The 142,846-nt window shown below is 42.0% G+C and overlaps 8 protein-coding genes, 1 long non-coding RNA gene and 2 other non-coding genes across 31 annotated transcripts in view; 2 read left to right on the top strand and 9 right to left on the bottom strand.

The window, feature by feature from the left end:
* Positions 1-11,045, bottom strand: part of LOC119018366 — a 13,748-nt gene extending 2,703 nt beyond the window's left edge. Inside the window, exons 1-6 of one of the 4 annotated variants that reach the window (XM_037095970.1) lie at positions 10,554-10,694; positions 10,148-10,269; positions 9,008-9,504; positions 7,101-7,176; positions 5,389-5,467; positions 439-556 (exon numbers count right to left, since the gene is read on the bottom strand). In XM_037095970.1, the coding sequence (XP_036951865.1) occupies positions 439-556; positions 5,389-5,467; positions 7,101-7,176; positions 9,008-9,466 (732 nt within the window). In that variant the 5' untranslated portion in view covers positions 9,467-9,504; positions 10,148-10,269; positions 10,554-10,694. Of the gene's footprint in view, positions 1-438; positions 557-5,388; positions 5,468-7,100; positions 7,177-9,007; positions 9,505-10,147; positions 10,270-10,347; positions 10,438-10,553 lie in introns of those variants that run through there. The other 3 variants (XM_037095968.1, XM_037095967.1, XM_037095969.1) reach the window with 3 other exon arrangements.
* Positions 11,046-25,562: 14,517 nt separating this feature from the next.
* On the bottom strand, positions 25,563-51,737 carry LOC119018433 (tetraspanin-18-like). 5 transcript variants are annotated; one of them, XR_005074760.1, is made up of 10 exons: positions 51,489-51,737; positions 40,682-40,770; positions 29,844-29,939; positions 28,737-28,931; positions 27,958-28,032; positions 27,770-27,868; positions 27,502-27,669; positions 26,884-26,967; positions 26,234-26,338; positions 25,563-26,151 (listed from the first exon to the last, which is right to left on the bottom strand). XR_005074760.1 is itself a non-coding variant. In XM_037096102.1 (9 exons), exons 2-9 carry the CDS (start codon positions 40,682-40,684, stop codon positions 26,291-26,293), a joined length of 768 nt encoding a protein of 255 aa, XP_036951997.1. In that variant the 5' UTR covers positions 40,685-40,770; positions 51,489-51,736; the 3' UTR covers positions 25,563-26,290. The 5 variants fall into 5 exon arrangements, 2 of the variants coding, with proteins under 2 accessions (XP_036951997.1, XP_036951998.1); XR_005074758.1 differs by having other exon boundaries at positions 25,563-25,782; positions 25,944-26,338; positions 51,489-51,736; XR_005074759.1 differs by having other exon boundaries at positions 25,563-26,154; positions 51,489-51,736.
* Positions 51,738-61,454: 9,717 nt separating this feature from the next.
* On the bottom strand, positions 61,455-86,872 carry LOC119018545 (CD82 antigen-like). 3 transcript variants are annotated; one of them, XM_037096298.1, is made up of 10 exons: positions 86,744-86,872; positions 86,643-86,709; positions 73,636-73,708; positions 71,513-71,585; positions 68,682-68,803; positions 67,562-67,636; positions 64,191-64,289; positions 63,913-64,086; positions 63,750-63,833; positions 61,455-62,712 (listed from the first exon to the last, which is right to left on the bottom strand). In XM_037096298.1, exons 3-10 carry the CDS (start codon positions 73,696-73,698, stop codon positions 62,629-62,631), a joined length of 774 nt encoding a protein of 257 aa, XP_036952193.1. In that variant the 5' UTR covers positions 73,699-73,708; positions 86,643-86,709; positions 86,744-86,872; the 3' UTR covers positions 61,455-62,628. The 3 variants fall into 3 exon arrangements, with proteins under 3 accessions (XP_036952193.1, XP_036952192.1, XP_036952191.1); XM_037096297.1 differs by having other exon boundaries at positions 86,643-86,744; positions 86,779-86,832; XM_037096296.1 differs by lacking the exons at positions 86,643-86,709; positions 86,744-86,872 and adding an exon at positions 77,473-77,531.
* Positions 86,873-90,063: 3,191 nt separating this feature from the next.
* Positions 90,064-92,503, bottom strand: LOC119017850 (G2/mitotic-specific cyclin-B2-like). 2 transcript variants are annotated; one of them, XM_037094955.1, is made up of 8 exons: positions 92,342-92,503; positions 92,025-92,138; positions 91,479-91,766; positions 91,241-91,399; positions 90,924-91,160; positions 90,560-90,700; positions 90,368-90,478; positions 90,064-90,298 (listed from the first exon to the last, which is right to left on the bottom strand). In XM_037094955.1, the coding sequence occupies exons 1-8, from the start codon at positions 92,366-92,368 to the stop codon at positions 90,191-90,193; spliced, it is 1,185 nt and encodes a 394-aa protein (XP_036950850.1). In that variant the 5' UTR covers positions 92,369-92,503; the 3' UTR covers positions 90,064-90,190. The 2 variants fall into 2 exon arrangements, with proteins under 2 accessions (XP_036950850.1, XP_036950851.1); XM_037094956.1 differs by having other exon boundaries at positions 92,025-92,135.
* Positions 92,504-93,733: 1,230 nt separating this feature from the next.
* kmt5b (lysine methyltransferase 5B) lies at positions 93,734-104,281 on the bottom strand. Of its 4 annotated transcripts, XM_037094951.1 has the most exons (11): positions 104,010-104,280; positions 103,622-103,922; positions 101,456-101,707; positions 101,219-101,366; positions 100,883-101,048; positions 100,685-100,794; positions 100,281-100,447; positions 100,101-100,120; positions 99,862-99,998; positions 99,335-99,534; positions 93,734-99,048 (listed from the first exon to the last, which is right to left on the bottom strand). In XM_037094951.1, exons 3-11 carry the CDS (start codon positions 101,616-101,618, stop codon positions 97,532-97,534), a joined length of 2,628 nt encoding a protein of 875 aa, XP_036950846.1. In that variant the 5' UTR covers positions 101,619-101,707; positions 103,622-103,922; positions 104,010-104,280; the 3' UTR covers positions 93,734-97,531. The 4 variants fall into 4 exon arrangements, with proteins under 4 accessions (XP_036950846.1, XP_036950849.1, XP_036950845.1 ...); XM_037094954.1 differs by lacking the exon at positions 103,622-103,922 and having other exon boundaries at positions 104,010-104,281; XM_037094950.1 differs by lacking the exon at positions 104,010-104,280 and having other exon boundaries at positions 103,622-103,993.
* A 7,801-nt stretch (positions 104,282-112,082) lies between these two features.
* On the top strand, positions 112,083-115,383 carry pole3 (polymerase (DNA directed), epsilon 3 (p17 subunit)). Its single transcript, XM_037095827.1, has 4 exons — positions 112,083-112,148; positions 112,736-112,821; positions 112,970-113,088; positions 113,973-115,383. The coding sequence occupies exons 1-4, from the start codon at positions 112,083-112,085 to the stop codon at positions 114,152-114,154; spliced, it is 453 nt and encodes a 150-aa protein (XP_036951722.1). The 3' UTR covers positions 114,155-115,383.
* Positions 115,384-116,700: 1,317 nt separating this feature from the next.
* Positions 116,701-120,043, bottom strand: rpl12 (ribosomal protein L12). Of its 2 annotated transcripts, none has more exons than XM_037095825.1 (6): positions 119,884-120,043; positions 118,004-118,077; positions 117,605-117,703; positions 117,339-117,420; positions 117,164-117,250; positions 116,701-116,854 (listed from the first exon to the last, which is right to left on the bottom strand). In XM_037095825.1, exons 1-6 carry the CDS (start codon positions 119,918-119,920, stop codon positions 116,736-116,738), a joined length of 498 nt encoding a protein of 165 aa, XP_036951720.1. In that variant the 5' UTR covers positions 119,921-120,043; the 3' UTR covers positions 116,701-116,735. The 2 variants fall into 2 exon arrangements, with proteins under 2 accessions (XP_036951720.1, XP_036951721.1); XM_037095826.1 differs by lacking the exon at positions 119,884-120,043 and adding an exon at positions 119,783-119,857.
* Positions 116,989-117,115, bottom strand: LOC119018846. Its single transcript, XR_005074880.1, has one exon. It is a non-coding gene; the product is annotated as a small nucleolar RNA SNORA65 (small nucleolar RNA).
* Positions 117,840-117,966, bottom strand: LOC119018845. The gene has a single exon (XR_005074879.1). It is a non-coding gene; the product is annotated as a small nucleolar RNA SNORA65 (small nucleolar RNA).
* Positions 120,044-130,073: 10,030 nt separating the features above from the next.
* On the bottom strand, positions 130,074-134,080 carry LOC119017808. The gene is made up of 2 exons (XR_005074561.1): positions 133,954-134,080; positions 130,074-132,137 (listed from the first exon to the last, which is right to left on the bottom strand). It is a non-coding gene; the product is annotated as an uncharacterized LOC119017808 (long non-coding RNA).
* LOC119017805 (potassium voltage-gated channel subfamily G member 4-like) lies at positions 132,006-142,256 on the top strand. Of its 7 annotated transcripts, none has more exons than XM_037094855.1 (3): positions 132,006-132,144; positions 135,543-136,382; positions 140,062-142,256. In XM_037094855.1, the coding sequence occupies exons 2-3, from the start codon at positions 135,624-135,626 to the stop codon at positions 140,902-140,904; spliced, it is 1,602 nt and encodes a 533-aa protein (XP_036950750.1). In that variant the 5' UTR covers positions 132,006-132,144; positions 135,543-135,623; the 3' UTR covers positions 140,905-142,256. The 7 variants fall into 7 exon arrangements, with proteins under 7 accessions (XP_036950750.1, XP_036950755.1, XP_036950753.1 ...); XM_037094860.1 differs by having other exon boundaries at positions 132,010-132,139; XM_037094858.1 differs by lacking the exon at positions 132,006-132,144 and adding an exon at positions 132,666-133,874.
* The last annotated feature ends 590 nt before the right edge of the window (positions 142,257-142,846 follow it).

Raw genomic sequence — 142,846 nt, 5'->3', positions numbered from 1 at the left:
AGAGCAGAAATCGGAGTCGTGCAGCGGTGATTTGTGACTCGTTCTACGTCTTTAATTTGTTTTTGGTGGATTTATTCTTCGGGGAGTCGATCCGTTCTCCTCCTGCGAGCCGCTCTGGTTTTTCCCCTCATTATCTGACCTCGACTCTTCTTATGAAACGGAGCCGCCAGTGAAAATACACGAAGCCCTTCAGTGTCCTCGTCCAGGGTTCAGTTACATAAGAGACCATCAGAGACACATTACTCACAACCGAGTCTCCAGCAGCAGCAGATGAACTGAACTGAGCAGGAGATTCAGCTTTTTATTGACTTCAGCTCTGTTCTCATTACTGACTCACGTACCTGTTACTCACCTCGTCAGTCATCGATCAGAAGACTTCACAGATCTCAGAGGGACGTTTTAACTCTTCACATGTTGAGTAACTTCTGACCCGTTTACCTTTTGTTTCTTCGCTGGAGATCCGTCATCGTCGCTCTGCATCAGAGTTGTTTTGACGCGAGGGAACCAACTGTGAAGCATTTCTTCTATTTTCAGTAAGATAGTCAGGAAGCGTCCGCTGGAAGAGACAGAGACACGCAGACGTTAAAGAAGTTCTCATGAAAACACGTTCCTGCTGCCAAACACGTCGAGTGGTTCAGTATGTAACAAAAACATCAGATTTTATAAACTCTTCATGTGTTTTATGTACAAAAAAATCTTAATTTGTAAAGTTACTAAATCTGTCAGATAAATATACTGTGTCAGATTACTGTTAATAATAAAACTAACTAGCGTCTAAAGTTACCAAACAGAGTAGTGGAGTAAAAATTACATCTCTCCAGTAAAAAGATGCAGGAAATGGAAACGAGTTCTTGAGTAAATGTACTCAGTTACTTGTCAGACAGCAGGAGGTGAAACAGTTCAGGGACGTCTCGTTACATAAGCCTCAGCCAACGCTGCGTCTGATTGGTGCACAACATGTAACAGCACAAAGACTGAATAAATCAAAAGGCCTGTGTGTGTGTGTGTGTCTGTGTGTGTGTCTGTGTGTGTGTGTGTGTGTGTCTGTGTGTGTCTGTGTGTGTGTGTGTCTGTGTGTGTGTGTGTGTGTGTGTGTCTGTGTGTGTGTGTGTCTGTGTCTGTGTGTGTGTGTCTGTGTGTGTCTGTGTGTGTGTGCGCCGTGGTCACATTTCTCATGTGGACCTGAACATGCTCCACTTGTCTTCCTCCGTATGCGTCATGTGACGCTTGCATATGGTCGTGTGTTCAGATAGCATCACACACACACACACACACACACACACACACGTGGCAGCGGCGGGGGAAGGCCTTCGTTCCATTCACGGGCTATAAATAGAGCAGTAAGCCCTGGAGCAACGACGAGGCCCCGCCCACTGCTCACAGCCAAGAGGCGGAGTCAGACACACACACACACACACACACACACACACACACACACACACACAGTAATAACCACCAGCTCAATTCAAGACTGCAAATACTGATTATTTTCATCTTCTGTAAATTATTTTCTCCATTAATCTGTGAATCATTTAGCAGAAGTAACTAAATACTGTTCTTAAGTTCGAAGTATTTCCACATTATAATTTAACTCCACATCTGAGGCAACGTATTGCACCAAACGGCTGAGGGAGTACTCAGATACTCAGATACTCGGATACTCGGATACTCGGATACTTCACCCGTACGAGCCGGTTCAGTTCAGTGTGTAACAAACACATTTTATATCTCGTCATGTGTTTCAGGAGCAGAGAGAGAAACTGAGCAGACATTTGGTTTTATTTTTTCCAGAGCATGATTTTTTTTTGTTTCATGGATTTTCTTTTTTTCCCAGTGAAAAAAAACAACAACTTGTTTTTCCACCAGTTAATCAGAGCGGAATAATTTGTTTTATGGCAAATTAGTTTTTTTGTAAGCCTCATTTTTCTAAGTGTATGAAAAAATATTTCCAGTTTTTCTCCCAAATTTTTCTTCTAGGAAGAAACAAAAATTTCCACTTGGTTTCACACGTGCAAAAATATTTTCCCTCATGAAAATGTTTGCCCTCCTGAGAAAAATTCAACAAAATAATTCCTCTCTGACACATGAAAAAGTAAAATTCCTCCAGAAACTTTCTACATTTATTTTTTCCTCCTGAAAATGTTTCTACAAGATGAAAAAACAACAACGACACGGTTTTCACTCAATTTGGCAAAGAAACATCTCCAGAAAAAAAATAAACCAAAACTCATTCAGTTTCACAAATGTTAAAAAAGAAAAATTCCCTCATGCTGAGAAGAACAACAAATTATATTTGTATTATATTATATTTCACATCCTGCCAAAACACACCCGCTCAGATTCACACATGAAAAAATCATTCATGTGAAAATAAAAAATTCTTCTTTTCCTCCTGAGAAAAAACATTTCCACTCAGATTCACACAAGAAGAATAAAATAATTCCCGTCATATAAACTTTTTGAATGTTTCTTTTGTCCTGAGAAGAAAACTAAAGGATTCCACTTTGTTTCAAACATGAAAAATGTTTCCCCTGAACAAAATGTGTGGCGGTTGTTATCGACGTGTTTCAGACCGAAAACAAACTAAATTCTCCAGCAGAGAAAAGTTTTGTGTTGTCACAGATGTAAAACAGGATCGATCCCCTGCAGCAGCACGAGTACAGAACATGAGATCAGACTTCATTTGTCCCTCTGGGCTTCCGTAGAAAGATTCTGTATCTGTCTGCTTCTTCGTCTGTTTTCTGCTGTAACGTGTTAACACTCAAACACTGAGTTATAAAACTCTTCGGCTTCGTTTGCTGTAAATAATCTCGGCAAACTGATTTACGGCCGACATCTGTGGATCTGCTGCCACGATCTGCCGCCGGCGTCGACGCCAAACGTGAAACTGTGGAGCCCGAAGAAACGTCCAAGTTGTTCTGGTGGTGGACGACTGGAATGTTTCCCCACCACACACACACACACACACACACACACACACCGTGTTAATCTGACATCACTGCGTCAGATCTGCGGAGCTCCGTGTGGTTCAGTGTTTTTACTGTAAACCAGAAGAAAATGTTCAGTCGTCTGTTCAGGCTGGTGAGGAAACAACCGACCTGCTGTAACGCTGTTTTATAAAGAGATTAAAAACCTCAGTGTGCCTCAAAAACACATTTACAGCCACGTAAACGCCGAGAACAACACTGATGCACAGCTCTCACTGGAGATGTTCGACAAGTTCTCTCAGAGTAACAAAAACAGAAACGAACGAGTCGATATAAACGTCACAATCTAAACACAAACAAATAAAAAAGCCGTCATCATCGTCGCTCAAGTATCCGACCGCCTCACGAGGGTATCATGAAGCTAGCATGTTAGCATTCGGACCTCCTGCCTGCATTTTCGCTGCAGCTTGCTGTTAGCTTTAGCACAATGCTAATCCTCTTTCTTGGTGTATTAATAAAGTTTTTTTCCAAACCAAAATGTTTTTGTTTCACATGTGGAACTGATTGGGGAAAAAAAAAAGTCTTTCCATGAGAAAAATTTTTTGTCCCCAAGAAAAAAAAAATAACCCGCAATTATTTCTTGTGGATTTATTATTATTATTATTGCTGATTTTTTTTTCTTGTGGAAAGAAAAAAAAAGTTCTTGTGGAAAGTTTCACGTGTGGAAAGAGTTTTAAAAAGAAAATATTCCTGATTTCCTTTCTTTCTTTTTCCTGTTTAAGACTCAGGGAAAAACAACTGGATGGTAAACTGACGTCTCTGATTTCGTTAGTTCTTCTCCAGATCACTCAAACCTCTTTACATCTCTTGTCACCTTCACACACTGACGACAGAAGCTGCCATGCAAAGTGCCGGGGATTTGAACCAACAACCTCCTGAGCTGCAGCAGAAAACAGTCACCTCACCGTCGAGTCACTTTCCCCTCAAAGCTTCTGCATCAGAGTGAAGACTGACATGGTGACAGCTGACAGTCTGTCAGGAAACCTGGAGAGACTCAAACATGTTTCCACAATAATTCACCACTGTGAGCTTTAAAGAGCGACTGAACACCGGCAGAGAAACGAAGCTTCAACTGCTGAACTCTTCCGTCTTCTGGAGGCCGACTGGATGTAAAAGTCCTTCGACCTTCACAATAATTCCCTCAGCCGTTCGTCTGAATCTGCGTCTGCGGCGTCCTGATAGAGTCGGGTGAGACGTAAATCACCGACGAGAGTTTTAAATGACCTTCAAATGTTTTCCTGCGATTGTCGAACGCACTTCACGGAGCACATTGTGCTTCTCGCTCCACCCGTCTGCATCAAAGGCTGAAAGCAGCTCCTGAAGCGTTCTGACGGAGGCCAGCTGGAACCGGCTCAGTGAAAATGTGAGTTCAGCTCGTTTGAAGCGTCGGAGTCGTTCTTCACGTGTGTGACGCGACTGCAGGTCGTTCAGAGTGCAGCGCTGACGAGAAGACGCCTGTCTGTGTCTCTGATCGTACGGAATAGAAACAGAACCGGCTCTTTGTTACGTTAACGACTCGTTAGACTCATTTTAAATAAGATTCATGTTTCACTTTGTGTCATTAAAGGACCGAACAAACGTCACCGCTGTAATAATCGTCCATCTTACTGTGTTTTATATTATCAGCCTCAGAGTGATGTTGACACACTCCATCACCCTTCGTTTAGACATCAAGATATCCAACGTACATGGAAGGAATGAGTCTGTCGGTCGGTCGGGTGTTTTGCTGACGAGCCAAGACGTTCAGAGTCGAGTCGAGCTCTTGAGATCTCGAGACATTTTTATTAGCTGCCCGTTACACAATGTGTATCGAGAGGAGACGAGATTAAAGGACAAGTTTAAGAATTTAAAAACCCAGATGATATAAAGTCCTCCTCTCCTCCTCCACACAGCTCGCCTGCTGTCATGGATCTCACTCTAATACAATTTAAATCAAGTTCCGTTAGCAGAACCCTGTGAAGCTCCAGAACCGTTCTGTGGACCGTGAAGCTTCACACTCCATCAACATGGACGGAGGAGACGATGACTTCCAGTTTTCCTTTAGCCTCCACAGCTCTGTCTCTCTCTCTGAAGATCAGAACTGCAGATGTTTGTAACGACCCTCAAAATCTGCAGCATCACTGACGTAACTGAGATGTTCTGGTTCTGAACAGCTACACGCTCTGGACCTGAGGAGCAGGTTAAGACTAACTTACTAACTAACTTCTCTTCTTGCTTCCTCAGAATATTTTAGTTTGTTCTGTCGATATGACGATGTGATGATGAGGAACCACACACGGGTCAGTCGGGTCAGACCAGAACCACGCTGCCCTTTAACTGCCCCTAATTTCTCTGACCCGGCTGCCTCGGACGGAGATGTTCTGTAACCGTGCAGGTGTCGAGGTGTTTCTCAGGTACTCACCCCAGGTTCGGGTTCTGGAGGACCCCCATTATTCTCTGGATGCGGTCCATCGCGACGCTCTCCTGGAAACTGCTGAGACCTGCAGGAGAACAAGAAGAGAAGCAAAAACCCACTGCAGCACTTCAAACAGAACCTCATCAGAATCACAGTTCACTCGTCTGTGTACGGAGGAAGAAGAAGAAGAAAAACAAGTAGTAGTAGTGGAAGAAGAAGAAGAAGAAGAAGAAGAAGAAGAAGAAGAAGAAGAAGAAGAAGAAGAAGAAGAAGAAGAAGAAGCCGCTGTTGTCCGGCCCGTTTCTCTCCGACACCGCGGCGCCTCTTTGATCCGTCTTTCATCTCCGCAGCAGACGGACGTTAAACGACTCGTGAGGTCTTTGATCCGTCTCACATTCACTCGGCTTCTTTCATCACTTTTAATTATTTCCAAATGAACACGTTTTAAATTTAGACCGGAATATTTTTGAATCACTCAGTGAATCAAAAGGAATAAAAGAATCTCTCTGCATCTGATCAAACTGTTTTCTAATGAATGCTGGATTGTAAATCAGATATTTTGTGATTATTAAACATCTTCAGCCGACTGCTGAGAGTCCTGGAGGAGCGAAGACAGAAATGTTTTTTCTGTTGTAATTTTTGTTTCGTTAATTGTTCGGAGGCTCTGATCCTGTGTTTCATTTGTAAACTGGTGGAAAATAAAGTAAAATAAATAAAGTTCCTTCATGTTTTTTTTCCATCTGTGACATTGAGTGAAAGATAAAGTTCAGGAGAATTTTATTTTTTCTATGAGTGAAACCAAATTAAAACACGTTTTCCTTCATGTGAGTGAGGAAAAAAACAAATTTTCAGGTCACTTTTGAGAAATATTTTCCAGATTTTTTATCACATGTGGAATCAAGTTGAAAAAAAAAACAAAGTTCAGGAGGTTTTTTTTTTACCTTAATTTCTCAATTTTGAAAAAATATTTCCAAATTTTCTTATGTGTGAAACAAGACTGAAAAATTTTTTTCTTTTTAAATTTCAATGTAAAATTTGTAATTTTCAATGGAAAAGATCTGAGAAATATTTCCCAGATTGAAACAAAACAGTCTGGAGATGTTTTTTTTTTCATTTATGAAACATTTATGTGCAAAGTTTCAAGATTTATTTTTCTTCATGTGAACAAAAAAAATGTATTTTTTTAATGTAAATGTTTTTTACTTTCTGATAGATGTTTTCCACAGTGAACATTCTGTTTTCAGGAAATTTTATTTCATGAGTGAAACAGACCGAATTGAACATTTCTCCTGAAAAAGATTCAGAAATTTTACATGGAAAAAAAAAATAATAATTTCATGTAACATTTCTGTAAATCTGAAGAAAAATGTTTTGTTTGACCTCTGACGTCGTTTTGGGATTCACCTGAAATGTTTTGTGGACTGAGAAACTTCACCTGACGTTCCATCAGCGTGGACGAGATCGTGACGACTTTTACAACAATTAAATTAACAAGTAAATTAAATTGGGTTTACAAATGTTTTGGTGGACTGTAACTTTAACACAGAGGGTCCATCCTCTGTGGAACATGAACGTCTGGATCAACAGCAGGACAAACGTTCCCTCCGACGGTCTGATTGAGGAGAACATCCGGTGAGATCTCTCCAATCAGCCGCTCTGCATCAACCGTCCCGACACGTGTGTGTTACCGAGCTGCTGCCGGAGGATCAGACACTTACGTTCAGAGTACCTGCCCGACCTCAGGCCCCGCAGGATGGACGACAGCGGCTGGATGAAGCGCTGCAGCTCTGCACACTGTGACACAGGGAAGATAAACCAGTTAGCATCGGCGCTCTCACACAGACGCTTCCTAACAGCCACTTCAGTGCAGCCGTCCACCACAGAGCGCTGCTGATTGCTTTCCTTAAACCCAAGACAAGATTACAAACGTTACATAATCACCCAGACCTCAGCTGATTTAATGTGTGTGTGTGTGTGTGTGTGTGTGTGCAGCCACATGATCTACAGCTCATCTGGACTTCTTCAATCTCTCATTTTGTCGAGGGCTCATCGATTCACGGCTCACTGACTGATCGTCCATTTTGCTCCCATTAGTCGCGTAAGGCGCTGAAGGTAAACGTCCGCGGGGCTTCGATCAGAGGCGGCCATTAACCGCAGCTAATGCAGAAACTTCACACGTGGCTCGCCTTTCGCCTTCGTCGGCCCCGAGCGTCACTCTCAGACGGACACGAGAGCCTGCAGCAGCCGACCGCCAAGAAAACCGGCACCGTCAGATCCTCTTACAGCGTTTGATATCAGCTGACGTCTCGACGCCACCCTGCAGCTGCCGTGTCATCCAGAGTTGTAGCTCGCTTTCCCTCCGCCGTCTCCATCTCTGTTATTGATTTCTAAGAATGTTTTACAACTGCGAGGCAGGAAGGAGCTGCAGGTGGAGACAGAGAGGATGTGAGTTTCTGCTGCTCCGTCTCTGCTCGAGGTTGTCTGAGGACATTTCAGGCTGCAGACATGATGTTTCAGACAACAGTCAGCTTACAACTTAGTGAAAAGACTTTAGAGAAGACATGTTTCCTGTTTCTGTCATCTGAACATTTGTGTTTTTTAGTTTCATTCTCGATGTTTGTGTTGATATTTTTCTGGATGAGAACGAAGACAAACTCTCCTGTTGCAGCCTGGACAATAAAAATAATAAATAATAAAAGAATAAAAAGTTATTCTCCTGTTTTTAAAGATGGTTACAAACAGGGATTGACAGTTTAAACTTGATTTAAAGAGTCTTAATAATATTCTGAATGAGCCACATCATTTTTACTGCTGCTGCTGCTGCTGACAGAGTGAGACATCTTCCTTCTTTTCTGATCTCTGTTGAGAGCTGCACGTGCTCAGTACAGACGAGGAATCCACTGATGGTCACGTTTTTATTATCTTTAACTTCAGTCTCTCTCTTTCAAACTCGGCGCCAATTGAACGATGTTCGACAGAGACGGATGGAAAGTTAATCCAGCAGCGGTGTCGTGTTTCCATCCCTGAGGATCGAGTCTGGAGCTGACAAACACCCGGGACGCCGGCAGAGTCGCTGGACTCAATACAGTCGAGTGTTCGCGTTCCAACGGAGGACAACAGGCGGCTGTTAGAGGGTTTTTAGTTCAGTGCTGAAGTTAAATATAAAGCCTATAATTAAACTTCAGAGCTGTTTGAACAGTAAATAAAAGATTCTTACAGTGAATCCACAAATCGATTCATATAAAAGGTTCTGCACCTTGTAATTTAACGTAGTGAAGCGTTTTTAAACTCATCGAGACGTGTTTCTGTTTGTCGTCCTGCGATGTGACGTCGCTCGATCACGGCGCGACGTCGCTCGATCACGGCGCGACGTCGCTCGATCACGGCGCGACGTGGGTTTATTGTGCAGAGAAGAAACGAGCTCCTGATCAGACCCGACACAAGGAGCACAAGTTTTTATCATCGATTCAACTTTTCTGTTTGCGAGTCTGATTTTCTCTTTTGACGGACCGACTCTCACAGTCAGCTGATCGGTGCTCAGGACCGTCCACATGTAAACCTGTCAGATATCTGGAGGTGTTCGTCTCAAACCGTCGTGTCTCTGCAGGAGGAAACATCTTCTCACCTTCTGAGCGAACAGGTCGTTCTCAGTGTCCGCGGGAGGTTTTCCACAGAATCCGTCTGGACCGGCGCCATGAGCTCTCTTTCTGCCCGCCTGACGCTCCGACGCCACAGGAAGCGTCTGCTGAGCACATATGGAGGTAAATCCCTGAACTGGACTGACGGCCGGGTTCTGCAGGGAGGCTGGCGGGTCGCAGCCGGCTCCATCTTTACAGTCGCAGCAGCAGCAGCCGCCGCTCCTCCTCCTCCTCCAGCACCTCCTCCTCCGGTGAGTCTCTGCACAGTGGAGGCTGCTGGGAGGAGGAGGAGGCCTCAGTGCTGACGATGATGAGGATGGTGATGGTGGTGAAGGTGGTGCCGCCGGCTCCTCCACCCGCTCCGGGCTGAACGTCTTCGGGCCGTCGTAGTCGTCCTCATCGCTGGCGAGCCAGTCGATGGAGTAATCCGAGTCCGAGGTCGACATGGTGGAGTCAGACTGACCCGGCAGGAAACATCCCGGACCTGACACACAAACACAGCAGCAGGTCAGAGGTTCTGATCCATTCAGCACCATCAGAACAGAACCGTCTGCAATCAGTACCAAACTTTATTTACAACTACAAAACAGTTAAAAATATCGATCAGTGTTTCAGTTTAGTGTCACCGAGGAGAGAAGCCAGAGCATCATAATCAAGAGTCAAAGAATTCAAACTACTCGTACGATTGATCAGCTATCAGAACGACATGAAATCGATCGATCGTCGAGGTTTGACTGACGATCACGTACATTTGCTCATCTCACAAACTCTTCCTGCAGCTCCACTTTTAAAATCCTTTTTTAATCGTTCCCAAATGACAAACTGATGCTCTGATAGACACATTTTCTCTTGGCAATGATCCTTAAAACACAGATATTAAACACACTGACGTAACAGAGACCAGAAACACTGAGTGTCCACATGATTACATGTCGTTAAAACCAACAACAGGATTTATTCTTTTACATCATGAGGAATAAACACACAACGTCACATATTAAACTACAAACACAAATATTTTCATATAAAACCAGAAAATATTCACGTTTGAGCAGCTTCATCAACTCTTCAGAGTTGAGTGGAGTTGATAAGTTGAGCTCGGTTCTGATCCAACCAGCTGCTCTCACCGTGTTAATAAGTCCCAGTAGAACCAGTACACGAGCTGACAGAACAGAACCGAACAGAACCGCAGCGCTGTGGACCGACTCAGCCCAGCAGATTAAATAACCTCCTCTGCTTCTTCTTCCAACTGGGCGGCAGGTCGTCCCGACATTATGTAACACACACACACACACACACACACACACACACACACACACACACACACCTGTCTGCATTAAAACATGCAGTAACAACAGCACCAGATGAAATGGACCCGACCGGACAGGCTCGTCTCCACCCGCAAACATCACCTCCAGAACCCGGCTTGTAATTTTGGCGCAGCACCGCCTCACCTCCACCTCCACCCGCCTCACCTCCACCTCCACCCCGTCTCACCTCCACCCGCCTCACCTCCACCTCCACCCGCCTCACCTCGTGCTGTGACCGGTATGAAGCTCTCAGTCCAGGTGAGCTGAGCGGTGTGAGGCAGCAGCAGCAGCTTCAGAACTGAACCGTGTGTTTCTCCGTCCGGTCGGTGAGTTGAGGACGCGCAGCCGCCGTGTGGTTCCGTGTGTGTGTGTGTGTGTGTGTGTGTGATGGAGTGAGTCCATGAAACCAGCAGACGCAGGACGGCAGGAAGGCGGGCGGGAGGCAGGAGTCCCATCCAGCCCGTGCAGCCTCTCCCCGGGCAACGTGTCGGCGAGGGGCGGGGCTCCGGTCCAAACCTCCCCGCTCCGCTCTGCTCCGCTCCGCCGGTCCGGAGCCGCTCACCCGCCCGGAGCAGAACTCACACACGCGGGCAGGAAGCAGCCTCACGGGTCCGGACCCATCAGAACCACCGCGGAAAAACAAACAGAAACAGGCGACAGGGGCACACGTGAGCGGGCCGTGACGTCACACTGTAGCACGTCACCGCCTTCAATTAAGCTCTCCCATTGGACCAGAGTCAGACTGCAGCACGTGACGAGCGGCGGGGGCTAATTAATGCTGCGTTAACGGACTGCAGGAAATGTCAAGATCAACAACACAATGTGTGTATAACAATAATAATAATAATAACAACAATAAAAATAATAACAATAATAATAATATAACAATAGTTAAAATGAATCTATAAGTAATAATAAATTAATGATAATCAATAACAATACATATATTAATATATAAATATATAACATATGTATATATAAATATTAATACTAACAATATATTATTATTAATAATAATTATAATGATTGTAGTAATAATATATACAGATAATAATAATATTGATAATAATAATAATAATAATAATAATAATAATAATAATAATAATAATATGAAGGCTTCTTATTTACATTCCCTGACTCCAACATTTACTTGTATTTAAGAGTATTTTCCATTTTGTGTAACTTTATGATTTTTACTCCACTACATTGATCCGTCTTAATAATTACAGTAATATATCACAGAAAGGATCTGAGTACTTTTACTTGTGATAGTAAAATATTTTCATCAGATTTTTTTAGTAACATTGTGATCGTGGGATCTTTTTCTTCAGCATCGTGTTGATACTTTTACTCGAGTACATTGAGGATCTGAGTACTTTGGCGCCTCAAGTGGTCAATCGAAGGAATTGCATTTTCTTTTTGGCACTTCAGCGTCGGCTTCATTTTTCTTTTAAAAACACAATCAGTTGTTTTTACATTTTGTGTTTGTGTGCAGATTAAAAACAAACGAGACGCGACGTGTTAATCAGTCTGAGCTGCAGACAGAGACGGGCTAACCGCTTCTATCTGCTTCCACTCTTTATGCTAAGCTAATCGTCTTCTGGCTCACGCTTCATGCTGCACAGACAGTTCAGGATCTTCTCATATCATTTTTGACAACAAGACTATTAAGTGTGAGACGAATAAGAGAGAATAACTACATTACATCAGTGCTAACACCAGATAAACTGATTTAATTAATGATGAGGCAGCGTGAATATCTTTCAAACACTGTGAAGATGTTTGATCAAAGATCAGCAGGAACGGGAGTGTTTTAACTAAATCTCTGCGGTTGTGACTCGATATTTATACCAGATGTTTCCTGCAGGACTCTTGTTTGACAGCGACTCCATGTTGGATTGAAGGTGTTTTTGTGCCCGGCCACAAAGTCGACTCATCTCCCCTCTGATCTATTCTTCTTTAACCCAACTGGAGGATGAACGGAGGCGCTGAGGCCTGTTTCCTGTTTGTGGCCTCGCTGCCAACTGTGTCACAGCCTCAGTGGTCCGTGATAAACGAGCGAGCTGCAGGAATGTTACAACTATTCAATCATCGCTATAAATACACTCAGGAACAGATTCAGCCGCTCTGCACGGTGACTCATCGCTGGACGACGCACGTGTTCAGATCCTCCATCGAATGTTTCCTGCAAGTTTGTGTCTGAACTTGTTTACGTCACACATCGAACTTCATCTTGAATATATCTTCTTGGTTTATAAGACAAGATGAGATGAGACTTTATTGATCGCAGATAGAACAATCTGCTGTGGCTGGTCCTGTTTTCTAGCTGCTGATAAACCAAACTGTCCTGCAGCAGCAGCAACATCAGCTGGTCACGGCAGATGCAGCAAGACGAGACAAAGACGTAAGAAGCCGTAAACAGACAGAGAGGGAGGCTGGAATGTGGAGAAAAGGCGTGTTAGTGTCTCGTATCTGCAGAGAGTTTCTGATTTTCTCTCTTTGTTGCTGCTCGGGACGCTTTACCAACCCAACATGTGTCTATTTGACGTCCTGGGAATGAGACTCAACAATCAACTGTCTCTGTGGTGCGTTCAGGAACAGCTGGGACAAATCCTACTGATTCTACCTTTAACTTTAATAGTCTTTGAATTCTATTAATATGACGTGAGCTTCAGTTAGCTTTGAGCACAAATGTCCTTCAGAGGGAGACTTTTTACTCTGATACTCTGAGTCCATGTCAGAGCCTGAACTCTGTTACTGTACTGGAGGAAACAAGCTGGATCAGAACTTTTACTTTTACACAAAGTATCTGAACTTCTGGAGGAAACAACATGAGGACTTTCACCTCCTCTGGTTCCAGCAGAACTGATTCTTCACAGTTTCAACCAGACAGAAGGAGAAACAAAGGAACTGTTCTCAGGTCAGCTCTCAGGTGAAGTCCTGACAGCTTCAGTAACGAGCTGTGTTAATTCCTCGGCTGCTTCTTGGCTTCCTGCCCGTCACTTTCATCTGCACTCATTTCTCTCCACAGATCAGTTGACCGCTACAACGCCGGCTCCTTTTCCCCGGCAGTGACTTGCACTTCCACTCAGCTTTAGACGACCGAAACCACGACTGTTCAAGTGTGTTATATCCTTTTAGTGATAACATTATACTGGATAAGAGGGAAAGAAAGGAAACCTTGAACTCCAACAATGGCCCCTTTACATCCATCCATTCACTGAAGTATAATAAACAATGGCCTCATTTAAATGCTCCTTTCTCTGCAGAGAGAATTGGATTTTTGGAGGTTGTGAGTTTAAATCCTCATGATCCACAAACAGACTTTGTCTCTTCACTTTATATCAGAGGAAACAGAAACATCTGCACATCGAATGTGAGGAGCTGATACGATCGAAGGCTGTCGTCCAGGTGTTGGTCGGGATATTAGCTGCAGCCGAGTCACCTGATGAGAGGAAACACTCGGACATGTTTCACTCTCTCTGTGAATCATGAAGCCGGTTGTGGCTGCTGCTGGTTTGTGACGCTGACGTGGCTGCGACGCACATTCACCCACAAAGTGATAAAGAGTTTAAATCAGATACACTGCTTCACAAATAAGCCTGTTAATTCATCACGTATCAAGCGTTTAATGTTGTGGAACCTCAAAAAGACTGAAAAGTAAAAATGAAACGTTTTACTTTTCACTGAAATCAAAGTCATTTTGAAGTCAAGATTAAAAAAATAACCTTTTGGCTGATTCTGGTGGATCTACAGCAAAGTTATTAATGTGCAAAGACGTCGTTAAATAACCAAAGAGTAAATAAAGAGGTACAAACTGTTTTCTTTATCTTCAAGAAGAGGCGAGCAGCAGCTTTTTTAAATTAGCTAAGTAGAGAAACTCGACTTGAACGGATCATTTTAATCACTTGTAAACATTAAAATCAAAATGTTCTCATCTGTTTTGTAGATTTGTCGTTTCTCTCCTGCACACTATTAACTTTAACTGACACGTTTTCAGACAAGCTGAGACGGATCAGACGGTCAGACGTCCCCCGGGCCAGAGGTCCGGACCAGCTGGTACCTGATATTTAATGAAAGGCCTGACACAGCGACAAGCTGAGATATATATACTGGTCAGACACTAATCCCAGTATGACTCAGCCTCTGTGTGTGTGTGTGTGTGTGATGACAGCAGCAGTGAAAGAAGTATTCAGTAAAAGTAGTAAAAGTTTGTATTGTGTAAAGTATTAATACATGTTGGGCTCGTCTGAACTGATACTACAAGACAAGAAGAATCATGTTTCTCATGGACAAAAAGCAGCTCTGTTTTCTACGGAAGCCCTGAGGGTCATTTTTTTTCTATGTCTGATCTAAACTGTTTCACTCCTGTGTTTATGATTCGGGAACTAATCACACAAAAAAGATCCTAAATTATTATTATCTTTTGCTCCTCAAACGAGTATTTGGAAAATAAACTTTTAACAGGGAGAAAAACGGGAGGATCACATCCCAGGACAACAAGTCGGTTTAGAACTTGTCCCGACAGAATATCAAATGATTCTGAAACTTTGTTTTCACGGAACTAAAAATGTTTTTAGTTTGTCTTGTTTCATCGACGCTGAGTCACAAACAGTCTGTGCAGCAACATGTGAGGCTGTGCCGACTATCAGAGAACGTATCGGGTCGGTTCTGGTTCAGTGTGTCCAGAAGTTCAGAACAGACTGAACCTCGTCTGAACCTGCAGCTTCTTATTACAACAACATGTGATGGAAAAACTTCAGTCATTCTTCAATAAAAGGGTAAATACTTTGCCATGATATTAGTTAAAGTCAAAAGTCTTAAAGTCTAAAAGTAACTGATATTAGATGTTGTTACGCACCAAACTACATGTAACTTACAATCTTCCTGGTACTGTGTACTGACTCTGAATACTTTGGGTCGACCGAGTATCACATCAGATGTTCATTTTTCTGATGATTGGAAATTAAATTAAATTAATTCTAAATGCTGCACTTTGGCTCTGGTGCAGTAAGCTGCAAAGTAACTAGTAGCTAAAGTTGTTAAATAATAAATGTGGAATATAAAGTACAGATACTCAGATAAAGTACAAGTACTTCAGAACTGCACTAAACGTCCTGCTGGTCACATGTGGAGCTTTCTGTCCTGTCGTCCACAGTCTTCTTCACGTGTGTGTGTGTGTGTGTGTGTGTGTGTGTGTGTGTGTGTGTGTGTGTGTGTGTGTGTGTGTGTGTGTGTGTGTGTGTGTGTGTGTTTCACTGCAGGTCTTTACTCTGAACATGTGACTCCAGATATATTTCAACACAGTTATGTAACTCTTATCCTCTCTCTCTCTCTCTGATGACGTCAGGAACAGTAAATGTTCTGTGACATGATCTCAGTGATGTCTGGTTGAATATTGTGTTGAGTACTGTGTCTAACCTCTGGGTGGTGTCTAATCTCTGGGCCGGGTGGTGTCTAACATCTGGATCAGGTGATGTCTAACATCTGGATCAGGTGGTGTCTAACCTCTAGATCAGGTGGTGTCTAACCTCTGGGCCAGGTGGTGTCTAACCTCTGGGTGGTGTCTAACCTCTGGGCCGGGTGGTGTCTAACCTCTGGGTGGTGTCTAACCTCTGGGCCGGGTGGTGTCTAACCTCTGGATCAGGTGGTGTCTAACCTCTGGGTGGTGTCTAACCTCTGGGCCGGGTGGTGTCTAACCTCTGGATCAGGTGGTGTCTAACCTCTGGGTGGTGTCTAACCTCTGGGCCAGGTGGCGTCTCAGCTGCAGGCTGAATAAATCTGCGTTCCTTTGTTTGAACGAGCAGCGGAGCGACCGTCAGAACTGAAGGACGCAGACAGTGAACATTAACATAAAGTCAGACATTAAAAGCAGCTCAGCGCTCCTAAAGTCCTGCAGCAGCAGCGACTCTCAGCCTGAGAATCAAACTGAACTGAACAACACAGATTTGTCTTGTTGACTGTAAAACTGTCAGCTGTGAGGAGTTATTACCTTCAACTTCACATTTGATGCTTAAATCATCTGTACAACAGAAGTTTGTGCTGGTTTTGAACATTCACAACCAAACTGACAAACAAGTGATGATCATAAAGGTTTTCAGTGCTCACGTGTTCAACATGTTCCATCCAGCTCATCGTCCAGGATAAAATGTTGGAGCTGATGTTTCTGCAGAACCACAGATTGTTTGTTTAGGTTCATTTTTCTTTTCCTCTCTCGTCACAGCGTTGTGTGTTTGCTCTGCTTCAGTTTGGACACAGACAACATCTGGTTAGAGTCACAACAACATCCTCACAGACGGAGACGCTCCAACGTCTGAGGCTAAAAAGCACAAAATGTGAACTTGATATTTCACATTTGGTTTGCAGAAGCGTTGACTGTGAACATCGCGCCTGTGTTTCCCCAACAAACATTCACTAGATTTATTTAAATAACTGAACAAAATGGGACGTGACTCCAGAGGTCTGGATTAAACAGCACCAGCTTCAGGTTCAACAGTTTGGACCTCGGGTGATGACGTGACTTCCTCATGTCATTATAAAGACGCACATCTGATTGCTCCTGGAGTTCTGCTCATGTTTCTGAACTCCAGAACAATAAAACTGTTTCTCACCAGCTGGAGAACAAAAAGCTGGAGTCGTTCAGGAAGTGTGTCAGCGAGCAGCGTCTGACGCCACATCCATCCACTCTGGACTCTCTGCTGACCGTAAATTCTGGGAAAGTTCTGGATCGCGCTGTTGTTGACGCACATTTGATGCCCAGCTGCTGTTGTTCAAACACAACGGGCCTCAAACATGATCTGTAGATCACTGAACCATCGCTTCATACATGTACTGGTACTGGTTCTATTAGCTGGTTCTACGCTGCTCGGAGACAGAACGTGTCGTCAGAGTCAGAACAGGAAGTGTGTTTGTTGAGATAAGAGAAGAAGAGACTCCGCTGATGGAAACGTTTCCTCCGTCGTCCTACAAATGATCTGTTCGACCTGATCAGCTGTGCAGAACTCACATTAAAGGGCTGATGCACCTAATTTGTGATATTTGCCTGTAAAGTTTCAGCATCACACTGAAAAATAAATCTCCCGAATTCAGTTTCAAACATCTTTTCATCCAACTCACTCACATTTACAGCTTTTTCTCTCTTCTTCTTCGTCATTATCAGACGGAACTAATGATGAATGATGAATCCCCCTAATTATTCTTTAAATAAATGTATCATTAATTCTGTAAACTGTCAGGAAACATTAAATTAAAGGCTGATTCTTTAAATCACTTATTCTAAAACAAACAGTCCAACACTGACGATGATCATGTTCAGTTTACTGCAAAGTAAAACTTGCAGCGAGTTGATTTTGTTCCCACGACCTTTGCAGCAGTTCGGTTTGTTGGACGATCAGATGAACTTCAGACTAAATACGAGGCGTCCTTGAGCCGACTGCTCGTCTCTGCTGCTCGGCCTCGTTTCACCATAGTAACAAATGGACAGCAGCTCGCTCACATGTTGTTTTCTCCCCTGCAGCACAAAATAACTCCCGCAGAACCGACAGAGAATCCAAACGGTGAGACGCAACATCCAGATAACTGCGACGACACAGGACGGATTCTGTTTGGATTCTTCTTTGTTTTCATTAAAGACAAAACCAGCACCCAAACACGTGCTGGTCTATGTTGTTCTCTCCAGCGGGGATGTTGGATCTCACACGCTAGCTGCACAGCTAACTGAGCTAACTAGCATAGGGCAGGTACAGCTAGCAGCAGTTAGCAGGTACTCTGGTGAAATGTAGTATGTTCCAGATTTCTTATTCTCTCTTTTCTCGACACTGTGCTGAAGATCTGGTTCGGTTTAGATGTTTTCATTAGCGTCTGTTCCACACATGAAGGGCAACAAAACAAAGTTTACATCTAACCTGTAGACGAATGAAGAAGCTTTAAAATAGAAATGCATCCAGTACAAAGTGTGTGAGTTAAAACCTTCAGTGACAAGCTGTCAGACTTCACTCCACACGTTCAGACAGCAGCAGGTCACACGAGGCCGCTGCCGTCTGCACAGCAACATGTTACTGTCCTTTAACCTCGTTTAAGTTCTGCAGGAAACCAGACGAGACTCCGGGACACACACACACACACACACACACACACACACACACACACTCTTGCTGTGTGTAACATGAGGATCCATTCAGAGGCTGGCCGGCGTCCAGCTCGTCCTCAGGAAGCCTCGCATCCTGCGGCTGACCTGAGGCCAGTGATCGAGGGTTTCTGCAGATAAACTGAAACAAACAGACTCGATCCAGAGCTGTAATTCAGTCAAGATACACTCCTGTCGTAACACACACACACACACACACACACACACACACTTCATCAGCTGCTCAAATGTTGTTGAACTTCAGATTATCCTGCTTCTGTTTTCATATCTTGTGTGATAAGAAGAAGAAAACGTGTCGTTAACGAGGCGTTCACTGGATTTACACACAGAAAACCAACTTCTGGAGATCTTCTCATGTTCAATCAGACAGAAGAATAAAACACCAGACGACAAAGATCAGAGCAGAAGTGACGACAGGACAGGTTGGAAATCAAACGGAGCAGAATATAAAGATGTCAGTTTCTCAGCTGAAAGGCTTCGACTGTAAAAACACGTCGTCAGTGTTGATTCAAGGACAGATTTTAGAACATCTGGAGGAGTTTGACCAACAGAGACGGTTTAAAAACGCTCTGACTCACATTACAGACTCAAAGAACGACAGAATATCAACTTTAAATGATGATAAGTCCTCCTCTCCTCCTGAACTTGACCTTCATCAGTGTGGACAGAAGAGAAACTTCAGTTTTAACTGATGAACATCTTCCTCTTGTGTCATGAAACCACGACGACGCTTCACATCCTGTTTAAAACATTTAAGTCTTCAGTTTATCGTCTGGTTTGTTGTCTTTATTTCTGTACAGACTGAAGCATCTTCATCGTCATCTTCAGTATTTAGTGTTTAGTTGTTGCTTCAGATTCAACCTGAACGTTGTGTCACGGCGCCCCCGTGTGGAAGCTGCTGGTGCTACAGCTGATGAGAAGTTAAAGGAGCAGTCTGCAGTTTTCAGGGAGAAGCTTGAATGAATCTCGCTTTTTGTTTTCATGACTGATGACTCTGTTAACATGTGGCGGACCCTGCCACAGTGTTCTGGGACCTGATGTTCCTCTGAGAGCAGCTCGTTTACTCACCGATGGAACAACGTTTGTATTTTTACCTCATTAATATTGTTAACATTAAATCTACACAGTGCACCTTTATCATAAATCAAGAAACATATTATTGAACATTTATTTATTTAATATAATTATTTGAGTTCTGTTGACTTGTTTGTTTTCTATATTCAATAGATGATCATCTCTATTTTGCTGCTGTAGTGATTCAAATGTCCCTGTTGTGGGAATAAATATAATTTATAGATTATATTATTAAGGCTTCAATCATAAATAATAAAAAAGCAAATCTTCGAGGCTGAAGATCAGTTTTGTATTTTTGATAAAGTTACTTCACTTCAGTGTTTAAGAATAATATTACAACATATTCAACACAAACATCAAACAAACAGTATAATAGAGTTTAAATAAATCTGACTGTATATTATCAAGGATTTTATCTATATTGTTGTACTCAGGATACTTTGACTAACAGAGTATTAACATTGTAACCTCGGTGGAGCTGATGTGGAACTCTTCAGAGAAACAAAAAGTCAAAAGTTAATTATTTTATCTTATTAATGAAGCAAAGTGACGTCACTTTAATACATTAGTACATTAATTAACCTGACGAGAGTTTCAGTGACTGAACCTAAACAGAACATGAAGAGTTCTGAGACAGTCGACCCGTTCAGTCATCAGGATGTGTTGGTTCTGAAAGACACCTGAGCGTCTGTGATCAATATAAACTGTCACAGCGACATTAATCAGTATGTTGATCGATCAGTTCAAAATCTGAGGAGGATTCAAAGGAACCGAGAAACAATCCAATGTTTTGTTTTTGCTTTAAAATCAGTTAAAGGTCACCGAGGCCCAACGGACCTGACACACACACACACACCTACACACACACACACACGCACACACACCTACACACACACACACACACACACACACACACACACTGAATTCCCCTGATGTTTCCACGCTGCAGAAACAATGATGCACGTGAGAGGCAGAAGTGTGTTTCATCCTCTGGAAATATCGTGAACACACACACACACACACAACAATAACAACATCACATATCAGCAGGTTTTATTTTATTATTCAGCTTCTCGGTGGATTTACAGTCATTTGTTAAACTAAAGTGAAGCAGCTCGTTATCATTATTATAATTATTAATCACTGACGACTGATTATGATTCTGTTGTTGATCTTCTACACGTGAACAAACAATCCCAGCATGTGGACCAGAACCCAGAGAGTCCAGGAGGGACCTGAAACGACAAAATCACACCTGAGTCATCTCAGTTTCTTCTCTTGTGTCTGTTAAGTAAGTAACTCTGTGTTTCTAGAAATATAATAATTAATGATATAAAACGCACAAATCAGCAGAACAGATGACAAAGGTCTGTCTGTTGTGGTGATTTTTAAAGGTGCAGTACGTCAGAACTTTAGTTGAAAATGTTTTAAAATGATCCACAGAATTTTAAGAAACAGTGATTTTGATTTTCTGTATCTACTGAAGTTAGCATGCTAACCAGCTAGCTCTGGTCCAAAGCTCCTGTACTCAAACAAACCACTAGCTGCACAGCTAACTGAGCCAACTAGCCTACAGTGAGCAGCAGTTAACGGTTATTCTGGTGATGTGCTGCCGCCCAGGTCTCACACCTTTAATGTGAAATGTTGTATAATACACCTAATCGAATGTGAAGAGCTGTGACTTCCTGTGACAGCCGGGATGTTGATCCTAACACAGAAGCCTTTATTTTGTGGTGGAATATTCCTTTAACACTGTTACATTGACTGCATGAGGAGAGTTAAACCTCATGTGAACATACCGGACCGGGTCCATCCACTGTTTGGAGCTGAGGTGACAGAATCTGTAGAAACAAACACATCCTGTTACCTCACAGCTCTCACGCTCGTTAAAGCCCCGCCCCCTCACCTGTCCGACTCACCTGGCATCCTGTCCAGCTCCACGCTGTAGTCAGAGAACTCGTGTCGTTTGCTCACAGAGCAGATGTGAGTTCCGAAGTCCTCGGTCCGGACCCGTTGGATGGTGAGCGTGATGCTGCCGGGCCTGTAGGCGATGCTGTAGCCGTCGCTGCAGTTCTGGAAGGATTTGTGTTTGATGTAGTGACACAGCAGCTCGTTGTTGGGACTCCTCCACTGCACCGACAGCTGCGAGAGCTGCGTGTCGTCCTCATAGTGATAGGAACACGGCAACGTGACCGCCTGACCGGGCCGACACAGAACTCTGACAACACTGCCTGCACACACAACAGCCACAGATAGGAAACACAGAGGAAAACCCACAAAGCTGCCAAACTGGCGCCGGCAGCTCGGGTCAGTGGAGGACATCTCGAACCGTTTCTGTGGTCGAACAAAACACAAATTTTAATCCAAACCTTGATGTTGGTCGAACCCGGACCGAGTGGATTCTGTCCCTAAAACAAAACAGACGGTGAACACGCGTTGTGACGAGACAGACACAGAAAACTGAATCTGAACAGGTTTGACGGCGGCTGTCTGGAGGTTCCAGGTTCCTTCTGATTGGTCACACGGGAAGAGAAACACAAAAGGGAACTGCTAACATTAGCATTCAACAACTTCCTATCTGATGTTTATCTTTGATAGTGTTAAACAATACAGCAGGAAAAGTGTAAATTAATCATTGATCATCTGATGAAATGATCATGGATGGTGAAAATCTGTCCGTATTTCAAGGTGAAACCACGTATTTGACATCCTGTTAGCTAACGTTAGCATTCAACCACTTCCTAGCTAACGTAGCTCTTTGATAGTGTTTAACAATACGGCAGGAAAAGTGTTAATTAATTCTAAACTATCAACAAACGACTCGGGCAGATTTATTTCAGCCTGAAGGACAAACACACTGGATTTAATCACGTTAGCTATGAAGTGGTTGAATGTTGAACGTTAGCCGTGGATTATCAGTCTGACAGATTATGATCATGTCACCACTTCCTGAATGCTAATCAACTAAAAAGATGGACAGTGAAGATCTGGAGGGAGTTAAACATACTAGCTAACGTTAGCATTCAGCCACTTCATCGCTAATATTACTGTTTGATTAATTAAATATCCAAGATGTGCGCTGATGTCCAAACTGTAATGTTAGCGAGGAAGCACTTGAATGCTAACATTAGCTTGTGTCTAACAGATGCTAACAAACAGTTATCAGATCTATAGTTTAAGCTCCAGATCTTCACTGTTCTTCATCTTGACGGTTGTGAAGCAGTGAAATGATAATAATTAGTCAGATTACCTTCGTTAACTCGACTCGTAACCTAGAGATCAGCAGCGTGACATCATCCCGCCATCATCCTCACCACCCCGACGCATGACATCAGGGTAAGATGGCTGCCGTTTGAAAATGGACACACGATGACAGTGTAAGTTTTCACACCGTCCAACTTTGGAATTTCCCATTTTTGTTGGGTGGAAGTTTCATTTCTTTAAAACAAGAAACCAAAATGAAGCCTGCGGTTTCCTGTGAAACAGAATATTGAACTCTGATATTTACAACAAGTGAACGAGCAGAAAACCATCAGCAGTAAAACATCCTCGTCTCCTCCTTCAGCTCCAGCGGTCTTTCATAATTCATTACATTACGTCTGATTCAGGAGAGACAGAAAACGTACCTTCTCCTACAAACTGCGACAGAACAAGTCCAAAGTACAGAGCAGCCGTCCCGGTCTGATCCGCAGCTGTTCTCCACATTTGGTGCCGGATTAAAACTCCACAGATTCAAACACTTCAGATGTTACTCAACAAGATGGAGACGCTGGAGCACAACGTCCAGAGACGACCGCTGCCTCCTTCAGCTTTTACTTTCACTGTTATCAGGTAACAAGCCGCGACTGTTAATGAACCACAACACTCGGCTTATATGAGATTTGTCAGCAACATGTGACCGACCACGAGGGTCATCAGGGTGTTTTCCAGGATGAGTCAACAGAAACAGTCCTTGTAATCAAAAGCTCCAAAGATCTGAGACAGCTGGTGACATTACGTCTCTGTCTGAGTATCTCTGTTAACATTTGGTCGAGCTGACATGGACTCTACAAGTGAGAGTGAAACCTGCAGTCTCATGGCAGCCCAGCATGCCTGTCAGGAGTCGGGTGACCGAGCAGGAAAGTCCACGACAGTCTGGACTCGCCTGTCAGCTGTGGTCTTCTGTCTCCGGAGGACGGAGCTTCTCCTCCATCATGTTTCACTGTGAGGCTGAAACACAGTTGCTGTCTCAGTTCAGGTCTGCATCCTTCAGAGGAGCATTTAAAGGCCAATTACATCACAATGCTGTGTGAAGTCTGTCCCAGTCTGAAGGCTCCTCCAGAGGCTCCTTCTTCTCCCTGTTTCTGGAGGACGCACCTCTACGACCCTTCACAGCCTCACATATCCCAAGATTCTTTGTGTGCCCGAAAAAGAAGAAAGAAAGAGAGAAAATGGCGACATCGTCTGGTGTAGATCGTCCCTTTTGTGGGCCTGGGCGGCAGAAATCGTGACGTAAGAGTAAAACATCTGGTGACGCAACCAGGAAATGCTCCAAAGGCTAAACTGTCACATTTAAATACGGCTGACCAGGTTAACAAGGTCTCTGAAGGACTCGCCTTCAAAGACCACAAAGACCACAAAGACCAGGTCCTTCAGAGGACGCAGACCCTGAACTGAGACTCAGCATGTGTGTCTCGTTTGTCTTCTCACACAAACCCTTCATCCATCTTTTTCATCCTCCACTGTGAAGTTCTGGTCTTTCTTCGTCCACCTCAGGTGTTTGTCCTCGTTTCCCTCCTGAGAATCTGGTTTTCAAACAGACTTTTGTGTATATATACATATAATACATGTACCACTTAAATGACTCGTGTTGTAACTTTGAGATGTTTTCTTCCACACACTGCCCATAAAGCTGCAGGCCAACAGATCTGACATGAACTGTATCGAGCTGCCGTCACCGCCTGTGAACTCTGATTCACTTCAGACTGTTTTAAATATTAATATTATGTTTTGTGTGTGAAGGAAAGAATAAACGTCACAGCGCTAAAATCACAGAAATCAGTTTAATGTCAATCAATCAGTGCCGTTTATACAAATCAGCTGGAGTTTTCAAACAATTGACAGAAAAATGTTTTTCAGCTAAATGTTCATTTTTACCTACAGACAGAATGAACGTCATCACACGAAGAGGAAACACGCTGTACACTGGATCCGACTTATTTACATATAAACACACACGTTCACACACGTTCAGCCTCATGTGGTGACCATGTTTCATTTACAGGTGATGAATTAAATACTGAACACTTCACACTGAGCCCTGCATGGACGTGAACACAACACGACTCTTAAACTGTGAAGAGAATCATGTTCAATAACGTTTCATGATTCATGATTTGTGTCGACGATGACAAAAGAAAAACAAAAGTGTTCGGACGTTTTCTGGAGATTTACGACTGAAATTTATGAGCAGCAGAGAACATCTGGGATATTATTTATTTTATTCACATTAGAGTGATGTCACAAAATACAGATAGTTTTTTAAAATGAAATACTGACATTGTTTTAATATCATAATGTTGTGTAAATATTCCAGCTTCTCTTCAATGTTTGTTTTCATTCTCTGTCCGTCAGAAAACGTGTTGGTTTCATCAAGACGCCATAAAACTGAAAAATTATACATGTGTAATTGTTCTTTGTCTACAGTTTGTTTACAGATTCTCCTCCTTGCAGCTTCAGAAAAGCCTCGGTACTTTAGTTTGACGTAAGACGTATAAAAAGACGTAAGAGACGTAAGAAGCCGTAAACAGACAGAGAGGGAGGCTGGAATGTGGAGAAAAGGCGTGTTAGTGTCTCGTATCTGCAGAGAGTTTCTGATTTTCTCTCTTTGTTGCTGCTCGGGACGCTTTACCAACCCAACATGTGTCTATTTGACGTCCTGGGAATGAGACTCAACAATCAACTGTCTTTGTGGTGCGTTCAGGAACAGCTGGGACAAATCCTACTGATTCTACCTTTAACTTTAATAGTCTTTGAATTCTATTAATATGACGTGAGCTTCAGTTAGCTTTGAGCACAAATGTCCTTCAGAGGGAGACTTTTTACTCTGATACTCTGAGTCCATGTCAGAGCCTGAACTCTGTTACTGTACTGGAGGAAAGACTGTGTGGACTGTTGTCACCTCTGAATGATTTTGCCTGAGAGCAGGATATAAACATCTGTGTTTGTTGAACAGGTGGTCTGATGAAACCATCTGGGGAGTTAAAACGAACAGGTGTGAGCAGTTAATACACACACGTGACTTTGTGGTGAGAACATGAAAGTGTTGTTGCATGAGGCCCAACGTGTTGTGATCATCTTCACATTAACCAAACAGACATTATTGTATCATAATACTGTGTGTGCTGATTGTACCTGAACTGTTCGGACTCAGTCATCATGATTAAATCGGGCTTTAAATCACATGTTGGTTTCCTGATCACAGACCGGTCCTGGACAAGTTCAGCTTGTTGGACCTCTCAGCGTCGCTGCTGATCCTTTAGCAGAGCTCCTCCTCCGGCCACAGGTCACTTCCTGTGTGTGTCTATTGTGCCCAAAGTAAAGTACCTCAAACGCCTCGCTGCTGCTGTGAAGTACGAAATGATGTCACAAAACCGATGAGACACATAAAAACTATCACTGTACAAATACATTTCATATTTTACAGTTTTCCTTCTGCTGGAGCCTCTGAAGGCTGGTGAGGATGCGAGTGGACGCATCGGTTACTGGATTCCTCTGAATAAACACATGGCGAACACCATGGCGAAGAGCTGCAGAGACAACGAGACAATGAGCAGAGAGACGGTTTTAAACAGACAGACGGGACGACAGGACGGAGTTTAATCAGGCTGGATGAAACTTTCTATTAATGTCAAAAACACAAAAAGATCAAAACCAGGAAGACTTGAATCTTTAATAACGTCACAAATATCAAATTATATTTTAAAGAAGGTTCAGTAATTTCTTCAAACAGCTGCTGACTGTCGTTTGTATGAAACAAACCGGAGGAAATAATTACTGGGGACTATTTTCGGTGGCGGACTGATCTGGTGCTCAGGTGAGTGTCTGCAGCAGCAGCATGTGACTGTTTCACTAAAACTCTTTATGTCATCTTAAAAACTAAAAACTAACCCGTCAGGTGACACACAGCCGTCACTAGAAGGTATCTTAGATGTACTGTTATTCTGTTTAATTAATCCCAGAAAACTTGTTTTAGTCATATAAACTAATATTCATCACTGTCATCAATATGTGAACAAACAACAAGCAGTAAAATATTCATCATTTAAATACAGTGAGAAATCAGAGTACGCACTTCGATTGTCAGCACGACGATGGCCAGAGCTCCTGCTGTGTAAATGTACGTCTCAAAGTAGCTGACCATCGCGGAGTAACAGCCCTGCAGGAAGAAAACACACAAGTGAGGAAATGGTTGATGGTTGGCTGCAGCGGAAAATCAACAGCAGTGTCCATTTTTCACAGAATATTTTTAGTTTGAATTTAGATGTGCATGAAAATATGAGACAAATCAGGACAGAAATAATATTTAAATCAGTTAAGAAGCGATAAAAGGCTTCAGAGAAGTTACACAGAAGATGTGTCTTTAATTAAAATCATTAATACAACAAATAACTGAATCGTAACTGCCTGAGAAACACTGACTTAATGGATTTTATATATTTAAATGATATACAGTTAGTATACAGACAGTTTCAGAGACATGAAAGCTAAAAAACATTGTGCTCACACTGTTTGTCTGGAGGTCTGTTTGTGTCAGAGCCTTCGATGAGGAAGTTAAATTAAAATGCTGCTCAGACACGAACACATCAGTGATTATAATAAAATACGTCCAGGACTTTCAGTAGAAACTGTGTCTACGTTTCTTAAACTCGAGTCGGTGAGTTAGTGAGAGGATGGTGTTTCCTGTAACGACCTTGTTGTGTCTGAAGGCCACGCTGCCGCTCACACACTGCTCCACGCTGCCAGCTCCAAGGTAACTGTTCCTCTGGCAACAGGCCTCAGGGACCATCTTACTGGGGCTGAGGAGCCTGAAGAGACTCTCCTCGAAGTCCTCGGGGCCGCTGACGCCACAGCAGTCGAACTGTACACAGAAACACGGCGGGAGGAAGAGCAGCATGAGGGACTGGGACGCTGATGGAGTGGAATTAATGGAGCGGTGATTGTAAAAATCGATGGCTCACCGTGGTCATGATGGCGTTCCAGGTGGATGTAAAGACGTCGGTGTTGTTCTGACCTTGGTAGTGACGCTTGAGCTCCCGGCTGAAATACTCTCTGGTTAACTGGACCGAGACAGAAAACACCTCGGGTCAGGACGTCACCTTCTGACCGGGTGACGATGATAAACACAGTTTGAAGAATCCAGACTCACGTGTTCCCTGAAGAGGAACGCCAGGATGGCAGCAGCCAGTTCAGCCAGGAAGATGAAGAGGATGAGCATGAAGAACTGAAGAACAACAAGAAGAGAAGAAACAGTCTGAACGCTTCAGACACACTTCACACAATATAAAACATATCATTATCAGATTATCCTGCCTGTTAAATACTGACAGTAATCATCTGTTAGTGGTTGTGCAGATATACGTCATTACATCCACGTCCTGCAGAGGGCACTGCTGTATCGTTAGACTCTGCTCTTATGTAACTTACAACAGGGATGTAATGGAGGACGAACAGAAACTAACTCACTTCATTCTTGTTACAGTTTCACCACTTTTGACCTCTTAATTAACACATTTAATCAAATTAAACAGGAAGAATCTGACACATGAAGAGTCTAAATCACAGTCCATGCTGTTACTGATCTTTTCTAACAGATAATTTTTATAATAAATATATGATGTGTGTGTGTGTGTTTGTCTTCTTGCTCTGTGCTTTTTCTTAAAATGCTTTGATTATGATTTCAGTTTGGAGTCTCGACACACGAGCGGTGAGCTGAGGGAGATCAAACACATAAACAAATGCATAATTAACACACATTGACGTTCGCGGCTTCACTACAGACTCATCGTGCTCTCGCTCTGTGGAGCTGATGAGTCGATCAATACTGAAGCACAACAAACGTCAGCAGCACCAAAACATTTCATGATGTTAGAACTTCTCTTTTTTTAACCATGAAGCAGCGAATCCCTCTCATCAGCAGTGACTCACAAAGAGCAGGAGGCATTTGTTCTCCCTGATGGCGCCGCAGCAGCCCAGGAAGCCCAGCAGGAACAGCATGCCGCCCATGGCCAGGATGACGTAGACCCCGGTGAACAGGAGGGGGTTCGCCGCCACGATCTCCCTGAAGCCCATCGGGTCCAGCAGCACCCAGATGCCCACACCTAGCAGGAAGGAGCCGCCCAGCTGGGAGAGGACGGGTGAATTATTCAGTCAGAGTGACATCATCAGCTGTTTGCTGTGGTGGGTTCAGATCCTGCAACCAGCTGACGAGATACTGACGGAGAACATGCACGAGTACCTTCATCATCAGCGTGTGGAGACAGAATATCTTCATAATGTTACTGTGACTGAACCAGGTGTGACTGTGGAGACGAACCAACACTGTTCTGTTGATTCTGATTTGGATCAGGTCCAGTTTGAATGAAGTGAGTTTCACTTTGAGTTAACGAGGCGATTAAACTCCTCTTAGTTCAGTCAGAGAGAGAAACTTGATTCAGACGGTGTTTGGTTGTATTTTTCTGTATTCGTCAGGAAAATAGGTGTCAAAATATTAAATTTCTTGACATTCTGTGAGTTAATTTTGTTGTTTAAGTACTGAAGCGGCTGCTTTTACGTCTCTCAGCTGAAACTACATCAGACCATCACTTCTCATGGTACAAAGTGGTGTCAGGACCTGCTGCGATAACGAAGCAGATAACGACTGAATTTGACTTTGTTTTGGGAGAACTGTTCCTTTAATGATCATCCTGTGTTTGTCTTATCCAAATTTTCTTTAACAACAGCTGAGGGTGTGTGTGTGTGTGTGTGTGTGTGTGTGTGTGTGTGTGTGGGCGAGAGTGGGCAAGCTGTGTGTATCTGTGTGTTTATGTGTGTGTGTTTGTTGTGTGAAGCTGCTTTTGTTTTTGTTCTTATATCATTCTGTTGTGTGTATGACGCTGCGTCTCCAGGGTGTATCGCCTCAACACATGCGGATCAAAGACACTTTGGTACATTATGATCTGAAGTTTAACTGACATAAAACTGTATTGAAACACATCAAAGTCGCTCTGAAGGTTTCTGATGTTAAACAACAGAAGAAGACAACGGTGAACTCACAAAGATGAAGAAGTTGAAGATGAACATGAGGTACTTCATACAGCTGAGGCAGTCTCCCTCCATGGCTGAGCCTCGAGCTGAAACCTCGCCCTGCCCCTGGAAACACACACACACACACACACACACACACACACACACACACACACACACAGTCAATTATTGATTCATCAACTGACAGAAAATCGTCTACTTTTTTGATAATTGCTAAATTTTTGGTGAAACTTTTCCAGGAAAAAACATCAACATTACAATACAGAACACATGACAATGTGTGTACATATGTACATATGACTGTACAATCACACACACACTTTCTACAGTCTAATAATACGAGTGTTTACTGTACAATAAGATCCACCTGCGTCATTTTACTACAAATTAAAAGCACAGAAATATATTTTGTATATTATATATATATATATATATATAAAAATATACAAAATATATATATACATAATATACAAAATATATATATATACAAAATATATATATATACAATATATATATATACAATATATATATATATATATATATATATATATATATATATATATATATATATATATATATATATATATATATATATTTATATATATATATATATATATTTATATATATATTATTATTCAACAATTCATGAACTATCTGTATGTGATACCATCATTACCACCATTATTCAATAAATCCAGGAAACAATCAGCAGATTAACTGATAATTCAAATAACCATTAAATGCAGCTCTACTGTGATCCAAAACCGAAATGTCTGTTGTTTACACAAAGAGGACGAATAAGAAATACACGTTACATCACGACTGTATTCAGCGTCCATGTGAGCGAACACAAGCAGCAGGACAGAAACGCAGGATGACACATCGGCAGTCACAGTTTTTGTCAGTCGTGGGGACGTGACACTGACAGCCTGTCCCTGTGGGATCGTTTGACACATGGACGGACGTCGGCTGGTGCTGATGAGGACATGTCGATGTAAGAGGGGCCATCGGTGGAAGTGTGAAGAGGACCAACTGTGCACTTACGGTCCCTGATGGTGTTTACCAGTTAAAACCAACATACAGCCACCTGTCACATGTGAGGAGACGGCCGGCACTTCAGTTTCATAACCGCAGATCTGATCAACAGAGCGACCACGAAGAGGAGGTTCACTTATTGGACCAAATTAAGCTTTTGAAATGATGTTTAAGATCATTTAGATTCAATTAAAAACTCTGTTTCGCTCTTATTTACATTCTTCTTCATCATTTATTCAAGGAACAAAACATTCAAATATGCACAATAAGCACATAAAACAAAACATGTCTTCTTCTCTCCAATCCCAAACGTGCACAAACTACAAGGTTTGAAAATAACTGCATCACACACCTCAGAAAATTAAGATTATCGTACCCGAGGGAGCGATGCACCTCTGCAGGACTGAGGAGATAACAACAAAGAGTCACCCAAATCCACAATATCACAGACTGGACCTGAGAACCCGTCACATTATCAGATAATCTGGGCTGAACTTCGCCTGAGGTTCCAAACACTAGTGCAGCAGCAAGAGAGCGTAACAGAGAGACTCAGATATCCAACATCTCTTCAGACACTTTCACTGCCAGAGACATCGATGTTTCTCTCCATAACTGCCGCAGCGACGCAGCTGGACGTGGCTGTATGTTAATATTCACAATGTCAAAATGTTGCATGTTTATGTCTGTTGTTAAAGTAATAAACACAACGGCACGTGATTCTGAAATGATTCATTTTCCCTCCAAGTATAACTACTTCTAATTAATAACAGAAAATGACAGACTATGAATGCGAGTGCACCATGATGTAAAAAAGAATGAAATGTGACACCTAAATTTTGGTTGTCAGGATTAAAATGAGGACTGGAAGCAAACTCCCGTCCTGATTCTCTCTCTCACAGCCGACGAGCAGTTAACACCAGTAATTCCTGCTTATTTACCTTCTCGCTCTTTGTCCAACTTTGCTGGGCGCTCGGCTGTGTTAATCTGTATTTACGGCTAATTTGACCGCTCTATGTGAGGCTTTTAGTTTAATGACGTAAAACGCCGGTTGCTCTGCTTTCACTGCAATTAAACCCTGCCAGTGCACTCTGGGTAATTGCTGCCTCTTTGGGCGAGGTCAGGGTTAATAAAATAAGGGTCCGTACGGTGCGCTGGGAATTTGCACACGCACTCAGCATTATTAGCACATCTTTGTCAATCACTCATGTCAGCACAATTACAATTACGCCGGTAGACGTGTGATTATGAAATGAACAAAAGGAAGACGGCGAGAAAAGAAAACAAACAAGAAAACACGACGAGCTGTCAGAAAAGACAACACGAGCATTGTGATGATGTCAGACGAGATTACAGACACGCCGCCATGTGACAAAGAGCGAAGGCAGAAACAGACGTCTTGATTAAACCAACAGGGGGCATAAATTAAAGTAATCATGATGTAATCAATCATAATTAGATTAATATAATTATAATTACATTTGAAACCAAAAACAGCTGTTGAATGCTGTTAAAATGTAAACCAGCTGCAGGTTTAATGACTCCGGCTTCTGCTTTTAAACACGAGCCTGCTGCAGTCTGACAGCCTCGTCACTGAGAACATATATGAAGTGGAAAGCTGTAATTTTCCTCTCAGACATCTCCTGGAAACGGCTGAAGCCACTGTTATTAAAGTCTTCACCACGCTGAGCCGCGTGCTCTTAAAAAGGTTTTTTTTTTTTTTTTTTTTCCAAAAAGGCCCCAGACTGATGCAAATCATCTGCACGAAAACGTGTTCAGTCTTTTTCTTTTCTAATGAAACACCAAGAAATAAATGGCCAAATATTTCGAAACTAGAATTTAAGACATTTCAAGAGCTAATAAAGTTCTTCCTCTATAGGATGAACACACAGGTGGTACATTAATTAATTTCACTGTGTGAAGCTGATGGGGGTCTGCAACGATTATTTTCATTATTGATTTGTGCTCCAATCACGTCTTCAAATTGCTTCTTTTGTGAAGCCAACAGTCCAAAACACAAAGACTCTTCTCTTACTGTCAGACAGGACAAAGACAAATGATCAATAGTTACCTATACTGACCAATATGAAATATAGAGCATACATATTCTGCTATAATAGAATCTTAAATGTGAGGATTAGTTGTTTTTTATTTTTAACGTAATCTCACTGGAGTCTTCATGAACCAACTCCTTCTATAAGCAGCTGATGGAAACGAATTGAACATATTTTCATATTTTCTTTTGTTGATTTTATGAAAACTGAGCGACATTCTGGACGTCTGAATGGAAACCTGACGTGAGTGCGACACATTCGGTTTGTTTTGGAGCTGAACTGAACTGATTTGCTTTCTTTCATCGTTTGGAGGATCTGACCGAGCAGCTGCTCAGTAACAGGTGGGAAACATTCATCAGCCCCTTTTCTCCAGGAGACAGGTGAATCTACTGCAGTGACTCGTACCGCTGTCGGACTCTCCGTCCTTCTCCACATCAGACCCGGCTGTTGATTTTCATCAACATCCTCCTGATTCTGTGTTTACGTCTCTCGTCCTTGTCTGAAGAAAACCAGCTCTCTTCGTGATCACAACACTTCTTTCACTGTTGCTGATCTCAAATTGCTCAAATTGTTTTGTAATCACAAGCATCACTGTGTTTCTGTCTCTGTAATCACAACAGCTTGTTGCACTTGGCCGCCTGTCTTCTTTGCAATCATAATTTCTCTTCTCAGAAAATAATACGAAAGCTGGTTTCATGCAAAACAACTTTTTTGTTCTCACCGACACGCCTTTCATCCCGTGTTCCTCTGAGCTGTATCGAATCAAATGTGTATGAATCGTCTGATTACTGCTGATGGGAAACAAGCTGCATGCTTTTTGCCCTGAATCACCTGCTAACTGCACCTTTAGTTCAGGTGGATGTGCTGCAAATGTTTTAAAAAAAAAAAAAATGTCTGTAACGCAACAGTGAAAGATTCAAGATCAAATGTTTTATGGTGCATTAGTGAAAAAGGTTTTTCTGTTACAAAACTGGTCCTCGTCTTTCTGTACTTCCAGTTTCAAGTGTGTAAAACACACAAAGACACACACACACACACACACACACACACAGAGTGGTGCTCAGGTCCCATTTAGCAGCTGTGGCTCTTTTCAAAAATAGGTCTGGGGGCAGCTGGGTAATTTCACGCAGCCACGCAGAGAATGGCCACAGATAATTCCCTCTCTGCTCTGCGGTCATGGAGAATCGCTCCGGTTGGATTCAATAATCCTGCAGCCGTTTCCTGTGGGCCGACACTGGAGATCCTTCAGGTGTTCGGTTTGATCAACTCGCTCTGCGTCTGATAATTCAGGATTAAATGTACGTATGTATCAGCACCTGGTCTGTGTTTCTCTGTCAGCGTGTAATCAAACTGCTAAAGCTTTATCAGAATACATAAATACACAACACTGACAGGATGACAGTTCTGTTGTCCTCAGTGAGCTTTAAACCTGCATTCATTTACTGTTGCTACCTTATCAACATTAGTAACATTCACTTGTAGCCGTGTTTGAGTCCAACAGACTCCTTTAAGCTCTGGTTTTGGTCTCCACCCACTCCTGAGACAAATATCTTTGTCTTAACTTATTAAATGCTCCGCTTCATTCAGCAGCTCGTCTCTAACTGTGTCTGTCTCAGGTGTAATGCTGGACAGGTAGCATGCTGAGGGGTTTTTAGAACTGTTTTGATAAAAATAGCTGCTGGCTGCTGCTGAAAAGAGCGATGAGTGAGTCAAAACAGCGCGGATGTGGGAAGAGGTGAGCAACCTGTCCAAAAATATAACATCTATTAAACTGCATGATCCGTATAAACTAAAGGATGGAAACTGATGCTCTTGAAATACTTTAAACAGCCTGTGAGTGTCTCAGTTTGCACCTTTAAAACATGATACTTTATTCAAAGTGTTTCTGCAGCTTGTTCCTCTCTGTCACCTACTGATCGACAGGATACGGAGGAAATAACATAATAACATAAGTAATTCTCGATCAGAGTCCCTGATTACTCAACTCAAACACACACACACTGCACATTAAAACCCAAAATGAAAAGATTCACTGAGCTGCTCCTTTAAAAATCCGTATAAAGAGATTCATTCTGCTGATGTAATATATTTCACTTGAGTTTTACAGAGAGTGAGTCTTAACAGTAGTGTTGTGGGTGGAGGTGGAGATAATTCTCTGTGGGTTCATCGCTACAAATGACCTCATTCACAGCACCCATTTAGTCCAGCGTTGAGATAAAAAATATTGATCGGCGGAGCTCAAAGAAAGTAACAACACAAAGTAAATTTTGTTCTTCAGCTTCCGATGAGCTGCCGTGTTCGCCGACGTCACTCTCATCGCGCTTCATGGCTGCAAAGTGTGTTACAAGCAACTTTATGCTGTTTTTCTGTAAAGTTACTGACAAATAATTGTAGTCACGAGTTGCTTTCAGGTTTGTTTCTCAACTGTCGTCGGGTCGTTGGTCTCGCTTCCTCGTCTCCAGTAACTTCTGTCTAAAGAGCAAAGATGCTGAACAAGCCACGCTGCTGGATCCATCTGTCCCATTGATTATTTTATCTGTTTCTTATTTTTCTTCATCAGTTGGTTTTGTTCGTTTCTTAGTTAAAAAGAAAAATGTAAAATGACAATGTCTGGTATTTCAGTCTCTTTCTCAGGCTTGTTTCCATAAACAGTGGCTTGTTTTGTCGTCTGTTGATTAAAAATTTATATTAATTTTCACTGTTTTCTGTTTTCTATTATCTGGTTTTCTTATGAAGACCAAAAACAACCTGAAATCAGACGATAATGTCTCAGAGTTCCTGCAGCGTGATTACTCAAACTGATTGATGAGACTGCACATTAAGATTAAGTGAACTGTTCCTTTAAATATCCATAGAAAGAGATTCATTTTGCTGATGTAATATATTTCACTTCAGTTTTGCATTCACGGTGACACTCATTGCACACGGCACCTTTATTATCATTTATAATAGAACCGGCAGCCCACAGAGCTGAGGACTGCACCGTCAGCACGCTGCAGCAGTGAAACAGGATCCCAGTGTGAATCCTGCCGGCTTCCCACAGCCACTGTGTGTAACTGTTTCTGCAGCGATTACCCAGCAGTGACAGGACGCTCCAGTCCAATAAATCACAGAGTCAGGGAGTCTGGAGGAAGTGCAGCGTGTACAGAAGCATGTTTCCTCCTCGGTGCCGGAGAGGCAGCGGACCTGATTGCCTTCATCCATCAGAGCGGTGAGCGGGGACAGCGGGATAAACCCCGAGGATTTAATGTTTCTGCATCAGTAATGAGAGGACAATGTACACAGCCGGCGCGGGAGAAGACGCATATCGATGTTGGTAAATCTCAGGAACGTTGGTGTCGATGCTGCTTCTCTGTTTGGATTCTGGTATCCTGAACACAATCACACACGCGACTGTGTGCAAATACTTTGCCACCATGAACTGCGAGGCAATAACTGTGAATAAATACACATAAATAAATACTACAACGTGTCCTGACTGAATGCAAACGTCTAATGCAAAACAATGTTGGACGCTCGCTGTCCAAACTGATTCTGTTTAATATGAATTCTGCTTCTTCCACACCGTGACTATCAGCTGTGAGCTACAGATCATAAAGTAAAAGACGGAAGAAGTTTGTCACGATCACTTTTTCTTCAACATTTGTACTTTTTAAAAAGAACTCCTCTGGATATTACATGCCGAGTACTCAGATTACTTTTTTGTTGTACCAAGTAAAGTAATGTGCTCGTTCTGCAATGAGGTAATCAAATATTTAGTTTGTTTTTCATGACCGTAATCCGTCACTGGACTGAAGCTGCTGCCGTCCAGTGCGCCAGTGATGTTTTTCAGTCTTAGAAGTCTCTGTCTGGAGATTTGATGATCGACTGTTAGCTAATAATAAAGCTTAATAAACGAAGCCTTTGGTTTTATTCCTGGCTGACGGCACTGAATCTTATCTTCTTTTCAGTCTGCTGGAGAGTTTCTTGAACGAACAAACTGAACGAACAATTGTGACTTTATATTATTTAGTTCTGAAGAAGCTGAATGAAGATGAGACACACTGCTGAAATGTGGGGGAGAAGAGACATCTTGGACAAAGCGAAGCTCAGGAGGGTTTTTTTTTCTTTCAAAAGAGGTAATTATTAGCTCTCCATACTCTGAAAGCTACCTATGAAACCAGTCACATGGACAGCTTCTCCCTTTGAGTGTCTGCCATCACGCCTCATAACCAGATACAGAAGCAGGCAGGGGAGACATCAAATTATCTTCTTTCACACACTTTGCCTTTGGAAGGACCCTGAGATGCATACCAAATAAAACCAGGTGGATGAAGAATACATAAAGACTGGAGCGTCCCTGAGGGTGGAGGTGGTGTAAGCCTCTTCAGAAAGTCCACACTGACTCAGGGTTCTGCTCTGAATACTAAACAGAGAGCAGAAGAGGGGAGGGAGGAGTGAAGCTCTCCAGGGGTCATCTGCTATTTCACTTTAATTATCCAAAGTATCAACGACTTCAGTGAGGCTCTCCCACCAGTGTGGGTCAATACAGTCTCACTTTTAATATGAGCTGTAATGTGGAAGCTGCTGCAGTGGAAGAAATTTATAACACTAAATGTTTGAGACCTGAAGAGAAAAAACACCAACAAATCTCAGTCCACAAGTCCAACGTACACAGAAAACTGATCCTCTGGAAACTTCAGTCCAGGGTGAAGACACTCAAACGTTTACAGTGTTTTTGGCTGCTGACACATTAAATCATGTCACTGAAATTTTGTTTAAGAGCCCGACCGATAAATCAGCCAGTCGATATTATCAGCCAATAATCGTCCAGTCACAGTGTATGATCAGTATTTATTATTTGTTGTCTGATAGGATAACTTTTTTGAGATAAAAAGACGGTAATCTTCTAGTCATTGATCTTCATTACATCATCATCGTCAGTCTCAAAGATCCTGTATCGCTCAGATTCTACTTGGTTTCATCCACAACCTTAAAACAAACCTACGCTCTCTTTATCTGTTTTATTTTGTCTGTTAAAATCACGTCTGAGCTTCACCGACCACTGAACTCTCTCATGACCGTCCTCTGTTCTGTTGAGCGCTGATGTTTAGGGATGAGGAATTATGTCAAAGATGCCATGAATGTTAATATTGGATAAACAAGATCAGATATTTTTTCTCATAAACATAAAGATAAATTAACACACACACTGTTGAGACAGAATCTGTTTCAAGGCTGGATTTGTAGTTCTGGTTTCACTTCAGCTCTCTCTTCATCCACATATGAGACAATATCTTTTTTCAGGATCATGTGACATCACACTTGCAGAGTGTTGCATCATGGGTAGTTTGAAGGTTTAAAGTTGCTCGTCTGGAGAGATTCTTCTGAGTGAATCAGCGTGAGCAATGTTCTGTTGGTTCATCTTCATCCTGCAGCTCTCATGACTCTTGTGGATAAGATCTTCCAGTAAAAGTTATTTTCTCTCAGACAAACAGCATCTCAGGCGACCCGACAGTTCTGGTTCTGGTCTGAGAGTTCAGGGTCACCTTATAAATCGGGGTCGTCTCACGTTACATCACTGGTTTGGTTCAGTTTTGACCTCATTTCAGAGCCAGAAGCTGTCTGACCCGTTTAAACAGTCGAGGCCCAGTATCGACGTCTAACCTCCCTCACAGTATTGATCGCTGGTTGTTAAATTAAGGTCATTTTCACTGGGAGTTACACAAGCCTCTTATTTCTGTTCTAAAATCTGCAGAAACCAATTTTTAAAATGCTGTGAAGATAAGATAAGATAAGACAAGAATTGATTGATTGATTGATTGATTGATTGATCGATTGATTCCACACTGGGGAAATTCACTTGCTCCAGCAGCTGTGATGTGATTAAATGTGAGTAAAAGAAAACTTGATGGTAGTTTTGGTAAAATAAAGAACCTTTTTGACAAGTTGAGACATTTTTTTCCTCACAGTTGAACTGAGGTGAAAGTGATGTAATGCTGTCTGCTGCTGACTCAGCATTTGTGAACATGTTGTACCTAAAAATAGAGTTTGAAATTCGGCGAGTTTAATTATTTAACGCTTTCTTAAAATACTGCATGACTCTCTGTTGTCAAATGTGTCATGTTTTAGTCAGAACTCAAGGTTCTGCTGTTACAAAGGACAGCTTTAAAGGACAATGCCACTTTAATTTATTTATCTATTCTTTATTTCAATAATTAGAAGTCCAGGCGGCCTCGACACTGTGATCTGCTACAGGTTCGTTCCACATTTGAGACGTTCTCTTTTTCTCAGAAATACGAACATCTATAAACAAATAAAGCATCATTTGAAGTGGAAAATGTGAAGTTAAACACTACAACACTTTGATGTGTGTGTGCTCAGTATGTGGGCACGACCGCATGTGTCCGTGTCACCAGGTGGTTTAATCGATGCAGGACACACAGCGAGAAGATAAAACAACAGATACTTTCAGACAGTCAGTCAGAGGAAACCTGCATTCATTAACATTTGCATGAAACTCGATGGACTAACATGTTTCTACTGAAGTCATGAAGCTCCTGAACATCAAAGACGTCTGACAGAGTAAATAAGTTAGTTTTAATTGGACTTAATGTGATCAGGCCTTCAGTCTGACCTCTGTGGTTCACATCCGTTACTGTCTGTCTGCTCTGAACAGTCTGAATTCAATCAGTCGGACGATGTAAACCAGACATCCAAACACGAGCAGCGTTTTGGTTGACATGTTCAGTAACAGATGGATGTGCTCGTAGCCCAGTTCCAGACCTCTCCATCACTGCCCACAGCTCAGATGGATCTTTGTTGAGCTCACTGACGACTATTTGTGGCAGCGATCGACCAAACAGAGCTGATTAATTCAACTGCATTACAAGCGATCTGTCAGTGCCTACTATGGTATTTTTCTTATTGTGATTCTTGGAGCATCTTCAACTGATTCATAACCCTGAAATCTCTATAACTGACGCTAAAAGGTTATTATAAATGTATTCAATAATGTCAATAATTTAGAATATATATAAATCTATCACACAAATCATATCGACCATATTTTGGTTTCCGAGATATGAACATTTTCTTTTCAGCCAACAAGGACGCCGAACGGCCGACTGCAGCTTCACTCATCCAGCTGGATATTTTTAATCTGGAGACATTTTCAGCTATTTGTGTGCCGACAAAAAACACCTATTTCACATGGGAAGTCAGAAGATCTTCATCCCTGATCGTGGCAACTGAAACACATATTTTAAGCCAAACCAGATGTTTTTCTAACCCTAACCAAGTGGTTTTTGTGCCGAAACTTAAGCAGAGCGTCAGCACAGCGCTGTGATAAGAGAGAAATATAAAATTCAGCAACATAAAGAAAAGTTTTAACTTATCTGCAAAAAATGTCCTTGGCCTACATTTATCCTGGTTATAGGGCTTAAAATACAGACATTATCTTCCTACATAAATAGAAAGCTGTCTTGTTACATCGAAAATAATGACCACTGCAGACAACGTGCAGAAGAAATCACAAGGCTAATATCTGGGAAACAGGAAATCCCAAAAATGAAGACTTTTCCTTTCAGGGTTTAGAAGTTCATGTTGCTTTATTAATGTCAAGAATGGTCTGCCAAATTTAAACCTAGTTTGTCCCTCTCAATAACAGGGAACACACTCTCGGGTAGAAGTAAAAAGAACTAAGAAACGTGTGATGAAAATGGGCCAAAACAAAAGGAAAGATGGAAGGACAGGACTGTGAAACAACAGGAAGCATCATACCATATGTACCTGTTTAATGGTTCCTGGCTTTAAGTGTCGGAAGGAGAACGGGAGTCTTGAGCCTTTGACCTCGTACTGCTTTACATCAGCTGCAGAGAACAGAACAGAGACGAGTTCAGTTGTACAATATTCACACACTCGTCAAGAAATCACCTGTTACAGGTGCAGCAGAAAGGTTCAAACACTGCTCACATTAAGGCTCGTTTGTCTTGGACTCTATTACCATATATCAAATCATGTGAGACATTTTGTTTCTGGTTATGGCACAAAAGTGTGTTCGTCATTGTGCAACCAAATTAGGAAAAGGCATCATCTTCCCCGGTCACTATTTCCAGGTAACAGTGGAACTACTGGAAGAACTGTGGTAACTACACGGTGAAGTCCGCTGGTGAAGAGGAAGAAAAGAAAGTGAGGTGAAACATCGGTGAACGTACAGGTGTCCACTGGCTAATGTTGCTAATGTTGTCTTTGCAACAGCAATACCAGAGTTAAACACTGGGCGGCAGGAATGTTTCAAATTACTATATATTTTAACTTAAAAAAAACAACAACAACAATGTGATGTACAAACTAATGTGATTCTTCAACAAAGTGCATTAAATACTTTGATGGAAACATTTGTTTGAACATGTTAGCATGCTGAATTTAGCATTTAGCACAAAGCTATGACTGCACAACTCACTAGTGTAGCAGAAGAATCTCAGATGGGTTGAATTTCAGATTATTATCCTTTTCCATCACAATCAAATGAAAGACAACACTAACTAACACTAACGAACGATTCCTGCTTGTAAACCATTAGTGCCCATCAATAATCAATGCTATGATGTGAACAGTATCTGGTTCTTAGGCCTCATTAAACACAGTTAAACCTGGACGTCTCAAACGATTTAACACATTTCTTCAGCCATAATTCAAAAGTTTAGACAACAGCACAGATGAGTTCACACTGTGTCCCGGGCCTTATAGAGGATGTAATGTACAGCTGTTTCTATAGCAACAAGCCCTTGCGAGCAGGAATGAGGTCGTGATTGATGATCAGCGGTACCTACAGCCGATGTTAAAGCGCAGGAAAATCCCTTCAGTAACGAGAGAGATTCATCATGTTAATGCCGAGGGTTTTTGTTCTACATGATTCACAGCTCATGATTCATGTTTTTGTGTTTGTTTTCAATACGTGATTCAAAACTGCGGATCAATCTGTCACGGCGGTGCAGACTTGTGAGCAGTAAACAAACGTGAAGAGAGTCGTGACAGAACAGAGCAGCGTGAAAAGCTCCTAACGTGCCGTCGCACAGACAAAACTGCACCAAGATTAAAAGTGGACAAACCAATCCGTCTGTGCTCAGGGGCTCTTTTGTTTGCACGTCGCTGTCAACAAAGCTTTTGTTTAATATTCAGCATGACTACTGTCCCATGTGGGCCACCGTACATTGATCTGTGAGCGCTGGCGACCAGGAGATTGTTTCCAGCTCATTCTGGCTGAGAAAACTGAACCAGTTTGGATCAGAGAACAGCCGAACGCAGCTTTAGTTTCACTTTGTTTTGATGGAGCTGTTATGTGATTTAGGCCACTGATCTGTATCAGTGTTGATGTCTGTTTTTTAAAAACATCTCCAGTCAGTTTCAATCAAGAGAAGTGAGAAGAGTTTAACATTTTAAATCTCAGGACTGTGTGTTTGAGCCTGATCAGATTTTGGTTTACAGCCTGACAATCAACCATCTCTCATCACATATTAATTTTTATCGCTACATCCTGATTGGTGCACAGATACGGATGACGTCACCTTTCAGAGGAGCGGTGAGAAAAACACAAAGGCAGAAATCTCTCGTGTGAAATATCCACAAGTATTTGAAGGTGTGGCTGAAACTTGTGTTTTCTGATGAAGTCTCCAGATACTTCAGTAGTTTATGGGAACGCTGAAGCTCCAGAAATATTTTGTGGACTACAAAACGTCACCTGACTTTCCATCAACATGAGGGTGAGTAGATAATTACAGAGTTTTCATTATTTAATGGACTGTTCCTTTAAAATCCTGTGACAGGATGTTTGCATCAGAGCTAATTCAGCCTTTTTTCACTGCATATGTTTTAACATATTGGTAATGCTGACATATTAAATGGAGCATTAAGAAATTACAGCACAGAAATGCCAAAGATTTATTTGAATTAATTTGAAAAACAGCATCTCCATCATGTTGTTTGTCATGCAGCGAGCAGCAACGACTGAATTTCTCCACTTAAAGCAAAAGTCATGCTGGAGTAAAACTAAAGACATCATGTTAAAATAATACTTTGATAACAGAGACAGTCACCCACACACATAGTAGAGTCAAAGTTCTGTATCTGATGTTAAATATAATTAAGTAAGTAAATTAAACATATATTCACGTCTGTAGTTACTATTCACCATGGGTTGACTGATTATTGGCCTGGCTGATTATCAGGCTCCAAATTTAGCATTCAATTTCTCATCATTGGAATCTGAGGTTGTTTTTTTGTTGTTTTTTTGTGATTGTTGATAAAATATATGGCAGCATGTAATCAGCAAAGTAACTAGTAACTTGAATTAAATGTAGCGGAATACAAAATACAATCTTTGTCTCTAAAAGGAAGCGGAGGAGTGGAAGTATAAAGCAAACGGAAACGGAAATATTAAAGTAAAGTACGCATGTTCGAGGGAATTATGATAGTGGTCATGTGCAATGGTTCTCATTTATCTGAACTGATTATTATTCTGTACACAGTTTTTATTTTCATTTTAATTGTCATAACCCCCATCGTATTTGCAGGTAATTCTCACTGACTCTTTGAAGCCCTGAATCTTTGATAATTATTTCAGGTCTATCTGGTCTTTGCGCAGGACTTGGTGTCGTGATCCTGCGTTCAGCTACAGGTCGCTGCTGGCAGCCGTGGCGATGATGCTGCCTGTCAGACAGAAGGCACATGACTCATGGATGTGGAGGACCTTCCAAATCTGTTGACAGCAGCGCTGCCCACACAGCAAGGAGCCCTTCTCCAGCTTCTTATTCGCTCCAAAAAAACTAAACCACATTCATGTGCAGATGAGGTGAGACGGTGACTAATCCTGCACCAACTGAACATTTTGGGAGACCTGAATAAACTGTTTAATAATCAGTTTGAGCTGCGGATTCAAGCTGAACTCTAAGACACCATGGTGAAGTTCAAAGGAGACGACTGCTCGTGCCTTTTGCATGTGAGCATCGGCGGAGTCGCAGCTGACATCGCTCCAGTTGATGCTGCAGTAAGAGCGAGAGGGAGACATCTTGAAGAAGGGCCGACGCCAAAAACCCAGCTGCTATTAAACTCCATCAAAGCTGCACCTGAGAATGAAAACCTGACGACCACCAACTGGGAGCCAGGAGAGCACACGTTCAAAAGCTGGTCTCAAACTAAAAGATGTTATCTGATTGCTTTAAAACCTGAAGAATAGCTCTCCCCCTGATAGAAGTGTGATGAAAAGAGAATTATCCCCAATTGCTGCCAACGCCTCAGCCTCTCGTTGCCATCTGAGAGCACTGAGCTGTCAGCCGGCGAGGACAAACTAAACTTTAAAAGATGAAAGTAAAAATGTCGAGCACAGAGGTAGGCACGTAATCCTCCAGAGACCCAATTACACCCAAAACCCTGAGAGGTGGATGCAGAGGTGGAGAGCAGGGAGCCCACTCTCTGCAGAGGAGGAGAGGAGGACAGCTGCTGCTGCTTCTCATCATCCTGATGATCTATTAACTGCTATTTATTGAGGGAAATCAATACACCAGGTGTGACTAAAAGCTACCTTCCATGCAGATGACCCACACAGCAGGACCACACAGGCAGCAGATTCCTCCCGCTGTAATTGCCCCGAAGTGTAAAAGAAACGTCATTACAGCCGAGGACATCTGGTTCAGGTTTGGGAGAATAAACTGGAGCGCGTGGAGAAAAATTCTGTCTGCCGGTTCCTCTCAGAATCTGTTCTGAATTACCGTCTCCCACGTGTTGAGTGTTTGTACGAGCGGCCCGGTGCCAAACCCTCTCGTGATTTAGCCACCGTGTTACAGCTGCACCACTTCTCCTGTATTTAATAAACCACAGCGACAGGGCTGCCAAAGCATTCGGCCGTGGCAGAGAGCGCTAAAAGCTACCGAGCTGAACGCAAAGTCGGATAACATGGTTAGACTGCAAGTTCTCAACTGAAAAAGTCAGAATCACATCTGACACTTCCAGTCACACAATATTAAAAAATTACTCCACAAGCTACGACAACTTTGTCCTTGTCGACTCAAACCTTGACTAAAGTAAACCTGTGTGTGGACTAAAGTCACTGTTAGTCCAAAATGTGTGTTGCGTGATTCACAACTAACCCAACTCGTGCAGACGTTTGGGTCTGAGACGCACCACAAACCACAAGTCAGACCAGCAGCAGCCATTAACTCCATCCTCAAATAAAACAGCCAGATGAAGTTGAGCTGCTTTGATGCTCGTCGCTGCGTCTTCATGAGTTCAGCCATGTCGGTAACACGTCCAGACTGAAATCTCTCAACAGCTGCAGGACGGATTAAAGCCTCATCGATATAAACTGGTTTGATGACTTTTTAGATTTAAAAGATAATAACACACACATAGTTGGGATAATTAGATAATTGGGAAATCATTGCAAAAAGCACATTGCTTAGTGACGATTGTAGCTCAGCAGGTCGGCTAGTGATCAGAACGTCGCTGGTTCAAATCCCAGCTCCGGGCTGAGCTGAGTGTCCTTGAGCAAGATACTGAACCCCAAATTGCTCCTGATGTGCGGTTGACACCTTGCATGGCGGCCCCTGCCATCAGTGAGGGCCCTGCAATGAGCTGGTGACTTGTCCAGGGAGAACGCTGCCCTCGCCCAGAGACAGCTGGGACTGGAACCAGCAACAACCCCAGCAACAACCCCCACGACCCCATAAAAGGGATAAACAGACAATGGATGGATGGACGTCGCTTAGTGAACACTGTGGCTGGCCTACGATAATGTCCTCCCTGCACCACTGTATGTTGTTGCTATATCCATTTAGAGGTATTTGAGTTTAAAAAATTGTGTCATTCAATTTTGTTGTGTTTCTGAGGAGTAACTGTTTGAACCATCATGATATTATTTTATTGGTATATCACAAAGCCCTGGTAGAAATCTGAATTCATGATGGGCTTATAATAATTACCCAAAGAATGATGATTAACAACTGAAGTCACTTAATTCTCTGTCTGCTTTAACGAGCTGAACAATAACACATGCGATGACCCCTCAGTGATTTTTACAAATGATCATGCTGCTCGATTCACAATCAGGCTCAGAATGAAAATTCAAATCTTTTTCCTCTAACTTTACAAAACTTCAATGCAACATTGACGTTTCCTCACAGGTCCAATCAGCCCCCTCGGGTCTCCGAAGGCACTAATTAGTCTCTTGGTTGTTAGCTGTATAAAGTTTATGCTGTCCTGTCTCATTAACATTCAGCTCAACTCTGACGAGTATTTAAATCTGATATAAAGAGCTGTTTTTGTCTCTCTATTGATGCTCCTGCTTGTCCTGATTTTGAGTCTTTTCATTCTCACTTGTGTTCATTTCATCTGTTCGCTCAAAGGTAAAATCTCCTCTTTGTATTTATATTTAGTCAAGTCTTCCATTTTTAAACATGAAGCTGTGTGACGGTGGAAGGTGTTTTATCTTAAATATATCTCACACAGCTTCAGTTAAGACGTTCACAGTGAACGTTTTGTGTGTCTGACTAACACGTGACCTCACAATGAGTTCAGAGAAAAGAGGAGCTGATAAAGCTGCCGTGCTGTGACAGAGCAGAGTTCAGGGACGAGGTCGCCCTGTGGAGGTCTGACCATCTGCTTTTTAATTCAGTTTGACTGAATTTAATCTCGTTAAAACTAGAAACCTTTGAAAGAGCACCGGGGCATTAGCATGATGTGACCGCAGTGTGTTTGAGGAGAGTGTTAAAGGCTGCTAATTTAATCAACAAATAAAGGAAACGACCCTCTTCCTTCTTCCCTGGTGTCAGCTCGACTCAGTCATACATATTTCTTCATTAACTGACAGGAATCTGGGGGGGTCACCTTATAATCAAAGGGATGAATCTTTATTTTCATTATATTTTCTCTAGTTTTTGTCTTCACTGGATATTTTCACTTGTTCTGGCCAAACTTAACAAATCTGAGAAGGAGATTCTCACAACTCAGCTCTGCACTGAGGTCCTAATCTGTCATGCGACTTAGATTTGAGGACTCACAAACAAGAAACCAGTTCACAGAGTCAAATTTAAGGTAGTTTCAAGGCTTCTTCTGGACATAATCATGTAGGGCTGTAACTACTGATCGTCTATTTATAACCTGTAGATTTTTATTTAAGGAATCAACTGTTGAAAATGTCAGGAAATAATGAAAGATCCCCCAGAGCCCACAGTGAAATGTTCCAGTCTCTTGTTTTGTCCGATCAACAGTGAAAAGCTCCAAAATAAGGGCCTCCGAGGAGCTTCGGTACTTGTTAGTTCATGTTAACGTAAGCTAACTGTTGTTTTCTGTTAGCAGAGCGGAGAGACGAGGCATTTGAGAACATGCAGAAAGTCTCATCCTCTGGAGTGTTTCCAAAAATCCCAACAACAAATCAACAAATCATCCACAGGCTTGTACCGACAGCCAGCAGAGGCGGAGAAGCTCTCATTTACTGTTATTCTGCTCACATATGGTCCATAAAAAAGTGATTAACAGGTAAATGACTAAAACATATATAAACAGATTCTGTTAGACCTAAACTCTCCCTTTAATGTAGAGAATCTGTGACAGAGGGTTAAGATTTGTTTCACTCATCAAAGATGCATCTCTAACAATTTTAATAATTGAAAAATTAGTAGTTCACAGTCACACTGGGGCCGTGGTTGACATTTCATTGATAAATCAGTCAACCGATGAATTTAGTAAACAAGTGGTAGATAAACCTGTCAGAATAATAATAATCAATTTCAGCCCTAAAAGCACTAAAACTGACCAAAATGCTTCAGTTCCTTCTGCGTGCTACATTTTCACTTTGTTAAATAAAGGATAAACCAACACCACAATCTGAACTCAGATCCGGGGCTGATTCTGACAGCCTGATATTTTGTATTTTCCTCGAATGACACCACACGTCCTCCCTCAGTTCACCCCCGGGACGCTCTGTTGGCAGGATGGGAAGTAAAGTAACTGCCAGTCCTCGAGGATCGCCCCCCCCCGTGGCTCGTCAGTCCTTTTGTCAGGCCGCAGCGTCCACGCTGTGATCCACAAATAGACTAAGTGCCTCAGTGCTGCTCATGAAGGGAAGGGACAGATGGACCTGTGGTTCCCCTCGCCACAATGCCTGTGGACGGCCTCCAGAGACACGACCTGAACTTGCGGTGAGGACACAGAAAGCAACGACAGGCCGGGAAAAGGGCAGAATCAGGGAAGATCCCGAGCAAGATCCAAACAGCACTGGTCTGTAGATCTATCCCCAGATCGCTGATTACTGTTTTTTTGTTGTTAGCAGAGGGAGACGGGTCCACCGTCCAGGAATCAGAGCGCGGATGTTGTGTTTATGTGGCAGACGCCGCGACCATCAGGACACCAGCGCAGACATCCGTACGTGACTGCTTATCATGAACATTCAGAAGCTCATGATCAAAATCTGTTATAGCCACAGGAATATATGAAGAATTCAAGTTCTGTAGCCAAAAATCCATCAGTTGATTGTATATTTTATCATTTATTTAAAAAATATATCACAATACACAATATATGTATATTTCCATAAATTGAAATCTGCTCTAAGCACCTCGAATTAAAGCTCACACTGGCACTAAAATATCACAGATATTGATAATGTGAGACTATTGTACGGATGACTGTTAGTACTTTGATCGAATATAACTTTCCTCTTCAGCCCTCTGCTTACTTGAATCCAGATAAATGATTTCATTGTTGGGCTCATCTGGACTTGTTAAACTTGTTAAATGTTAAAAATTCTGATGAATAAACTTGATTTTGACGAGTGCTATCATGAAAAAGACTCCTTCACACGGTCCACTTTACATTCAACAACAACGTTTCGGTACTTCAACCTTCATCAGGTTATCTGACGAGACAATGAAGGAGGCTGTCTTAAGTAAGGTGTTGTCAAAAATATCGATATATCAACACATACAGATTCTGAATATTTTTGACAGTTTCATTAGCTTTGCCTCCTCCATACTTAAATTAACTGCAATGCTGTTGTTGGTGGGAATATCATTAGTTTCAATAACCAAAGTACTGGACAAACTAAAATTCTGACCTGATTATGATGCTTGATGAAAAGCTGAGGGATCAATGAAATTAACTGCTTCTCAGGGATGAATTCATTAATTCTATTCATTATTTCTGACATTTTACAGACTAAACGCTTCATTTCTAAAAGAATTACAGATTGAGCAATGATGAAAGTAATCATTAATTACAGCCCTGAGAAACTTTACGGCTAAATGGAGCCAGAAACAATGAGCCTCGTGGACAGAGAGGATTTTCCCTTTTACTGACATTCACCTCATTATGTGAACACAATGTAAAAGACATCTTTCTGCCACTGCTGGCTGGAACAAAGAGTCGTTCAGGTGGTACATATAATCCTATTCTGAACATTTTCGTCATGCAGATGGTGCGCGTCAATGTGCCAAACTGATTTATGCACAATGCAAAGAAAACTCTGGACAGTTAAGTCTCTGAGAGTCTCTTGATCACCGTCTGGCAGCCGAAGCTCCGGGAAGAAACACTGACTGGTGGAAAAGGTCAGCGTGAGTGTGTCGCACAGACTCATGAGGTGTGAAAGTAGCAGCAAACACCGGCCAACTGCTTGTTTGGCGACTCAACTGGACACCGCGCCAGTTGATCGACTCGCATTTAGGAGACTTTACTTTGCTCTATAAATACAGCCTGCTGGTGAGTCGTCGACAGAGGGGAAGATTTCTATCTTGCACACATACAGACGGAAAACATTTCACCTTAGAGTCACAAAATACACTAAAAAATCCTCCTTTACTGGCTCAATTCTCAGTCATCTGCCACCTCCTCACACACTGTCAATCAACTGACAACTATAAATCCTCTGTAATTAAAATGAATGTTCAACTATCTTGATGACTGAGTCACCATTTGAGTCACTTTTCATGCAAAAACACAACACATTTTCCTGTTCTGGCTTCTGTGACGTGAGGATCTGCTGCTTCTCTTTGTCTCCTGTGACAGAAAACTGACTTTATTTGGGTTTTTAACAGTTGGTCAGAAAAAAAACAAGCAATCTGAAAATGTTCCCTTCGGTTTTAGGAAACCTTGACAGGCACTTTTCATAATTTTCTGATATCTTAAAGACCAAACAACTAATTACTATTAATACCACAGCAAGAGCCTGAGCGATAAATCAATTGGCAGATATTAGCCTATAATCAATATATAAGTTTCATAGTGATAGACCGATTATTGGCTTTGACTGATTATTGGAGCAGCATAACAGTGATTTCTCTTTTAGATTGGTGATAAATTAAGCTAATTTAAAATGTGCCTCTCTTTGGCTCTGATGCAGCTTCCCCACACACTGTCCTGCCTACAACACCATCTGATTGGCTACTCGTCACAACTGACAGCCTATAAACACTGAATAATCTGAATCTGGTGCTAGTTCCTAAAGTTATCAAATAGATGCAGCGGAGATGAATTTAAAAATGGCAGGAAATGGAAATATTCAAGTAAAATACCTCAGAACAGTACCTGAAAAAATTTTACTTCATTGTACTTTATTTCATCACTGGTTATTTGAGATTTTGTAACAAAGAGTTTCATTTTTACTGCAAATGAATATCTGTTCACAATATGTACATCAATTAAAGGGTCACTACAGAAAATGTGTATATTGGCCAATACACTGATATCAAAATAACCATCTGCATCATCCCCAAAAACTGCATATCAGTCCACTCTAACCACAACTAATAACAAATATTTATCAAATATCAATGTTTAGACAAAATAGCAGACGGTTGATAATAACAATAACTGTGAGCTGCAGCAGACATAAACTCACATTTTGGATAAGGCTCATAAAGAAAACAGACAAAAATGTGTACAAAGGGGAGATTTACATGGTGATAATGTGATAATATTATATTTAAATATTGATTCTAAAGTAAATAAAACATACAAAACATTTTGAATGTCTGTATTCATGCACTGAATGACATCCAGCTGTGTTAAATACATAATATCATGAGATAATGTCATAAATGTTATAGTTTATAGGACTTAAAATATAATCTGATAACGTTAGATGAACATAAATCATTCACAGATAACAGGTTTCTTTTCGATACAGTCCATGAATATCGTTTTTATTAATAAATTAATGTTTTTAATCTTCAGACACAAAGGTTCAACTACTCTAAACTTCAGTCTGTATTTAACACAAGATGCTGCAGTTATTAATCATGAGCTCGAGTAATCTCTAACATCTTAATCAGACTTGTTCACGTTAAAAGTTTTATATTTCAGTGACAGTAAAACGGTATTTTACTATTTTCTGATGTTTTGAAGCAGAATGTCGCGGTGACAGATCAACACTGAACTGCGTGTGGACACTGTGAAGTTGACTAAAAGCAGCAGTTGTAGTTAAAACGTGAATTAAATCTTTAAATGAGTCGCTAACATCAATTAATAGAGTTGATAATGAAGCTAGCAGCAGCTCAGAGAGAGAAACAACCGGAGCTAACATCAGTTCTGTGTAACTCACCGCGGACTGAAGCTTCTTCTTCTTCTCTTCTTCTTCTTCTTCTTCTTCTTCTTCTTCTTCTTCTCTCTTTCTCTCTGTTTTGTGTTTCTGTTGTTCAGCTGGAGTCAAAACTCTCCGACAAACTCATAAATCCAACAACCTCTCGGGATGAACCGCCGCTGAGCTCCGACCCGCCGCAGCCTTCAGACTCCACCGCTGCTCTGACGGTTTCAAACCTCCAGCCTCGTTTAAACCGCCATCAAGCGCGACCGTTATCACGCACCGCTTCCGGTCTACGCTTTCAGAATAAAACTACTTCCGGGACTAACACCTCCGTTGACTCTTATAGCGAACTGTAATTTTGATGTATTTGTACTGGATGAATATTTTAAACACGTTGCTATTTTATCATTTACTACACTGTATTTCAGAGGCTAGTTTAGTTTTTTACACTATTTTTTTTTCTAACTTGTATTGTCATAATCTCGAGAACTTTCATGTAAATAAATAATAAATAATAAATAAATATAGATAAGTCACCATCAATTGTCGAATGAGATAACACAATGACACTTGTGGCCATGGCCCACTGATGAAAGCTCTTGTTATTGCTGTAATAAAGATAGTGTGCCTTACAGCAGCTCTCGCTCACTTTTGAGCCTTTTCCTCTTTCTTTTTATATATTTTTTTCTGTACTTTTTAAAACTGTTATTAAATACTTCATTTCAGAGCTCTATATACAAGTCTTTTAATAATATTGTTTATTTTTACTTTTTTTTTTTGTAATATTCTGTCCTGTGGCTGCTGTGCAAACAAACTTTTTTTGTTCGTGTAACAATAAAGAAACACTGATTCTGAATCTGAATACCAAAGATGCACACTGGATATCAGTGACGACGTTCCTGGAAAATAGCACCCAGCAGCGGTCAGTCAGCCAGAGAGAGCAGATGGTCTGTCCTGGTTACTGTTAACACTGATGGCGGTGGCTACCAGCACATCAGGAGCAGTTTGGGGTTCAGTATCTTGCCCAAGGACACTTCAACATGCAGACCAGGGGAACTGAACCAGCGACCTTCTGATAACAAGACACTGGCTCTACTCCTGAGATACATAAATGTTTGTATCCAGGAGTATTTCTGCACTCTGGTGTTTTATACTTTTACTTCAGTGAAACATCTGTGTACTTCTTCCACCACTGAAGAGGATCAAGCAGGACGGGACTGATGGGTCGACCAGATAAACAAGTTAACCAAATTTACACATCAAAACCTGTTTATGGATGTTGGGCTGCTGCACTGCATGAGAAAAGATTTTAAAAAACTGTTTAGAAACCATGAGTTTGAAGATGAAGAAATTCTTTTTAAACCTCTTAAGTGTCAACAGGTATTAGAAAAATAAAATATAAGATAAGATAGAACTTCATTAATCCTGCAGGACACTCCTGCTCCAGAAAATATTCAAAAATACAGAAACAGCAGAATAAAATGAAAACATTTGAATAAAATAATGAATAATTACTGCTGGAACGTCTGGTGTTTTGTTTACTTGCTGCCCAAAGACATCAGTTAAAGTCTGAATAAACAGCCTGCCAAGTAGAAACCGGCCCGTCAGGCCAAAAGTTGGCGCCGTTCTGCAGACTTCATCAGAACGTGACGGCTGGTGACTTTGAGTAATTCACAACTTTAACCTGAGCAGATGTCTGATAAACCGTAATAACTGAAAACACTCGTGTGGGTCCGCCGGGCCTTTAAGTGACCTGTGATATATTTCTGGTGTCAGTCGCTCAGCACTTTCACTTTCATGCCATCATAATCCATCACAGTCTAAATATTAAAACCCCAGAGTAACCTCCGAAAGACTTCCCTCCTTCACTTTGTTCTCCACTCAGATAAATATGCTAATCTGCAGCAGCTACATGTGGGAAGCTCTCGCTCTCACTGTGCAGGAAACAAGTGAAGAATATAAAGCGAGGGCAGAGATGAGAAGGACGATGGTGGAGCTTTTGTGTTTCACTGATGCTGGTTTGCTTTGATGCAGCACTGCAGATGTGGTTGATGGGCCGATGCCGCCACGATGCCTCCGGGCAAGGTGACCTACTGCTGCCTGATCAGTAGATTCTCTCATGAAGCAGCTGCACACAGTTTACTGTTATTTTTACACCTTATAAAGCTGTTTAATACACAACCATTTCATTCAATAAATGGAAACAAAATATAAAATAAGAAATGCACAATGAGCAGGAACTAAGTTTAGTCTCTCAGATGTTGTAAAGAAAAGTTTGTTTTCTTCAGGAGGTGGTCAGGTGACAGTTAGCTTAGCTTAGCATAAAGACAAGAAGCAGGAAGTCACTGAGCTCCAGATTTTAGCCAGGCTAGCTCTTTCAACCTGCTTCTAGCTTGTATGCTAAGCTAATCTGCTGCCTCCTTACTGCAGCTCGAGACAAAGGTGGGTCTCTCTTATGAAACGTAATTTTTTCTGTCCCTTGAGATGTAATCTTTTGTCTTGTTTTATAATAAAACAAAGTGTTATTTAATATTCCAAGTGTCTTCACTGTTGTTTTAATGAAAAATCCAACTGAGGAAGAGTGAAGTCCAGAGTCTCTGTTCAGTTATAAGAAACTTTCACTTTTATCTCTACATTTCATTTGAAGCCTTCAGGAACTTTAAAAAAGTAGGATACAAACAGATTGATTGACAGCGGGTGGTTTGATGCCCTGCAGCAGCCATTTTGTAAAAATACCTTCCTCATGAGTAACACAAGTCTAAAAAAAGATGAAAAGTCATTAAGGTTTTATTAGAGTGTGTTCATAGAGTCAGTGAGCGGACGTTTCTGTAGACTGACTCAAATTTATGTTATTTATTTTACTTTTAAATCATATTCTTGTAATTGTTTCGTTTGATTATATCTTTACGTTGTCTTTGCCGTCTAGGACTCTGATCTGCATCCATTGTTTGCATGAGATGCTACACAAATAAAGTTTGTAATTATCATTTATTCCTTTGCTTCATGCAGAAAACGTTGCTGAAAAACACGAGATATCTTAGCCGCCCAGCCTGGAGCCTTTGTGTGAGGAGGTTTGGGACGCGTCCCGCTCGGCTCGGTGTGATTGCAGAGCAGCGTTGTGAACAGAGCACCTCTGTTCCCTCGCTGACAGAAGAGCACCATCTGGCAGAACATGTCGAGGACGCCGGGGAGCTGCAGTCTGTTCAGCACAATCAGGATGAAGACGAGTGAAACCTTCGCTCACCTCCCTCTCCACGGGTGGTCCGGCCGACATCCACATTGTGAGTTCTGGGCTCGGCTCCTGTCGGCGCCTCGTCTGTGAAGACAGATTAACAGTTTTGTTTTCTGATCTTGGGGAAAAGGGAACATGCAGCGGTTTAGAGGCTGAAGTCTGGGAGGCTGATTGTTAAATAATGCAGCAGACTTCCCAGTCTCACAGTGGGTGAGCGAGCCGGTCACAGCATGGGAACCATAACACATCAGTGGGATTTATCTCAGCCGGTAACAATGGTGTTTTCTGTGAGAACACAAAGGCTGCAGAGGCTTCTTTACAGAAACTTTACTGAAACACTGATGTTTCCAAAACCAGTCTCCATGATGACAGCAGCAGTTTGCTCCGGTGGTTCTTACTTCTCCAGACAGAAGTGTGTGTTTGTTAAGATGGATGCTCATGTTGCTATGGAGAAGAAGCCGTAGCAACATGGCGTCTTCGTGACGAAACACTGCTCCATGTTTGCTTCACTGATTGTTTCAGCAGGTTTTTCTAACAGGTGACACTGTTACACAGCTCGTCGTTATCCTCACAGGCAACATGAGCGCAGTGATTGTCCGTTTCTTATTGAAACATCGTAGTTGTTGTTGGGAGGAAGTTTATCGTGTTTTTTTCAGAAACACAACAACTCTACATGAATCGTCATCTGAAGGAAATCCAGTGAAAACAAACAATCCATCCACAAACACACAACAATCTGTAAACCCAAGAATAAACTCAAAACAGAAAAGAAAAACATTGTTTCATCACTTCTGATTACTTTTTAAAATGTAACTTTATTTATTTGACGTACGCTCTAACCTGCAGTACCTGCACGACCCATCAGGAGGCGCCGACACTTTGACTGTCACTGCTTCAACAATCAATGCTGATAATCAATCATCCATTTCAAGTTACAAACGATGTAATTTTAAGTCAACAAAGAGCATTTTAGTGTTATTTTACACTAGAGAGCAACAACAAGCATCCAGAAGTGTGTGTGTGTGTGTGTGTGTGTGTGTGTGTTTGAATCCAGGTGAACCTCTGAATGAACTCAGCACTCAGCAGAGACTCTGGTTCTGGTTCTGGTTCTCTCTGGTTTCCCCTCCAGCTGCAGTCAGCAGTCGACGTTACAGAACAGAACCACCTCCGGATCACTGCTGCAGTCGGGCCGATCAACAGGAGTGAACAGAAATCACCTTTTAAATCCCAGAAAGTTACAAACTCATCTCTGAGCTCTGCTCCTGTCGGATCAGAACAGAATCTGATGTGACTCCGAGTGTTTAGAGCTGCTGGTTCTCCCTGAAAAACACTCGCTAATTATCTTTGTTAATTCTGGATGTTGATAACAAGTCAGTGGCTCGAGTTCACTGGGAGCTGAAGATGATGAAAGTAGAATAATCAGTGATCATTAAAGTTCAGTTCTTATTGCTTTAAAATGTTAAGGTTGTTTTTAATTGAGAAGTTCTCACGTTTTGACGTTTACAGTCAGTCACATGCAGATTCAGTCTCAGATCTCTGAGGGAGAGTGAAGAACAGAAACCTCCTGCTGTGTCTCCGTGTGAAGGTCACAGAGACACAAACGCTGGACGGACTCAGCAGCTGCTTCGTGTAAAGAACAGAAATGTCCGACTGCTCAGACGAGATGAAACATTTCAGCCTCTCAGAAAGTCAAACATAAAAACACTCTGCATACAAATGACTGTTTTCTGCCTCTGACTTCACCACCAGCTGCCATCCGGCCTGACAGCTTGTCCATCTCACATCACCGATCCGTGGAGCGGCAGTGAAATTGAGATTCTTGCTGTGTGTCGTCCTCTGAAGAAAGACATTTTCAGAGATGTACCAGAGGCCCTCCCTGTCCTGTGGCTGCAGACGAGGAGCGGTGAGTTGTGGGCCGAGTCGGTGCGTGTTCTGTCGCTGTCCATTACCTCAGCGTGCTCCCCTGTCACATGTGACGGGCGCAGCCATCCCCGCCGCAGGCGCCTGATGTATGAACCCTGACAGGCCTCCGGAGGAGCTGCAGGCACGAAGGACTTCTGGGAAAGAAAAGGTCGCCCACTGGGGCTTCACGCAGGCGGGGGGTAGATTTGTGTCTCTGAGAGCTGCTGTGATTGAAAGAGTTCTGGAAACAGTCGGTCTGACGCTGTGCAGACGTGTTGTGATGGCTGCTGAACCGCTGAGTCTTGAATGTTTCTTTAATACACTCACACAGAAGATGTTGATGAGAGGGAGAGCATGTCAGGACTGGATTCTTCATCACAATCCAACACATCGTCACACCTGAACGACCGAACACATCGATCGTCTGTGAGTCTCAGAACAACACGACTGCTGCAGTGAACCAGCGCCAGGCGGACCGGATCTCTGCTGGACGCTCACAACTTGCTGAGGTTCAGGAAACCAACACAGTGAAACATTAAAGGAACTATATTACCTACAAATCAGACAAGCTGTCAATGATAAAACCAAAACAATGAGCTGAAAGATGCTAAAAGAAACTCTGTGTAGAGCTTTTCTTCAACACGGTTTGTTTGAATGTTAAAATGAAAATAATGCAGCTTTAAGGAATAGAACTTTGTTTTATGCATCAGTTTTCACATATTAAGTTGGTTAAAAGATTAAAAAACAAATGCATAACTTACGTCACCTCTTCAGTCGAGTCTCGATTACGTAACGTGTCATCACCGTCTGTCTGATGAAAATCATTCACGCTCGTCTTAAAAAATGAATGAAGTCTCCGTCAGTGCTGATGTTTCACTGCAGGTGACGGAGGAACGAGAACACACACAGGTATATTTAGATGGAGAATTAAACTGTATAGAAATATATTAAACATACTTTGAAATGATGTCAAATTGACCTTAAAGGGACAGTTTGTAAAGTTACAGTTGGAAGATAATCTGCTGCTCAGTGAATAATAAATAATGATAATATTAAGGATGTAAATAACTGAGTGTGTGTTGGGAAAATACAGGAACTCAAACCTTCACTGAGAATGAATCCTCTTGTTGTGATCTGTGATTCTGCAGGAGGAGGAGGAGGAGGAGGAGGAGGAGGAAGGCTCCCGGCTCTCAGCTCATGCAGAATAACAAACACGCTGCCTGCTGCTGGAACACACCTGGGACCATCCTGTGGACATTTACAGCTATGTCAGCACCTCCAGGTGAGCTCCTCCACGCTACGCTGGCGTCCTGTACATGACGGAGACTCGAGGAGCAGCGAGCTGAAGCCTGGAGGACACGAGGAACACGAGGAACACGAGGAACACGAGGAACGTGACTCACGCTGCACTTTAAGGACCGATCTATGAAAACACACCTACATGCAGCAGCAGCAGCAGCTCAGAGCTGGATGAGTTTTCACAACCTGCACCATCTTTTTTACATGAACGCATCCATTTTTTATGTTTGTTATGACGTGTGAACGTTTTACTAATTAGCTTGATATTAGAGGAAGAACAAGGTCCAATCAACCAGGCGGGTTCTGAAGATGTTTAACACAAACTATTGATTTGAAGACAAAGTAAATCTTTACAAGAACGACACAATTAAAACACCTGATTTGCAAAACTACTCCCTGATTCCTCTTTGATTCACAGAAACTTGCTGTAGCTGAACGATCATAAACATTTTGTTATTTTCCTGCTTGATAATTCAGAAAAATGTCACTTGTAATACAACAGAAATTCACCTCCAGTTCATTATAAAGATGTTCAGACTCTGGTGTCACTGCTGTAAAGGAGAAGAAGATTCAGATGTTTTGACTGATGATCTGCAGCTCAGCCTGCAGGACACAAACCTCAGATTCATCAGAAGTCGCCTTTTGTACCAAACATGACAATGTGGCCACAAAAACTGCTTTTTTTCACAGGTTGTTGGACCATCGGAAAACACACTTTACTCAAACCCAGTAAACTAAACGAAACACACTAAAACACTCATGTTTGTCTTTCACCAGTCTCCTCTGGTTCGGTCCAAATAAATCCCAAATTCACAGTAAAGATCCAAGTTGTCGATGCAGGCCAGCTGAGCCATGAGCTGATCAGCTAACGACAGCTAGCAAACACTAATACAACAACTGATAATGAAAAACATTTTCATGTGCTGACTGTCCATATTACAAACACTGAATTAGAATCTTTCCCTCTGAGATGTCGTGGAGGAGAAGTAGAAAGTTTCAGAAAAGGGAAATATTTGAATTGAGTCTCAACCGAACACACGACATGTTCGAGTGACTTTAATCGAAGTTAACGAACGAGAAGCTTCGACAGAGTTCAAACCTGGAGCGCACAGACGCTCGTCACCGATGACTTCCAAATCACATTACACTCAACATGGCTGACGATGATCTCACTGGTCTGGACTGTGTGTGTGTGTGTGTGTGTGTGTGTGTGTGTGTGTGTGTGTGTGTGTGTGTGTCCTGCCTGTTTCCTGTCAGCTGTCGTTTCTCACGTCTGTGCTGAAGGACGTCTGATGTGATCGAGTGACATTTCCTCAGCAACATGTTTTCACACATTACAGGAGAAGAAGAAGGTCACGTGATGGATCAAACAGCCAATAATCAATCAATCGACTGATGATCTTCAACACAGCACCGGTAACAACATCAGGTGAGGTCGGGATGACTCACAGGTAACTGTGGGAGAAGAAATGTGACTTTTGATTTATTTAAATGAACAAACACGACAGTAAAGTTGCAGCAGAGTGTTCAGTTACTGTTATATTACTCACTATATGGCTCACGAGTAGATTTAACCTGCAGACTGTCGAGATAAATGATAAAAGAATGAAGTCACAGCTGAGGGAAGAGGCTGACAAGCTGAGATTCTCCTGATTCTGCTCATGTAAATCATAAAACCACATCAAACAAACAGCTGAGAAACAAAGAAGAATGAAGTCAAACTCCAACAGCAGCGTCTTCACTCTTCTATCTGTCTAAAAACAAACTACAGCAAAGCAAAACGACTTTAAACTGCAACATGGTGGAACCTAAGATGGCTGCCGACCTCTATTGATTATTGATTGGCAGCACAGTCGGGCAGATGTGAGCTTCTATGCCCGACCCAGAGCCGACAACAGCCAGTGAGCGATCGAGTAGACGGTCGCTGAGTCTCAGTTCAGGTCTGCATCCTTCAGAGGAGCATCTGCAGTCTGTCCCAGTCTGAAGCTCCTCCAGAGGCTCCTTCTTCTCCCTGTTTCTGGAGGACGCACCGCTACGACCCTTCACAGCCTCACATATCCCAAGATTCTTTGTGTGCCCGAAAAAGAAGAAAGAAAGAGAGAAAATGGCGACATCGCGTGACATAGATCGTCACTTTCGTGGGCCTGGGCGTCAGAAATCATGATGTAAGAGTAAAACATCTGGTGACACAACCAGGAAATGCTCCAAAGGCTAAACTGTCACATTTAACAACAGCTGACCAGGTTAACAAGGTCTGTGAAGGACTCGCCTTCGAAGACCACAAGGACCGAGTCCTTCAGAGGACGCAGACCCTGAACTGAGACACACCATGTGAGTCTCTCTTCTTCTTCCTCCTCACACAGCAGCGTCTGGATGACTGACGGATCATGCAGCCAATGAGAATCCATCAATATATAAATGAAATGGGGCTGAGCATGGAACTTATTGAAGTTAATCCACTTTATTTTTAATTATTGTGTATGCACTAAGTGCAAATAAGGAAATAAAGAATTAGAATGAGTCTTTGCTTCTGTTCTTCATGAGTCTCAGATCACAAAATTGATTTTTTTTTTTTTTTTGCCAGACTTCAGAATATTTCCTCAGAAAAATGTGTTCGGTGTTTATTTTCACTGATATTTGTATGAAATTGTAACTTGGATGCTGTAGTCAGACTGTATGATGAGTGTTTCTGGCCAACAGACGCAGTTACAACTTATTTTAAACATAAATAAATAAATAACTCTGAGTTCAAACTCCTACAGATTAATAACAGAAGCACTGTCAGAGCTTCTGAATGTTTGGGATCGAAATTCAAATTCAAAACAGTCAAAAAGTTTGGGCAGAACTGGGAAACTTCATCAGGATTCTTCTGGTTTTCTGTCTCATACCAGTTTTAATATTCGTATGTTTGACGTGTTCACCTGCCTCAACCTGTGAGAAACCAGAGCACGATCTGAAGATTATATGTTGTTTTTATTGTTTGTCCTGAAACCTTTAATTCATTTGATCAGTTATATAAATCAGTGATTCCTAATTCAGGAGACGGATCAGAGATTTATTTATTCATTTATACATCAATAGGAATTTTATATCAACTAAGAAGAAACAAAGTGAGTTGGAGACTTTGTTCCCACAGTTTATAAATCGTCTGTGAGGAGAGAAACAAACTGTCAATAAACAGTCGAATAAAAACACTTTTTACACAATAAATCTTCAGTTTAATATCATTTTAAAACTAGTCTTTTAAATTCACATCATGATGTTGAAACTATTGTTTCTAACAGCAGCTCTTGGTCCATTTTGGCTCTTTTCTCTCCGTCTGCTGCTGATTCTCTGCAGTGACACCGACCTCTAGTGGTCCGGACCGGACCTGCAGGAGGGGAGCAGCTCGGTACTGATGGTCCAAACTCTCATTCATGTGTTTGTTTAATCTGTTTCAAACAAAGAAGCTCAGGTTGAGTTCTGTTGGCTACTGATCATCTCACAGGATGTCATCAGTTTGATATTGATCACTGCAGCTGCACAACAAACAAACAAACAAACAAACAAAGTGTTCTGTAATCAGTTTATTGGCAAAATGAAATATAATGAATGTTGTGAGTACACACTTTCTAATCCAGCTAGCTACCAGAAGTCTGTCTAGTTATAAACAAACGTACCGTTTGTCGTCTTAGAAACGATTAAAGGTTAGCAGGTCGTGTTTCATACAGACTGTACACAGAAGGAAACACAAGGTGGATTTGTACATTATAAAAACAACAACAACATCATCATTGTGGCCGAAAGTTCAAATTGTGCATAAATTAATATCAAAATCATTTTTCTGTGTAAACAAATTTCCACGATCGAAAATATTTATTCTGCTCCAAAACTAATCTGTTCTGTGGTTTTAATTTAAAGTTCCTGTGTTTCAAAAGTGGTTAAAGAAACTTTTCACTTGTTGGCAGAATATCAAATTAAAACGCTTTGCGCTCGTTGTCACAGACAGTTGTAAACTGGGAGCGATACTTTTACTTTAGTTCCTCATTATTTCTATTATTACCAGAACAAAAATCCCGACGATTAAAAAGAAAACAAAACAAAGAAAAGGTTTAAAAAGGACCAGCTGAAGTAGAAACACTGGCAGTATTTGTTTTGGATTCAAATTCACACAAATAAAGACTTAAAATTATGTACAAAGTACTAAAAACATCTCACAACAACTCAAAACGCTGGTGTATAAAAATTAAAAAAAGAGCCACACGGCGGGTTTCCAGTTTCCAGTCGTCCAAGTCAGCTTCCGTCTTTACACTCAAACATGATTTCTCTTCAGATTTTTTAGGGAAAATAAAACTATGAAGCGATAATTTACAGAGAAACCGGCGACGCAGTAATCCGAGCGCGTAGTTGTACCTCAGATATCTTTTCTCTTTTTTCTCCTCATCCGTCGTTCCTAGAAAACATTTTAGCGTCGCTCTCTGGATGCAAAATGTCTCTAAAGTGCTCCAAAAAAACCCAAAAAACTGGACGATTAAAATAAAAACAGATGGAGGTGCTTAAAAAAGAAGAAGAAGAAGAAGAAGAAGAAGAAGAAGAAGAAGAAGAAGAAGAAGAAGAAGAAGAAGAGGAAGAATCTAATAAAATATAAAAGAAAACACACATTATTTTACATTTGGACAAAATGTTTCACCGAACACCAGGTGGAGTAAAAACAATGCCTCGCTCGACCGTTTCCTCTCGGTCGTCTCAGTATTTGGCACTCGGCACTTTGGTGTAATCCTCCGTGTGAATGTTCCTGCACAGGCAGATGGACAGAATCATCCCGAGCAGCTGAAACAAAACACACAGCGGTCAAAGATTAAACTTTAACACATTTTCATTGTTTTCTATCCTCTCTGCAGTCTGGAGCGTGCCACGTCACTGATGAGTAACTAATTATGACTTTTTAAAATTCAAATGACAAGTGAAAGAACAAAAGTCGTAAGAAAGTTCAGTTTTTTTTCTCTTTTCTGTCTTTAAAGCCACTACAAGGAACTTTTCTGTTGATTCTGACACCTCCTGTGGACAGAAGTGGTACGACCTCCACCGCCTGCTGACGTAAAGTGTTTGATATTTTAAATGTGAGTCAGTTATGGATTCTTGTTATTTCCCAACATCAGCAGACTGATGTGGACCAATCAGACGCAGCGAGACGAGACAAAGACGTAAAAGCCGTAAGAAGCCGTAAACAGACAGAGAGGGAGGCTGGAATGTGGAGAAAAGGCGTGTTAGTGTCTCGTATCTGCAGAGAGTTTCTGATTTTCTCTCTTTGTTGCTGCTCGGGACGCTTTACCAACCCAACATGTGTCTATTTGACGTCCTGGGAATGAGACTCAACAATCAACTGTCTCTGTGGTGCGTTCAGGAACAGCTGGGACAAATCCTACTGATTCTACCTTTAACTTTAATAGTCTTTGAATTCTGTTAATATGACGTGAGCTTCAGTTAGCTTTGAGCACAAATGTCCTTCAGAGGGAGACTTTTTACTCTGATACTCTGAGTCCATGTCAGAGCCTGAACTCTGTTACTGTACTGGAGGAAACAAGATGGATCAGAACTTCTACTGTCACCAGAGTCTGTTTGTACACGAGTATCTGAACCTCTGCTGGAGGAGACAACATGAGGACTTTTATCACAATGAATTATTCATCATTTTTCCTGGAGACCCTTTAAGGACCTCTGGGGGTCCTGGAGCCCCACATTGAGAACCACCGCTTCTTATGCAACATTAAGTTGGAGTTTGATTCTTTCTCAGACGGTGTCGACTGGGTTTGTTGGTTCTGAACCACGTGTGCTGTTCAGAGAGTTTCTGAGTGATGCTGCTGTACCTCGATCAGAGCGACTCCCAGGCAGATCCCGAGGACGACCCCGATGTTGGTGAGCAGCCAGCTCTCCACGCTGGCAGCGCAGCCCTGAACACAAACACAGGAGTGAGTCCAGATCACAGCGACGGGACAGAAAACAGGCGACAGGACAGAAAACTGTGTTTACCACGTCGTAGACGGGCCAGTCGGGGGTCTGAGCCTCACAGAAGCCGCTGTCGGAGAAGTTTCCTGTGGCCAGCGAGATGTTCTGGCAGGAGCAGGGGAACAGCAGCTGGGAGCTGTTGACGATCACCATGTTCCCGCTCCAGTCCAGACGACCGGTCCAGCCGCAGCACTCCATCTACAGAACCAGAACACACGCGCATCATCAGCACACTGCACCATCCTGCAGCTCCACCAGCAGCAGAGCATGAATCTGACCTCAGATCAGAGCGTCCGACTCACATTCCTCTGGATGAAGTCCCAGGCCTGCTCCGTGGTCGAGTTGCTGCCGGGATAGTTGTCCAGAACTTTAGTGACGATCTTTGACATCTCCTCGTTCAACTGAAACCAAACAGATGAAATAAACGTCTCGTCACGCTAAAATACAAGCTAACATGTCTGAGAGGGAATAGTTTCAACTTGAGCTAAAAAAAGAGATTTTTTATCTGTTATATCTTTTTTATTTTCTCGTTTGATAGAATCAAACCGAAACAACGAACAGAATCGAGGCCGTCTGTGTTAATGCTAACGGCTCAGAACCAAAGTGGTCCAGTTGTTTTCCTCCGGAGCCGTTAGCTCGCTGTCAGATCGGACGAGTCTCTGCAGATTTTTTCTGATTGTTAGTGGAATATTTGGGTCAAACACAACAAATCAGCCGTTTCTTTTGGGTTTCTTTTTTTTTTGCAGAGACTTTGATGATCACCGAATCATCTCAGCATGATGATCACAAACAGTGAGCCCGGTTTCTAAAAAGTCAAACTGCTCCTTTAAGTTGGTCACACTGAGGGGATCTGCTGGATATTTACCAGCACTAATGTTTTTTTATCAGCGCCGCGTTTCGCTGTATTTCTGAATAACTGTGTTTCATGACTCCGGCATGTCTGCTGGCAGGAGTCACACATTCCTGCGGGGAAGACTTTTGGCAGCCGGATCTGTAGAAATCTGAATTTGTAGGAAAACCACAATGTTGCGAATAAAAAAGCACCTGAACGGGCCGAACGGATCCAGACGCAGGAAATCACCCGGTCACCGTTAGTAAATCTTCTCTGAGAGCCTCGAACCTGCAGACTGAGAATCTCAAGGCCTCGGCAGGAAAACAGACGCTGTGTGAGCGCTTCAGTCCGACGGATCCAAAAAAACAGATCCAACAGAACCGAACTCTGATTTTTTATTCTGCTCAGATTATTTAAAGGATGTCTGGATCAGGAAGGACGCCTCAGAACCAAGTCTGACACTTTTTCTGTTTATTGTAGAGAGGAAGCTGCATGTCATCTGATAAACTGCCCTCCAGTGATGTCACTCAATTTGCATTATGGGTAATGTAGTTCAGCAGGTTCACCCATTAAATGTGAATCCATTTATTATTCACACTGCAGCAGCGCTGACAGAGAGGAAATGTTAAACTATCGTACCGGAGGCTTGAAACGATTGTATTTGGGGGGTGAAATGATCATTTGCGAGTCAGAACCATCAGAACCAAGAGGCAGAGATGAAAAACTGCCGCATCGAAACAAACTCAAATCGAAAACTTCAAGCTTCACCTTCAAGTCGCTTCGGCCTGAGATCGTATTCTGTGATTCTGATCGAGTCAGGAAGTAAATTAAAATGAGACTAAAACCAACCGCTAACGTTAGCATCACAGAGAGGCCAAACTCTCAGCTCAGCAGCTCCAATGAAGATAATAATGACTTTTAAATCAGTTTGTGATGTCGTCATCACACCTGACCAGCTGTTTGGAGCCATTTTAATTCATTCAGGTTGGTTTTACGATTTAAATAAAGTCTCCTGCTGCTTCAGTCGTTCAGCTCCAGAAATGCTTGTGTTTTTTTGGCTGAAATGTTCCTTTAATGTGTAAAATTGGTGGAGTTTCCCTTTAAAAGAGTTGATGACTTGCTGTAGATTCACTAAATAAACCAGTTACAGTTGAGTTAACGAGCTTTAACGTCTTCTGCTGCGTTTGTTGACGCTGTCAGACATTAATAAGCCGGAGACGTCAAAGCTTTAATGAACGATCTCGTTCACGGCTGTAAACAGAAACTGGATGTTGACATGAACGTTCGCTCTGAGCTGGAGACGGTGATTACTGCTCCTCACGTGACGTAAACACAGAACAAGATCTCTGAACACGTGTTTTAAATCAGAGTTAATTACAGCAACGCTCATTTAAACACGCGGCCGTCTGTATTTACCCCGAACGGAGAACAGAAACTCCCCCGAGTGTGTCAACAGTTCGACTGGTGAGACGTAGAATTAACTCATTTACACAGCGAGAGGCGACACGGACCCGACAGCTCCTCGTGTGGTACTGAAGTCAGAACGATCAGGGACCAGAACCAGTCAAAGTCTCAGTCCGGAGGTCGTTTTGAGTTCAGTGTTGTCGTCAGTTTCACCGAAGACGTCTCAGATTTGACAGAATCGTCGCGTTGCTGCTCTGTGATCAGATAAATCAGCTCGAAAGAAACAAACACAAACTTCTTTCATCAACATGCTGATGACGTGACAGTCGTCAGGGTCAGAGGTCACGCTGCAGTGATCGTGCAGCCGGAGGTCAAAGCAAAAAACTGCTAACAAACCAAATAATCCGTCCTGATTCTTGAATATAACTGCTGAATATAACAAAATATTCCTTCACTGTCAAATATTCCTGGTTATCACAATAGAGAAGACGAGCCATCAGACAAAATGCTGCATCAGAGGTTTTTAGAGTAATCTCTGCACATTAATGTAACTGATTACTGTCAAAGTTTTACTCTGAAACTGATTCCTGAAGTTCAGAAAGCAGCAAACTCGGGTTGAAGTTTGAAGTTAAAGCGTTTTTCACTTTGGATCTTCTGGTAATCGTCTGTGATCTCAACACCGTGTGAATCTGAAAACTACATTTCCACCGACTTTAATCTTTATACTTCAGTGAAACACTCAGTCTTGATCATATTCGTCCCTCTGAGAATCAGCATGTTGGTGATTTTGTGCTTCTTTATTTAAACTGCTTCAGAGATCTGAAATAATACGTTTAACAGAATATATTTTGAGGTTTGGAGCAAAGTGTTTTATATACACTAATAAACATAGTTAGAGATTAGTTAGATATTGGGACGCGGGTGGATCAGAGTCGGATGAGGTGTGTCACATTATTTTTTACTAGGGACCAAAAATGTCAAAGAATAAAATAATCAAGTGAAACAGAAAGTTGGTAAATCACGTCTGAACTACGTTAGTGATTCGGCTTCTGGAGAGCAGATGATGTTCACATCCAGGAGATGATGTCAGTGTAAACACTACAGGTCTCTGAGCTCGGCTGCAGGTGATCCTTCAGCCTCTCTGCTGCGTCTCAGGTGAGGCAGCAGAGGGCGCCGCCGTGCTGCTGTCACATCGACCACACGTCGCCTCCTCAGACTCGTCCTCTCGCTCGGTGGCGTTCGAGTCGGACAGAATCAGCTTCATGTTTGTCACGTTTCTGCTCGTGATGCGTGTCGTGACACATCGAGGGCGTGAACCATCAGGTGCATCACAAACAGGTGTGAACCAAAACTCAACATTCCTTCTGTCAGAATCCCCCGGCATCGTTCACTGATGCAGGGGCGAGAGGCTGGAGAGGAAGTGACATCATCACTCACCACAGACTTCTGGAAGTAGATGAGGGCGCCGGCTGCGATCTGAGCGATGAGGATGAGCAGGAGGCAGGTGAAGTACTGAGGAAGACGAGACAGATGTTAGACCTGAAACAAACAACACAACATGTGTGTGTGCGTGTGTGTGTGTGTGTGTGGGGCACAGCTGGATCACACCTGGACTGTGACGACAGCTGATGTCAAAGCAGGAAGTTAAGAATCGGCTGATAATTCATAATAAACACTGAACGTATCTTCAACACACACAAACTCACTACAGCACCACATGTGGATTCATCCGCTGCTGAAAATAGTCCCAACAACTGCACTACTTCCTCCTTTTGGTGTGACAGAAGCTACAGTGAGCAGCTGTTAGAGGAGATTATATATTTGTCAAGTTTAAAGGTTTGTATCTTCAGTGAACTCTGAGCTGAGAGCGACAGGAAGTCACAAAGAGTTTTGTCGTTTTTTGTTTTTTTTGTGGGACAACGACTGAAACATATGAGAACATTTTCTGCAAAGATTAGATAAAAAAACAAAAAAAAACAAGATAGGAATGGAAGTTACGCCTGGACGTGATGAATCTCTCCCAGCTGTCGCTCGTCTGTCTGGTTAGAAACGACGCCGGCACAGAAAAAAAAAACTTGTTAAACTGGGATTTTAAACGTTGATTTGTAGATGAAACTGTGATTTCCTGTCTGGTTACAACATCAACGTGTCACGAAACACAAACTGTGTTTTTATCTAAATCATTTTGAGAATTTGCACATTTCCAGGCTGAAGCTCATCTCGTCATTTCAACACATTTCACTTGTCTTTCACATAAAAAAGGTTTTAAACAATAAACTGTGTACTGCAAACAAAAAGCCTGATAAGAGCAGTTTTATATATTCATATAAAATAAAACATTGTATAAAATAAACACGCAGCTTCAGTCTCTGTTAGCGTCCTCGTGGCTCAGCGGGTTTGCAGTCGTATATTCTTAGTGATATTTCTTACAGGTTCATAAATAAAACTCTGTTGTTGGAGGCAGATTCATCCTCAGAGATAAACTGTTGTATTTCCACAGTAAACCCTCGACGTCTTAATGTTTCGTGCTCATGTTCGTACGGCGCGACACACTCACCAGGCCGAGCAGACAGCGGATCTCATAAATGGCGCCCAAGCAGCCGATGAAGCCCATGAGCATGGAGAAAGCTCCGACCCCGATCAGGATGTAGCAGGCGATCTTTACAGCTGTGGAGTTATCTGACGGAGGAGAGGACAGATGTTTCAGACGCATTCACACACGAGGTTTGTCTTAAACATCTTTTTAACGTCATCATTTTAACATGACGACAGCAGACGTCCAGGTTTAGTTATCAAGTCTACGATGAAACAACACAGAATCAGAACATCTGGAAGATTTATTTCATATTTCATCGTCACGATCAGCTGAGAGACAAGAACAGCAGATATTTTAATGAAAGTCAGAGTTTTGCAGGATCTTCTGGGAGCTGCAGCGCTCCTCCTGCTGTCGGCTGATGAAGCTCCACAGGCTGAGATTTCTCTTTATCGATGGATGTGACTCATAAAGACCTGAGAGTCGGTTCTCCAGTTCCCCACAATCAGTGAGTGACTGTGAACAAGCAGCAGGCTGGAAGAAAACACGTCAGCATGTCGACGTCTGCCAGCTCAACGATTAAAGACCTCCTGGCCTCAAGGAATCATGGGATACTCCCGCGGGGGATCAGAGGAGCAGCAGCTTGAAAGAAAACCACGACGAAGGCGAACGAGGAGAGTTTATGATGGAAAATCTGGCTGCAGAGGGGGAGGAGTGAAACCCTGCGTGTGTTGAAGTGCTCTGACACACATTTCCATGTTTTAAAGTTCAACCTGAAACCTGCAGGACGACCAGAAGAGACGAGAGGTTTCTCGCTCCTCCTTTGGTCTCAGGTTAGTCTCTGAGTTCACCATCCAGGAAGTAGCAACGGGCCAGCAAATGAAACGCATCTTGATGCAGAATTCTTACACGTTATATCTTTAAAGGAGCACTACGTATGTTTTGGAGAAGAAATTCCAACTCATAAATATTAATGAGGTGATAAGACAAACTCAGAAATGTTTATTTTATCCATCAGCGAGGAATAAAGTCCCAGAACACTGTCTGAAGATGGAACTGTGGCAGGGTCCGCCACATATAAACAAAGTGTCCTTTGAGGTCAGTTTGTTTCCTTTGCACCATTTGTGCGATTTGTGTTTTTTTTTCCGTCGGAGCAGAAATGAAGTCTGATTGTGATTCAGCTGCGCAGTCGTCTACCAGTCCGGTTACAGCGGCACCAGAACCACCGTGATCAGCCTGTGAGCCCATAACGGGTCCGCTGACACAAAGATAAACTGTTGAGTTAACTCTGCTGCCGTCGAATGACCGAATCCTCGACCTCGAAGAAACCCTCAAACCTCGGCCCATCCTCCCTCCTCTCGCCTCGGACAGACCGGTGATGTAGTGCGAGTGTGTGTGGTGATGAGTGTGTGGTGATGAGTGTGTGTGTGTGGTGATGAGTGTGTGTGGTGATGAGTGTGTGTGGTGATGAGTGTGTGTGTGTGTGGTGATGAGTGTGTGTGGTGATGAGTGTGTGTGGTGATGAGTGTGTGTGGTGATGAGTGAGGCGGTGAGCGCACTGGGCTGATGTGATGCATGCTGATGCTGGACGGAGCAGAAAGAGCCCAGTGTCTGATGGGACGACACCTGCAGAGAGGCTGCGGTCCACGGACAAACGTCCTCAGTGACACACACACACACACACACACACACACACACACACACACACACACACACACACACACAGTCTCTCTATCACACTAGCTCAATGTCTGTCTCTATATCTCTGCATCAACACGTCTTCAGTCGTCTCTTTCTGTCTCGCTCACACTGCTCGTCTCTTTCTTCTTCTTCTCCTCTCAGCTCATAAACTCTTTCTGTTTCTGTTTTACAGAGATGAAGGCTGATATCAGAGGTCGTGTACAGATCTGGAGTCAGTGCGTGGTACATCTGACCGTTTATCAGCTTGATCCAACATCACATTTTGTTGATCCAACGTTCATCGTGTAGGATTTTGTTCCAGGTTTGTAACACGTCGCTCCTGAACCGACTGTTTAATATTCAGAAGCAAATCTTACTTTCAATAAACATCTGGATCTGCTGGACAGATGTTACAGCAGCAACGTGATTAAAAAAGTCAAATCTTCTACAGATATCAGAGTCAGTAACGACGTCTCTTCTTCTTCTTCTTCTTCCATTTCTTCTTCACACATATTAACAGCCTGCAGCCAGAACTTGGCCTGGTTTCGGCCCGTTCATCGTGCCTCCATGTGTGTCGGCCTACATGCTCTCTACAAGTGGATTAGTGTAAAACGGTCCACTGGAAAAAAACAAAAAAACATATTGGCTTTTTGTTTCGGTCATGCTTTTAGTCTTCGATGCACTGAAACCAGCCGGAGAGCTGCTGGAAACAGTTTAATCCCTCGTAAATCGACAATAAACGGACATAGAAACATGACTTCACCTAAAAATATTAACTAATGTCAAAGAAAGACACTTAAAATGACTGAAAACCAGTGAAATGATCTGTCACGCAACAACAAAACCTGAAAAAAGTAATCTGTGAAGTGTTTAGAGGTTTGAAATAAAGTGGAAACAGCTGTTTTTTTGCTTCAGCTCTCAGACTTGCTTCAGCTCAGCAAAAAGGGAAATACAGCAAATTATTCTGAATTACGTTTCTATTTTTAACACAATCTGCAACCAAACATCTGATAATAAGATCAGGAAACAAACTGACCAGGATGTGAAACCACACAAATAACTAACGAGTTAATGAAGTCGTATGACTTCCCAGAGAATCCGAGAAGAATTCAGCAATAAAGATCCGATTATTTAACGAAGCTTCAGTGTTCAGGAAGAGAAACTCAGAAACTTACTGAGGACCACGATGAAGCTCTGATTGTCCAGCAGGAGCCAAAGTCCAAAACCCATGATGACGGTGCCGCACAGCTGGAGGACACACACACACACACACACACACACACACACACACACACACACACACACACACACGTCAGATATATAAACAACACTGACATGTAAACTGTTGTTTCTTTTAATCATGTGACACTTGAACACAGGAGCCACAAGGTCAAATGTGCCGACGATGCGTTCAGGCTCTGCAGGTCTTCATCAGAAAATCTCAACGTGCTTGTTTTTATTTTTCCATTTAAAACTGATCTGCCGTCCGCATCCTGTTGAGTCGACCTGTTTTTTTGTTGTGTAACGGCTCCATAAACTAGTGAATTCCAAATCACGGCCTCGTAATTAAAAAAAAAGCCTCCAGCCGGTTTCAACGTTTGCAAAACTTTATGTGAAGCGAACAGAAAAATCAGGCTCGGAGAGAAAAGTGGGACTGAAACTAAACTGAACAGACCTGAGCTCATGTTACAGTCGGCAGCACGGAAACAAACTGAGGCTCAAAAACAAGTAAAAGCTTCTTACAGAAGTTTTGATAATAAACGTTTGAAGAGTTTTCTCTTCTGTTACGACTCTTTATGGTGCATTCGTGACGTGAAACGTGGCGTCAGTGACAATAATGTAACACTTCAGATAAAAAATAAGGAACGTGGTCAAAAGGTGATTTAAATAAACCTGTGCAGACCCGCAAATGTTGGTGGGAAGTGATATTAATGACTTCCTGACTTCCTCTTTTTTCTACAAGTGTAGAGCGACGTCGCTCTGAAGCTCTTCGCCTCAGATCACAGATCCTCAGACGAGGCGCGAGGAGGAAACGAGACCGCGAGCTTCACCGTGGTAACGAGGCCACGAGCGCCTCATTCAGGTTCTCTGAGTTTTAATTACAGCTCAGGATGACGAGTCGACTCGAGAGTCTAACGAGACTTGAACAGAAAAATAACTGTCAAAACACAAATGATTGATCTGTGATTAATCCACTGAATCACCTGATGGATCGAAGTTTCCAACATTGTCGGATTATTTCAGGATTTATTCATTATAAATTTGCTTTATTACAAATGTTAGTGTGATTCTACATTTGGTCAGTTACCTAAAAATGATGATGAATGAAAAAATAGAACGTGTGAACATGATGTGACACTGAAAACAGATCTTCAACTCTTTAAAAAAGGGACAGTTCACCAAAAAAAAGGAACATTCAGTCATCTTCTCCTTGCTCAACGCTGATGGAAAGTCATTTCTGGAGCTTCACAGTAAAACAGTGTTATCCTACACAGCTGAAGGAGCTGAGGACTTGTTTTAAAACATAAAATAACAACAGATAAAAACATAAAATGGCTCAAAACGGCTCGTCTGAGTCTCTGGAAGTTAAAAAACTGACAGCTACAGTGAAGATTTCAGCTTTAAAAAGTCAAATTAAATCAAGTCTCCAGCTTCTTCAGTTCCAACTAACTAGAGGGGAGTCAGAGGCTTTAAAACTGTGTGTGGGAGTGTCCTTACAGAGTGTGGGAGTGTCCTCACAGAATGTGGGAGTGTCCTTATAGAGTGTGGGAGTGTCCTTATAGAGTGTGGGAGTGTCCTCACAGAGTGTGGGAGTGTCCTTATGGAGTGTGGGAGTGTCCTTATAGAGTATGGGAGTGTCCTTACAGAGTGTGGGAGTGTCCTTACAGAATGTGGGAGTGTCCTTACAGGGTGTGGGAGTGTCCTTACAGAGTGTGGGAGTGTCCTTATAGAGTGTGGGAGTGTCCTTACAGAATGTGGGAGTGTCCTTACAGAGTGTGGGAGTGTCCTTATAGAGTTGGTAAGGACACGTGGATAAATTCATAAATGGAGATGATAAATATCCTCACATGACCTCATGATGATTTACGATTATTTACTCAAGATTATCTGATTGTTTGATCTCCGCGATGTAACAAAAACGTTGACTTAAAAAAATATGACAGTAAAGTGATTCTAGTCTGTTTTTTATTTGACTTTGTTGCGATTGTGTTGATGATACCGTGAATCGTGACTGTTTGGAAGATAATGACTGAGTGTTCCTTTTTGTGCGAGCTGCTGCTTTAAAAGAAATACTCACAAAGAAGATGAGGTTGAAGAGGAACAGGAAGTACTTGGTCGCTGTCAGGCAGCCTTTCCCCATGGTTCTGGTTCTGTAGACACAAGAACATTAGCAGGTGAGGTTATTGTTCTGTGTGAGAGCGGACATGAAGCTGTTCCCAGATCTGCCTGATGTGAACAAGTGGTGACAGATGCCACAGACCAGCAGACCTCCGTGGCTTATCTGGCCCGGCTGATGGTGATCCGGACTGGAGGGGGGGCTCAAATCCTGCAGGATTACACCCTGAAAACCAGCACGGCTACAATCACAAACTCAATCTGTGAGGACGAGGAGCGGCTCTCTCACGCTGTCAGTCTGTCAGATACAGATCAATACGTATCTGTAGGGAATCAATACTCCTGTAGCAACACGTGTGTGAGCCTCACGATGACGCAGACTAAGCTTCGTGTTGTGTCAACATTAGTTTGTACTCTGAGGATTAACACGACATCTGTTCAAAGATTTGTTTTGTTTTTGTAAATCTGCTGATTTTTAAGCTGCATTTTTAAGACGGGGGACTGTAATCGAGCACATTTACTCAAGTACTGGACTTCTGGGGTACTTTACATTTTTTATCTTCTACAGTTCAGAGGGAAATGTTGTGATTCTGTGTTTATCTGACAGCTGAAGTCAGGATCGATCTATTGAGGAAAGATCACTGATCGCTGATCTGGTCAAGCAGAAATTATTTGTGTTGATATTCAGCCGGAAATTGTAAATCACATTGTAAATATTTGACATCTGGAGATTTAGACTGTCTTTCTTTCCAATCACTCCCTTCCTTTAATTGATTAGTCTGTAAAAATGGTGAAAACGCTCATCACAATCTCCCAGAAGGTCTTTATATTGCTTCTTTCCTCCAGCCAACAGTCCAAAAAATCCAAACACTTTTTTTTTTAAGAAGCTGGGAGCAGAAAATGACTGAAACAATCAATCGATCGATTGACAAAATATAATAATTATAACTATGATTTGTTGTAGATGAAGCTTCCCAACTTCCCCACTTTACATAACTACAACTTTTTCATACTCATAGCCGAAGTTTTCAAATCCAAACACATTAAAAACTCAACCGACTCGATTCTACCAGCAGCTAAATGTCGACGACCTTCCTCCGTCTGTAGTGGCTCATATTTACAGAAATGCAGCCTGACATGAACGCAGCATCTCTTCACCTCCCTGCAGGCATCCCTCCTCCTCCTCCTCACCCCCTCGTACAGTAATGGCCTCTTACTGTCCAATAAATCTATGGAAATCTGGGTGAAATATGGAGGCCTGGCTCGATGTTTCCTCCTGGCAGTGAGGCCCGTAGCGTGAGCACAGGGCCCGTGTACCGACCCACATTCCCATCACTGTAACTGGGTTACTGTTACAGCGCCGCCTGTGCCAGTTTAGCGGGGTGATGGGGGGGGGGGCACCTGCAGGGATGACAGAGGGAGGAGAATATGTAATGGGAAAGATATTCTGGCAAACAGTCGCAGCGAAGCCAGATGGAAGATATTACAGAGTCCAAACAGAGCGAGCTGAAACCTTAACAAAGACCAGGAGAGACTGAAACCCCAAATTACCCTCCAACGTCTCAGGCCTGTTCTTAAAACGTAAACTTTGAGAAGATTACCGGGTGAAGGTTTCACTGATGAAAGAGCAATACAATGGAGAACGCTAACGTAGCATAAGCTAATTGTCACTGTCCAATTTTATTCAACCGCTTCTATCGGAGTATAAACAGCTGCAAGATATTAACTTTTGTGACAGAAGTACAAATATGTCGATGAAATAAACTGTCAGAGCTAAGCTACCAGGTTTCTGAGCATGCTAACTGTCAGCTAGCATGCTTTGCTTTCCCTTTTAACTTAATAATTATCTTTTTACTAAACAAAATGGTGAAGCCTACAGCGGAGAACAAAATGCAGGAAAAGGAAGAAAATGCTACATAAAAAAAAAAAACAGAGGGAAGCGCTAGTGTTAGCCTGGTTGGCTATTGTGTTAGCAGCTAGCTCGCCTGTGGTGGTTGTTCACCAGTAAACATTCACAACAACAACAACTTCTAGAACTAAATATTTTCCAAAGACTAATTTCACTGTGACTTTTTCTGCTGCAACGTACAAATCCATCAAATTTATTGCTAAGCTAACAAGCTACTGAGCTAGCTAACTGACAATTAGCAGGCTCAACAGAGGGACGAGGGCGATGCTAACTTCCTGTTCCATCGCTACACCTCTTTGTTTTGTAAGCAGCTAGCTTGACTGGTCTAGTTTTCACCAACTGGCTCTGCAGGCAGTCACAACAACACAAACACCGACGGTTGAATATTTTCCCACTGATTAATTGTCGCCGTCATGTTTTTGTTTTGTAACCAAGCACGAACATGTCTTCTGAATGCTCGCCAGCAAGCTGCTAGCGTAGTCAAAGACCAACAACAGCAGCTCAGTAACGGACAGAAAACAAACAAAGTGCTCGGGGAGATTGTGATTAAATAGCATTAGCATGTTCTTGGCCGTAAGCTAGCAGGCTACAGTTGGTCACCAACTTCTTCCCAGAGGAAAAAGAGATATCAGTTCATGATTCACACAGGAGGCTACTTGCTACGCGTCTTTGTTGGTTTGGTCTAAATAAAATGGATAAAATGAAAAATATTGGCAGACTGATCCTTTAAATGACATCACGGTGCCTTCACTGACCCAAAACATGACAAACGTTCATGAAAACTCCTTCTGGTCGGACAAAAGTCTCCCGAGACAAAAGCTTTGTGTGCTGAGCAGCCGCAGCACTGAGCGGCTCCGTGGCAACTTCTAAATTTAACAGACGTCTGCTTCGGGTTCGTACACGATGTTTTCATTTACTCGTCATCCTGAAGCGTTTTCTAAAAGTTTTTAACATACAAAACACAGAGAAGAGTCTATTTACAGCTGCTGCTTCTCTCTAAAGTCTGTCGGTGCAGAAATGTGCAACAAGTCAAAAACAGAACTGTGACCCTGACGACCCGCAGAGAGTCTGCAGCTCAACAGCGAGTGTGTCGAGAACCGGACCATGAGTTTAAATGATTTTTTTTAAATTTTTTTTTTACTGCAGGTCGAACGTGTGGCGTCAGAGGTTTTGACCCAGTTCACACAGACAGTAAACTGGGTCCAGTCTGACCCGCCTCGCCGCTCACACAGAACGAAAGACCCAGTTATAAAAACAAAACAAAACACAGAGCGCGCTATTGACCGCTAGTGTGCTGAAGGGAGGCAGCCGTCACACACACACACACACACACACACACACGCACACACACACACACACACACACACCAGATAACACTTGAACACACGAGGCGCTGAGCTCGTCTCTGCTGAGGCTGCAGAAAACACTCAGTGTCTCTCCTTCAACACGAGTCCTGCTGAGGTCAAAGGTCAAACACTCTTCAGATCCACTCAGATCGGCCAGAGACTCATGAAGTAAAGAGTCAGTGTGTGTTCTGTTGGGCTCAGACTGCTGATGTCAGGCTGATAGAACCCCAACAGATGAAAGACGTCGGCAACAGAAAGACGAACATGTGAGAAATGTTTCTGATTTCGTATTCAGTGCCGTCGACCAATCGGAGCAGAGCGTGGTGTCAGCTGACTCCTGTATAACTGACACAAACACTTGTTTATAATTCAACACATGATATTAAACTGAAGGTGTCAGAGAGCTCGACTGTAAAAGACTCTGAGTGAAAGGAGAAAACATAAATCAGGTAAATAACAACAAATATTTAGTTTTTCCTGTAAACCAGCTGATTCTGATTCTGATTCGGGTCCTTTGCCACTCGGTCGGTCGATTGATACGTACATCTCGACTGCGTCAGGTAGAGATCTGCAGTCAAACACTGACATTTGTTGGAAGATCACGTGTTTGTCAAGTGTTTGTGTTGGTTTAACATCCAGAACCAGAGGAGACACGACCCGGGTTTTCAAGAAGGGCCAAGAAAGCCACGTGGATTATAATCAGAGGGGTCGTAAATCACATCTGGAGGACAGAAGTGTCGCACTAATTATACAGATGTGTGACTGAATTACCACTTTCATGACAAGCAGGAGGAAGTTCCAGTCCAAGTCACAGCTTTTTATAAAAAATCAGCTGTAAAACACAAAACAGTGTTCAACACGATCTGATTCCATCTGAGTTACTCAGATTTGGAGATTTAAGACACAACTTAGAACATCTGATGAGTCTTAATGATCTTCGTCTTGTGTCCTCAGTTCTCGAGCCTGACTGAAGTTCTGTTATCGACGTGTTTGTCAGCAGATATGAAAAAAAGTTTTAAACTCTGGATGAGATTCAACACGACGAGCTGCAGCAGCAGAGACGAACCTCCAGATCAGATCACTGCCGTTTCATTCGCTGGTTTAGCTCTGAGTTTTAAAGAAGAAAACAAACTCCTCCTGCTCCTCCTCCTGCTGCTGCTGCTGCTCCTCCTGCTGCTCCTCCTGCTGCTGCTGCTCCTCCTGCTGCTCCTCCTCCTCCTGCTGCTGCTGCTCCTCCTGCTGCTCCTCCTCCTCCTCCTCCTCCTCCTCCTCCTCCTCCTGCTCCTCCTCCTCCTGCTGCTGCTGCTCCTCCTGCTGCTCCTCCTCCTCCTCCTCCTCCTGCTGCTGCTGCTCCTCCTCCTCCTCCTCCTCCTCCTGCTGCTCTTCCTCCTCCTCCTGCTCCTCCTCCTCCTCCTCCTCCTCCTCCGGTTGTACCAGGCACAACAACACACAGCTCTCTGCTGCTGAGCGACAAACGACACTCGATGAGGAAACTGAAGATCGGAGCAGTTGGATCTGAACAGAACCGAGTCGAGGGTTTTATCTGACGGCTCGATGACACATTTTACTGTCAGTGTTGAAGCTACTGTCACGTATTAAAAGCTACAAATGCATCAGAATCAAACACATTAAACAACCAACTGAACACCCCTCGTCCTACCCTTCCCTCACAGCCCCTCCATGAGGAGCATTTACTCCCCAAGACAAAGTCCCACCAGAACTGTGCTGTGATTGGCTCGTACCTGCTGCCTCGACGCGTCCTGAGTGGACGTTATTACAGCAGCAAAGGAGGACGTCAGGTGAAACCTCACGAGGAGCGACAAGTCGGTTTAAGAAGGAGTTCAGGTTGAAAAAAGCAAAGGAGGCCGTTGTTAAAGAAGTCGTGAGATTGAAACCGTCAGAAAAGTGACAAAACTGTTGTTAAGTCCAGTCACGATCTGTTCCTGAACAGAACCGAGTCGTTCTGGAACCTGAAGGAGGAGCGACTGGAAACTGAAAATAAAAAGGACTCGTGCTCACGTGTCCGTTTAAATGTCTTGATTTTGGCCTTTTGATTTTGTTTCTCTGTATCTGGCGTGACGTTCTGGTTCTGGTTCTGGTTCAGGGACTTTTCTCTCGTCTCTGTCGGGACTTGTTCTGATGTTTGTTTGTTTGTTTCAGCAGGTTTCTGTGTCACACGCACTCGGAGAATGCAGTCGAGCCGGTTCTGCCGTCCGACGTGATGACATGTGTCTGACAGATATCAGCCTCCTCGTGGACGCCGACTGTTTGTCTCCGAGTCGACACAGCTGCAGATTTCACTCGACAGGCGGCTGCTGTTCGTTCCTCCGCTCAGTGAAATAATCCACCACAGTGAACATGAAGCAACTTTCTGTTTCGTCTGTTCTGAGCTGCTTTGTGTTGCAGATAAAAATCCCTCCACAGCTCTCCTCTCTGTTCACAGCTCGCTGAGGAGCAGCAGAAGCTAACGACTCGTTCAATCACACGACTGTTTGATGATAAAAGAAACGAGCGCGTAGCTGAAGCCGACACCTTTAAATTACTTATTTTATTCTGATAAAAAAAAAAACCCAGAAACTGTTCTGTTTATTTATAAAAGAAAACTCAGTAAATGTTCAGCAGTTAAGTGTCGTGCGTTACGATGATACGTTTGTTTGTAAGTGTTGAAGCTCCTTTAATCAGCTCAGCAGAGAAACGTGAGCAGTCGTCATTTTAACACTTTAACAGTGAATCTCTGCAGAAGTTAATCAAACGTCACCAGACTCCATTTAAAAAACGTTTAAAATAGTCTGTGAGACGTTGAATTCAAGGAAACGTGATAAACTTTGCGACTGTCCAAGACAAATTCTTAACTATTATTCCCCTCATGTAAATTCATTACACATAAACTAACTTCAAATAGAATTATTGTGTCCCAGCGACCGTGACTGGTTTAATTAAATGTCTCTCTTGTTAACAGACTGAGCTCGTTGTTTCGTTCCGCTGCACTCTGAAAACAATCATCTTTTCATCTTTTCATCACTTTTCAATTCATATAACGCTCGTGTTGTGAAATGTGTCGCAACAACAACAACAAATGTGTCGATGCCATTTTTGATTCCTTGAAGTCTTTGAGAGTCGACTCGTTCGGTCTCGTCTGCTGTGAAGTTCACAGACTTCACGTGCAAACACGAAGAGTTTCTCCAGGACGCATTTCGATCGGAAGTCGTGGAAAACGACTCGGAAACATCGACTCGGTCTTGTGATGGACGGCGACGTGAGATACTGACGACATCAGAGTTGAAGAGATCTGTTCATTCACTGATTACTGTCGAGAATGAGAAAAAAGGCGACTATTTTAAGATTATGTTCATTATTTAGTTGTTTTTCAAGCACAAAACACCAAATGTGCCTCTTAAGCTTCTTACGTCTGAGGATTTACTGCCGATCTTTGAAACTGAATCGTCTGTGAGCTTCTCATCGTCACTTTGTGCTCCGAGGAAACAATTAATAACGATAATAATTATCAGATTAACAGAGTGAGGATTAAAGTAACGACTGCTGAACTTCTGCATCTTGTTGATTTTCTACGTTGTGATGTCATCAACCTGCTGCTCGTCACTTCAGACTCTCTGCAGCTGTGTGTGTGTGTGTGTGCGTGTGTCTTACACTCTTTGACTCATGCAGAAATGTGCAGGAGGAGCCACGACAACAACAACAACATCAACATCAACGACGACAATGACAACAATCGTCTCTTTTGTCTCGCTCGTCCTCGACGCTGCTGCTGAACGGCTCTCCATCTATTTACAGCCTCGAAATTTAAATCTCATGCTGGAGCAGCAGAACAAACAGACGATTCATCTGACGCTCGTGTTTATCTGCTAAAACTTAATATTAGCTTAGCTTAGCATACAGACAGGAAGCAAAGGGAGAAACAGCTACAGCAGCTTTACTCCAAAGTCCACAAGTACCCGTGAAGCTCAGTGCTGCCGGCCTGCTGAGTTTCAGCTCCGGGTTTATAATTTCACAACATCAACTGTGTCGACCGACCAGCCGTCTCCTCTGGAGCAGCAGAGACGGGATCCCTCACTGGCTTCCCACCAGTTAAAAGCAACTGACTGTGTGGCTGCAACACAAAACTACTGTAACCTTCAACAGCTGGAAAACAGGATTTGGCTCCAAGTAAAAAGATCTTTCAGCCAGATTTGTTTCCAAAAAGTTACAGAAGACAGAAAACTGTCAGAGTCTGTTGATATTTAAAGTCCTACACACATAAAAGTTCTGCTACATGTGTGAAAGAAGTAGAATGCGGCTTTTTTACAGCTCCAGATGAAGCTGCATGTAATCTGATAAACTACCTCAAGTTGCATTGTGGGTAATGTAGGCAGCGGGTTATAAAAAGCAGTCCACCGGTCTAGAAGTGCTCTCCTGTAACACTGTTGGACAGTTTAAAAACAAAGCACAGATTTCATCTTTTTTTAATCCACACATTCTGCTTCCTTTTCAAACCTGACGGCCTACATTACCCACAATGCAGCTTCACCACAGAGTGACATCACTAGAGGGATATCGTCAGATCACAGGCAGCTTCCTCTGGATGTCCGGAGGAACGAATCAGGGTCACATCACCTGTAATCCATCCACCTGACAGGTGTGTCCTGGGCTCGTCACAATAAAAGCCCACTCTATAATTAGTTGTTTTATTTTGAAAGAAGCGTATCTATGTGCCCAGAAAATAAAAATAAAAAACTCTTAAATATTTTATTTTAACCCATGATTACAGCTGATGATCAAATAATCTGATTAGTTTCTCTCATTGATGCAGCTCCAGTTCACCACACACACACACACACACACACACACACACACACACACACACACACACACACACACACACACACACACACACACCTGAAACACACCCCCCAGGGTCCAATTTAACAATGAAGCTTTCAGCTTTTCTTTCCAGTAACAAAAGTTGAAACTCGACACACCTCGACTCACTCACCCTCCTGCTCCACGATTGAGAGACGCCCTCTTCTCACCGTGAGAGCTTGTTGATCAGAGACACCCGACACACCTGTCTGTCGTTCACCTGCGTGTGAGACAATACGAAGCCGTTCTGAACTTCAACACCGGCTCCACACCTCGTCCGGAGAAACCCGAGGACTCGGAAACAAAACGTGTAAATACAGAAATACTACGGACGTGGCAGCCGTCCAATAAACAAAACAGATAACAACAAAGAATCATTTTATCTACCAGCTGTTCTGTTGGCGGGTAAACATCAGAAAATACTGGACGATCAATCTTTCAGCTTTTCTCCCAACGAACCAAAAACACAGAAGTTTTTCCACTCGGCCTCAGAGGACGAACAGCAAACGGTCACATGTGAAAGCTGCAGCCAGGGAAACAATCAAACTGAGAACAGAAACCAATCATCAAAACAGCTGCCGATCAATATTCTGTTGATCATCAGACTGTGACTGTGTGAGGGGGGAACCAAAACCCACAACATGCCAATTTCTACATACTGTTGCTTTAAATCATCTTGTGACCCTTCAGAGGGAATAAACAACCTAATCATGTCGTATGTGATCATGGGAAACACTCACAGACGCACATTTAGTTTTATATTTAGTATTTTTACACTGAGGTTCATTTTCCTGATGTGAACCTGCAGCTGAACATATAACTGAAGGTTTGAAGCTGCTCCTGATCTGCAGCTTCCTGGCTGTGGTGTCGGTGACTGAGGAAGAGGAGGGCGGCTGCTCTTCACCCAGACAAAGAGAGCTTCTGCCCGGGCTCGTCAGTCAGCGAGCGAGCCCCGCCCACCGCAATTAATTCAACGTCTGACCGCTCGGTGGCAAAAAAAAAAAGAAAAAGAAAAGAAAAAGAAAACCAGTTCGGGGCCTCGCAGACGACTCGAGGCCCGCTGAAAGGAGCAAGCTGTGCCGGTTACCATGACGACGCTGCAGGGGAGGAGGAGGGGGTTGTGGGAAAAATGGAGTCGTACTCGCACTCAAACTCACTCCCACAACGTGAAGCATGTAAACAAGAGGAGACAAACAACCCGACAGCTCTCCTGTTTCCTACTGCACTCAAACTCACCACAGCCATCACCAACACACTGGATCAATCACTGGACCAGAAACTGATTTATTCTGATTCCTAATCAATCAATCAATCAACCATTTTCAACTGTTGGATGCAAACAAGTACAAGTACACGTTTGAGGTACTTTTACTCTTATATTTGCATCTTATGCTGCCGTTACTTTGACATTAAATCCTCCATGTTGTTGTTCGTGAGCAGCTCAAACTTCATTCTAACCGACAGATAATTTACCTGCAGGCTAATTCCACCAAACCAGGTGAGCAGGTTACAGCCTCAGTGTGAGTCTGCAGGTAACTTCAGGTCACATTCAGCTGAACCCGTCTTCTAAATGGAACCAAGTACATTTACTCAAATACTCTATTCAAGTACAAATTTAAGGACCCGTGTTTTTTTACATTTTAAGCAACTTTACACGACTTCATTCCATCTCTGAGACAAATATCGGACGTTTATTTTTCAGATGATGTTGATTTTAAATAAGTTGAATATTCTGACGCTGAGCTGCACTGCAGGCTGTGAAACCGTGTGGAAGTTGTGGATTATTTCAAGGTTTGTTGAATATCTGAATTGCTGTTTTCAATTTGTGTGGAGAGATTCTGAAGGAGGGAGAAGAGCTGCGAGATCAGGTTTTACTTCAGTGAGGAGAAGAGAAAAGTTTAACTAGTAAGAACATTTATAAAAGTGGAAAAAGTGGATGGAGATAAACTTCATGTCGCAGCAGTAAAACACAACGTGCACGTTAACGCAGCAGCGTTGATCCAAAACATCTGATTCAACCGAACAACAGGAAACATTTTCATACTTTAAGTACAATTTGCTGCAGGACTTTAATATCTGAAGTATCTGAAAACTTCAGGTTGGACTCGTGTTGAAGATCTCAGACTGAGTCAAACTGGCACGCAGCTCCTGAAAAAAAAAAAAAGTGACTTCTGAGTGAAAAACTTCTGGCTTCTTGTCCAAACTTTAACCGCTAACAGCTGCTAACTCCAGCACAACATCGTCCCCTCGACAAGACAAACTCCTCGGTCTGTTCCCGCTGTATGGAAAGGTAATTAAGGTCACGCTGGCGACGAGGGGAAGCTTCGACCTGCAGCTGAACTGATTTACAGCCTTTACATGTTGAGGAGAAAAAAAGCAAAGCTGGGCGAGCTCTGAGGGAGGACGGGAGGAGGGAGAGCTGCAGTATCGACTGAGCCGTGATGCCACCATGCTCGACGCTGACCCACATTCCCATCTGCAACACAGACCGGCCGGTCCTCGTAAACACAGAGCGGTCCGCCTGTAAAAAGAGGTTCAGTCGATCGCAGCGCAGGAGGAGAGTGGCGAGAGTCTGATGGAGGCCTCGAGGCTGAAACGATCGGTCGATTAACGCATGTCACCGGCGAAATGATTGATTAAAAGTGTTCAAATGAAACTTCACAGCTCCAGTTTCTCTAACGTGACAATTTAGCACTTTTAAAATCATCGTTAACTGAATGTTTTTGTTGGTCAAACAAGAAGAAACATTTGTGAGTTGGACTGGAGCTCTACGATTTATGGAAAGATTATCCAAGGCTGCATTTTTTTTATTTCTAACAGTGTTAAAATGTGACAAACATCATCACAGTGAAGCCGACAGACTGATGTTGTTCTCCAGATGTAAGAAAACATGACAGTTTGACACGACGCCGACAAAAGTCACATCGTCGGGACTTTAAACTGTGACGCAAAAATAATCATTTCTACTCAACGTAACGTCTGTCAGAATCATCACAACATGATTATTTTACTGCATCGTGAAGTCGAGCTGCAGCGACATCACAGCGATGTTTCATCTCCTGACTTTTCACTAGATAACATGAATATCTCAACACAGACGACCACATCGTGATGTCGAACTCTTGAACGCAGACGAAAACCACAAGACTCAAGAAAGCCGAGTATTCTTGACGGCATTCCCGTTAAAGCGAAACTCTCACCGAAATACAACCGAGGCTTTTTTTGTTAATGTATATGAGTCAAATCTTTGTGTAAAATCATAATTACGATGAAAAAGTCACTTTTAAGATTTACCAGATTTTCATTTTCAATGGGAGTGCTACGGGCACTTTTACAACAGCATCAAAATCTCTATATTTAAAACAGTAAGAAGTCTGGACGCAACATGAAACGTTGCTGGTAGCATCACCAGGGTCTCTACACATGAACACCAGCACTGACAACACTGTTTGTGTACTAAAAAGAGAGTTTTTGAACAGCTCATGTCAGCAGTTAGCAGCCGATCAGGACTGAATAATCTGAATCTGCAATGTAACCAGTACTAAAGGTTATAAAATGTGTAGCTCTGATCAGATATCTGTCTCCTTGATCAATAATAATCAGTATCAGCCCTGATAAAAACAAATCAATCAATTGATCCCTGATCAATGTGACTGTCAGCTGATGAGTTATCTCATGTTAGCTGGGAGAGTTTCAGACTTTCCTCGTCTCGTATCTACTTTTACTTTCTCTATCTGTTTTATTTTCGTCCTCCAGCTGCCACAACAGCTGATCTCCCCCTCTGACGATCAATCAAGTCTCGGGCGTTAAGATGATTAACGATCGACTGATTGATCGTTCACGCAGATCAGCGGTCGCTGCTTCACTTCATCACCAGAAACAGGCTGACGGTCCTGCAGGCGTCTCTGATTTTCTGGGCACGAGTTCTTCTTCTCTTCATCTGATTGTTTCAACATGTTCTGGTGGACTCGCTCTTTAACTGGATCCAGTGTTGGACCCTGGAGGCGGACTCAGATCCAGTTTAGAGAGTCTGAGGATGATCTGAATCAGAACCACATTAACACACACACACACACACACACACACACACACACACACACACACACACACACACACACACATTTCTGTGCCCTCGTCTTTGCATTTTCTCTGGAAGAAAATGAGATTATTCTTTGTCCTCTTTGAGCCTCTAAAGTCTGAATAAAAGAAGATTATTACAAGTGGTGGAACTGGTTCTGAACTGGTTCTGAACCAGGCAACACATGCAAACAGAGAGGAGACTGTAGAGTTTGACGCTGCAGGTTTAAACGCTGCTGTTTTACATTATTTAACATATAAAACTTTAATGTTCAGTTTCTTTAAAGCTTCCTGGATGCAAAAGTGATCAAACTGTCTGTAACTGTTGGATTTCACCACAGTCAGTCCAGAGATATCAGAGTTCTGTCAGCAGCTCTGAGAGCGTGTCAGAACAAAGTCCAGTTGACCAGCTTCAGTTTCTCTTTGCACCAGACTACATTCAGAAAACTGCTGATTTTAGCCTCGGCTGAACTCTGCCGGTTTGTCTTCATCCTGTGAATAAACTCTGACTTGTTCTCATGTTCAGTGTTCGTCTTCAGAGCCTCCGACACGAGAGATCGATCAGACTCGGATCATTCGTGTTCCAGCAGCTCTCAGCGGGCTGACAGGGAGGCTTCAGCCGCCACATCATCACTGAAGGAAACTCAACAAACTGCTTCAAACTGCGGATCGATCGACGGATCGAGCCACGGCTGCTGATCGATCTGAACCTGATCACCCGAGCAGCCGCGCGCGCCTCGTGCCCACACAACCTGAACATGAAGTCTGAGATCCACTTACCTGTTGTAGCGCCGAGAGAAGCGGAGAGACGCGGGGTGTGCGGGTCTGTGCGGGTCCTGTCTGCGGTGCTGTGTGCGGTGCTGTGTGCGGGTCTCTGCGGTCCTGTGTGCGGTGCTGTGTGCGGGTCTCTGCGGTCCTGTGTGCGGTGCTGTGTGCGGTGAGCGGGCTGCTGGTCGGACTGACTGACCTCCTGCTCGTAACAAAGCCTGAGACTGGATCGGAGCTGCAGGACTCCTCCGGTCCCCCCCGTGTGGCCGAGAGCGGAACTAACGCGTCCACCGGCCTCCTTTAACCCCTAAATCCCCGCACGGCCCGCAAACACAGCGGATTAACACAGGCGGGCCTGCACGCACGGAGTGTAACCACAGTTACTCCACTACTGTTCTTCTCTTCTTCTGCTCCCGCTGACAGATTCAGACACATTAAGATTAAAACATATAAAAAGTTTATAGACGAAAATGTTCAGTGTCAAGAGAAAAGTCATGAAAGTAACGAAATCTGCTGGAATGTAACTGAGTAACACAAACACCTGCGCAGAAACATCTGAGATTAGATGTACACAGGTATCAAAAGGTAATCTGAGTAAAAGGAAATTATACAGATAGTTGCACGAGAACACGGAACATTCAGGGAACATTCAGGGCACCTTCAGGGAACATTCAGGGTTAAAGCGCTACAAGTCAGATTCTTTAAAAAAAAAAAAATCAAAATCAAAACTTTTAGGGAACTTTCTCTGAGTTTTATTTTTGTGTAACCTTTACAGAATCTGTTGAGAACATTTCCTGAAGGTTCTCTGAGGGTGTTTGTAACCTTCAGAGAACCTTTAGGGAGCGTTCCCAACAAGTTCTTTCAATTATTTTTGTGTAACTTTTAGGGAACGATCCCTGAAGATTCCCTGAAGGTTGTAAATAAAACTCCCAGTGAAACTCTAAAGTATCAAATAGTAATCTATGGGTCAAAGTAAATTGTACAAATAGGTACATGCTAATAAGTGATACCAGGGAACCTTTAGGGAACATTCAGGAAACGTTCTTGGTGACCTCAAAAGGTCGTTCGAGTGAGTTTTTAAAGATTTTTTTGATAAAAGAAAAAAGGTTTTTTAAAAAAGGAAACTTTCTCTGAAGGTAATTTTGTGTAACTTTAGATAATCTCTAGAGAATGTTCCCTGAAGGTTCCCTGAAGGTTATTTTTGTGAAACCTTTACAGGATTATTTGGGAACTTAACCTGAGGGTTGTCTAAAGTTTATTATTGATGAGAAACCTGTAGAGATTCTGTAGGAAACATTCTCTGAACGTTCTCCAAGGTAAATCTTTGAAACCTTCAGGGAACCCTCGAGACCTATAATCTGTTTTTCAGTCGATTATCCGATCCGATATTCAGATTTATTATCACAATCGGTGGTTGTTTGTTTTTTAACCCATCGCTGATAAATACAATTGATTTTAAATTCTTCTACTTTGATGCAGCAAATTAACGCAATTAATTAATTGTAGCAGAGTAAAAAGTATTTTCCCCTGAGATGAAGAGGATTAGAAGTATAAAGTTGGAGAAAATAGAAATACTCAAGTACAATTATGTCGTATTCTCAGATCAGGAGAACTGTGACCCGGGAGGACACCGCGGGTCAGAACCTCAGAGACACGAGGAGCTGATGGATGATTTATAAAGAAAAAGGAGGCAGAGACACAAACGCACCGTCTCCATCAGTGGAGCTGAGGTCCAGTATCTCACCCAAGGATACTTTGACATGCAGACCAGGGGAATTGAACCAACAACCTTCTGATAACAGACGCTGCTCTGCTCCTGATGGTGTAAACTCAGCAGGAATATAAGTGTCATAATCTTCTTCATCACTCATGTAAACAACTCAGTTAATATCATGTGCATGTTTGGAGTTCAGCCGTCTGACAACACACACAGAACTACCTGCTGATGATTATGTTGCATTAAGGAACTCAAACTAATTTTGTTCTACAGCCCGAGTGATGTAAAATGATCAATACATGAACCTTTCAGTTTAACAGCTGATAACAAAGTTTCTAACGACTCAAAGAGAGACAGAGGAAGATGATGTCAGTGTTCTGCTTCTGCCTGTGAACAAGGTTTTCAGATAACAGTGGTAATATTAGTCCAGTCCTCTCACCATGCAGCACTGACTGACCTGTGTGTGGAGGAGGAGGAGGAGGGTGATGAAGTCAGGGTCGGTCTGAACAGTACAATGCTCCTCCACACACTCCAGCACATACAGTCCGCTCGGCGTGCGAGGGAACGTGAGGCGGTAATAAAAGGCGTCATTCTCCGGCCTCGGCTGTGGTTGGACGTACAGACGCAGCCAACTGTGTGATTGTGCTGTGAACAAAGAGACGGACTGAAGTCAACACGTTCTCACTGGATCTCTGGACTCCACATGGTTTTATAACAGCTGAGTGACGCTCAGGATTAATGACACTGTGCGAGCTGCTGAGCTCTGACTCACAACCAGGATTTCTTCTCTCACTGGAGTTACGTCGCGGTCCAGTGGCCTCATTTCTGTTTCTATAAACCCACAAAGACTCACGTCAGATGTTCAGGGTCAGAAGTGCTCGTGTTCTTTAACTCCACTGACTTCAGTATTTTTTCCTGGTCTTGGAGTTCCTCTACACACACGCAAAGTATGTTAACACTTGTTTTTTCTCAGGTTGAAGTAAAAGATTTCAGACCCTGAACACAAAAGGATTCATCTCACAGGGCTGCAATTTGTAAACTGACGTTGTTCTGCATGTGACATCTGTGAATCTTCCATCTTTAGTTTTTCTGTTAAAGGTTTCTACTCGCTTGAATGTTTAATGACAGGATGTCGTCCACTGAGGCAGCGTGACTGTGGGCTGTGTAAATAAGTCTTCTGCAAAGATAAAGATGCTGAGCAAACACAGCGAGGAGTGCAGTTCATTTTGTCTGCTCACTTAAAGACATTTTGTTTGGATTCAGAGGTCAAAAGCTCAAACCCCCCCCCCCCCCCAAAAAAAAAAAAAACCAAAACCCTCAAGACAGTTTGTAAATTAAAGCCAACGATTTAATCTGTACAAAGATGTTCAGACTGACAGCCGTGAAATGTGACAACCTGCATGATGAATGGAAACAAATTTTAGGCACTTAATTTGAACACTGAGGTATTAAGACACATTTTGCATCCAGTTTAAAGCTCCACAGATGATTAACCAACCAGAAACCACATTTAAAGTGTTTGCTCCCAAGAGAGAGAGAAAAAAAAAAAAAAAAAAAAAAAGTGTAGTGGTCAAAAGTTATAAAATCCTCCATCGGGACCGACGACAGGTTAAAAAAAAACAGAACAGCCACAGTTCAGTCTGAAGGAAAAATCTGTACCGTGAAGATTTTGGTGAAGAAATCTGATTAACTGATTTCTGAACAAAACCACAAAGCTTTTATCAAAAATTAAAACATTTTATTTAAAAAACTAGAGTTCCTCCACAGGTCACGATCAACAACAACCTAAAATAATGTGCAAGAGAGAAAAGTCTTTCCATAAAACCTAAAAAACAAAAACTCCTCAGGAGTTGAGCAGAGCGGCGGCCATGTTCCTGACGACGGACGACTTGAGCTGAGGGATGAGGCTGATCTTCATCAGCTTGCTGCTCGAGTATTTGTTCTTCACAGCCTGCAGAGGAACAGAGTTTGATTTGGGCTCAACACAAAAACACAACATCTTATTTGTCGATCGGCTCACCTGGAACTTTGTCCTCCCCTCGTTCACCATCACAATGTTTTTGGCGATGTGCTGCATGATGGGCTTCAGATGGGCCTCGTCGTAGGTCGAGTAGTGCTGCTGTGTGGCAGACTGAGACGAGACGGAACAGTTAGAAACTAACGAGACAAAAATACAGCCATGAATCCAGTCGCTTCAAGTCCAGCAACTCACCCACGGCAGTCCTTCGAGCAGCAGCTGGGAGAGACACAGGGCGGCAGCAGCGATCTCAGAGGGCCGATAGTGAACCATGTTGTAGTCGATGAGGGTCAACTCCATCAGATACTTGGCCAGAGTGTGTCTCTCTACATCAGACTGAGACACAAACACCACTGTGAGAATGAACTCACTGTACAAAAACACACAAACTTGCATATCAAAAATAAAAGCATGTGTCCCTCTGAAGTATTTCAGTAGTGAGTGTTTCTACATCGTGTGACGTCTGATGAATGTTGACAGCTGGAGGTCGAGTGATGAAGATACCAAAGCTCTTCCATCTGCACTTCAATTTCTGTTGTGAAGTTGTCCCAAAACTCACACTGGCCACCTTGGAAGCCCGTCTGAGGAAGTGTAGAGGAAGAGGACGTCCGAGCTCAAAGTTGAGGGTCTTCAGAACCACCTGCTCCATCTCCAGAATCTGAGCCTTTGTAAAGGCGTTGTCAGTGATGTAGGCGAAGTCTCCGACCTCTGGCGCGTACATCTCCTCGTATTTACAGGCCACCAGCATGGCGGTCACACCGACGAGCTGCAGCTTCCTGCGAGAGACCGGCTGGACCTGCAGCACAGAGGGAAGGTTTTCACACAGCTCACAAAACCCAAAGACAGAAAAAGCAAAACTACCGAGACCGTTCTCACCTGGAGGAATCGATCCAGGACTGCAACTGTGAGGTACAGAGTCTCCTGCAGCAGTTGGAACCTGGAGTGAACCTGGACCAGCCAGTCGATCAGAAGCGCTCGCATGCGTTCAGTGATCTCGTAACCCTGCATGTAGTTGGCTCGTACAGCCTGCTGCTCCTGTGGAGGCAGACGGCCATGAGAACAAAGTACAACACCAAGCAGAGCGACAGTCTGAACGACGGAGGGGATGAACTACCTCCAGCACGTGGAGATATTTATAGATGTCTTTGACGTATTGTGAGCAGAGCTGCGGCTGGTCTGCGTCCTGCTCATCCACGTCCTGCACGGTGAGCAGCGTCTCAGAGAAAGCCTGGCACAGCGCCTCCTCCTCCTTCATGGACACGTCAGCCGACTCCTCTGAGACGGAGGGGAGAGGGTCTGCAGGAGCTGGGACCTGGACTACTGGATGCACCACCGGGACTGAGATGGGTCGAGTGTTCTGGGCACAAGACGGTTTGGATGATGCTTTGGCTCGTCCGGGCCTCTGAGGAAACACGGCAGGAGTGAACATTCAACATTACACATGTAAACTGAACATACAGAGAAAACATGAACATTAATGTTCCTCTGCAGTCTCCACTCTTCTGGAGGAAACAAGGTTTTTGGCTTCATGCACAAGTGTCCACATACTTTGGGCCACACATTTCTGCATGTGTCCTGAGTGTGTTGTGTTCTTCAGTGATTCACAGCGCTGAGAACAGGTGAGACATGACAGCAGCTGTCCTGTTGCTCCTCAGCTCACCTTCGTGTTGACTGCTGCTGCAGTGTAGTTGGTGATCTCTCCCAGAGCAGCTCTCCTCGGACCTGCTGCGGTGGATTTAACCATCTTCACCGGGTTCTCTGCGGCTGGAAGCTGCTAAAAGACAACGACACCAAACTTTAAACCCTCAGAAAAGCTTGAGAAATGTTATCTGGTGTAAAGAGTCGTTATAAAAACCACAGGCGAACAAAACGCCGAGCGAGAAGCAGGCGGAGATGTTAGCTAACGATGCTAGCTGGCGAAGCTAGCTTTAGCAGGCAGCTAACGCAGTGACAGTGAAATAACTTCAGTTTACTCACCACACCGAGAACTTCCAAAGACGACATGCTGAACTTCGACAGCAACGAGTCCAAACTGCAACTCAAAGAAACGACGCGGAGATTTATTCAGCGAGCAGCTCAGTTTAGCGACCAGATCCGAGAGCAGCGATGAGTCAGTGCAGGTAAACAACACGCAGACCAGCAGCTTTCAAATAGCGCTCCGTCACATCTGATTGGCTGCAGCGCTGCAGGGACGCTCCTGATTGGCTGACAACCAAATGAGGTCGAGGTCAAAGGTGACGGTCAGAGATATTTAAATTTGGAAAATAATATTTTTAAATATATTATTATTTATTACTGTGGGGATATAACAAATAATTAATCAACTTTAAATATATATTTAAAAAACAATAATAAAAAGAAAAACATTATGATATTATTGTTGTAAAAATGAGTTTTATTGGATAAATAAATACCCTTTCACATATATATCTACATATTTATTATATAAGTATTTTCTTTTATTTTAAATTCATCTGAATGTCAAAGTGTGCCTAGCATTAATAAACTGCAGCCGCTAACTCAGCCCAGATCATCCACATCAGGAATCAATACTCAGCTGAGTGACACCAACAGTACCAAAGTATTGATAAAGATAATCTCACTGTTTTAGTCTTTGGATGTGATCACCCCTGTCAGATTTTCAGAATTATTGTGGCAAAAAGTTTTCACCCTATCAGTATAATAACAATATTTAAAAAGTCAACAATCAAATTAATCTATAACTATCTATCTATAATAAGCTTTTCTCGCTCTTTTTTTGGCAAAGAAGTTGAACTGGTCATGTGACAGCAGGGAGGTGAAGCTCACTGGTCACATTCATGTTGAAGCTGCTTCGGCCTGTTTGTGTCGTGTATTTTATAAATAAAGAGGTTTAAATTAAACATTACAAATCTGATGGGAGCGCCAGAACACACATCTGTACACGGGAGCCATCTTGGTTTCCTTCTGCTGCGAGCTGCCTCTGCAAACATGGATACATTTATAAAAGAAATATTATAAAAATATAAAACTCACAGAAGCTTGTTTCTTTCATCTGGAATATGTTTTACACACTTTTATGATTTATCTTTTACCATTTATTTATTTTATTTTATTTTATCAAACTTTAATGTTAATTTCTTGTTTTGGGACAACTGATAACAGATTTTCTTGGTACTGATCTGTCATATCTTGCAATTTGTGCAAAGGAACCTCAGATGATCTACCCTGATTATCATAAATAGGAAAATGTTAATAATTCTCACCGCAATTAGCTCTTTTTTTAAGTAGGACAAGTGTAGGATTTAACTATCAAACTGACCGAACATATTCAGACTGCGATGACAAAAACAAACTTCATCCAGCCGACTTGAAAACAGGCTCAGGAAACAAGAGTCACAAAGAAACTTTATATAGTTTTCAAGTATTCAAAACTGTTAAATAAGTACAAGATGTGTTCACATGATTTACATATTGGACAATATACACACTGCCCATTTTTAATTCTCTTTACATGTTTCCCACTACCCACGCAACACGCTAAAATGTCCGCAAACTATTCACATTTGTTTTGCTCTTTTTTTTTTTTCTTTTACTTTTTGAATCAATTGGAAATCTTGACAGCTGTCTATTGGACAAAGACCACACAGACGGTACACCTGGAACAGTTTACAGTGTAGGATGGAGACGTCCGACGAAGGGGGAGGACAGACTGAGCCAGGTTCAGAACGGCGATTAGCTGCTGGTGATATGAACAGTACATATTAACACAGGAAAAGTGGGTTAACATTCAGTCTCAGTTGATCCCTTGATCTGTTGGGACAGTTCATTTACTTCCACAAAACATAGATAAAATAATATACAGAAGGACTGACGCTGTGTTGAAGTGTTTCCGTTAAAACAGGGGAAGCAGATGGCTTAGCATTTTCACTCTTCGTCGATTAGTCGTGTAACAAATTTGGTCTAAATGTGTCACAAAGCTCTTTCGTTAAGGCACCTAATGCTGTTGGATAGACAGTGTGTTTCTCACAAACTAAACAGACTGAATGTAAATGAGCTCCTGTGAAGTGAATCAAACTTAAATAAACAACTTAAAAAGCTACAAACGCGACTGATAAGAAGTGACGTACTGACAGAAAATGTGTGTTTTTCCTTTTACAGAATTTGGGCCTGTTACTGTTAATGCTTCCACCATCTACCAATAAAGAGCTACACAGGACAGAAACTCAGAACAGATGGTAAGGAAATAAAAGTAGCACCATTGAGAAAAGAATACACGACACTAAGCTAGAAAACAGTTCAGACGTTGTGATTTTCCTTCCCAAACTCTAGTGTCGACGGACAATTGTGAACTTGATTCAACAGAAATCAGATGAGATAAATAAAAGTGAGACTGGACTCGAGAGAGAATAAACATAATTCAGTGGAGGAACATTAGCCAGTCTTTCTGTACATTACTTTAAGAATTACAGATTAAAGAAGCATGTAGGTCGCCTCTGTGAATGGATTTGGTTTTGATTTACCTTCTCAGTTGTTTTAATAAAAAGGGGTTGAACGACCACGTGTGCCATGTTTTCATTATACAGCAGCTCCGCCAACAAAGAAAAACACTGGTCCATTTATATTCTGACATTTCTCAAGTGATTATAAAACTCATGTGCTTTTATTTCTTAGAACTCTGCAGCTAAATTAAATTATTTACAACGCTCTGAACAAACTGCAGCGAGCCCATTTGATTTTTTTCTTCTGTCCTGTGAGAGTTTTGTCGGTGCTGAGAAACATATTGACTTGATTTTGCTGCACGTTAAACCCATAATATACATAAAACTGTAAATTCTGCTTCAACAACTCTTTTAATGATGCTCAGGGGGAAAAACGTAACACCACAGATTTGTTAAAAGGTTTAACTTTGTGTGAAATTAACTCATAGTGAAAAAAAAGGGGTGAGTGGTTTCATCCCGTGTCATGTTTTATTTGTAATACCATCATTAATGTGATGAATGTTTAATCAGACTATAAGTAATGTGCTTGGCTGTGATAACATTCAGGAGCAGGGCTACTCATAGATCTGGAGTTAAATCCAGTAACTACTAATTTGCTGACACCTGCAATTAACACTTCGTTACAGGCTTCCTCTCCGCCATTACAGGCAAAGAAGTTTGTGTTTATTCTCTAAAGTAAATGTCTGGAAAACGACTGGGAAAACTCCAGGCTTTGGGTGTGCCGACCATTTTTTTTTAAAGATGGAGAGAGACTCTTTGTATCCTTCTGTTGCTAATGTGGTTAGCATCTTTAGTAGCATGCTGGAACGGACCATTTTCCCCCGACGTCATGCTCAGGTCTGGAAGTTGTGTTTAGACTGAGGGTCAACTTATCTGCTGGCGTTAGCTGTGGGTTAGCATGTAGAAATATAACCTGATTTACCTGCAACATTTTCTCTATTGATTGTCTCTTCAGTCGTCGATCAATCAGGAAGTAATGAAGTGAAAGCAATTTGGACAACGGATGGTGAAATTTGGAGGGCCATGTTTCAACGCTGACATATTAGAAAACCCGTTAGCTTCATTAAGACAACAGCTAATGTTAGCATCTAACCACTTCATAGCTAACGTTAGCATTTAACCACTTCATCGCTAACGTAACTGTTCAAAAGACGTGAATTCATTCTAAAATGACAATGCACACTTACTCAAGCCTGAAAGCTAAGCACACTACATGTGATCAAACAATAGTGTTTAACCTGAACTATGGTCCGATATCCTTCCAGATTTTAACCATCCATTGTCTTTTCAGATTCTGATTAATCGGGCAGAAGTGAAGTGATGATAATTTGTCAAGACTTTTCACAACTTTAAAGCTGGAACACAACAGTGTGACATCTGAGTTTCCCGCCCAGACTGTGATGACGGAGGAAAATGGCCGTCGTGTGAATGTTCAGACTAAACTGAAGCCGAATAACTAACCAAAGTAACAGGTTAGGTCTGGAAAACGCTTCTTTCTGCTCCAGGATACTGGTCAATATGTCTGTTTGGTTGCCAAATGTAAATATACTTAACTACACAATGATTATTGTTCTAACATAAACAAGTGCTGTAGAGATCCTGGTTCACCTGCGTCTGTTTTGTTTGCTTGTCTACAGGACAACCCAAAACAACACAGCAAATTTCCAGACGTGTCTCGGCCCAGAATCATTAACTTTAGGTGTGGATCTGGACAAAAATAAACAGATTGTGGAAGTTTTTCTCACCTTATTCGGGACAACATTGTGAGATTTTGATGGGTTTTTTGTTTTTACATTTTCATTAATTTCTCAGTGACTCATAGATCTTAATGAGGAAAAACAGACGTATTTACGTGGCTGGTTTCTATGTCTGGTACAAACGGGGGCTGCTGAGGTTTGGAGGATGTGTGAGCTGAGAGCCATTCTGTAATATGATATTTACAGTAACATAAAAATAATAAATAAAAGAATAAAAATGTGATATAAATTTTAGGTGACGTGAAAATTCAAGAGTTTCTTCACCGGCGGACCTGCTGGGATAATGAAAACATGGCACCTGAATCCAAATGAACCTACTGACTGATCTTATAATGCCTCTGGACCAACCACACCACACTGAACGCTCAGCATGGTGCGCCACACAAAAATTACTATGAGACAAAAATCAAAAGTTCCATAAAAAACCTGCCTATGAGACAGAGGGGATAGTCACCATACTGTACACTTTCTACAATATCCATGTCCATTATGAATATAACAAGTGCATTCACTTAAAGGAAGAGTTGAACTTAAAACAAATTCTCGTTTTTCACTTTTTGATTCGGCCAAATTATTCAGAAACAATAACAGGACAAAGCTGGCAAATGTCTGCAGTTTACAATTCGCATAGTTTGCAGACAAAATGCCAGAGAGGTGGAGCGGGTGAGTAAACTTACACTTAATTAATGTAATTTGTATTAGTAACAACTCAAATTACACTCGAGACGAGAATGATGATCACAACTGAAGTGAATAACAGAGATTTGTTTTAGGTCAACAGCACCTTCGAGTAACGTTCATTCAGATTCTTAATTTTTCAGCAATTTTTTTTGTTTTTAAATTACTGTACTTCTTTTACATCAACACAACAGTTGATTAGCGAGTCATCGTTATTTACAAGGGAAGGTGGGAGTGATGAGCTCCGCAGCTTATGCATTGAGCCTCAGGGACTGATCCTCTCTCCTCCTGGAGGAGATATCGATGTCTATCGAGTCTTTACCCACAATGAGTCGGAGGCGCTTTGCTGGAGGAAGTGGAATGAAATCGTCTTCGAACTCATTGTCGAAGTAGTCATCGTCATCATCATCATCGTCATCATCATCATCATCCTCCTCCTCCTCCCCTTCCTCTTCATCATCCTCTTCTGATGAAGGTTCCGCCAGGACCTTTTGGGTCCGATGTCCACCATTTCTGGCCTCCAGACTCTGACCCATGTCCCCATTATAGGACATCTGGTCAGACTTCGTCTGGGTGATTCTGCGAGCATCGTCCTCTCTCTTCAGCTGGATCTTCAGCTTGGTGGAGTTGCTGTGGACCACGGGAGCAAAGCCGTTATTCAGTTTGGCGATGTATGAGCTGCCTTTGTCCTTGTCGTGGTCCTTGCTGAACTTGATGCTGATTTTGCTGGAAGAGGCCGAGTTGACCGTCGAGGCAGAGAGGTTGGAGGAGCCAATCGGATCGTTGGCGTCATTGGTCTTGCTACTGCTGCTGTCCCTCCGCCGGCGGAGTGTCAGTTTGGGGATGCCCGTGTTGTTCTCCAGGATCAGCTGAGCATCGTATCGGGTGATTCGACGCTTCTTCTTCCCCTTGTCCTGTGACCTGCAGCTACTCTTACCTTTGTCCCTGCGGAGGGATTTGCTGCCATTGGCCACCCCGTTGTAGTCCCTGTGTCGGTCGGCAAAGCTCAGCAGCACATTACCACAGTCTGAGAAGTTAGCGGCGTGACCAGCGGCCACCGGCATGAATGGCTCACCATATGAGTCCTCACATTTAATCGTCCGCTCGGTCCTGAGCCGTGTCAGCCGTTTCCGCCTGGTGCACGAGCCTCTTCTGGAATAGCCAGCGTCTATAGCTGGCTGCTCCAGTCCGACTCCGTGGCGGAGGTACTCCTCCATGTCAGCTGGCTCTGTTTTAATGACCACTCCACCAGGGACTGGGCTCAAGCCGTCCATGGCGCTGGGCTCCAGCTTAACGCCAGCTGCCGTCTCCTGGGCTTTTACAAGGGTCCTTGTGGACCTGCGAGTTCTGTAAGTCGAGCACTGGCTGCCATCACTGCCTTGCACATGCGGTAGATTGCCATTTTCCTTGGCAGCGTGACGAGTGAGGCAGCCCCGCTGGCCTAATGTCTGCTGCACCAGCTCCTGTCCATCCTTCTCCTTCTTGACGGTGACACTTTTACACAGCGACACCTTCGAGTCCCTGAGACCCAGCTGGCAAGTCTCTCCTTTGGCCAACGCCTTGGGCTCTGCACCCCTCCTTCGACTCCGCAACTGGACTTTACTTAGTGAAGGCTTGGATTGGGATTTTAGTCTCTTTGGTACCCTGTTATTGTTTACACGACCTTGTTTTGAACATGAGGTAGTAAGGGCTCGTGACAAAGTCTGTCTGGATTGAGTCCTGTTTTTATACTTCAGGCCAGATGACGACGATGTTCTTTTTCTGGCAGCTGGATGGAAAAGAGAAAATGTTGCACATTAAATATTTATAAACACAGAAACATCTGTACATGTGTTGGATGGTGATACATCCAAGATATTGATTCAACAAAGGAACACCACTCTGAAGTATGAAATCTATATACTTCCTGCTATACTGCATTTAAAGCAATACACGACATGCACTGACACATGGGATTTATTTTGTCCCACAATTTTTGGGTTTGGGATCCGAGCCCTGAAGGTAACTATGGCAACGGCATGACGAGACAGATTAAAATGTTAGGGGACTCTTACATTGATGTGTTTTTGGCATTTCCTGAGAGTCTACGTCGGTGTGGGAGCCAACAGAGTGACTGTCTGAGCTCCGGTTTCCTTCCCCCATCTTCTTCAGCCTGTTGAGACGTTTGTCCGTCTCCCGCAACCCGTACTTGCTGTTGATCACCGGAACTTCCACTGGCAGTCCAGCTTTGGATTTGAAAGCACCAGTGCCACGTCTGCACAACAACAAAACACAGTTGTGAAGAAGTCAAGTGTGGAAACATCTCTGTATCAAGTTTATATCTTCATACTTGAAAAGCTTTTCTGCACCTTTTGGTTCATATTTTGATCAAACTCTTTATTTGATGGCACTAAACTTAATATAAACTCATAATGAACATATAATGTCTTCAAGACATTCTGTATTCATCTACTACATGTAGTATAATATATTAAACACAGACTCTTTAAATACTCACAACAGGAACAAAAGGGCAAAAAAGTTCTTTCCAAGCAATTTTAAGGGGTTTACTTGACAGTAAAGTCTTTATTGATGCACTTACCGTTCACACGTATAGCATTCGCAATATTCATTGTTTTCCCCGAAAAATCCATCTCCATAGTAACAAGAGATTTCTTCTCCTGGTTCGATGTCCCTCAGAACCTTCACACAGGCCGTGTCCCGCCCTGTCGACACAAACTGAACAGAACAGAACAATCAAAACGTGTTTCTTTAATGAGCTTCCACACAGAACAACAACTGATCCAATGATTTCTTTAGAGACCTTTTTAAAGACTCTACCTTGCAGTTTGGCCGACAGTCTGAAAAAAAAAAACAAGCGACAAAAGACAAAATAAAGTTCTCATCCCTTTAAAGAATAAAAGATATTTTTCACATTGAAACACTGTCAGATTCAGGCACCTCATTATGTGTTTGCAGTAATACTGACAACCGTTCACCAGAGACTTTTAGGACTAATACCGTGATTGATGAACGCAGCTGGACCCAGCCAGAGCTGCGCACAGTTCTTGCGGGTTGAATACATGACACTGAAGTCATTCTCTCCGTGTCGGAGCAGCATGTTTTCCTCGCTCTCTGAGAGCTCAGCTATGCATCCAACCAGGTACTCGATCTTGTCATTTCTTTTCCTGTAACACAACAAATGGTAGAAAATTCTGTTACAAACAGAAACCCATCGGCTGCGTTACTTTTCATTAAAGTGGTCGTATAGCTGCCAAGTTTCCTGAACAGACAATATCAGTATGTGAACTAAGCAAGATAAACTCAGAGCTGTTCAATGTTTTTAGAGGGAGAGGGTTCTTGATGGACATGTGTTCTGGTGCTGCAGGTACAATCAGAACCAACAGATGGTTGTCTGTCCTCACCATTCCTTTGTCGCCACGATTTTAGCCCCATTTTGCTCTGATGAGTAGCGATTACAAGGGAGAATTTCAAACCCGCTGTCCGTGGCAAACATCCGCAGATACACAAACACCTGCGCAAATCAGAAAGTCAGTCATCAGATTATTGTTCAACTGTGATGCTAGAAGACAAAACAGAGAAGATCTAAATAATATCCTCACATGCTGCTTGAAAAGCTTTTCTTGAGCCTTTGTCTTGTGTAGAAAAAGATTTCTGGCCCAGTCTCCAGACGTCAACGCTCTGAAAGCTTTCTCCAAGTTGTCGTGTTTCTTGAAGCGCTCGATGAGCTCTTTCAACTCCTCTTGTCTTCCCTTAATTGGTCGAAATCTGCAGAAAACAATTACAGGAATAAAAAAAAACAGAAAAAAAAACAAAAGCATAAATCAACAACATACAACACAATCTGAAAAGATGCATCCATGCACAAAACAAAATGCTTTTAAATGACTGTGTAAAGGCTTCTGGATTATCATTTCCACTGTGACAGATCTGCTGACCTGGTGTTCATCTTGTGTGTTTGAAAGCCCAGGTATGGATCCAGGATGAGGCTCGTGGTCAGATCATCATTCTCACACAACTCCTTAGCAGTCATTCCTGAGGAGGGCACATAGCGCCTCTCTGCCTCTAGACTGGCTGCATTAAACCCTGTACACACCAAAGACAGACTGATGTTAAAGAATGTGACTGATGATGAGTGTGTACATATGACAGTAACATAAACACATCGAACTCACTGCGGCTACATCTTCGGTTTCTGTTTTTGTTGTGGCGCAGGGACGCCCTCTGTGAATGCTGAGAGCGGGTCTGGCTCTGGCTCACAGGCTGTTCGCTGGTCAACTTGTTTCCGTGTCGTCTGCCATTTAATACCATGTTCTTGGATTCGCCCAGCCACTTCATGCCCACAAGCCCCCTGGTCCAGTTGCATTTAGTCTCCGAGATGAACAAACACTCTTGAGTGGGGAAGACTGGGGTCTAGAGTTTGAAACCTGAGAGATGAGATGAAAAAAAAACATTATTTGATATGCAGCCAAGAAATTTAATGACTTTACACAGACTGAAGGGAATAAAAAACAAACAAAATGGGATGCAAATGTGCAGGTGGATGTGATGGTAACTCACAGACGGCCAAGAACAACAAGCTAACAGGTTTATTCTGTGTGAGTCAGAGTACAAGGAACGAAACTTCTCTCAATTAATTAGGAATACTGGGTACAATCAGGTCAGGGATTCACAATGCAAATCTGTCTCTGACCACTATATTGGACTGGCATAACAACTTTTGGATGCAGATCATTCAACTCTGCCAAAAAACTTGGACGAGCCTCTGAGGACGCAGCGACCAGCCAGGAAATATTCTACGACCATTAAGAGTTCCTGCAGAAGAGCTAAATGTGAGCAGCATCACAGAGTCATGGCTGATGTTGTTTACACTACCATAGATTTAAGATACACAGAGGAAGAAGAAGAAGAAGAAGAAGAAGAAGAAGAAGAAGAAGAAGAAGAAGAGCTGAGGAAACAAGCTTTAAATGATCCAACAGCGCCGCTCAGTGGTAACCCCGAGTAATGCATTGGCTTAAAGTCAAGTGCAACAGAAACGTCTCTGGTGCTTCACTCATACATGTAAAGTGTTGCTTTGTTAATGTATGGATGTTTTAATCACATCACGCTCATGTTTAACATTGCATGAACACATCATGCAACATTTACACTCCTCTAATTAGTAATGCAGTTTCCGAAGCAAAGGCGTCGCTAACAGCATCATTTCATTTGAAATCGATGCATTAAAAAAAAAAAAAAAGCTTCGCAATTTAGCTCACAAACTACAGTTAGCTTCCATCAAGCACAACACGCCGCAAGGATCAGGAAAGACTGAGGAAACCCGGAAGGCCACACCGACAGCTGAGGCCGAGGTTGTATCGGGAGTTATCAATATAGCATGCATTGTTTGCTAACTGTCGCCTCTCCACCCATACACGTCGTTAGCATGGAGCTAACCACCAACGGCGACGGCACAGAGATGTTCGGCCGGGTCGTTAGCATGCAACAAACACCGGCAATTTACACCAAGCAGCCTCGAAACATTAACAGTTAACCCACAATTCAACACAAATACCGGAACAGAATAAGGATGGTGACATTTAACTGTTAACGACAGTATTACACCAAAACACTCATCTCAAGCGGCTCCCAAGTGTTTCATTATGTATACAAGCAGCTCACATTCAACATATAAAAACAGCCCTACGGTCACCATTTCTTACAACTGGTACAAACCTTGATGAATAAAGACACATTAGCGTCTTCTTAGTTTGTCTGAGCTAGCAGCTGATGCCAGCTAGCATCAAACTAAACTTCAGTGGGTTTGCTAAGTTAGCATCGCCCACCGTCAGCTAGCACAATAAACAGATCACAGGAGTCGATATAAACACAACGCCACCGCATTCTTTCACATTAATCATGTAAAGTTGACTTATACGTGCATCAAATATTCATCCACAATGCTCGATAGTTAGCAACACACATGCCCCAGTAAGAAGCTAGCTAACGTTATGCTACCTACCTGCAAACCAGTGGACCACAGCAGCTAACGCTGGCTAACATACACTGCGTTAGCTTGGGTTGTTTGATGTGGAAGCCATTAGCTAGCTTAACAGGGTAAATCTAAGATTAGTAAACGAATTAGAAGTTAGTTCGCTTGTAGATATCGTTGCCGTTGTAGACAGAATCCACGGTAGCCATCACAACAAGCGAACAGCCCGTGTCCCGGTGCAGTCAGTGTTATTTATCATGATAGCTAGCAGTTAAATAGCAGATACGTTAAGCTGAGAGCATTTTCACGCGTTGGTAGCGTTAAATGTCTTGAGTCGACAACACAGACAGAACAAACACACAATACTCACAAGGCGATTCTGTCAGACAGTCACAAAATAAAACACCCACTGCTCCAAAACTAATCCAAATTTGGCACGACACCCTAAACGAAAATATCACAGGAAACACATTTTTTTTTAGAAATTAACATTAAAATTCAAGATGGCGGCCTCGCACAGGAGAGAGGGAGAGGCGCAGCACCGCCATCCAAGAGAAAGTAGACCCAGTAAATACGCAGCCGTTGTCGTCCGTCAGGACTGAAACGAGACGCGGGACTCGAGCAGACGGACTGGAGGTTCTGGAGTGGACGTCGAGCTCGACTTTTCGTAGCTGTTTTGAAAAGATGTCGAGAATCGTTTTCTCAGTTCGGGTCCGTAATTGTCGGATGTACACAAAAGTAGTGCTGCATAAACAAACCTCTTTACGCTTCCTACAGAATCCAGCGGTAGTGGGCCGACAGACAACAGCGAGGTTCTGCCTGCCCGGTCCATTCAGAACCGCACAGGAGCAGCAGAACTTAGAACCACAGCGGAACTGAACTCCTCCGGACTTCTGTCTCTTTAACGCATTGTTAGTTTAATGTCACTCCTCTTTATTCAGCACTTGTTAATGTGGCCTGTTTATCCGAACCCTCTGTTGTTCTCCACGGAACCAGAACATATTAGCCGTTAGCTGCTAATTGTTCCACATCATTGTTTTATAATTAATTAATTTAATAGTTAATTATTTTTTAAGGAGCATTGTGTAGTTTGGGGAAAGAAGAGAAAGATCTTAATTTGTTTTTTTATTTTTATTTTTAAAACAAACTTTAAAAACAACTCTTTGTTTTCATGACTGAATAAACAAACTGATCTTAAAGAACAACACAGTTTCATACTTTGTTTACATGTGGCGGACCCTGCCACCTTTCTAGCTTTAAATAATAAACTCAAGTGTGACTTTAAGGTACTTAAGTTACTTGTCATATTAAATTCTGCATCAGAGACAAAGTAAAACATTTTTGAATTCCATAATTTTATCGACAATCAGATTAAAACAAACAAACAAACAAAGACCTTTAGTCTGATAATCAGAGAAATGATCAATATCAGATCCAGTGATTGGCTCATAGCAACAGTCTGTAATAATACTGATAAAAAGCTACATTTATCTGTATTTGTAAAACACAATTAAATTTAATATCAGATATTTTAAATCTTTTTTTCCCTCTGTTTTTAAAGGTGCTGTATAAATAAAGTTTATATTATTGGTATCATTATTATTACAACAAGCTGAACAAGCAAACTCTCTTTGTTTTCATGACTGAATAAACTAAATAAAACAAAATGACCATAAAGAACAACACATTTTAAACTTAGTTTACATGTGGCGGACCCTGCCACCTCTCTAGCTTCAAACAGTATTCTGGGACCTGATTTTCCTCTGAGGACAGTTTTTTTTTTTTAATTTACTTTTAGACTGATACATATTTATCAGTTATTATGTATGTATGTATGTATTATTACTTCATTAATATTGTAATTATCAAATTTCTCCAAAAGTCTGTCAGCGCACCTTTAATTAAATATGATTCTTAAGGTTTGTCCAGTTTTAGTTGATGACCGTCTCTTTGGCATTAATGCGGGTAGAATTTGTTGCATGTGGTTTCTAATAGTGACACATTTTATAGACTCATTATCCTGTAATGAAGATTAAAGTAAAATAACAATTTTTACAATGTAGTTGTGTTTTATTCCAACAGTTTACTTCAAGTCCACTTTAGTTTGCCAAGCTGAGACATTAAGATAACGTCTTCCACTGTGTCCTGTTGACATTCATTTATTTATTTATTTATTTCATCTCTTGTGTTTCTTTTGCTCTACGTTCTCGTTACATTGAACCCTCTGTTCCATTCTGTGGTTGAGATGTTTTGATTTATGCCCACAATCATTTTAAAAGACCTTTGAAATAAATCTTATCCTTCAAATTACATTAAAGTCTCCATAATGTATTTTTTTACGAGTGCAGGCAGACACTGAATCACGCAGAATAAGTGTGGTTGGGTTCACTTAAAGAGCAGCACCGATGTGCCCTTAGGCAACACATCACAATTTATGAATTTGACCTGAGATTGATCTCAGTTTCGCCCTCGGTCACCCACAACTGAAGGCAAACGCCGGTCTCATTCTGCTTCTGCTGTTTCCATCGTGGCATAAATCTCCTCTGACGCCCATCAGCCACCTGCTGCTCAGACATTTAGACACAGTTCAGTTCTGAAACTGCTCTGAGTGGGTTTGAGCTGAAGTGAGACTGATTTCATAAACAAAACTACATCTGAATATTTGATATTGTCCATTAAAGTGAAACGACAGATCTGCTGGAAGAGCAGCAGCTTCAATAATCAGGTTACTGTTGGAGACGAAGACAAGAAAGAACAGAAAGGAGGACTGACAGAGGAGAAAACAAACATACAGCAACAAGTTAATAAGTAAAATCTACAGTAAAGTTAAACTAATGCTTCAACAACACTGAATCAGACCCAAACAAGTTGTTTCCTTGTAATTAAATTAAATCAGTAAATATATATGTGACTTAATTTTGAATAATAATATCTATGATAAAAAAAAATGTGATGAGTTGAAATCGTACAGAAATAGTTTGTGTATAATTTCTTCTCCTTTTTGTTAGAAGGTGTCTGAACACGTCACATTCACTCTGATTTATTTCAAACATGAATAAAATCTAATTTTGTTTCCAAACTTTCCAAACTGTTCATCCCACGTCGGGGAAATTCACTTGTTACAGAAGCAGCCAAACAGACATACAATAAGTACAAGGCTTAAAAAGTACTAAAAAAGATTTAGATAGGAGAGGAAGATATAATGTGTAAAGGACTAAATGTGCATTACATACAGGAGGTCAGTGTGCTCTGTATACGTCTAAATAAATTGTAAAAGTATTGTCTTGTTGAGTGCTGGATGCATAAATAAATACAGTGTTTGAAATAAACAGACTCAGTGTAAGAATATGAATATGTACGAAAGACATAAATTAAATAAAGATATTATCATTGCCACAGTGTTTATGTTTTTACTTTGCTCAGCACTCACATTAAATAACACTTAGATTTCATTAAGTCCTAAAGTTGCTATTTGTGTTTCATCTTTCATGAGTACATGAGTACTTTTAGTTTTAATAATTTATTACACTATTCCTCTAATAATTCTGTTCTACGGATGGGACATTAAAATATTTTATTACAGAAGACATTAAAAAAAACACTCACAATAAGTTGATTATTTTCATTAAATGAGTTGTAAAAGCTCTTTTCGTCTTCACGTCGGGTCCTGTGTGGTTTTCCTGATTTAGCTGAAGGTTTTCACGTTGTATCTCCACAGAAACAAGTTAAATCAGATGTGTGTGAATACGACAGTCTAATAAATAAATCTAATAAACAACAACTTTTACTGATCCTTTGTTTGTGCAGGCGGACCTTATGATTCATGAGGATATATTTAAGATTCTTTCACTGATGTTTGTCTTCTCTGTGATACAATTAATATATGTGTATCCTATAATGTAAATATAAAGATTTTATAGTGTGTTTCAGTGTCATTTTAAAGTTTCATGTCTCGGCCTATTCTGTACTTCTACTTATTTATTATAGAGTCATTTTACTTTGAGGTAAATCCTCCAGACTGACGATCTAAATCTACAGATCAGTTATCGAGGCTGTTTGTTATTTTGAATGATATCACTTGTTGAACCAGAAAGTTCAGACATGTTCGCTCACACTCAGACGTCATCGCCAGCTTCATACCTTAGATTAAAGTCAGTCACGGCCGACATCTGTCCTTGGCTTTCTGTTGTAAGGACGATATCTTTCCTGACTTCCCTCCAGACGGCTTTTATCTTCACGAGTCTGGAGTCTGTCTGTGGTCTCTTCAGGGTCTGACGACACAAGACTACATGTTATTTATATAGTGCTGCTTGTATTAATGATTCCACAGAGAAATACCTGACTCTTTATTTTTTATCAGCTCGTTGTTCTGTTTCAGCAGCAGCAGCAGCAGCTGATGTTTCCAGGTGAAGTGTAACTCCACCAGTCTGAGCGTCCTGAGGCGTAATACAGCATATATGAAAGAAATAGTAGCTGCACGTAATCTGATAAACTGCCTCAAGTGATTTCACTCAGTGGCTGTTGCATTGTGGGTAACGTAGCCTCCAGGTTTTGAAAAGCAGCCCATTGATCCAGCATTGCACTCTTACAACACTGTTGGTGTTGTAAGTTTCTCCTCATTCAACATCTCACTAAACCGAGACATTTTTTAAGGGAGTCTGGTGACGTTCTCTGCACGCAACGTATCAGCCTGTACTGTTACTGTTTAGTGTCTTTGTAACATGTGACATGTTAAGCATCAATAAAATATTTCTTCTTTCACAAATGGAGTGTAAATGGTGAAATCAGTGTAAACAGTGTGTTCAAACAGCTGATCAGTGTTGGCAGGTAAGACTTTAGCACTTTAGACACAGAAGCAGACAGGCTGGTACAGACATGCTGCCACAAACTGACACTTTTTACAAGGAGTCAAACAACTTCAGCTGAAAGATTTAATGCTGAATTTACAACAAGGACACAATGAGTCAGAATTTGTAGCGGAAAAGTGTTGCAAAGTTTTTTAAGTTCCTCTTCACTCAACAACTCCTAAAATCATGCGATTTGTTAAGGGAGTCTGGCGATGTTGTGGTTACTGGTTCAATGGTTGGATCAGACGGTGTGTTTGCAGACATGTGCTGCTAACACTGACAGGTTAAGAGAGACCAAACATGTAATTTACACTACAGTGAGTGAATCACACAGTGTGTAATCTGTTGTTGACTCTTCTTCTTCTACATGTTACACAGACGATGTCAGTTCTGTCGGCAGTCCCTCGCTGTGGCCCAGGACACATGTGGGCCGAGTGATCGGACCTCAGATGTGTCCTCCCTGGTCCTGCGGGTGTGATCGGATCACTCAGGATGGATGTTGGTACCAGGTCTGAACCGAGCCTCCTTCCTTCCTCTAACCTACTGAAAACACTGACTGTAGGTCTGTTTAGTTGCGGTACAAGTTGTTTACTGAGAAATCGGTGTGTCTGATTTATGAATAGATTGTAAGCCAGAGAAAAAAGAGTGAAAATTCTAAATTTAGCATGTGAATTGTTGTAACACAGTATAAAAATCCTTTTATTAATAAAAACTCTGGTCTCGTCTGAACCAGTTTGACATCTTTGGGAATGTGTTTTCACATGTGCAGTCACCTGTGCACATGAACGCAGCGAAGCAGCCATTATTGTTCCAACAACACAGAAAGCCGAGCTGAAGAAACTTTAGCATCCTGGAGCGCTGCCCAGAAACAGCCACAGACGCTTGAACCTGGTGGGCGTAGAAACTGGCCTTTCATTGCGTAGCCGTACTGTACAGGAGCGGTTTACAATGTGTGGGCTGCATCGCCTCCTGCAATGTGTGAGGAAGCCAGCTGCCATGGAAACCACCGAAATACCTTTCCCCCCCCGAACAAACCCTGACCTTCTCCTCTCAGTTTGTAGTGAAGGTGTGAGCGGAGCTGGAAGGCTGCCCAGTCAGGGTTTCTTAATATTCATCTGAGTGCTGCAAATAATGTGCGACCAGCAGAGAGGAGGCATTCTCACCTCCGTGTGGCTTCAGTTTGTCACAGCGATGTTAATGTTTAATGGACCTGACAGTTCCACACTGAGGTGAACCCGTCTGCTCATCAGAAGTCGTCATATTTATTGTTATTTCATTCTTACTGCCAGTGAATCACATAAAAAAAAAAAAAGACCAAAACCAACCATGTGTCAGTCTGTCGATACTTCTGGATTCCCCTCCTGTCAGTGGATCTCTGGTTCGTAATGATGAAATCTTCAAACACAAATATAATGTTTCCTTCTCTAAAAGTTTCTCTAATAAACCGGTGCAGGGATGACACATTTCTGTAGGCGAACCCTGAAGTTAGCATCGCCCTGCTCCCTCTTTGTTTAATTGGAGTTTGGATTATCACAGACAATAATCTCTGAGTCAAACACAACTTTATGAGATTTACATGTGTTGTTGATCCAGATAATCTCCACAAATGAACTCCACTCTGTGATGTTTGAAGCTAAATTAAATCTGTAGCAGTAAGTAGCTAATAGGTGCCAAACAGACGACATCACGGTCACATGACTTAAACGTCATCAACACTAAGAGTCTTACTGCACAATTACTATCCAGGTTTTCTATAAACTTTGTTGTTGTGAAGTCAGAGTTCGAACAGTGTGGAACTAAAGTGGCCTGTAAAGACGGACTAGTGAGTAGATGAGTCTCCGTGTTACTGTGAGGACGTTTAATGTCCCCGACAACCTCTGTAATCTCATTCAGACACTTGTTAGCAACCGCTAACTGTTTTTAACACATGAGGAGCTTCATGATTAAACTGTGTGACACTTAATTATGTATTTTAGGTCGTAGAACAAAGGGAGTTAATGTGTTCAGCCGGTGGTGACAGACTTTGAGACGAGGGAACCAGATGTGCAACAAAACTAACTGATTTCTGAATTTTAGGACGACAAACTCCATTCATCTGTTTCCTGAAGCAAACAGCAGGAAATACGGGATCTGTTGGGACTGTGAGCTCACAGCCTCAGACAGGAAGTCAGAAAGTGTTGAGAGAAAGATTTGTTGACAATAAGAGGAATAAAGAATTAACACTCACTGCTTTATTGTTTATAGTTGATACATAAAATACTTTATAATGGACGACGTGTCACTATGACACACTGACAACTGACTGTGGTCTGTAAACACATGACGTCTATCAGCTCACACTCACAGCTAACAGCCTGGATCATTCAATTATTTTACATTAAAAAGAATGTTGAACACAAAGCTTGTGAAACTGACACATTAGAGATAATTATCATCATTTGATATTTAGACCTATTGTTGAAAATATTTTGTTTGTTGTATGTTGATTTAAATTTGAGAGGTTTTATTGATGTGACCATATTCAGACCATATGACCAGAATACTGATATTAACTTGTAATATTTAGAACACTGTCAAAGAAAAAACTAAAGAAAAACAAAAAACAATGAATTATATTTAATATGTAACATTTACAAAACCGAACAAAGTGCTTTTGTTCCCTGACTACAACATCATCAGATTAAAAATGTGAGTTTGCAATAGAAAGAAAAACAACAATAAAAATACACAAACTGCTGAGCAGTTCATGTCCTGTTGCAGATTGAATTCATTCTCAACTCATTTGTTTAGTTTAATTATATTATTGTTATTGTGAAGTCAGTGAGTCTTAATGATGTTAAAAATTTCCAGATTACAGTTTTCATTAATTGAAAAATACAAATTCAAATCATGATGATGTGACATGTTTGAAACAAACTGTGTTATCACGCTGTTTGGTACATTTAACCTTTATCATCAAGATACTGCAGCTGACTATATTTTGATTACGGTAACATAATTCTGTATTTTTTTTTACTGAAGACTAAAACTTCCTCGCTGCATAATAAACGAAAACTAAACTGAAACCAATTTAGAAAAATGACAAAATCTTGTATCTATTTTCCTGTTAGTTTCTTTCCTTTTGTTTTGTTTTTTTAAATTTGCCAATAGGAAGATCCAATAGAGAATATAGAAACAAATAATGTTGATGGATGAGATCAGAGCACAGACAGAAATCACTTATAAAAATGGGTGCGAGATGTTAAAGACGTTTCCTGTTATTAAATGAAACTGATGTCTAGTTTGATTTCATTTTCAAAAAATAAAAAGGGACAGTTTTGATCTGTGAGCATAACTGTGTAGTATAAATTAACAAATACATAAACAAATAAATAAACAAAAGTAAGCTAATCAGACTAGACTTAATTATAGTTTTTAAAGGTTTGACTTTATTTACGGAATCATAATACAAACATAAATCTGAAGAAATCCGATAAGAAACATGAAAAACAAACAAACAAAAAAGGAAGAAAAAAAACATTTTGTAGTTATTTACGTAAGCGTCAACCTACGTCACGCGTACGTCAGAGGTCAGAGTTGAGAGTTGACAGGGGAGGGCTCGTGCTTGGACGGTTCGCGGGAAATGTCTCAAAACAAATCGGTTCTGGTGGCCACGCGAGCGACTTCAGGAGGAGTGTGAACTGATCAATCAGCGGAACTAATCGATCAGATCGGTAGAGCCGTCTGCTGCTGTTAGTGACGTAATCAACTGCTGCTAATCGAACATTAATCTGGCAGCGACGCGGGGAACGTTAGCAGAGTTAGCTCCTTCAGTTAGCTCAGGCTAACACAGCTCTGTCAGCGGTGCTAATCTGTTAGCATCGAGCAGCTCCGTGCGGCTTCACACCGGAGACACACAGCCGCCACCCCGGGAGGGACGGTGCCGTGAGCGGGGAACAGAAGCAGGGCGGGCGGGCTCAGAGGACTCGGTGAGCGGGCAGAGAGATGGCAGAGAGGCCGGAAGACCTGAACCTCCCCAACGCGGTGATCACCCGCATCATCAAGGAGGCGGTGAGTAGAGCCGGCGGCCGGGAGAGAGAGGAGGGATTACCGGGGGGAAAGTAACGATACAGCGGTGTGACGACACTCAGTTCATTATATCACTTAAATTACAATAGAAAAGTTTAATAAAAGTTGTTTCCACTGAACTCTGAGCACCATGTAGGTTCATCAACATGTAATTCAGGTGCATTCAATAATATATTTTAGTTTAACCTCTCAGTAAGTTACATAATTTATTATTAACAGCAATGCATTTGTTTAAAAGTGACTGTCTACACATCCAGTTTGCGTTTGTTAAGATTCTTTTATAATCTGAACATCAGGCGACTAATGTTCAGTCCCACTTGACAGATTTCTGAGTGCATGCAGGACTAATTAAAACTCACATTGCATCCTTACAAACTTAAAAACCACTCCTTGTTCTTGAATCCAGCTGTGCTCATGTATTTGTGACTGTTGGTCTTTATGTTCAGATGTTGTTTGTCTCTGAGTAACTAAATCTCTTTCCTCAGCCGGCCTGTGTTTTCTGATAACATGCTGCTGGTGTTCTGCAGCTTTGAGATAAAACTCCTCCACACCGTTTGTTTCCTCAACAGCTCCCAGATGGAGTGAACGTGTCCAAGGAAGCCAGGAGAGCCATTTCCCAGGCCGCCAGCGTGTTCGTGCTGTACGCAACGTCCTGGTGAGAACCCGTCGGGATCAATCCATAAAATTCAGTTTGATTCAAGTGGCATCATAACAACAGCGTCTGAGTCTCCTCAGTGCTTTTTAAGAATGATCCATCACACCACTCCTTCAATAAAACAGTGGCTTTTTCTTTCTGGTCACAGTGCGAACAACTTTGCCATGAAAGCAAAGAGGAAAACTCTGAATGCAGGAGACGTTTTGGCTGCGATGGAGGAAATGGAGTTCGAACGATTCTTGGAGCCTCTCAGAGAAGCTTTGGAGGGTCAGTATGACAGTATAAAGACAAAATGACACAAAGAGGTTTATAGTCTGCATATGATTGGCTGTTTAGACCTGATATCAACATGTGATTCACTGTAATGTTAATTACATGTTTGGTCTCTTTTTACTGGCCAATGTCAGCAGCAGATGTCTGTGAACACACCAACTGTTTGAACTCATCCCGACACTGAACCAGTAACCACAACATCACCAGACTCCCTTAACAAATTGCATCATTTTAGGAGTTGTTGAGTGAAGAGGAACTTAAAAAACTTTGCAACACTTTTCCGCTACAAATTCTAACTCATTGTATCCTTTTTGTAAATTCAGCATTAAATGAGAAGCTGAAGTTGTTTGTCTCCTTGTAAAAAGTGTCAGTTTGTGGCAGCATGTCTGTACCAGCCTGTCTGCTTCTGTGTCTAAAGTGCTAAAGTCTTACCTGCCAACATTGATCAGCTGTTTGAACACACTGTTTACACTGATTTCACCATTTACACTCCATTTATGAAAGGAGAAACATGTTATTGATCTAAACATGTCACATGTTACAATATAGGCGACTTCTTTGCTGCCCAGACTCCCTTAAGAAATCGCTGAATTTAGAGAGTCGTTGAGTTAGAAGAAACTGACAAACTTTGAAACGCCGCCTCTGACAAATTCTTTATTTGGGCCTTCTTGTTAATTCGGCAAACATTGTATATTAAGTTTTTCTTTTTTGTTGTGTAAAAAAAAAACATCAGGCTTTAAGTGACATGTTCACACTGCTCATCCTTCTGTCACAGACTTCCTTCAGTTTCAACAGCAGAGCAGATGTTTCTAAAATAAAATGAACTTAAAATCTTTTAACAATTTGCACTTAACAATGGCTGTTTATTTCCTCCACAGTGTATAAGAAGGGCCAGAAAGGAAAGAAGGAGGTTTCTGAGCAGAAGCGTAAAGATAAAGAGAAGAAGGCCGATTCTGAGAACGACAAGAGCAGGGAGGACGAAGAGGAGGAGGAGGAGGAGCGTATGGAGGAGGAGCCTGAAGCCGAGAACGAAGTGGAGGAGGAGGAGGTGGAGAACTGATGAAGCTCTGGTGACTGACATGCACTCCCATCACCTCCTCTGAGGTCATCACTGGCTGGAGCTGCTGTTTCCAACCCGACAACAAACAAAGCACAAAGAAAAACTCCACCTCCTCATCTGCATTTTGTATTTTTAATCATTTTGATACAACAGTTTTTTTTCTTGACAGTTAATAATACTCAGTAGTTAGTGTTCATCGACAGGAAGTTAAATACAAAGACTGACTCTGGTTTAAGGGTTTTACCACTGGAGGGAGTGAGAACACAGGCAGTCATTTGACCAGCGTCCAGCTAGAAGATGAGCGTGTTTAAAATGTTTCTGTAGCAGCACACTGACGATCATAGACCTGTTTTATTTAACACATCAAGTGCTCAAAGGTTAAAGGTTGTCTAAACAAAACAAATAAAGCCATTGAAGAACTAAGAAAAGAGAGCAAGTTTAGATTTAAAGGAACAGTTCAGTCCTTCTCTCCTCCTGATGATATAAAGTCAGGTGAAGTGTCGTATTCCACAGAACAGTTCTGGAGCTTCACAGTAAAAACACAGTTGCAGCGTTCTGTTAAAGCTGCAGACGTGATTTATAATGTGAAAACAACCCCCCAAATATATAAAATGGTCTCCAAGTCTCCAGAGAATCCAAACTGATTTGCACACACATTAGCTTGTTAGCTGCACTAAATAGTGTGTAAATAACCTCTTTTCAAATCAGCTCTGGATCTCTGAGCCTCCAGGTCGTTAGACGAGCTGTGTGGAGCCATTTTATTTTCATTCTGGTTGTTTTCCACATTTAAAAAGGAGTCTCCAGCTACTTCAGTCGTTTTGGAGAACGCTGCAACGCGTCTTTGCTGTAGAGCTCCCTGACCTGACTTCCCATCAGCATGGCGCAGCTGTCATTTTTGGGTGAACTTGTCCTTTAATCCAGGAGTTCTTTCGATCAAAGATTTACCAGCTTTTGGTACAAAATCAGGCGTTGGTTACAAATTTGATGATCGCGGTTTGGCTTTAGTTGAACACTAGAAACAAAGACGGAGCTTGTAGACGTGATGGATCAGTGTAGCGGCGGCTGTAATGAACCGTGTTGTTGGACCTCGTAGATTGATACTTAAAAGATGGCTGCAGCTGTGTTCAGTGCACCTTTTTGTTCTGCTGTGTTTTTGAACCATTTATACTTTTGTAGACTTGTATATGACTGGCTGAGATTTTCAATAAATATTTTGTATAAAAGGAGAACCGTGTTGAGTCGTGACTGACCCGAGCGACCCTCCACACCCACCACAGATCGTTTCAGTCACTCTGGATCCAAACGTGATCTGACTTCAGACCAGTTTCACTGCAGCTACAGTCATTAAACAGCCTTCAACACATTCTGACTGAAACCAGAGCTGCTCAGATCTCGTCTCCATCGGATCAGGAGTTCATCTGATTCACCGACGTTATGAAACTGAGTCAAATCTGACAAACAATTCATATGTGTGATGTAACATTTCACACTTCAGTGTTTCCAATGTTTTCACAAATCAAATCTGGATTTGCTCTTAGCAGCAAATCTGGAGGTTTATTTTTTTGTTCACATGAGAAATTACATTAAAAACAGGAATTTCATTAAAGGGGCAGAAATTCAGCGTCAATTTTAATATTTATGATATTAATGAGGTAATGATAAACTTAGTTTTGTTTTCCAAAAGTGTACAGACAAGCTGTTCAGAGGAAAACAAAGGCCAGAACACTGTGTGAACCTAGAAAGGTGGCAGGGTCCGCCACATAAACAAAGTAGGACAGTATAAATTGTGTTGTCTTATGGTCAATTTGTTTAATCAGGCTGGAAAAAAAAAAAAGACATTTCTTCCCCTAAACTACATAATGCTCCTTTAATCTCCATCCTCATCTCTGCATCATGTTGAGTTCACATTACTCACATGTTAAAATTGCACTTTAATATCTTAGCTCTAAATTCAAATTTTAGTGAGAACCACAAAATAACTTAACCTTTAACATCTTCCATCATTTGATTCTTTCCATCTTTTGTTTCCTAGCAAGGCAGAAATAAGCTTCCTTGCTCAAAACTATTCCAGCCACCTGTATAAATGTAAGTCTTAAATCACCTGACTGAAACATTTGACATGATTTCATTAACTGCTACATGTTCAACAGCTTGAAGCTTCACTATGGTACATTTACTCACTTCATTCACACTCAAAATGACATTTGTCTTCTATTGCACACAAACCTTTAAATCCCCAAATCTAATGAGTTACTGGACAAGCCAGCTGTGAAGGACATGTATTAATATAAAGAACTGCATTCAGAATCATGTTACTGAAATTTTGTTTTCCCCACTACAGAATGACCCTCAAAAACACCCTCATGTGTTTATTCCTGGTGCATTTTGTGTTTAAGCAGCATTTTAAAATGATCAGAGGACCTTTAGCGGACTGAGGTCATTCAAACAAAATTTCCTCATTTCAGGATACAAAACTAGAATAACTGTATGTCCTGTTATTAAAAAAATAAAATAAAGATGAAACAAAAAAGTCAAACACAAGTAGCTCAGTTTCTCTGAACATTTTATTGATGTCCACTGTTTACTCGCTTGGACACTCGACTTTGCCGCTGTTGATGTCATCGATGACATCATGGGGAGGACGTCCATCGATGGTGCAGCCAACAGACTGAGCAGTTCCCAGGATCTCTTTGATTGTTCCTGAAGGAGGAAGAAGGACGAATATAATGATACGTTAAGGCCATTTCTATTCAGAAGAGTTTGAGGGTTTGAAGTCTGACAAATAAATTTAAAACAGGGACAGAAACCAGGTGAATTTCTTTCATACGTTAATGAAATGTTCCAGACTTTTCGGCACAGGGTTGTCCATTGGTTTGGGCAGCTCTGTTTCCTAAAGTTGGGTTGATCTGAGCCTCCACTGGATTATACTCAGTCACTCTGACAGACAGGCATAGTGGCGGGAGGCTGAGCGGTAAAAGAAAACACATCGTCTGATGTTTCTAGTCTTACCAGAGAGTTCCCTGGCGATGGAGCGAGGCCTCATGACGCGAGCAACAGCAACAATCTCATCGAAGGTGACGCTGCCACTGTGCTTGACTGGAAAATTAAAAGTGAAATTCAGTCAACGCTTCAACCAAACTCATCTTAGTTTTTTAAAAAGTGATCATTTCCACACAACACTTACTGTTCTTGACCTTCTTCCTGTCACGAGGAGGCTCCTTCAGAGCCTTGATGATCAGAGCAGACGCAGAGGGAACGACCTCGATCTAAAAATACACACAAGTTATCGTCCTGTGTCCACCAAGCTGAGTGCTTACAGTCACAACTAGCTGGGACTAAAGGAACAGTTCACCCAAAAATGAATTTTCATGTTCTGGTAACGTGATCCTTTAAATCAACCCCGTTAGTTCATATTGCAGATCAGCCTGTGAGTTTGGTCATGATACGTACCGCTGCCTGTCTGTTCTGGATGGTCAGCTTCACGGTGATCCTCAGGCCCTTCCAGTCACCGGTGGCCTTGGCAATGTCGTCACCAACTTTCTTGGGAGACTGATGAGAAAAACAGAAAGTTGATATTTGAGATTACATCAGATTTACAGAACCTTAAAATTCAGTCGGTTAAAGCTAAAAATAAATCAGTCAAAAGTCTTCATCGCGTAGGATGACTGAACGCAGGAGCTTCGGTTTGTGTTCCAGACTTTTCGGCACAGGGTTGTCCATTAGTTTGGGCAGCTCTGTTTCCTAAAGTTGGGTTGATCTGAGCCTCCACTGGATTATACTCGGTCACTGTGACAGACAGGCATAGTGGCGGGAGGCTGATTCAGTTAGTGAGATGTTTATTAAACTCACCAGACCAAGAGGTCCGATTTTGGGGGCCAGGGCGGAAGTGGCGCCGACCTCTCCTCCTGTGCATCTCATGAACACTGAAAGACAAAATAATAAAACCTAATTAATACAGTTTCTTCACACTTTGCAGACTCAACACCCACTGACAGCTGGTCGTTAACAGGTGTGATGACAGCTTCAGACAGAACTGCAGTGATTTAACAGTGTATCTGCTCTTTTAGAGTCGAGTCCTGCAGCTCATTTAGCTGTTAAACACTTGAGTGATTAAAAAAAACAACAGACTAGAAATCTCAGGAAAACATTTCATACCAACTCGTCTTATGAAAGAGGCACCAAATACTGTATGCAAAACTCGTTTAGCACCATCACTGATATAAAAGCAGTCATTAAATTATGATTTAACGCCTACAAACTATTATTCCTATTGTTGGCATGTTGTCTACATTTCTGACTGCCAAAGCAAATCATTTCAGGCCAAAAATCCTGCAGGTTGGACTCAATCTGGTAACACTTTGTGTTCACAATTCATATACAAAATTTACTATGTGCAGTTTTATAATCATAATTTAATGACTGCTTTATATCAGCGCCAAACAGGGACACTCACTGAAATAGCTGTTAGGGATCATTCCAAAAATCCCAATTGTTGTATTAGTTTGAAGAGGTTCTAAAGATTTAGGGGGGCATGTTTCCCTACCAGGATGAATTTCTCTAACAGATGATATTTAGAGTTATGCAAGCCAAAATTATCAAATTTGCACTTCATTTAAATCATCTAATTTAGTGATGTGTTTGACAATAATCAAACATTTACACAGTGCTTGTGAATCCTGCTCCTCAGACCAAACCTGAGCAACTAAAATCAAGACATTTCCATCTAAACAAAAACAGCTGTGAAAACATGACTCAAGTGTAGATTAGTGATGAATCTGCAGTATTTGGAGTAACTGTTAATTTAATAAAAACAGTGTTGTACCTGAACACACCGACTGACCATTTACTCATGTTGGCCTAAATTTTCAGTCAAATATCGACTCTTAAAACTTCCAGCAATTATGGATATCAGCATATTTTGGGCCATTAATCCAGTTTCTACCTACACTAATCTTTTTAAAGAGCAGCCAGATGTTTTCCACACAGCTGGAGCTTGATCACTTCCAGTACAACATTAACTAGTGTCACTGTTTAATTAGTTAAATATAAATGCCAGATAATAGAAAAATACCAATTGTTAGTGTTGTGACCAAGACTTTATCACAAGTTATAATGCAAAGCTTAGTTTACATCATACTGATGACAGAACCTGAGAATATTTGGCATTTAGTTTTGTTTCAGATGTTGGTTAATCATAATCTGGAGTGATAAACCAGAACAGGATGAATGAAACTATACCAGTTGACATCTTTTAGGTTAATATAGTTTTCTGTTGGAAATCGTTCTGTAAATTAAACGTTTACATGATCAATCACACAAAATGCAGATACTGATTTATAATTCCCAGTGTCTCTAAATTACATTTTTAAAGTTTCACGAGAAGTTTAGATCGAGAGTCATTCAATATGTACGAGTTTAAATTAGCATTAGCTAGCATTAGCTAACGTTAGCCGGTTAGCTAGTACTAGCCCACGTGTATTCGCATGTAGTCCGCCCCAGACGCCCATTGACCCATCAAACCGGTCACAAATCCGTCAAATTCCACCTGATACATAAATTTCAGCATGCAAAGATTTTGTCAGACATGGTTTTTAGCATTCCTCGACGCGTTTTGTGTCCCATCTTTACCGTTTTCTGTCGCCGCTCACAGGCCGGCAGACACAGAGCGACTCCATCTTGGCTGTGAACAAACTTCTGCGTTTATTACCCACTTGAGCGTGAAAACATACCAACTTTAACCTCGTTGGGGTCGAATTTGGGAGGCATGTTGCTGCTGTGGTGGTTGAGCTCAGTTCAGCTTGGTTGGTGAGGGTGTCGGATGAACCCGGGCTCGGGACGACCGATTACTGTTGCACCTTCACCGCTAAAGGGAGAAAGAAAGAACGAGCCGAAGCCGCGGAGGGATATATAAACACGGCAAGTAACGCGAGAGGTTATGATTCCGTTCTCGTGACGTACATTAAACGTCACTTCAAATGCAGTTTGTCTTAACAAATGTTTTTACTATAAAGCACTTTGTCTTGAATGAATTCTTAATTTATTATATTTCTATATAATCTTTAAAGTCTCCACACCTGTAATCTTATATTTATTTTTAATACATTTATATAATTATATATCAATCATTTGATTATTTTTCTACATTACACAACTTACATTGTATATTTAGTCTACAGTCTGCATTTAGACACATTTTACAGCTCTACGTTAACACACACAACAGTTGTTTCCAATGTTTGGTTCAATGTCCCAAGAGTTTATTGGTTCATGTTGTGTAGTTATGTTTATTGCTCTTTTGTATGTATGAAAGCTGGTTTTAGTAAGTTATATATGAAACTGTTTATATCAGGGCTGCCAGAAGTGGGGCCCGCTGGACAACTCTGGGGGCATCAGTGTTTCTCCTCCAGACGTTTCCAGTGAACAAAACTAAAACAATTCAAAACAACATGACATACGACAATGACACAATATGATATGATACAATATAATACTATTTGATAAGAAACGCTACGATGCTAAATCAAACTATGTGACATATACAAGATGATGCAATACAAAAGATACAAAATAAAATGTAACCATACGATTAGAAACTGAATAATATGATATAAAACAATATTTCCCTTGAAATAACTGGTGTTTTCTATCATAAAACAGTAAACATTTTATAAAGACTTCATTTATAAAATCCTTCACTCAGCGTTGTAACTGACCTTTGTTGTCATTTCTATGTTACCTCCAGCATAACTCATAAAATATCTATTATTATTCCCAGAAATGCTTCTTCAGCATGATTAATGAGTTGCCTTTGTGTATTTGTTGCATGTTTATCCCAATCATTATGCATTTGGATAATAATAAAGTAGAAATAAAGTGGTATTATATAGTGGAATGAGTGTTACAATGCAGACTATTGTGAGTGTTGTTGGTTTGAGTGTTTTTCCGGTGGTGGAAAGTTATTTTCTGAGCTGGTTCGTGAACTCAGTGGAGGTTAAAGTGCTGCATGTGGGTGCTGAGTGGATGAACATCCTCCGTAGCAGAATAATGGGCCTGAAGCTGGTCGAGCGCTGCTGGAATATAACGGCATTATGTCAGTATTAGTGTACATTACTGCAGGTGTTTGTCATCTCTCCAGGTTGATGTCAGTTGTATCATCGCGGCTCAGAGTCGCATGTTTAAAAAATCAGCGTTTGGATCCTGAAGGACTTTTTGACTCAGAGCTGCTGCACAGGAATAGAAACAGAACACAAGAGGGAGTAAGTGGGTGAGAAGCAGAGATCATCACTGTTGTGCTGTTTAATATGCATCATGAAAATCTGTGAGGATACTCAGAAATTCACAGCTCATATTATCAAAGGAGAGCCTTTTATCTGGATCTTCAGAAAGTCCACAACATTTACAGGAAATGTCACTGAATAATCTTCTTGATGAAATGTTATGGACAGAAAACATCTATATATATATATATATAAATGCTCCTTTTCATGTTGGAAATAGATAAGAAATGTTTTATATTTCTTTATCTGCTGAATATGAAGTTTTTATCGCTGTTTTCTTTTCCGTAAAAAGGTAAATCTCCCAGCGTGTTCTTATCACATCATCTGTTTCTATTTTTCTTTGCAGACTTCAGTGAAAGTCGAGGGAGGAAAATGGAGATCGCAAGTGTTCATGTTATTTCTGACCACGTGATGAATAATGAAGATGATTTATTGTAGCTGAATATTCCTGGTAATAAATCACATTGGCGCTATAATCCAATATGATTATAATAAACTGTGTCTCTGCTGAGTTTTAGTGTGTTTCTGTGTGTGTGCGTGTGTGTGCGTGACCCAGTTCGCCTGATGTTAACTGGTTCAGTACAGTAACGTCACATTACACCAACATGAGACACGAAGGAGTCCAGTTTCATCTCTGCAGAGGAGACGACAGCCTGTGATGTAATTACATTTCCATTCTCTTGTCTTACAGTGTTAGAGTGTGTGTGTGTGTGTGTGTGTGTGTGTGTGTGTGTGGGGCTTATATTACTATCTTTATCAGGACCGATCTCTGTTTTTTAACCACCGTGGGCTGTTTGGACACTTGTTTTGAAGGTTAGAATAAGGTGGATGTTTGTTTGCGCTCACTTGCGATGTTTCGGTTCGTGGCCGTCAGCGCTGGAAGATGAATTCAGATCTCTTACATGATTAGAGGTAAAAGCACCTCAGGGTTAAAATGACTCCACCAGTCGTTCAGTATGTTAATAATCTGAAGTAAGATCAGAAAATGTCTTTAAGTGAAATGACTCATCAGCACAATGATCCGTCAGTCGCTGTTGTTTCATGGATAATATATCTTCAATCTGATTAGAGATTCCAACTTCATTGTCAATGTGGACGCTGAACAGAGACATCTGTTCGGTTCTGTTAGACATATAACAGAAGAAGAAGTCTTTTTCTCCCTCAATTCATACATTTATTAATTTGCTCTTCAGTTCCAGAATTTGACTTCAGGTGAGAAGGAGCAGGACGTCTCCACAGAAACATTGTTTAAAAAATCTGTTGCGCTGCAAAATACAGACAGATTTATCTGGAGGGTGTAAAGTGGTGTCTAGTTTTTTAACTAGTTTTCTTGAACGCTGACGATATTTACAAGTTTTGTTCTACAACATAAAATCATCATTAAATGTCAATGTTACAAACAGTTAGCGGTTTCTAACAAGTGTCTGAATGAGACTACAGAGGTTGTCGGGGACATTAAACGTCCTCACAGCGAACACGGAGACTCATCTACTCACTAGTCCGTCTTTACAGGCCACTTTAGTTCCACACTGTTCTAACTCTGACTTTACAACTTGTATATTGATCAGTTTATAGAAAACCTGGATTTTACTTGTGTAGTAAGACTCTCAGTGGTGATGACGTTTAAGTCATGTGACCGTGATGTCGTCTGTTTGTAGCCTGATATTAGCTTCTTACTGCTACACAGTTAATTTACGTTGGTCTCTGGAGATTATCTGGATGAACAGAACCTGGAAGTATCATAAACTTCAATTCAAAATCAAATTAATAAAATTCTAGAATTGTAGTGGAGGAACCAGGACGATGCTAACTTCAGTTAGCCTACAAAAATACATAAAAACAATCATCACTCCAGCGCTCTATTGGCTTAATAAACAATGTGTGAACTCACTTGGCAGTGGTTTGAATATGAAGACTTTCATTAGCCTGTTAGAGCTCATCAAGAGCTTTAAACTTGGACTTATTCAAAACATCAATACATTCAACAATTTCTAAATCTTTTAAAGACCTCAACCAAAATAGTTCAACCCAATCTCCAGAATAAATGCTCGCCAAGTAGGCAAGCAGTTGGGTCCAAACTTACAATTTCTGTGTTGTAACTTTACCTCTGACCTTTATGTTTAGCTTGAATTTTCTGTTTCTCTCTCGTCACAACACTCTGATTATGATCTGGTTAGGTTCAGGCACAAGAACCACTTAGTTAGAGTTATAAAACATCATGGTTTGGCCCCGATGTCATCACTTTTTATCTTCTGTCGTCTGACTTCCTCCTTTGCAGTCAGGGGTTACACAGCCACTAGAGGGCGCCACCTAACTCGAAAAGTGAATAAGTGTTGTAATAAGCTGCTTTCAAAGTCGAACAATACAGTTGTTTTTTAGAGGAGGGAGTCAGCCATGTTTCTACAGGAGCCCAGAACAGACAAACCAAACACTAAACACTGACTCTAGAGACGGACACTTTTGGTGAGGGTGAGACGAGCGGTGTTCAGTTGCTTTAACTGTGCAACCTCACCACTACACGTCACTAAATCCTACAAACTGGACCTTTAATCTCCAGCAGATAATCTTTAATTAATCATATTTCACAACATCCATTTCATAAATTAAACCCTGATCTAAAAGGTAACTTATAACTTTGGCTGTCAGGTAAATGTAGTGGAGTAAAAAGTCAAAATGTACTCAGTTACTTGTACTCATTATGTTGACGAGGGTCCTCATAAGAGCACGAAGACAAACGTGTGTGTGTGAGTGTGAGTATACAGTGTGGAGAGGACGAGCCAGCTGTTATTTCTGCATAAACAAACTGAGCCTGAAGCAGAACCATCGAGCCGGTGTTGACACACACACGCACACACACACACACACTCAGTCGGACAGCTCATTTGTTAAACTCGAGGGAATGATTCGATTTCAGCAGAGTTCCTCTCCTCCATCTATTCGTCCTTCTTGACCTTTTTCCTCGTGTGTTTTTTCCAATCAGCAGCTTCGTCTCTTCGTCTTCTTCGCTCTAATTTCTCTGCCGTACAATTTCCTCTATTGATTTTTTTTTTTTTTTTTCAAGCCTGGCTGTAGTCGAGGGAACGAAGGCTAAGTACAAAGCTCGTCTCTGTAACTGGATTTAAAGGAGGGGAACAGATTGTCTTTGGATTTCTGGCCCTCAGCCGAGCAGATCTATGAGCAGGTTTATCGATAGTTACAAGTCCTGAGCGGCCGCTGCTTGATTGGGATTGGAAGCAGGATGTCGATGAGGCGACCTTAATCTTCACTTCATTCAGAGCCCAATCCGGTCTGAATTAAGAACTTCACTCACTGAAGTTTAAGATAAATACATTCATTAATAAAGCTGGATATCTTATAAATGCTGGATACTAGTGCTGCAGCTCAGCCTGGACACTCAGTGCTGCAACTTACCTGTGGACAAGCAACACATTACATTAGTAACAAAGTAATTTAATCCATTGCAAAGAGGAGTAAAATAATCAATCAAGAGGTGGCCTACGACGTCACATATCACACCTTGGCTCACCTGGCCCAACCAACTCACATGAAGGCCGGTTTGGTCAACGATCCACAAGTGGACTCTGAAACTCATAGCTCACACTTATTCTTAATGACTCTCTAAGGACGCTCCCACAGTCTGTAAGGATGTGCCCACACTCAGTAATGACACTCCCACACCCTGTAATGACACTCCCACACCCTGTAAGGACACTCCCACACTCTATAGGGCACTCCTACACTCCGTAAGATCACCCCCACACTCTGTAAGGACACTCCCACACCCTGTAAGGACACTCCCACACTCTGTAAGGACACTCCCAAACTCTGTAAGGACACTCCCACACTCTATAAGGACACTCCCACACTCTATAGGACACCCCCACACTCTATAGGACACCCCCACATTCTATAAGGACACTCCTACACTCCGTAAGATAACCCCCACACTCTGTAAGGACACTCCCACACTCCATACGGACACTCCCACAGTCAGTAAGGACACCCACACACTGCATAAGGACCTCCCCACAGTCTTTAAGGACACTCCCACCCTCTATAAGGAAACTTAGAACTGAATAAGTCTCTTTCATGCAGCACTTAGAGATACACTGATCTGGATGACTAAAAACCTTCATCAGCAACTTAATTACGAATAAATAATATGACAAAATGACTTGTTGTACAAAGTGACTGTTAACAAGTGGTATATATCTACAGAACCATCCATACTGGAACAGAGATCATGTGAGCACACATCACTTCTCTCTGGTGATACTTAATGTGTTCATCGTGTTTGTTTTCCACGTTACGGACGGTTTCACTCTCTGTTGACTTTGTGCTCGTTGAGGTAGAAAACGCCAACAGGACGTCGCTGCCAACTTGTCAAAAACAGAAACTGTGTGCAGTGACACGGACCAAACTGTCTTTAGTAGAGATGATATGATTTCACCTTCCTCGAACTGTCTCCCATCTTCTTTCTGCTCTTCTGCAAACTGTTTGATCATTAAGTGTTTTATCTGTCTGAGTAAAAATACTCTAGAGATTTAGCTCACTAGATATTAAAAAAAGAAAGAAACAAGAGATTAGACCTTTAAAGCAAAGACAAAGACTTTTCAGAGATTATCGTTGCCCCTGGTTCACCAACATTTCTCAGACGTTACGTAACTGTAAGCTAGAGAGGAACAAATCTACCAGCGCCAGGACAGGTTTTACTACCAGAAGATATTTGCTGTCATTTCTTCTCCTGCAGTGTGAATATCAGTCCATCACAGCGAGTACGAGGCTTCAGCTGGTTATGTCACAATTGTTTTCTTGTGCTGACTGTTTCATATCAGTGTTGCAGACTGATTATGTTCCTCTCCTCTATCACCTGATATCCAGAAATCTAAATAATTCACCAAACACATCGCTGCCACTGTATCCTGTATGATTACTCATCGTCTTGCTGAGAGTTTGTTAAGAGGATCAACACCACTCTCATGTCTGTGGGTTCAGTATGGAGCCGCAACCACTAGGTGTTCAGCTTAGTTTAGCATAATGACTGGAAGCAGGGGGAAATAGCTAGCCTGGCTCTGTCCAGTGTTCGAAAATGTCTCGTCGTTTCTTTAACTTTATGTCTTTAAACCCTGCACAAGAAAGTAAATAAGTGCATTTCCCCAGTTCAGTTCTATCTGTGAGCTCAGCTCAGCTCCATTTATCTCTGACAGCTTGCTGCTGTCCCAACAGGCCTCCATCCCATCATGCATCTCCAGATAACACTGTTTCTTCACAGTTGAGCTTTAATTTGAACACGTCTGTTTGTGATCTACACGTATTTATCACTTTTTTATCAGCCATGTGTGAGCAAATTGTATCGTGGCGTGAAAAATGAGTCCTTCCCCGTCTCATTGGTAGTTTGTACGAGCCTGCGGGAGATTATTTAGGAAGTTTGAAGCTGCTGGACTTTATGCACGTTCTCGAATACCTCGTCGCCATGACTCTCTCTGCTCTGCTAACAGAGAGCAACAGGAGCTAACATTAGCTTAGAAATTGAGTCTGCTTACATGAACTAACGATTACACAGAAGTTCCTCAGAGCCCCTTTAAAAAACAAAACCTAAACACCTCACAGGAGCAGATATAAAGTTTTCCTTGTGACTTTAAATCCTGTTAACAAGCAGACGGTGTTTACAGGACGATGCACTCTGTCTCCAGGATCTGTGCAGCGGCCTGTAAGATGAGTTGGTGGGCTGAGAGAGCAGCTCGTCAATAACTGTAAGAGGACACCCGGCCTATATAATCTGATTCCTTCCGAGGGTTTCCTCCATCGACGCTCCGTGGACTTCCTCCCTTTCGTCATCCCATTATGAGAAACAGGAGACAGACAGTAACGGCACAGAAACAATGCCTGAATGCTTAATGAAGCACAGCTCGCATCAACACGCTGGATAAATAAAGAAACAGTTCAGCGGCAGTTAAGCGCAGACTTCAACAGACCTGATAAGACCGCGGTTTGAGGCGGGGTTAATTAACAAGCCTTGGTGAGGACTGTTTGTGCTGAATCAAGGGTGAGTTATCAGTTGCCCCGCTGCAGCCGTCCCCTGGTGCCTCGACACAAATTGAGAGAGCCGAGCGAATTCCCCAGGAGTTCGGTTTAATTTCTTCTGGGCGAGAGATTCCACTGAACCATGTTAACCTCCAGCACCATCAGGAAATTAAGTTGCAAAAGAGGCTTAAGGTTTCCAAACAAACTGAAATGAAAGGCTGTAACCATCAACAGACTGCGGCTCTGAAACTCAGTGAAGACAGAGCAATATTTTTTAAAGGGTAAATAAACTGATCTGTGCACAGAAAGAACGGACACACGTCTCTGTATTAGCAGAAGAGTTGACTTAAGATTTCTTCTGTACGAAATACAAAGACGAGTTGAAGTCTGAGCTGACTTCTCTGTGCCGGTTCGTCTCTGTTCACGTCCATAAATAAGAACAGTTTAAAGGAGTCTTCCTCTGAGTCAGGAGCTCCTTCACACAGTGACGCTGCATTATCACCACTGTGGTGTAATTCACACAGGAAGCCGGCGCTGCGACTCCTAAAGAGGCGTGATGGTCCACATCATGATGATGATGTCGGTGTGGTTTCAAGGTGTTTCCCAGGTGTCCTCCTGTCAATCCAAAACCACAGACTGTTTATAATCATATGGACACTGTTATAATGTGTAATGATTGAAATCCTGACACACCAAACATCCTGGAAAGCGACAAAGTTATGATTTTTGCACTAAATGACATAATTAAACAATCGCCATCAGTAAACAGGAGCTTGTGGGGGGCGGAGGCTGTTTTCTGGGGAAAGTTCACTGAAGTCTCAGTCTGGAGGACTGACGGTTCAACACAAACACTCGGTGAGTTAAAGTTTTCTGCCAGGGACAAATGCTGTTTATCAGGCAGAAATGTGACGAAGAATCTGTAGGACAGACAGGAGGACAGACAGGAGGACAGACGCCCCTCACCGCCTCCCAGACATTCACACAGAGGCGGAGAATTGGTGTGAATGGGGCTTCATCGCTCCGCTGAAAACTGTAACAACTCCAGTGACGACATCCGGATCAGAGAGGAACTTTTCAACGCTCGGCACCGTCAGACAGCCGCAACTAGATGCTTCGGCCTCTTCATTGATAGAAACCAAAGGATTCAGCAGCTGCAGGACTTCAATCCAAAGTAATTGACAAGATTCGCCTGACGGGAGTTTCAAGTGAACCCTTAACTTTGGTGAATAAAAGCACATTTAATTTTCCACTTGGACACTTCTGCTGGGTTGATTGATGAGGTTGGTGATCGGTGTCTGTGTGCTCGTCTCAGAGGATGTTGTCAATGGATCTGTAAACCCAGGAAGACATCTGGGAGCTTCGTTGTGGCCATGTCGGGTGATCTGTATTGAGCTCAGTCGAGTTGGTTTATATCGATGGAATAATGCATTCTTAATTCAGGTGAGTCAGTGATGACGTGACTCGTGTAATCTCTCAATTCAAATGTTCCCGTCAGCGTTTCACTGTTCGTTCATATCACTTAAACGATTGTTTTTCACCGCTGCTGTTTTCAGAGTAGAAACTGAACGTTCCCACCATATCCCTGTTTCCCCTGATGACATCACTATGACATCATCAGGATTTTTTTTTTTTATCTTGACATCACTGCTTCTGAGCCACAGAAGACGTGATTCATCTGTTTCCTCAGGATTTCAATGAATTTATCTTTATGTGAGAAATTGTTAAGAGCGCCCCTTTAATCCTCCAGATAATCCTAATCTATGGTGTCAAACATCCCCACTAACCGGATCCAGTCCAGGTCCAGTTTACAGAGGATGGTTATAGTCATGACTGATTCCTCTCAGCATGTTTCCCAGCTCGCTGCATCCCAGCATGCTCTCTGGTTTGCCTTCCCTCCGCCTCCCTTCTGCTTGTGGATTATCATGTAATCCCTGATATTCATCAGCCTCGGGGGGTCAGAGGTCGCCTCATCACAATTCTACAACACCGCTCTCATCTCGCTGAAGATGAAGTGGATTGTTCTGGTGTGTCGGGTTTAAGAGGAGCTGCAGACTCGGGTCAACATGCAGGATAAAGTCTGATCGCCTTCCTTCTGTCGGCTTTAAGCCTTTTACACACCTGAAGAGCAAGACGACATAATAACAAGGAACAATTCTAACCTGAGTTTATCTCTGCAGAAATATTTTGATGTATATTAATGCTTCATATATTGATGGTCAAATGCACAGTATTTACAACAGTGATTAAACGCATCACCATTCAACTGGACTTGAATAACACAACTGTAAGTGAACGCATCACCACTCAGAGGCAGCTCATTATTCATGACCGAGTTATCAGATCATTTCAGTCTTTAATGATTGTCCATATGTCCATTTCGACGTCACGAGGGAGATAAATAAAAGGTTTTCTGTTCCTGTTGAAACAACATGTAATATTTCCAAATACGTGTACGCGTTCACCAAATCATCCACATTTGAGTTGCAAAGTTTTCATGCAAACACACCGACTGGCTCGCTCCTATAACTATAATTAGTCAAATAAGATAAACAGCCACACAAGGACACGTAAGTGAAGCGGTGTGTCATCCACTCTGAAACATAAACGGGAAATAAATCGTTGTTTCACAAACCAAACATTTATTTTACAGAGTTCACGTGACAAGAGCGAAGATGTCACCGTCACTGATGTATCTGTTATTAGATCTGGACCGACAGAACCACCTGCCTCTTGTAAAACGGCAATGCAAATCATGAATGACATAACAGTGTGTGTGTCTGTGTGTGTGTGTGTGTGCGTGCGTGCGTGCGCGACACACTGTGGATCTGTGTTTTATCTTCTGTCCGTTTTTATTAATCCTCTCTGTGTTTAGATGTCAGCCGGTACAAACTTTGTCAATCAGGATTTAGCTGCATTTATACAAAAGCTTTTCACTGGAGTCCAGTTTGTACTGAAGAGTCATCGAGTGAAGACGAGCAGCTCTGCACTGTAAAAACATGAAGTGTTTGTGGCACAGCAGGTTTATTATGTTTGCTGGAGATTTGTCATTTTTGTTTATTAAATACATATATTCTGAAAAATGAAAAATGTCAAAGTAACTGTTAGTGTACGGCTGCTTGTTATTCACATTGCAGTAAAAGTATAAAAAATATTAGCATCACAATACACTTTAATTTTTTACCTCACACACTCTGTAACCACAGTACTTTCACTAAAATACCATATTCAAGTATGATTTTGTGGTACCCAGTATGCTATTTTATAAATCTATTTCACGACACTAATATCTCATTGCTAAATGAAGCATGTTAGCATTTTCATTGTGTAATTTTTAGCATGCTAATATGCTAAACTAAGAAGGTAACATGGGTAACATACTGTACCTGCTGAACACAAAGCTGTGTTGGTACCTCCATGGTGGGTGTATATGCTAGCATGCTAAACTAGGAGAGCAACAGTTGTGAACATTAAACATCAGCATGTTAGCATGTTCTTTGTGGGGATGTTAGCTGCTGAAATTATAACTTTGGTGCTAATGTTAGCATTTAGCCCAACACACTGCTAGCTCAGTGGTAGCTATCTTGTAAGAGATTAAAATAATCAACAGTGGTTAAAATACAGCTTTGGCTACATGTTACTAAAGGCTACATGCACTAAATAACAGCATGTTAGCATTGTTCATGTGGGTATGTAAACATTATACTTTGTTATAACTTATAAATAACAGCATGTTAGCATGCTGAAATAACATCGTTGGCGCTCATGTTAGCATTTGGCCCAACAGACAGCTAGCTCGGTTGTAGCTATCTTGTAAGAGATTAAACTACTCAACAATGGCTAAAATGCAGCTTTGGCTACATGGGCTGAATGACAAAATGTTAGCATTTTCATTGTGGGGATGTTAGCATGCTGAAATAACATGCTTGGTGCTCATGTTAGCATTTGGCCCAAAACACTTGTAAGAAATGTTGTAAGAAATTAAACTAATCAACAGTGGTTACTGAATGCTACTGAAGGCTAATATAAAACTCTAATAAAGCTAAATATTATCAGAGCGTGTTCATAAAGTTTATTATTCAACCATTTTGAATGATTTTTACTTAGCATTAGACATGTTAGCATTCACAGTGGTGATGCTACATGCTACATGCTACATTTAGTTGGGCTAAATAGCAGATCTGAGTAGTTTTCCCACCTCATTCTGAGTCCAGTTGCTTTAATGTCGTGTTTTTTACAGTGCAGAAGAGCGAGCTGGAGGAGGAGGAGGGTGAAAAGAGGAGGAGGAGGAGGAGGAGGAGGAGGAGGAGGGTCCGGCTGTCAAACACAGATGAGAACACAGCAGCAGGTTTCAGGAGGGCACCGTTAGATAATCCTGTTTACTCTCAGTCGGAACCAGTGGAGAGCGCCGAGCCGAGCCGAGCCGAGCCGACACATCAATCTTAATGTGATCCCTCTCAACTCCGAACCTGCCGGGGAGGCGACGTGTTCGGCCGGTGATGCTGCTACCCGAGACACGTCGACCCGCAAACTTCGGAGCGGATCCATAAACTGTGACGTTGCTGCGGATCGATCATCCGGAGCGATCAGAACATGATGGCCTCATTAAAGTCTTCATCACAGCAACAGATGAGAAGATGCTGAGGAGTCCGAGACACGGAACCGAGCCGAGGCACACCTGCGTCCTGTAAGGTGAGACCACACGTCACCAGAACAGATACTTAAACACAGTGATGTAACTTTATTAATTTACTCTGATTACATTTACACCAAACTTCACTTTCCTGCAGTGACCAAAGTCACTGAAATTCAACAGTGTTAACATCAAAATATACTTAAATTACCAAAAGTAACTAATGACTACACACTGTGTTACTATAGTACATTTACTCAGATACTGTGCAAAACCACTGTAAACAATCTTACTTGAGTAACATCAAAATATACTTAAATTACCAAAAGTAACTAATATCATAAATGACTCTATGTAACCAGAGTACATTTACTCAGATACTGAACTCCTGCAGCTCTGATTTTGTGGCACTAGTTTATTGACTCTTTTGTATTTCACTGCAGTTTGGAGACAATTACATTATTTTTTTTTAATTCAACTAAACTCATAATGTTATAAAATACTGATCATTGTTCACACTATGTAACTAAAGTACATTTACTCAAATACTGTGCAGCAGTATTAATGCCAAAATATACTTGAATTTCCAGCACATGTGGTTCTAATGTCTAATTATATATTAAATTAATGTCTAATTATATATTAAATTAATGTCTTATTATATTTATCTTAAAATGTCATTTTTACCTAACTTACCAAACGTTACGGTCTACATTTAGACTACTCGATTACTGCAGATTCAGATCAATCAGCCAATCAATAAATCATGACGTGTTGTAGAAGTTTAAGATCGTCTTGATTCTGGGGGTGAACTAATTAAAATAACTGATTAAATGATTAAAGCATCAATAATCACGATAATATAATATAATATACTTTATTCTGTGATGTTTAAAGTATTTCTTATTGTCATTTTACTTGAGTAAAAGATCTGAGTTCTGGTTCCAGTTCTGCTCTGTGGTGCTGATTCTATTGGATCTAATTAATTCATGTTGATGCACAAATGTTGTCGATGGCAACAAAAACTAAATCTTAACTTAATCACTCCGTCTGCTCCCGACAGTCAAGCTGATTACATATTTAATATGGACGCTCAATAAATTCTTTATTTTTATGATTTATCTGCAGGATATCAGAACATAATTAACAAAACATTGAGATGTTTTTAACTTTTAAAGCTACTTTTGGAAACGTAAGCTAGAAGATTTATTTCTGTTAACTCGTTGGTGGAAGAATTATTGAGAAGAAATTAAATGTTTCTGGGTCGTTAATCAGTCGACTCGTCTTCATCCGTTTTTCTTACTGTGCAAATATTGATTGATTGATAAGTGACCACAAGGCGGCGCCGTTGTTAGCATGTTGTATAATGTTATATATGAACACTGTTGTACTTTAAATGAGATAAAATCACTGAAAGACGTTCGCTTGAAGAAAAGCAGCATCACAAACCTCCGTAAGAAGATGGATGTTTTTACGTTGACGTACGTTTTGATGCTTTCAGGCTCATTTGTGTTTCATTACGTACAAAAACAGACGTGTGTGTCAAACTATATCACAGAAAACCTTCCATTTCTGTCCAGAATCAGTTTAATTGCAGCTCCATAATAAAATAAACACTCTCAGTTCTCGTCATTTCTGTGGTTAAGAGACGTCTGAGTGAAAGCTGATGACAGTAACACCTGTCAGTAACACTCACACTTATTCTGGAACAGGTGTTGTTGATTTTTAATTTTATAAGCCTGCCAGAAACAAAAACCTGAACTCCCCACACGTCCGGACTCCGACAGAGGTAAGTGAGAAATTATGTAAAATAATCTTCACTGAGATTCACAGTTTTTATCTCACGGCAGCACATTCATATTAAAAACCTGTCGGAGGACGAGGAAGAAACTGTCCGCTGAACAGAACTCGTGGTCGAAGCTGCTTCAGTTCTTGTTCACAGGTCCGCGTCAGACGTTTCCACCTCTCCGGGTCGTTCACACCTGAGAGTGTTCGGGGTCAAACGGCAGACGTGTGAGAGGCGTCAGGATCAGGAGGCTCGAGGTGTGAAGCCTCTCAGAGAGGCGTCAGGACTCAAACCAGGGCGTCGAGGCCCGGTTGTCTTTCACTGACTCGCTGGTTTGACTTCAGTATTGAACGTTAACGACACGCAGGATGTAGTGTGAATCGTTCCTGATTGATTAGTCAGTGAGTGAATGAACAGAAGTGTGACGCGTATCACCTTCACATCTGCAGGTAACTCAGTGCTTTCTCTTCCATAACGTAGATAAAGAGACGACGAGGAACCTTTCAGTGTTTCAGGGCCGTCCACATGGAAACTGCTCTGAGTGTAAACGTCGTTTTGGCCGATTGTCCTCACGGATCCTGTAAACGCACTTTTTTTAAACCTGGTCGCCGCCCTTGTGTTCTCGTTTGGACAGCGAATCTGAATATTAACCCCGCAACGTCTCATAACAACAACAATGGCAGACTACATGCTTGTGTTCGTGCTGCACAAGTTATTGAGCCTGTCGGTTACCACGGCAAAACATTCTGCTCCTCTGCCACTACGCTGAGTGAAAAAAGGATGACGGACGACCGACTAGCCATTTTCCTCTTCTTGTTGTGTTCGGTTTCTCCTTCTACTGTCGGCTGCGAATGAATCAGTTCGAAGGAACGACTCTGTAACTCGAATGAACTGAACTGATTCCACGTTTCTCTCTCCTTTGTGTATTTGCCTTGAACTACAGTGTTATGTCGTCCGTTAGCTTGATTGTTTGAGAACGAGGAGCTGAGAACTGTACGTTACATGATTCACTGCTAAACGACGTTGTAACGGAAGTGCCACTGAACGAACGAACGAATGAACGAACGACATGAATCTCAACATCGAACAATTTAATCCACCTTTACTGTCTGTTTGTATAAAGCGTGCAAGCTTTATGCACATGCTCCTTCGCTTCTTCTCTGTTTTTGGTGAATTTCAAGCGCCACCTATAGGCCTGGAATATGAACTACAGCGTGTTCAGTTGTTTACAATGGATCTGTTTGGACTCAAATATTCTTGAAACGATGCCGAGGAAGACGGAGGAAAAAGATCGTTGTGGTACGTGTGGACGTGGCCTGAATGTTAACAACATGCTGGATGTCGTGCAAATCATTCTTGATTGATTCGTCAGTAAATGAACATATGGTGTGGTGAGTTAGCTAACGGTTAGCAATACATCTGCATCACAATTTTCATTTTCTTTGAAACTTCATGAACAATGTGAAGTCGTCTGACATCCAGAGAACAATAGTTGTGGACCAGAACATCTTCATGATGCTGTTTTGTCACTGATTTGAATGTTACACTTCTTCATACAGCAGTGTGATTGTAATGTGATTAATTGTGCATCTGTCTGTGTGTTTTTAACCTAAATACAGTTTCACCTTCACCACATGTATTTTTCATCCCTTTATTCTCTTGTCATCGCAGCGTCTCCGTGGGTCCTTCTAACTTCCTGTCGACCGGACATACAAACACCTCCTCCGACCCGTCTCACACTCTGAAGCCAGCATGCCCATCATCAGTAACGCCAACCATGACTTCAGCACGTACTCCATCAGCAGTGACGACAGCAGCCTCGACCGCTTCTTCACTGAGATCCCGGAGACCGAGACCATCAAGGGTGTTTACTTCCAGAGAGCCCAGCTGCTGCGTGACCCCAAGGCCTCGTACGTGGTCGACCACACCCTGCAGGTGCTCATCAACGTCGGGGGCAACCGGTACACCTTCCCCTGGAGCACCTTGGAGCAGTTTCCCCAGAGTCGTCTGGGACGTCTGCGCTTCTGCACGACCCCCGAGGAGATCGCACATCTCTGCGACGACTACGACGAGACGTGCCAGGAGTACTTCTTCGACCGAAACCCGACAGCCTTCAGGGTCATCCTCAACTTCCTGGCTGCGGGCAAACTGCGTCTGCTTCGGGAGCTGTGCGCCGTGTCGCTGCACGATGAGCTCGACTACTGGGGCGTGGACCCGGGCCACATGGAGCGCTGCTGCCGGCGCCGCATGATCACGCGCGTGGAGGAAGTGGCCGAGCGAGAACGCAAACAAGAGGAGTGGAGGCAGAAGAGGATGCTGCTGACGAAGCCCAACACGCAGACTGAGAAGGGCTATCGACGGCTGACCTGGATGCTGCGGGAGGTGGTGGAAAACCCTCAGTCGGGGCTGGCGGGGAAGATGTTCGCCTGCCTCTCTGTCGTCATGGTGCTGGTGACCGTCATCAGCCTCTGCATCAGCACCATGCCAGACCTGCGAGATGAAGAGAACAGGGTGGGTACGAGCCCGACGACAAGCTGACAGACACATCGTATTAAAACCTGTGAAGCCTTTTCTCCAGGAAAATAGTCTGCGTCATGAAAAAAGAGGCATGAAGTGGCTCTACTGTTTACGTGAATTAATTCTGCGTTAATTATATTCTCTCAAGAAAATTATGATGAAAGGTTTGAGCTTGAAAATTCAATATTTATATATTAACAATAAATCAAAGGACTGAGATGTTGCAGGGCAGCGAGTAGGTAGTGAGGCAGAAAACTAAAGGAATCAATAACAGGATGGAAACAAAAACTAGAATCTCAAAGCAAAAACTAAACAAAGTACCAACCAGGATAACACGAGAGACATGAACACAAACCCCTAATTAACTAATTAAACACAGGTGAACAAGGACAGGAAGTGACATGTGGAGATAACGTACAGCACAAAGTGAATTAAAGAAAGACGTCATGAAACAATTCAACACAACCCAAAATTAAAAATCAATTGTAATTCTTCAGCTTCCCTGCATCGGATCAATACAGTTTATCTTAGTAAATAACCCACTGGGAATGATTAAGTAAACCAATAATGAATATTTTAAAAGTCAAATAGATTAATAAATAAATATCTGTCAGTCAAAATCACTTGACTGATGGATGAAATCGTTCACAGTAAACAGACAGGTGAGTCATAGATTTCAGCAGGTGTCATCTGAGCGGACAGACAGGATGTATTGATCACATAACTGATGTTCAGCGTTGATCGTCTGAACTCGCTCTGTGATTATGAAGCTGGAGACGGCGAATCGATTTCTCCCTGACGAACGTGCAGCCAGTTTCACTAATCAGGACAAAATCAGATCTGAGACGTGTTCGACTCAGAGGCTGAAAATGTGTCTTTTTCTATTTGGTGTGATTGATGAATGTTGGACTGAACAAACATCTGGAGTTGTTTTTTTTAAAATCTCTGCTCAGAGACAAAAGCAAAGCCAAGATTCCTTTTAATTTCTGGAAAGCAGTTTTGTTTTCGAGTTCTTGGCAAACATCTGAAGTTGAACGTCGGCCAGCTGGTTCGCTTTTATTCATCTCGACAGGCGTACGAAGCTGATCAGAACTGGACGGAGCTGAATGTTGGAACGTGACAGAAAGAAAAAGGACTTAAATGTATTGTAATTTATCAAACAGTGGTTCTTAGATAAATGATTGAAAACTCTGTCTTAAGATAATTGTTTAAACCTACGTCAGATCACAATATTATACAAGATCTTCACTATAGATACACAATGACATACCTTGACAAACAACACAAACGTTATTGCTGTTCACAAAGACTGCGTAATAAAACTGAGTAAATACAAAGCAGCACATTAATCTTGTATTTTTTAGTTGTTCAGATTTCAAGTCAATAGTTACGTAATGAGTCACTTGGAAAAAACACTATTATTTAATTAAAATGATGATATTAAATATTTTTTATCTTTAACACAGAAGGAAGGATTTGATGTTGACCAAGCTGAGTTTGTCCCGTAAACCAAACACAGAGCTGATAACGTTAGCTTGAGTTCTGATGTAGCGCTCCGTAGCATCCGTGACCCGGAACGCTCCATCTCCTACGTACCGTACGCCTCAGTCTTGAATGTGGATCTGTCTAAAGTCACAGGCCTTTATTTCCCTAGTTAGTTAATATAATCTCAGTTGACTGAAACCTGTGTCTCTAGCTAATTATTCTATTACCCCTGATGACCTGAATAATCAGTGAACGCTTGAGCTCAGCCAGCAAATATTCATTTGCTGGCTAAATGACTTTGTGCTTTAAAAACACAAACATTAGATTTGTCTCTTGCGTTGAAAGATGATTTGAGGTTCAAAGTTGGATTCTGGTTCAAAGTAAATAAAGATGTATTTTATTTACTCATGTTATCTTACATCAGGTGTTAGCTAAGGCATGCTAACGATCTGGATGAAGAACATTTAACGTTAATCTATTATTTACACTTTTGTTCTTGTATTTTTTGTGTTGAAAATGCAACCACTGAACCCTGAAGTTTGTTGTTCCAAGTTACAGTTGCTCACATTCATCAGTGATTTATCTGTTTACTGGTTAGGTATGAGTCACGTTAAAGTCGAACATCCTCAGATGTACGTTACGTATGTCCCACCATTTCCAGTCTCTCGTCAGCTGCCTGGATGTCGAGGCAGACATTTATCTCCACAAGCTGTAACATCAGTATATAAAATGTTTAAAATGTAGTTGGCTATCAACGTGTTCTCAAGCAGAAAGTTCAGATCAAGTTCACTCTCATTCTGAATATTAATGCCCTCGAGAATAATTTACTCGCTCCCTGGAGTTGTACCGCCTCTTAGAACCCGGCGTACAGAAATATGGATCTGAAGTATTGATTTTAACGCTTGGTGAAACTCGCCCTTCAGCTCTGTGTTGTCAGTAAACTTAACGAGGCTCATTATGTGCAGTTAGGAAGTCTGAGTTTTTACTAGGTTGTAATTGCAGCTGTGTTTTCTGTCAGCCTCGTGTTTGTGATTGTTCATCGTCAGAAAGTCTTTTCTTGTTCTCAATCATTCGTCATTCAAAACCTCTGAAATAGAAATTGATTTTCTTTCCCCCACGTTAACGAGTCCACATGTCAATAGACTGTTTTTTTGACACTTGGTGCCAAAGAAATGTTGGACTAGTTTGCCTATAAATCAATTTGTAGATTTTACTTTGCAGAGAGTTCATAGTTCAACACTAGATGGAGGGAAGGTGACATGTTTCAACGTTTTGCCAAACCAGAACATACCTCATTAACTTCTGGTGCAGTTCTGGATAAAAAGAGACTAATTCTTGGATCGTTAGGACAAAAATCCGGTTTACTGAGGTGTCTGAAGTGGTGTAGCGGTGACATGTTTTGTGGGCTAACCCAAATTAGCATCGTCCTGTTTCCTACAGACAACAAACCCTGTGAGCTCTTTGAATTTGATTATTGCAGAAAATAATCTGTGTGAAAAATCCAGATAGTCGTCACAGTTTAACACCACTTGTGTAAATTAAATGTGTAGCAATAAGAAGCTAACGTTACGCTACAAACAGACGACATAACATCACCACCATTAAGAGTCTTACTACTCTGTAAGGACGTTTAATGTCCCCGACAACCTCTGTAGTCTCATTCAGAGGCTTATTAGCAACCGCTAACTGTTTTTAACACATGAGGAGCTTCATAATGAAGCTGTGGGAAGTTTAATGATGGATTTTATGTTGGAGAACAAACAACAACAAACCTTATTTCACACCTCACAGATTCTGATATGAGGGAACCAGAAATACTGATTTCTGGTTTTTAGGACGTTTTAATTACTAAACCACTGTTTTCATGGCTGAGTACTGTCTGATGGGAGTTTTCTGTTGAGCTTAAATTATGGTTTAGTGGTTGTGGGTGGTTTAAAAATGAATAATTATGCAGGGATTTCAAGTCTGATGCAGCAGACTTTGAGATACTCTGATTTGTCCTGTGGCTCCGGGTGCATGTGGAGCTCTGAGGATGGTATCAGGGTTATTTTCGAAGCAGACGTTGTTCTGACAGGCAGAGTCCAGCAAGCCAGGACGAGTTAACTGATCTGTAAGTGTGAAATTGGTGTGGTGACCCTTTAAAGTCTCTCCATGTGTTCTCATCACGGCCGGTCCTCTGTGTCTGCAGGGCGAGTGCTCCCAGAAGTGTCAGAACATGTTCGTGGTGGAGTCCATCTGCGTGGCCTGGTTCACGCTGGAGTTTGTGCTGCGATTCTTCAACGCTCAGAGCAAGTTGGCCTTCGCTCGCGGCCCCCTCAACATCATCGACGCCATCGCCATCCTGCCGTACTACGTGTCCCTGGTGGTCGATGTCAGGGATGAGTCACAGGAGGACGTCATCATGGGAGCCGGCAGAGGTTATCTGGACAAACTGAGCCTGATCCTGCGGCTGCTGCGGGCCCTGCGGATCCTGTACGTGATGCGGCTGGCTCGCCACTCTCTGGGCCTGCAGACGCTGGGACTGACCATGCAGCGCAGCATGAGGGAGTTCGGCCTGCTGCTGCTGTTCGTCTGCGTGGCCGTGGCGCTCTTCTCACCTCTGGTTCACCTAGCGGAGAGCGAACTGGCGCCGTTTGCCGCCACGTACCCTCAGCACAGCTTCAGCAGCATCCCCGCCTCCTACTGGTGGGCCATCATCTCCATGACCACGGTGGGCTACGGCGACATGGTGCCTCGCAGCATCCCCGGACAGATAGTCGCGCTGACCAGCATCCTGAGCGGCATCCTCATCATGGCGTTCCCCGCCACGTCCATCTTCCACACCTTCTCCCGATCGTATCAGGAGCTGAAGCTGGAGTACGAGCAGCTCTGGAAGGAGGAGCGAGGGAAGGAAATGGCGGCAGAGTCGGAGGGAAGCCGGTCCAAAGTCGATTTGTCACCAGACGAGCTCTCGTCTGCGTCGAAGGAAGATAATGACGGACCGGTGTCGTGCCGGAGTCATCAATCCACACTTCCCTCCACAGCTTTCTAATGGAGCACAAGAGAGCAATCAAACACTCTGACTCAGTAATTATACGTTAAAAATGGTGACACTTGACAACACACTCTATCCTATATCTGTCCTTCAGACTGTTACGTAACGGAGACTATTACACCTTCAGTGTTTATCTCCTGACAGGTTATATTAAGCTTCGTCCTACCTGCAAACACATCACACGCAGCACTATGAGACACCAATGTAACTATAACTTCATTTATCGGCGCTATTTGTGTAAAAAGAAATATAAATTATAATCTCACTGCAACTCTTGTGCACAACAAGTATAAAAACATCTTTTTATTTTAAACTGGAGACACTAAACAGACTCGCGTTACATTAACGTCAGCTGTCAGCCAATATTTGGAGTTTCGTGTCATTTGTGTGTTAGACAGAAAGAGGCGGCGTGTTAGCTTAGCTTACTAACGTTAGCATTGATTACCATTATACGTAAGTGTTTGTGAGACAGAACAGATTCTGGCCCGCGTTATCCGTCTCTGTTTAATGGGTCCAGTTGTAATGACAACACAAACCGTCTCCTGTAATATCAGCAATCAGCAGAGACGGACCGAACACGGATGTTGTGGAATTTAAGTTTTAGGCTGTTATATTAAGTAATAAATGCTTTCTGTACCTGCAACACATATGATACGATTTAAATAATAATATTGACACTGTTAGTAGTCAGTCATTGGTGATATCGCTCCCTGAGGAACAACGTCAGGGCCAGTTTCACTACAGAATAACAAAGGTAATTAAAATGTTTTTTCTGGTTACATTTCACATTTTTGTAATTTATAAAGAAGCTTATGGTCTGTAGTTTTATCAAGATGAGGGTAAGAAAGGCCAAGATGTAGTGGAGACAGTTAATAATGTAAACTTCCAATTATCAAGATGATTTTTATCGTGCATCCTGTATGAAAAACAATTTGATGCAGTTTGATGATTGAACTGAGATTAATCATCATATGACATCAACAACTAAAGCACAGACAAGATGCTCGACTCATTAATCCTGTTCGTAATGTCATTATTTTGCTAATTCTTTGTCCTGTAGTTCCTGTTTTTCCATCTCGTTAACGTCACAAACTGACTAAATCTTCACTGTGATAGTTTAAACAGCACGACATGTTTCTGCAAGTGTAACAGGTAAGAAATGAAATGAGAAACTTCCAGTGTGCAGCAGAAATAATAATAAATATGATAAACATAACTTGTGTCGCAAGATTCATACGAGACACTCAGGAAATGACGAGTGTTTCATCATCATCCTGATGTGTTTCAGCTCCTCTGTTTGTGTGACTTCCATTCATTTTTAAAATAAAGTCAGTACCAAGTAAAAACCATTTCACTCTTCTGCTTGTTTTTTTTTTTTTTTTATCTCGAGGCCAGAAGATGTTTTTAAGTTCTTCTTTAACAAACAAAGAGGAATTGTACCATAAAATAAATTTACAGAAATCACTGCCTGTTTTCAGTCAATTACAGCTTCGGTTTATGGAATATTGTAGTATTGTCACTATTTTTGAGATATCAGTTATCATTTCAACAAAGTGTTCGGACCCATCAACCTAATATTTTTACAACAGTATGGATCTTCTGTGTTGTGGTGACTTGTAACTTCCTGTCACAAGGTCACGATCACACGGTTTGGTCATTACGTAAGTTGGGTTCAGAGTGTGGTCTTCCTGAAGGCCTGACGGAGGACGTTATAGAACCTTTCCAAAGCCCGGAAGAAAGAGCGCGAGGCTCTGAAGCTAGTTTTCATAGTGGCCACACCGTGTTATTTATGTCATCAGGTGATGAACTGCGGCTCAAAAACACTTGTTCCCATAAGCTTATATGTGAAAGAAATGTCCGTTAAACAGTGGATACATTTCGAGTCACAACCCCGGAGACAACTGGAGCCATTCGGTCCAAAAACATTTGGAAAGTCTAG

The sequence above is a fragment of the Acanthopagrus latus genome, chromosome 4 (assembly GCF_904848185.1).
Source record: "Acanthopagrus latus isolate v.2019 chromosome 4, fAcaLat1.1, whole genome shotgun sequence".
NCBI classification, from domain to species: Eukaryota; Metazoa; Chordata; class Actinopteri; order Spariformes; family Sparidae; genus Acanthopagrus; species Acanthopagrus latus.
This window is presented reverse-complemented; position numbering and strand designations above follow the sequence as displayed.

Excerpts from the sequence above, each read along its gene's own strand:
- LOC119018433 (XM_037096102.1), bottom strand. Across the intron at positions 28,932-29,843 it reads TCTTCAACTTCTTCATCTTT|CTGGGCGGCTCCTTCCTGCT; the intron begins GTGAGTTCACCG and ends GTCCTCTCCCAG. Across the intron at positions 27,869-27,957 it reads CGTTCCTCTTCAGGGAACAC|TTAACCAGAGAGTATTTCAG; the intron begins GTGAGTCTGGAT and ends GTCTCGGTCCAG.
- LOC119018545 (XM_037096296.1), bottom strand. The coding sequence starts at position 77,516 with ATGTCAGTGTTTGACTGCAGATCTCTACCTGACGCAGTCGAGAT. Across the intron at positions 64,290-67,561 it reads TCTACTTCCAGAAGTCTGTG|TTGAACGAGGAGATGTCAAA; the intron begins GTGAGTGATGAT and ends GTTTGGTTTCAG. Across the intron at positions 63,834-63,912 it reads ACTGGCCCGTCTACGACGTG|GGCTGCGCTGCCAGCGTGGA; the intron begins GTAAACACAGTT and ends GTTTGTGTTCAG.
- LOC119017850 (XM_037094955.1), bottom strand. The coding sequence starts at position 92,368 with ATGTCGTCTTTGGAAGTTCTCGGTGTG. Across the intron at positions 91,161-91,240 it reads TCCTGGATCGATTCCTCCAG|GTCCAGCCGGTCTCTCGCAG; the intron begins GTGAGAACGGTC and ends TCTGTGCTGCAG. Across the intron at positions 90,701-90,923 it reads GGGCTTCCAAGGTGGCCAGT|TCTGATGTAGAGAGACACAC; the intron begins GTGAGTTTTGGG and ends TTTGTGTCTCAG.
- kmt5b (XM_037094954.1), bottom strand. The coding sequence starts at position 101,618 with ATGAAGTGGCTGGGCGAATCCAAGAACATGGTATTAAATGGCAGACGA. Across the intron at positions 101,049-101,218 it reads ACACACAAGATGAACACCAG|ATTTCGACCAATTAAGGGAA; the intron begins GTCAGCAGATCT and ends TGTTTTCTGCAG. Across the intron at positions 100,121-100,280 it reads AGCTGCGTTCATCAATCACG|ACTGTCGGCCAAACTGCAAG; the intron begins GTATTAGTCCTA and ends TTTTTTTTTCAG.
- pole3 (XM_037095827.1), top strand. The coding sequence starts at position 112,083 with ATGGCAGAGAGGCCGGAAGACCTGAACCTCCCCAACGCGGTGATCACC. Across the intron at positions 112,822-112,969 it reads GTGCTGTACGCAACGTCCTG|TGCGAACAACTTTGCCATGA; the intron begins GTGAGAACCCGT and ends TTCTGGTCACAG. Across the intron at positions 113,089-113,972 it reads TCTCAGAGAAGCTTTGGAGG|TGTATAAGAAGGGCCAGAAA; the intron begins GTCAGTATGACA and ends TTTCCTCCACAG.
- rpl12 (XM_037095825.1), bottom strand. The coding sequence starts at position 119,920 with ATGCCTCCCAAATTCGACCCCAACGAGGTTAAAGTTG. Across the intron at positions 117,421-117,604 it reads TCCAGAACAGACAGGCAGCG|ATCGAGGTCGTTCCCTCTGC; the intron begins GTACGTATCATG and ends GTGTATTTTTAG. Across the intron at positions 116,855-117,163 it reads CATCGCCAGGGAACTCTCTG|GAACAATCAAAGAGATCCTG; the intron begins GTAAGACTAGAA and ends TTCCTCCTTCAG.
- LOC119017805 (XM_037094855.1), top strand. The coding sequence starts at position 135,624 with ATGCCCATCATCAGTAACGCCAACCATGACTTCAGCACGTACTCCATC. Across the intron at positions 136,383-140,061 it reads TGCGAGATGAAGAGAACAGG|GGCGAGTGCTCCCAGAAGTG; the intron begins GTGGGTACGAGC and ends CTGTGTCTGCAG.